Source organism: Bubalus kerabau, chromosome 1 (genome assembly GCF_029407905.1).
Source record: "Bubalus kerabau isolate K-KA32 ecotype Philippines breed swamp buffalo chromosome 1, PCC_UOA_SB_1v2, whole genome shotgun sequence".
NCBI lineage: Eukaryota > Metazoa > Chordata > Mammalia > Artiodactyla > Bovidae > Bubalus > Bubalus kerabau.
Window position 1 is genome coordinate 60,374,178 of NC_073624.1, and position 144,179 is coordinate 60,518,356.

A 144,179-nucleotide genomic window follows, 5' to 3' on the forward strand; every position below is an offset into this window, starting at 1 on the left:
GGCTGAAACTCCAATACTCTGGACACCTCATGCGAAGAGTTGACTCATTGGAAAAGACCCTGATGCTGGGAGGGATTGGGGGCAGGAGGAGAAGGGGATGACAGAGGATGAGATGGCTGGATGGCATCACCGACTCGATGCACATGAGTTTGGGTGAACTCCGGGAGTTGGTGATGCAGGGAGGCCTGGCATGCTGCTATTCATATGGTCGCAAAGAGTCGGACATGACTGAGCGGCTAAACTCAACTGAACTGAAAGTATACTATGGACTTCAAGTGATTATGACATGTCAATGTAGGCTTATCCTTGGTTAAAAAAATAAAGAAAGAAAGAAAGAAAATGCACCATCTGGGGAATGAGGTTTATCATAGAGGAAGCTATGCCTGTGTTGGGACAGGGGATAAATGGGAAATCTCTGCACTTTCCTTCCAATTTTGCTGTAAACCAACATCTGCTCTATAAATGAAGGATTTGAAAAAAAGAAGATTGGGAAGCTGTAGTAATTCAGGTGTGAAATGAAGAGATCTTGCACTAGATTAGTGATATTAGGAACAGCAAGAAATGTATAGGAGAATTATCCACAGGGCTCCTGAATAATGTGTGCAGATATTTGGGACAGCACATAATAGAAAGATAAATCCAAATTGAAAACTGAGACAATTGTGGGGCCTTTAACATTACTATAGACATGAAGCTGTTAAAGAAATGTGGAAATTTTCAAATACAAATAATGGCAGATAGGATAAATGCCTCTTGGCACGTGGCATTTCACATACACACTTAAATTATTTTATTATTCTTATTCAGTATTTTACTGGATGGGAGGTGTGGTGTAGTGGGAAGAGTTTGGGCTCTGGAGCAAAAATAATGTATAGGAGAATGTATATCACAATCTTTTATGTATTAGGTTTTCAATTTCCTATCTCACATACAGAATTTTGTATTAATAGATCAAGTAGACAAAGAGATATGAAGAATTTTATAAATACAAAGCAATATTAATTGTATGAGATAGGATTTTCTTCTAGTTATAGTATTACAAGCAGAGTTAACTAACATAGTCATTTGGGCAGGCATTTTGGAGTAAGAAGCAGGGTAACAGGCTCAGCTTAGATTCTGTGAAGTCTGTGACATTGAGTAACTTCTTTTTTTTCTGAATGTATATTTCTGAATCTATAAGATATGTATAAACACAATATTTATCATGTTGTTGGATGGATGGTATTGAGACAAATGCGTGCAAAGCCATGACTGGGCATGCAGTTGGTATTCAGTGTTAACTGTTATTATCACACCCCCCAATATGAAAAAACAAGGACATGTCACATGGCTGCAGTTAACTTCTTACAATTCAATAATACTTGCAGCCGGTAAAGGCAAAATCCTGCCTGAAATTTAAGGACTGGAAGATCTGAAAGCTTTTATGTTTAAAGCAGAAGGATCGTTTGATCAAGGCTGAAGAAAATGAACATAAATATGTTTCTTAGCCCATTGGACACATATGAAATTATAAAAAAAATGTGCATTACTGTTTATTCAACTTTTGTAGTTGGAAATGAAACAGTTATGTGAAGGGTGTCATCTTTTATCTTCTCTTCTATACTTTTGCACTAAACACACATTACTCCTCTTAAAATATTCATGTTTAGGTTCTGCAGTTCTGAGAAGTCAGTCTCTACTTATTCAATACTCATCCTGAATTTTTCCAACCTTGGAAAGTTATGAAATGTAAGCATATCAACACAAAAATTGAAGTAAATCACTGTGGACATTGGCATAGCTGGGTAGAGATTTCAGGAGTTCACTGTGGCTTAAGAGCAAGGAAACTACTAATTTGTAAAAGTCCATATTAACCTGGCAGTTACATGTACCTAGCAGGTGTTGCCTAGGAAGCTGTGTTTCCTTAGAATTAACGACATGCCATTATTGTAGCCATTTTTCTAAGTCTCTAGAGTGTCTGTAATTAATAAGTTTAACTGTACTTAAAGTGATATAAAGTGTCATTAGTCCCATGCTAAATCATTTCAAACGACTGATTTATTTGCTAGTAAAATTATCCAGGTAATTTTCTCAACCTGACTAATGTAAGGTTTCACACATGAGCACTCCTGCCAGATGAAGCTTGGGAGGTTGTTTTGCAGCAAAAAGAAAAAAAAAAAATGTTTGCTTTGAAGCTCCACAAAATTGCAACCTTAACTTTTGCTGTTCTCTTCTCTGAGGCAGTTTCTTCACTGAGTGGGTTAGGCTAGACCAGTGGCTGCCATTCAATTTGTAAAGTTTTTTTTTTTTTTTTTTAATCTTCATGGAATAAGTGGAAACATTTCTTCAAACAAAACTATAATCGAGCACTGAGCACAGTGGTGGTTGAAGAAGGAAACCAGAAGATCCCCTATGGACCTTTTGTCCAAACCCTGCCTTATCCCATCCTTCTTTCAAACCTCCAAGACATCCCAAACTAAATAGCCTTTAGGTCTTTTCTCCTTCCATTACTTTACTTCAAAGTTAGCTTTCCATTCTAAATGTCTGATTCATTGTTCGTACTTTCATTCTCTGCAATCTTTTCCTAAAATAGAAGTTAAAGTAAGTGAGGTACTTCTGATTAATATGAAAAAGAGAAGTAGGAGTCAGATTACTCTAAAGTATATCATCCAGTCTATTTTCTTAAAACAAAATGGAGGGGCTTCCCTGGTGTTCCAGTGCTTAAGACGACTCCGACTTCCAATGCAGGGGATACGGGTTTGGTCCCCGGTCAGGGAGCTAAGACCCTGTGTGCTGTGGGACCAAAGAACCAAAACATAAAACAGAAGCAATACTGTAACAAGTTTAATTAATATGTTAAAAATTGTCCACATTAAAACACATTAAAAAACAAACACACACAAACAAGCCAAACCAAAAAAAAAAAAAAAAACCCAAAATGGAGGTGAATAAGAGTTTAAAATTGGCACATCTCTTTTATGTTGGCAGTTTCCATTGTGGTAGGGAAAGCAGTCAGGTGTTCAACACAAAATCATTACTTTCATTTATTTTCTTCAATGCATTGTTCTGTTGTGTCTAATTGTTTTAACTGTGGTTATTCTTCAGTTCAGTTCAGTCGCTCAGTCATGCCTGACTCTTTGTGACCCCATGAACCACAGCACGCCAGGCCTCCCTGTCCATCACCAACTCCCTGAGTCCACCCAAACCCATGTCCATCGAGTCAGTGATGCCATCCAACCATCTCATCCTGTGTCATCCCCTTCTCTTTCTGCTCTCAATCTTTCCCAGGTTATTCTAATAAACTCAACTACTTAGATTTATAGGGGTAACCTGGTAACTAATCTAGCACTGGGCATAGTTCTGTGTCAGCTTCTATTGGTTAGGTAAGAGATACACTGCTTTGATTCATTTAGGCTAAGAACTGATATAAGATATGTGAAAGGGAATTGTAAGATTAATTTGAACCCATGACTCTGAAATTTATACAATTATAACCCAACCTCCTGATTATAGTCTGAAGTCTCTCATCAGTTTTGGAAACTTTTATGCCTTGAATGACTGTTTATACCCCATTCTTTCTCTTCTCTTCTGGTACTTCAATTACTTGTATGTCAGATCTTTTCACTGTGTTTCATATGACATATAGATGTTTTTCTGTATTTTCCATTCTTCTTTCTCTGTACTTCTATCCAGACATTTTCAAATTACCCAATCTTCCTGTTCCTTAATCTTGTCATAAGTTGTTTCTATTCTATAATCAAACTTATCTACTGAGTTTTCATATTTTTTATTCTAGAATTTCCTTTTATTTCTATTTGTCTAGTACCAGTGTTATGCTGAAATTCCCCATCTTTTCATTAAGTTTTTACAATATATTTTAAGCTAATAATTTCTTTATCTTGTCTTTTGTTCATTTACTCTTATATTCTGACATGCCTGGCAATTTTTTGATTGAAAGTAGACATGCTGTGTGAAAAAATTATAGAGATAATTTGAGTCACTAATACATTATCTTCCTCCAGAGCTACACTGTCCAATAGCACATGTGGCCTTCTCAACTTAAATTTATTCGAATTAAAATTAGTAAAATTACATTTTTGTTTAGTCATACTAGTCTCATTTCAGGTGCTCAGTAACCACATGTGGCTAGTGGCCACCTCATTAGAAGCATGCATGCTAAGTTGCTTCAGTCGTGTCTGACTCTTTGCAACCTGATGGACTATAATCCACCAGGCTCCTCTGTCCATGGGCTTCTCCAGGCAAGAACACTGCAGTGGGTTGCCACGCCCTCCTCCAGGGGATCTTCGTCACCCAGGAATCAAACCCCCATCTCCTGTGACTCCTGCATTGCACGCAGATTCTTTACTGCCGAGCCACTGGGGAAACCCATTAGAAGCATAGATACAGAACATTTGCATCATCATGGAAGGTTGTCTTGGACAACTTTGCTCCAGAGGATTTATTATTGCTTCTGGGAAACTGTTACTCCAGGCTGTGATTGAAGTGAGTAGAAGCTGAGCTTTACTCTTTGGGAAATGTGGTCTATTTCTGGTTGCTCTTGTTCTTAGGATGAAGCCCTCGAGGGTCTCCAAATGAAATCCTCAGTTATTCACCAACTCCCTCTTGTCTATTTTTTTCTCTGTAGTTCCATTTGACTGTCCATGGGTCAGGTCAGCTTCTTAATTCCTTGACTGTCACATTCTTCTTGTTTCCTAGCCTCTATTCAGTACAACTTATGAATAGGCAAAGGCCCTAAATGGGAGGGGGTGGAAAACTAGAATCAAATATTGAACTTCCATCCATGCACTTTCCTTCTCTCTGCATCTTGGCTTTTCACATACTGTTGGTCTTAGTATATTGCAAATATCTTCAAACAGACTTTTATAATCCAGCTTTTCTAGTCATTTCAGCAGGAGGTTGGTTTGATACAAACTCAATCATCATAGCCAGAAGCAGACTCTTTCTATTCTCTCTCTAACTCCCTGCTGTCAGGCTTTCGTCCTAACATTGAAATATTGAAATATTAAAACATTGAAATATTCCTGTCCAGGTCACTAGTGACCTCTTTTTTTTTTTTTTATCAAACTGAATGGTCAATGTTTAATTCTCATTTCCTATGGACTCACAGCAGCATTTGAACTACGAAGATATATATTAAACTTTCTATTTCACTTTTCCAATTAAAAATTTAATAGGCACCTCAAATTTAATGTGTCTGGTTATAAACTCTTGATCTCCCCATTCTGATTCTCCCTCAGTAAATGAAGACTTTATGCAGAACTCTAATTGCACCAACAAAATACTTCGCAGTCACCTCTAACTCCTCTCCACGGGATTTGTTTCACTTAGAAGACCATCTGACGTCTGTACCATGGCCTATGCCCAGAATGATCTGTGCTCTGTCTACTTCCTAGCTTCATCTCCTCACTTTACTCCAGTTTCTGCTGGTCTCCTTGCTGCTCCTTAAACACTCGGGCAAGTTTCTCTCTTTGGGACCTTACACCTGAGGTTCCCTCAGTTTGGACATTTGTCTCCCAGGTATATACAAGGTCTTGGTTGAAACATCATTCCTCACAAAGGCTTTACCTGATTGCTCCCTACACTAGTACGTCTTCCAACACTCTCTATCCCTTTACCTTGTATGGCTTTTCTTCTTTGCTATGATCACTATGCAAAAAAATCATATATTTATTTTTTGTGTGTTTTGTCTTCTTTGCTAGAATGGAAAGTCTATCCCAACAGGAATGTTATCTGTTTTGTTACTGCCTTATTCTCAGTGCCTGCCACACAACTGTAGAAATATCGCATCCCTGTTTCACAGGTTAGGAATGGGAGAAACCCATAGGTTAGCAATCTGACCCAGGACATACAACTAGTGAATGGAAGAGCCAGGACAGAACCTGGCAGCCTGACACCAGAGTCTATGCTCTTGCCGACTACACTGTACTCTCTCTAATGCAGTTGGTTTTTGTTAACAACTTGGGCCCTGTGGATCCCCAAAACTTTTACTTTCAGAATTTATACCTAAACCTAAAACACACACACACACACACACAATAGTGTCATCTGGCATGTTCCAAATCCTCCCAGAATCTTGATTGTTTTCTAAAAAGATGAGGATTGAAGAGAAAGAATACTTATCCTCAGTGGGATATTGGGCTTATTTCTAACCACCGCTATTTCTAGTATCAGACCAAAGTAAGAAAAAGATCCAAGAGGAAAGGAGGAGGAAGGAAAGGAAGAGGGAGGAAAGAAAGAGGGAGGGAGGGAGAGGGAAGGGAGAGACCATGCAGACTCAAGCAGGTTCATGTTTTACTTCTTTTCACATCACACCAAACTCATACCACAGCTTAACCCCACAATTGATGAATGTTCTTTTTATTGATTCTGATTCAATTCAAGGAGAGGGAGGAGGAGGAAAGGAAGTAATAAAATCTTCCTAGAAGACAACACACTCATGCCGTTGTAATAGATGCCACTGGTAGGATAGAGAAAAGAAAATCAAAAGAAGATGAGTCCCTGGCTGGAGAACAGAAGAGCCATGTGATGAGAGAATTTTGTTAGAAAGGATCCGAGAACAAGCAAAGGACGGATGGCTCCAGGTAGGCTAATCAAACCTGTCTGCCAATGTTTAAGCTGTGAATGGGGATGGCAAAAGCCCAGCCACCAATGAATAAAGGAGTTTAATAGAGGTTAACTATCTATTCTGGTTATGTGTTTAAGATTGATAAGCTCTTACAGAAATGATGCAAATTCTAGTTCGAGAGCAACAAAGACATCTGATTTGTATTTACATGTGCTTTTATTTCTAAATGTTTGCTCTGAAAAGGTTCAAGGAATTTTGAGGCCACTTGTTTTATAAATGGACAATTATCTAAATGTTAGGTAATTTATTTACATACGAAGCTAAACTCTGCTTCACTATGACTTTTCTGACTAATCCCATTTTTGCTTTGGTGAACTGCACTGGCAAACTGTTAATTTCCCCAAATATCAGTTCTTTAGGTATTTAATTCCCCTGTGGATCTCCTTTGTTATGTTCTCTATACTCTTCTTTGGTTTAACGTCTTTGGTTTAACCATCACTCTAGATAAAATCCAAGTCCATATACCAATCATTACCTGCTATATATTTGGATCAGGTCCTCATCTTGTTTACATCTCAACTTCAACATGTATAAATCTGAATAGAATCACTCTGTACCCCCTAGACAAACTCCTCCCCTGACCTTCCCATCTGCCATGGAGTCATCTTTGCCTCTATTGTTTCTCTACCCACGTTCCCAAATGAAATCAATCACCATGTCTTTGTGAATGTTTTCCCATTTGTTCCTTTCCTCTCATTTCCTGCCTTGGCTGGAATCCACGCCATAATTATCTCTCCCTTGGACTTCTAATTGGTCTTCTCACCTCCAACTGCCCTTTCTTCCAATTCATCTAACATAGTCCAGTTAAGTTAGCATTTTTACTCAAAATCTCCAGTGCTTTCTCATGGCCATTAAATAAAATTCAAATCCCTTAACCCAGTATTTAAGTAATCCACACGGTGGTCTGACTCTATGGGATTTGTCTTAATCAGATCTCTATATCAACAACAAGAGCAAACACAATAATAATAATAGTTAAAATCTATTCACTATTTCGGAATCCCTTAAATGTCTTGTATAGCTCATGCCTTCTAAAACTATGCTGTCCAATATGGTAGCTTAATGGGTAAAGAATCTGCCTGCAATGCAGAAGACCCTGGTTCAATTCTTGAGTAGGGATGATCCGTGGAAAAGGGATAGGCTACCTACTTCAGTATTCTTGGGCTTCCCTGGTGGCTCTGACAGTAAAGAATCCACCTGCAATGCAGGAGTCCTGGGTTTGATTCTTGGGTTGGGAAGATCCCCTGGAGGAGGGCATGGCAACCCACATAGTATTCTTACCTGGAGATCCCCATGGACAAAGGAGCCTGGTGGACTACAGTCCATGGGGTTGCAAAGAGTTAGACACAACTGAGTGACTAAGCACACACATGATAGCCACCATCCATATGTGGCTTTTAAGTACTTGAAATTAGGCTAGTCTGAATTAAGATTGTGTTAAGTGTAAAATATACACTGGATTTTGAACAACTCACATGCAAAAGAATGTATTTAGGTATGAGTTTATATCATTAACTTTGTATTGACACTATTTTTATATAATAGGTTAAATGAAATACATTTTAAAATTTACTTTCATCTGTACCTTTACATTTTTATAGTATAGATGTTGAGAAATTTAAAATTTAATGTCTGGCTTGACTTTGTGGCTCACAATATGTTTCTATTGAATAGTTTTCCTTTAGCATGACAAATATGCATGCCCAGAGACTGAAAAAAAAAAAAAAAAGGAAAAAAACCAATATAGAAATAAAAGAATGATGAGATTTGGGGAAGGGTTTATGTATTTTTTAAATGGTCATTTACCATTTTAATTTTTATAATAAAATGCATGATTAATTAAGTTTAGAAATTATCATATTCCTCCATTTCTACATGAAGACTTCCTCAGGAATCTCATCCTTAAATAATTTCTCCCTCTTTGGATTTTTTACATATATTATCTGAAGCCTGCTATACATATGACCATCCAGGTTGCACTTTAAAAAAAATTCCAGCTGCTCATGCCAAATGAATCAAAATATCTGGGCATAGGCTCTGTTATCAATATTTCGTAAAAGCCACATTAAGAGCCACAGACCTGTAACAACAGCTCATACTTGTGGCACTTATTAGATGTTCTCTCTTTAGTACAATAAGTACAATACATGGTCTACCTGTTTGTTTGTTTGTTTATCTCCTTCACTAAACTTAAGGTATGCATCTTTGCATCCTCTATGCTTTAGGTTTTATGCACCATAAATCTTTAATAAGTGTTATTAAATAACTGCTGGAAAGTTAAAAAGGATTTCCATAAATGAAATCATTGCAGATAAATTGAATGAATTCTATGTGTCAATTACTGAATTAGACACTTAATACCTCATTTATTCCTCACTGTGATCCTGTGATGTGGATGCTATTATTAGCCCCATTTTACTAATGAGAAAATGGGTGCTCAGGAAATAAAGCAGCTGGGACATCCCACCGATGAGTGACAGAGTCAGGATTTGAACATTGATAGAATGATTACAAAGCACCAACGATTCATCACTATAATCCTGAAAAAACAGCAGATATTATTGTTCTCTGTACTGGGTATTCCCATCATGCAGCCTGGTCAGAAGGGTAGGAGAGTGATAGAACAACACAGGAGAGTTTCGGATCGACACGTTGTTGTATAGTTACTAAGCCGTGTTCGACTCTTTGCAACCCCATAGAATGTAGCCCTCTAGGCTCCTTGGTCCATGGAATTCTCCAGGCAAGAACACTGGAGTGGTTGCCATTCCCGTCTCCAGGGGATCTTACTGACCCAGGGATTGAACCTGAGTCCCCTGCATCGCAGGCAGATACTTTACCGCCGAGCTTACAGGCATTGTGTAAGGTCCTGTGCATAATGAGTGCCTGATGCCTAGTAGACACCATGGGTGTTGAGACCCTCATTGAGTTCATGAATGTCTGAGTCATAAGACATAGTTCTCTGCTGAAATGTATTCTGCTGAGGAAAACAGGTTAAGGAAATGGACAACTATAGTACAATCCGATTTGTGCTAAGAAAGAGAAATCCAAGAGGGAGGGTGACCTAAGAACACAAGAAGCCACCTAATCGAAGACTTTCTTGAAGGGAAAAGGCCATAACCTCAAATCTCTTACCCAGAAAGTGGTGGGTTAAGGAATGCTTTGGATCCTTTTTGTTTAAATCTTCCAGGATCCAGGAGTGTACCTCTACCTATTTGTAATTAGCACTGCCAATAGGACGCCTGTGTTACATCATGGACTGTGATGCCTTCCACACAGGAGCTCAAGGAAGCCGGAGCATTGCTCTCAGCTTCACCCCTCCTTCCCTGCGTGCATTTAGTGGTTGCAAATTCCTACCTAATGTCCCTCCTAAAGAGCTTTCTGGTTTGTCTGCTGAAATGTCCAGCCTCACTGCTATCACAGTAGTTTGATTTGTATAGTACTGGATGACTGCGTTGGCCTCCAAATGGGTCTCCTTTCTCCGTCTTACCTTTTCCTTTCATCCCTGCAATCAGAGATCTTCCTGAGGAGCAAAGCTAAGCGCAGTGTTCCTGTCTCGAAATCTTGAGTGGTTCTCCATCACATACAGAGATAAAATCCAGCTCCTTATTGACCTTCAGGTTTCTGCTTGAATCGCCTCTTTTTAAGCTGCCCCTCTTCAAGCCTGTGTTTGGGGACATACTGAATTGGATTTGCTTACATATCTTGAATCTTGTCGTGGCGGGTGATGTTTCCAAGCTTAACAGAGGCTTCTCCTTCATTCCAAGTTCTGCATTTCCCCCCTCCACCTTCCCCTCTTCCCTGCATTTCCTCCTACTTCTTCAAATCTCAGCTAGATGTCAGTTCCTTGACAAGCCTTCCCTGCTTGCCAAGTTGGGTAGGGAATAGTTAAATTGTCCAGAATAGCAGTTATTCTACTACATCGTGATTATTTTCCCAATTAAGTCTGAGGATCCTGTGCTAAAGAGAACTTGGTATCTTTTCAGTGTCTATTTCTAATGTCTAGTCCAGCTCCTGTCACTTAATAGAAACTCAGTGTATATATATTTATATATTGGGGTTGCCTAGAAAGGCAGTCAGCCCCAAACACATACCCTCTCTCCTTGAGGGAGCATGAGAAACTGATTAGAGAGTCTACCTAAGAAAACTTTACCTGAGTTAGCAGTTGGATGAAAGTTGTAAACGGAGGTCTGTTGGTGTCCCAGTGGATGAGTGACAACTATGTAATATTTATATAATCAGTATCAACTGAACAGATTAGAGAAAATAAGCTTGGAATCAAAAAGCCCTTCTCTGGCCAGTCTAGTCAATGTAAAACTGTCCAAACCATCCCTAACTGGCCACCTGGAAATACCTAGTCTTTCAAAGGATGAATTGGCTGCCAAAACTGAATTTTCCATCATCAGTGAGAGTTTTTTTTTTTTTAATCCTCTGTTCCAATGACAAGAATATAAAAGTACACAATTCTCTGTACAAATGACAAGAAGATAAAAGTCTGAATGTGATATGAAGTTCATATCTTTTTCTGCATTACATTTTAATTAGAAAGAATGCTAAGTTAATTATGCAAATTTTTGTGTAAGAACTGCTACTATTATCAGTAAAACTACAACACTGAAATAAAATTATAGAAAAGGAAATATCACACTTTTGTTTCTAAAGAATTTGCATTAAGCTCAGAAAGAGCAAATAATGAGGAATGAAAGAAGTCTTTGTTATTCCGTAGTTTCTATGATCTGCCAAAATGTCAAATAATCCATTTAATCAATCAGAAAATTAAAAAATGTGACAAGCCTCAAGGTAGTTTGAGATTACAGCTGTGCAAAGTACTTCAACTGTAGCATGAATCTATGTCACAATAGCAATTACTTAATGGCTTGTTTTTCTATAACTTTGTTGATGCAAAAATACAATTTAGGTTTCAAATTAATTGTGGCTTCTCTCCTATTTGAATCTTGTGTACTTGACTGGAGGCTGTTTACACATATTTGTTAAACTTGTGCTCTAATGAACCTCACTTTTATAGGGAAACCTCATCTATTAGAAAGAAACCCTCACTATGTTTTAGCCCCAAATTTAATTATAATTTTCAAATCTTTCTTACAATGTGATACAACCAAGCTTTGGAAGGGATATGAGAGTTTTGAAAGGAAACATGAAATACTCTGATAACCCAGGAAGGGGAAGTCACTCATTCAATTATTCAACAAATGTTGAGTTCCTACTTATAAAATAGACCCTCTGGGTAAGTGCTTGAGGAAAACAGGAGCAAGACCAGAAAAAGTTCTTTCTTTCACAGAGCCTAAGTTATATTTCTAAAAGGTCTTGTAGGTCTTCATAGAACCATTCAACTTCAGCTTTTTCAGCATTACTGGTCAGGGCATAAACTTGGATTACCATGATAATGAATGGTTTGCCTTGGAAACAAACAGAGATCATTCTGTCATTTTTGAGACTGCATCCAAGTACTGCATTTCGGACTCTTTTGTTGACTATGATGGCTACTCTATTTCTTCTAAGGGATTCTTGCCCACGGTAGTAGATATCATGGTCATCTGAGTTAAATTCACTCATTCCAGTCCATTTAAGTTCGCTGATTCCTAGAATGTCAACACTCACTCTTGCCATCTCCTGTTTGACCACTTCCAATTGGCCTTGATTCATGGACCTAACATTCCAGGTTCCTATGCAATATTGCTCTTTACAGAATCGGACCTTGCTTCTATCACCAGTCACATCCACAACTGGGTGTTGTTTTTGCTTTGTCTTCATCTCTTCATTCTTTCTGGAGTTATTTCTCCACTGATCTCCAGTAGCATATTGGGCACCTACTGACCTGGGGAGTTCATCTTTCAGTGTCCTATCTTTTTGCCTTTTCATACTGTTCATGGGGTTCTCACAGCAAGAATACTGAAGTGGTTTGCCATTCCCTTCTCCAGTGGACCACATTCTGTCAGACCTCTCCACCATGACCCATCTGTCTCAGGTGGCCCCACACAACATGTCTCAGTTTCATTGAGTTAGACAAGCTGTGGTCCATGTGATCAGATTGGCCTATTGTCTGTGATTGTGATTTCAGTCTGTCTGCCGTGTGATGCCCTCTTTCGGTGCCTACCGTCTTAGTTGGGTTTCTCTTATCTTGTCAAGGCTATGGTTTTTCCAGTAGTCATGTATGGATGTGAGAGTTGGACTATAAAGAAAGCTGAGCACAGAAAAATTGATGCTTTTGAACTGTGGTGTTGGAGAAGACTCTTGAGAGTCCCTTGGACTACAAGGAGATCCAACCAGTCCATCCTAAAGGAGATTAGTCCTGGGTGTTCATTGGAAGGACTGATGTTGAAGCAGAAACTCCAATTTTTTGGCCACCTGATGTGAAGAGCTGACTCATTTGAAAAGACCCTGATATTGGGAAAGATTGAAGGCAGGAGGAGAAGGGGATGACAGAGCATGAGATGGTTGTATGGCATCACTGACTCAATGGACATGAGTTTGGGTAAACTCTGGGAGTTGGTGATGGACAGGGAGGCCTGGAGTGCTGCAGTTCATGAGGTTGCAAAGAGGTGGACACAACTGAGTGACTGAACTGAACTAACTGAAGTTATATTTGGGAATAGAAACATTAATTAAGTACACAATGAATAGTTAATTACAAACTGAATCAAAATTCCTAAAGAAAGACCCTCACCACTATGGAGATAGGTACAGATGAACCAGATCTAGCCTGCAAAGCTGAGAGGTGGCATATGGCAGGAGGAGAGTGTAAAGGTTGAGTAGACGTCCCTTCCAGAAAGACGGGGTAGAGTGGTTAACTGGAGAGCCTTCCAGACAGAGGAGGACTTGAGTGTAAAAAGGTGGGAATGACAAATGTGTTTAAAGGACTGACGGTCACGAAGGAGAATGGATTGCATAGAGCAATGGGGACAAGGAGGTAGACAGGGACCAGACCCTGGAGTTTCTTGGAAGGCATGGTGACGACTTTGGTCTTTTTTCTAACAGCTTTGGAAAACACTAAAACAATTTTAAGAAGGAGATGAAGTTGATGTGTCACTTTTGAATTTGAAGAGCTATGTCTGGCTGTGCCATGAGACTGGAGACCCCAAGAGGGTTCAGAACAGATCAGAAATGATAAACTGCAGGCTCTTGTGGGTCCTTCTGCCGTTTGATCTTGAATCATGGCAGTGGAGTCAGAGAAAACTGGATGGGTTGAATACATACATAAAAGATTTAACTTGAAATTAGAAATGGGTTGGGGGGAGGGATAAATTAGGAGTTTTGGATTAGCAGATACAAACACCATAAGTCAAATTTATTCTTTTTCTAGTATGGATGTGAGAGTTGGACCATAAAGAAGGCTTAAGTGCTGAAGAATTGAAATTTTCAAACTGTGGTGCTGAAGAAGACTTGAGAGTCCCTTTGTCTGGCAGGAGATCAAACCAGTGAATCCTAAAGGAAATCACCCCTGAATATATTTTGGAGGACTGGTGCTGAAGCTGAACCTCTAATCCTTTGGCCCTTGATGTGAAGAGTCGGCTCATCGGGAAAGATCCTGATGCTGGGAAAGTTTGAGGGCAGGAGGAAAAAGGGGGTGCAGAGGATGAGATAGTTAGAAACATCACTGACTCGATGGACATGAATTTGAGCAAACTCTGGGAAATAGTAAAGAATAGAGGAGCCTGGCATGCTGCAGTCCATGGGGTTGCCAAGGTTTGGACACGACTTATAGACTCAACAACAATGATATAGCACAGGAAACTATATAGCACAGGAATATTACAAGATATCCAATGTCTTGTAATAAGCTTTAATGGAAAAGAATATGAAAAAGACAATATACTGAAATATACATATATGTGTATATGTATATTCAGTTTATATATATATGTCACTGAATCACTTTCCTGTATACCAAAAACTAACACAACATTGCAAATCAACTATATTTCAATTTAAAAAAAGAAAATGGGGTAAGAACTATACCAAGAATTACGCCTGGATTTCTACTTATGCAATGGATATAATTCACAGAAAGAATTGGATAAGAAATGGATAAAATTCACCTGTAGAGGAGGCCCAGGTTTAGGGAGGCCCAAGATATCTCATTTGTTTTAAACATGTTGCAAATGATATACCTTTGAAACATCCTAGTGAAGATGTCTAGATAGATAGGTTAGGAGATAACTAGAAGGTAGTTATTTATATGGATTTGGAGCTCAGAAAAGAGACAGACAACAAAGGTATGAAGTCACAGACCTAAAGAGGCTTACCCAGGGAGAGAAGAGGAAAGGAGGAAAAGACCCAGGCCCAAATTTTGAGTAACTTCATATTAAATATTAAAAAGCCAACAAAAGAACTGGAGCCATAGCCAGAGAGATTAAAAGGAAAACAGGAAATTGTTGTGTCATAGATGTCAACAGAGGAGGATATATATAAATGTTTTAAAGGTTCAGATCAACAGGTTAGATCACTATGAAGAAGTCAGTAAAACAAGAACTAAAATAGCCCCTTAGATTCAGCTACATGGAGGTTATTGGTGACTTTAACAAGAGCTGTTTATGGATATGAGCCATGGATTATAAGCAAATTGTAGTGAACTAGTGAACTGAAAGTAAGTAGGCGTTAGGAAAAAAGAGATGGTGATTATAATCATAATAATATTGGCTTATGCTTGTCAGAGGCCTGGTGCGCTACAGTCTATGGGGTTGCAAAGAGTAAGACACGACTTGGCAACCGAACAACAACAAATATTCCCGGTGCTACTTTCAAATTCAATTTTTTTTCTTCTGGCTGTGCTTCCACAGCATGTGGGATCTTTAGTTCCCCAGCCACAGACTGAATCTGAGCCCCCTGCAATGGAAGCTTGGAGTCTTAACCTCTGGACCACCAGGGAAATCCTTCAGGCACTATTTTAGTTCATAACTTACAACAATCCTATAAGAAGCACCCTATGGTTTTAATTATTCCTTCATAGAGAGGTTAAGTAACTTGTCCAAGGTCACACACAATGACAATTCTCTGAAAACTTTTGTACATGAAAGAGGTTTATTGAGGAAAGTAGCTGGAGAGATTGACTTCAAAAACAGCTTAGACGGAAGCCCTTGGTTTGTTTCTGCTTTGGCAGGAAAACATATTTTTATCCTGTCAAAGAAATGGAGATATGGTTCCCATTTTATACCCTCCTGGAGAATGGAGGTGCATGTCCCAAACATGGGTCAGTCGATACTGAGCCCTGCTTAGCTAGCCAAAGAGGAGCAGAATGGAAAATGCTTTGTATAAACAGTTATCATCCTTAGACTAAGAATTCCTTTTATATCTGTGTGACAGTAAAAGGAATGGGTGGACATTTAAAAAAAAATTTTATTGGCATACAATCGCTTTACAATGTTGTATTAGTTTCTACCATACAGCAAAGTGAATCTGGTATACGTATGCACATATCCCCTCTTTTGGATTTCCTTTGCATTTGGGTCACCATAGAGCACTGAGAAGAGGTTCATTCATAGAGCACTGAGAACAGTAGGTTCTCATTAGGTATCTATTTTATACATAGTATCAATGGATGGTGTGGAAAGCAGAGAGTGGGAGAGTTTTTTAGGGTTTTCAGAAAGTTGTGGCTTCCACCTCTGCTACCAGGATTAAATGTCAAGTCTCTAAGACTGCCGGCAGCGGGCGTGAGGACCTCCACCCGTGGCAAAGGTCATGAGGAAGGAGGCTCGACATAGGCAAAGGCAGGATCGAGCCTCAGGAGTCCCCCTGGAAATTCTCGAGCATCTACCCCCATAACCAGAGCCTGCCTACTTTACTACTTTGTGCTCTCACCTACACCTCTGACTTTATGGGGGGCTGTCCCCCACCACCTCTTTTGGAGAAAGAGTTAACTTAGAGCTCCAGTTAATAATAATTCCTGGGCGTGACAGGAATGTTCCAAACTTACAAACTCCTCTGAAGGTTCTCTAGCCTACCTGACAGGCTTGTCCGGCCACATGTGATTGCTCACAGCCTCCCAACTGTGAGAAGAACAAGATGCTTTAAACCTTCTAAAAACAGGTTCCTTAGAGAAGTTAGAAAACTATTAGTATAAGTATAGTGGGTTGATTAGAAATTGTATTGTTGAGCCAATCATTTGTTGAGCCAAAATCATTTGTTGAGCCAATGTTTGCTGCCAAGTCTCCACATCCCCTACCCTTACACACATTAACGAATATATAGAAGAAATAAGTATTAACCTTTGATATTAATCACGTTAGACATTAGGCTAAGTAAATTCTTTCCTTAATTAAAACCCACTACACCCTCACCCTATAGGAATGTAACTTTATTTGGGTGGCGTCCGTTTTAAGAATAATCACCCCTGGAGAAATAAGTGTTGACTGACCGCTATCACAAGGAGAGGGTCATAAATTGTCAGCAGGCCCCCTGGCCAGAAGATGATGTAACACCCCTAAGACCTCTATATACATCTGTATGAAGCACCTGACTTTAATAAAAGTCAGGACTGCTGACCCCGCGTGACTTTTGTATAACATCTCAGTGTATAAAAACAGACCCTGGAAAAATAAAAAAATGGGATCAGTTCCTCAAAATACTGGTCTCCTCATGTCATTCTCTCTCTCAAACTCTGGCTGAGTTTCCATCTGGAGCGCGGAGCCCGCCAAGCTTACTAATTTTGCCTGGGCTTCTAAGATCCGACCGGTGAGGCCTCAGTGTCTCCTCTCCTTTGGGAAAACAGAACGCCTGCGGCCTAGGTAAGTGGTGCAAACTTCTTGTCTTGAAGTTTTATTGGTTTCCCGTGTAAACCAAGCTACTCAGCGTCTTTTCTCCACTGAATTTTCCTGCTGAGCTATCCTCATTCTATTACTCTTTATATCTCTAATTAATATCTAATTAAAGCCAGTGTATTCGCCAACGCTGTCTCTCCTTCGAATTTCCCTGGATCCACCGGGGCTGGACCCTGGCAAGTGGCACCAGCTCAGTCATGAGCTTCTGAATAAGATGACTTTTCTTATTGCCAAAGGGAGCCTTCTATACATCCACTGAACCCCAGGCATCCCTTTTCATAACCCTTATTCTACCCTGACCACTGGTTCTGTCTATGTCTTCTACCACTGCCACTAATCCCCACTGTGGATTGCGCCTGCCTTGCTCTTGGCATCACCTCATCCCCTGACACAGGGCTTGGCACATGAACCAGTGAATGAACTTAACATCACCAAGTGAAATTAAATTTTTGCCATTTTGTGTCAATTTCCAACCTGATAACCCTCTAGATGCTACATCTCCAAGTCCTATATTTCATTGAAGTATTTCTGTTTACGTATCACTTGAGCCTCAAAACCACCTGAAGTAAGGATGGAAATTATACCAGATTGCAGATGAGGAACTTGGGCCAAGAGAACAAGTGACCTTCACATGCTCATGCATCTCGCTGGGGGCAGAGTTGAGCCCTCCCACTGTAATCCTACTGCATGTTCACTAGCCATCATCAGACGATGCACTCTTCAAAGACAGAAAGCTTCTCATGGTTGCAAAAGGATGGCTGAGTCGTTCTGAAATATCTGCCTCACCACTCACCTTTATTCTTGATGTCACCTGCCCTAGTAGAATTAAGATTTGGACCTGCTTCCCTGGTAGCACAGTTGATAAAGAATTCACCTGCAATGCAGGAGACCCTGGTTTGATTCCTCGGTCAGGAAGATCCCCTGGAGAACTGAAAAGGTACCCATTCCAGTATTCTGGCCTGGAGAATTCCATGGACAGAGGAGCCTGGGAGGCTACAGCCCATGTGGTTGCAAAGAGTAGGACAAGACTGAGAGACTTGCACTTTCACTTTCCTCAACTGCGCTGTTTACACAAAGAAGTGGGGGAAGGCCTGGAAAGCCTCCCCAGTGACCCAGTGACTTCCCTCAGGGGTAGCAGGACGCTTACTGCTCGGTATTCAGAGACATTTTGCCCCTAAGGCCACTTCTGCCTTTTCTAGCAGTATTCTGACCATTAGCCAGAATTATTGGAAAATGTTAGCAACAATATACAGAATACAGCAGTTGAGGTGGCAGGGGGTATGGAGTGACTGAGGGTCACAATTCCTCTTTCCTGGACAGGTTCACTCATTAGAAGAGATGAGAAAGGGAGTGTGTGTGTGTGTGTGTGTGTGTGCTCATGCACAGGAAGAGTGGGACTGGCCCACTCCAATCCCAAACCTCCAAGGAGAAGTAGGAATAAGGGATCCTATGTGCTGTGCTTAGCTGCTCAAACATGTCCAACTCTTTGCAACCCCATGGACTGTAGCCCTCCAGGCTCTCTGCCCATGGGGATTCTTCAGGCAAGAATACTGGAGTGGGTTGCCATGCCCTCCCTCCAGAGGATCTTCCCAACCCAGAGACAGAACCCAGGTCTCTCCCGCATTGTAGGCGGATTCTTTTCTGTCTGAACCACCAAGGAAGCCCTAGTATCACCGTATACAAGACATAGAGGGGGCGGGGTTAGAGCTGAGACACAATATCTCAACAGCTGGCACACCTGGTATGAGTCATGTCCGGAGTTTGAGGATGGACACTAGGGACGTAATGAGAATATGTGAAAAGCAGCTGGTGAATCACTATCTCTCAGCCCTTCAGTTTCTAAATTTGAAAAGAAAAAAAAATAAGGACAATAACTTCCTGGTGAGATGCTCAGAAGATTAATCAAAATGATGTATGTAAATGACACGGCCTGGAACAGACTGGTGGTGGATTATTGTGGTTTTTTTTTTTTTTACTTTCTGAGCATCTTGGAGGGGGAAGACATTGTGGAAATGGTGTGAGAGGGAATGAGGCTTTGAATATCTGAAGAAAAGTTTATTTTCTAGACTTAAGAGAGCATAGCTGTTGATAGACATTAGTGGGGGGCTTGGTTTTAAATATTTGGTTTTGATAAAACTGAGGGAAATATTTATTGAAATTATTTCCTACAATCTAAATAAGATGAGGGGCTTCCCTGATAGTTCAGTTGGTAAAGAATACACCGGCAATGCGGGAGGTCCCAGTTCGATTCCTGGGTTGGGAAGATCCCCTGGAGAAGGGATAGTCTAGCCACTCCAGTATTCTTGGGCTTCCTTTGAAGCTCAGCTGGTCAAGAATCCACCTGCAATGTGTGAGGCCTGGGTTTGATCCCTGGGTTGGGAAGATCCCCTGGAGAAGGGAAAGGCTACCCACTCCAGTATTCTGGCCTGGAGAATTCCATGGACTATACAGTCCATGGGGCTGCGAAGAGTCAGACACATGGGGCCATAACCAAGAAATAGATATTTAAAGTAAAAATGAAATTTTAAAAATCATGAATTTCATTTGCACAGAGTCTGGTTTCTTTCAGGGGGGCCTCATAGTTTTCTGCCCTTGAATTGAAGATAAATTTGTGCTCCTGAAAAAATTGAATATGCCCACAGTACACATATAGCCTACATGGCTATGGTGAATGACATTCTGGTTCCCTTTGGAGGTTTCCTATCAATTTGAGCTATTTATTTTACCTGGGCACCTGGGTAAATTTCTTGAGAAATATTAATGCCTATCAGTAAATAGTAGTGGATTATCCATAGAAAGTTTGGAATTTCAGACTTCCTGTGTTTAGTTAGAGGAGGCACCTGGGTTAAGACACATATTCATACACTAGTGGTTTTTATCAGAACACAGTGTCCTATGTAAGCCATCAATTGATTCATCTCTCAAGATCTTTCTGGAAGTGAACAGAATTCTGTTAATTATTCTTTTTTTTCACTGATGTTAAGCAGTGTTTGATCTTTACCTCTGGCATTTTTTTGTAACAGTTCAATCCATGAGTAAGATAAGAACATCTTATCTGACAAGAGATCTTATAAAGGCATATACATGTGAGAAAAAAAATATAGGACCAATTTTGAGAATTTTAAAGAAAAGGCAAAATAAAATTCCAAGTTTTTTGTTAGAGTACATTTCTTTAGAGAGAAATGGAAGATTATGTGTTTTTATATGTGAGATAGATGTCTAATAGGTTTTATCAAAGTATGAGCTGGTTTGAATAGTCATTCGCAAAGTGTCCAAATGACAATTTTGTGGTAGCTCAGAGAGGCACAAAAGACCAGTTATCTAATTGTTTTACTTATATTCAAAGAAATGCAACAAATGCTACCCATTTCTTGGTTGTTTTGTAATTGTATGAAATTCAGAAAGAAAAATGTGAAGGGGCCAGATTGTGCAAGAGAGAGTGAGATAAAAGACTTCAGAACAAGTTAACACAGCCAATAGAACAGGTAGTTCAACTTAAAAGTTATATCCTTCTTGCCATAAATACCACCAATCTCTTAAGACATCAAAAGACACTCCTGTGGACATTTTGACATTAATTTTAATGAGGAACAGGGAGACACTGATAGTTCAGAAGTAGCACGGTGTACTCTAATTCCTGTGAGCTGACTCACTGTTTCCACATTTTTTCAGGTGCTGACCTGAGTCCCTCAGTCCCAGCCTTTCTTCCAACTAACAGGATGGTCTTGGAACTTCACTGCCTGCCACACATAATAGAGGAATTGGAAAATATAATTTCTGACTTCTTTCCATCTCTAAAGTAATTTCTTTTATTTTCAATCTTGAATCAAAGTTCAAAACATAAATTTAAAATGGCACAAGCTAATATTCTCAGGTGGAATCAATCAAATGAACCGAGAGAGCAAGGGAATCTAGTGAACATGGTAAAAATCAGTGTGATGCTACTCAGAAAAGGCAAACAAAAAATTTTCTTACGTTTTCCTCTTCTTGGAGTGTGATTGGTAAAACATGCCTGGAAAGCAATTTGGAAATATAAATAAAGAGCCATAAAAACACCCACTAACTTGTGACTCAGTAATTCCACAACTCAGAATTTTTCCTAGGGAAGAATTTGGATTAAATTTGATGTACAAAATGCACATCATGCTATTACTTATAAGAAAGGAAACTGGAGAAGAAAAGGTTTTTGTCTTATGAGAAGACAATGCTTAAAGCATGGTTAATTCAAATGATGAGAAATCCAAAGATTCTTTGCTGTTAGGATATATATTGTCAGTATCTTGACACATAGAGGCCAGGAAGCACCCAATGAATATTACTTCCAACAAATATTTGAGCATCTACTATGTACAGACGTGATTCTAGACTCTGAAGATAAACCAGTAAATAAAACAGACAGATACATCCCCTGAATTCCTGAAGCTGATGTTCTGTGAGGAAAGGCAATCAATCATTTTTTTAAAAAATCAGGTAAATATGTAGTATATTAGATAATGAAAAGTGTTATGCATGGAGAAAAATGAATCAAGGTAAGGTGTTGGGAGGGCTTCCCACATGGCTTGGTGGATAAAGAATCTGCCTAAAATGCAGGAAACACAGGAAACAAGGGTTCAGTCTTCAGGTTGGGAAGATCCCCTGGAGGAGGGCATGGCAACCCAGTCCAGTATTCTTGCCTGGAGAATCCCATGGATAGGGGGGTCTGGTGGGCTACTCCATAGGGTCGCAAAGAGTAGGACATGACTGAAGCGATTGAGCACTCACAGCATGCAAGGTGCTGGGAGTATGAAAGAGGAGGGGAATTATTATTATTTTATTGAGGTAGAGTTCATTTATAATGTTTTAGTTTCAGTTGTACAGCCAAGTAGTTATTATTTTGTAGAGAATAGTCACGTGACAGATCTCACTGTAAGAATGAGACTTTTGAGCAGAGACTTGAGGCAATGAGAGAGTGAGACCTGTAGATTTTCAGGAAGAGTATTCTGGGTGGGGGCGGGGGGGGGCGGCAATTTCAAAGGCTCTGCAGTAGAAGTGTAACTAGTATATTCAGAGAATAAGACCAAATTCACAAGCCTGGACTGGTTGAATGAGGGGGCAGGAGATGAGATCAGAAAGAGGGGACAAATGCCTGGTGAGGTGCTGTGGGTTACTAGAAGCACTTCAAACTTAATTCAGCAGGCAATTAAGTCATCAGTATTTATTGAGCCCTCTTTGTGTAACCTGATTTTGGATGACCAGTTAGTTGCTTATATCTTTCCAGTTAAAACATGCTCCCAGAATATTTTTACATCTTTTGTCTAGAAAGTTTATTTCATCATGCCTCATTAAACATATGAAAGAGAAAAGAGTAATGGAATGAAGGAATGAAACTCCAGGGCTGCTAGTATTATTACCTAAAATCAACCAATATATTCTACATTCATCTTGATAAGGACTAAAGGCGAAAATAAGTGTGAGGAGGTCTGGCATTAGCAGATTGTCACATGTCTAGGGGTCTGTTTCATGGAAGGTAGTGAAGAGAGGAGACATCTAATAGTGTCTGAATGATTTCTTCAAACCCCCATCCCACTCCACCCTCTGCCCACCAGTGTTTCAAATCCAAGCACAGTCTATAAGTACAGGGTCTGGGCCAATTCTTTCTGGAGTAGCTATCTTTGGAAGATCTGGATCCAAGAATGGTTTAAGGATGGAAGACCTGAAGCTCATGACCAAGAGGGTTGTGTTATTTGGTACTTACTGAGTTCCTGGGCTCTGTTCTCCTGTGTGGAGAAGGCAATGGCACCCCACCCCAGTTCTCTTGCCTGGAAAATCCCATGGACGGAGGAGCCTGGTAGGCTGTAGTCCATGGGGTCGCTAAGAGTCGGACACGACTGAGTGACTTCACTTTCACTTTTCACTTTCATGCATTGGAGGAGGAAATGGCAACCCACTCCAGTGTTCTTGCCTGGAGAATCCCAGGGACTGCAGGGCCTGGTGGGCTGCTATCTATGGGGTCGCACAGAGTCGGACACGACTGAAGTGACTTAGCAGAGTTCCTGGGCTCTGTTCTCCTGTGTAGATCTCATTCTGATCCGGAGCTGATAATGAACCCTCAGCCATGCCTGACATCAGATTGAGTGACTTAAAGCTCATAAAGGTCGGCAGGCCATAAAAGTACAGGCCATTATAAGCCCATTCTTACTCAAGCAAAGACAACTCAGAGTACATGCTTACGTTGCAAGGTCCAATTGTGACTAAAACGATTAGGTTTTGCTATTTGAAACATAACTTTGGAGTTCCTGGGACCATCCAAAGAATGAGAGAAAAATTCTGCACTCCTTATTTCACCAAATAGAAAGCCTCATAATTCCACAGCATCATTTTGGGACTTGAACATATTGGACAATGTGTAGCTTTTCTTAAGCCGCAGAAACCCAGATCTCACAGATATTATTCTCCATTGATTAACATAATATTGGTGAAAATTCTGATGAAGTGAAATTTCTGATAAGGATGTGGGAAGGAAGCAAAGAGAGAAGGATTGTTCTGGCCCATAGTCACACTCTCATCCTTTGCTGCAACACAATTTTGCTCATTCACTTGTTGAGTGAAACCACTTTTAATTGCAGCATTTTGTTCCACTGGCCAACAAATTTATAGGCATTTACATAGGAATACACCATGGGATTTATTGCCAATAAATCACTCTGAAAGGCTGGTGTCTAGTGACATATTCAGTATCCAGAGTGGTTGGGGGATGTTGAGCCCTTCTTGAAGGCAACCACTTTTGCACAAGTTGCCTCATGGTTATAGCAAATATTGGAGTTTAAAGACAACCATGCAAAAATAAAAGAGGGGAAAGGTTGGGAAAACACATGGCTATCCTTGAAATCACCGGCATGGTGGCAGCATAGACTTGTTCTGTCCCACATGGGTAAGAGCTGATTGCAGTCCACTGAGATTCAGCAGTAATTAATTAATCTAAGTAAGTGTGTCCATTAAGATCTACTACCTGTATCTAATGGCACTTGTAAAGATATTTAGAAGTAAATATGTATTCCAGGGTTGAATACTTCATAAAAGATTTTAAAGAACTACTTTACCTGAGCTTTTCATAAATTCCTTGATAAATTAATTTTTAAGTCCCTGACTCTTGCCCATGGAAATTTGGCTGATGTCCTAAATCCTGACATAGGTCTTATCCCTGATCTTAGGGTATTTTTCTTGCTCTGAATCCCCAGAGTGATTTTGTATATGTCATTTGTACATTTTATCTTAAATGTTCTAAATGGCCTTCTTAACCATACAATTGACTTTTTACTGTGATATGGCCTTTTACTTCTTTATTTCCTTCCTCCATCATTTTATTCCTTCCTTCCTTTCCCATTAAGTACTCCACTAATATCCTGATGGTTCAGATGGTAAAGAATCTGCCTGCAATGCAGGAGACCTGGGTTCAATTCCTGGGTCAGGAAGATCCCTGGAGAAGGGAACAGCAACCCACTCCAGTATTCTTGCTTGAAGAATCCCATAGACGGAGGAGCATGGTGGGCTACAGTCCGTGGGGTTGCAAAGAGTCAGACATGACTGAGTGACCAGCACTTAATATCTGAATACTCACTAAGGATTAAGGATATTAGTAGGATCTGGATACATAGGGGTGAGAGTGAGGTTTAAAAAGATGAGGTTTCAATTATAATAAAAGAACTCTGGATACAAATATGGTGTCACAGATTTTTCACTATACTCTATTTTTTATAGCAATACACTTAGACTGTAATTTTTTAATATTTCAGCATTTGTGTATTTGTGAAGTCCTTTTCCTTATCCACAATTATAGGCTTTAGTGATAAAGTTAGTTGTAATTTCTATATGTTTAAAAATTAAACTGCATCAAAGTTACAACTAAATTGACCAGTCTCCCCAAAGACAATGGTATGCAAATGTTGGGAGGGTAGCTACCAGCGTTTTCTTGGTAGTAGGAGTGGGTAGTTTCTAAGGAAAGGCATCATTTATCTTTCTGGAGCAGTCCAGACATTTCAAAGTCACAGGCTACAATCTCATTGTGCAGAGGAAATGGAGAGACAAAAGATAACAAAAATAAGCTTTATTGGAATTCTCATTGAAAAAAATAACAGAAAACCAGTAAAAATTAGTAGAGGTCAATAGTCAGTATTAAAACAGTCAAGCAAAAATAAATATACAGAAAACAGTAGAAGTGAAATAGGTCAATCATTTTTAAAGCAGTTCAAGAGAAAAAAGCTATTGATCCAACTGAGGGATTTCAGTCACCTATGGGAAGGAGGCAACTACACTTTTTTTTTTTTTAAGTTGTTTGTTTGTATTTTATTAGGCATTCTCAGAGAAGGCAATGGCACCCCACTCCAGTACTCTTTCTTCCCTGGAAAATCCCATGGGCGGAGGAGCCTGGTAGGCTGCAGTCCATGGGGTCGCTAAGAGTCGGACACAACTGAGCAACTTCACTTTCACTTTTCACTTTCATGCATTGGAGAAGGAAATGGCAACGCACTCCAGTGTTCTTGCCTGGAGAATCCCAGGGACGGGGGAGCCTGGTGGGCTGCCGTCTATGGGGTCGCACAGAGTCGGACATGACTGAAGCGACTTAGCAGCAGCAGCAGCAGGCATTCTATTTTTTCACTCTCAGAGGGGCTAGTTTTCCATTGAAGGGAGTGGGGAGAAATGGGAACAGAAGAGAGAAGAGACAGGGCAGGGAAAAAGCAATATTCATGAACTTATTTTAACATGCTAAATGCTTTGTTAGGTATGCCTAACACTCACTTAATCCTCACAATATTCTCCCAAGATGTATTTCTTCTCCTCATTTTAAAGATAAAGAGGCTCACATGGCTTAAACAACTTGCCCCAGGTCCCCAAATTAAAGTGGCAGAGAGATTAGAACCCAGTTCTCCAAAGCCCCCCATTTCCTCTGACACCCAGACTTTCTCAACTACACTACACTCGTAAAGCTGAAACAACTCTCAGTGGCTCCATGGATCTGAGAAGGTGTAGATCGAGCCTACCCAATGTCTACCTTTTTAGGAGCTTGGGAGTAGAGCAATCTGGACCACATTTCCAAGAGGGCAAGTCTGATTGGACTGTTTCTTCTTTGTTTCAGAAGAGAGGTCACAAGAGGAGGAAGGAAGCTTAGGAAAACTAAATGCAGCCTCAGGATGGGTGGGCTACCAATAGTTTCCAGAGAAGTTTCATTAAGAGACAATGGAGAAAAATGTATGATAAACAGAAAGGTGCAAACCCAAATGAGCATGTAAATCAATGATTACAGAGATGAATCAACTCTTATAACCTAGATTCCTTAACTCTCAAAATCCCAGGATAAAGAAGCTCAAAAAAACACCATGAATGTAGCAAAGTTATACACCCAATCATTTCTCCAGCATGTTCATAGCTCCATAGGCTAACATTTTCTATACTGATGGCCCCTTCTTAGTTGATGATTTTTCACAATGTATTTCATGGCTTCCATCCCTACATGAGACTTTATTACTATCACATAGGAATAAAAAGCCATAAAGCACTAGAGTGAATTTATCTTGGTCGGATGCAAAACTTATTTTCTTCACATGACTTCACAACCATTGCAAAGCTAACCAATCATTTCATGCTACATTAAGGAACATTTTAAACTACACATAAGTGACAGGAAGCACACTTAAACAGTGACATCACAAATTAACAAGATTTTATCCTTCAGCCACATGCTTAGCTACAAGGACCAGGAAACAAGACCAGAAGACACTCAGCAACACTCAACCACCGAATGCACCAAAAACAAAGGACATTGGGGACAATTCCTGGAGAAAAGCTCATCACTTGGACATTGAACTTGGAAACACATGAGGAAAGACAGAAGACAGACAAATCACTGATACAAACTGAAACCAGGGTGGGTTATTTCAAGCCTCTGACCTCAACGTTTTCCCTAGGAAGCATTCTTTCATGCTCACTGCCAGCTTTTAGGCTTTTCAGGTTGGAGCAGGTGGGGAGGGGGACCTTAACACCTGCTTGCACTAAGTCAGTGTTAAGCCTTCTACACCTAAATAACAAAAAAGAAGGAAAGAAGGAAGGAAAAAACCTACAGCATGCTAAGCAACCACAAGTGCTAACTGCTCATCTACACACCTTCACGAAGGCTGACACTACCCGCCTCCCCCTTCCACAGAAGCATATGTCTAACTATGCCAGAAGAGTACTGTGTGCTAATCCCATGTGGTAAGTAACTCTGTCCAGAGCCTGAGAACATTCTTTATGTTGCATTAAAGTGACCTTCCTCTTGGCATTATTAATACTTAAAAGCGGTCACACTGAAACCCAGTTCTCTGGGACCACTGAAAACTCAATGCCTTCAGTTCCCATGGGTTTTCTGGCCTTTGAAAAATAAACCTGGAGTGCCTGTTTACCAGTTCCTGAAACAGCATCCCAGTCTATTAAGCCCTGCCCTCTGCTTTGTGGAAAATATTGTATTATTCAAATTCAAATAAAAGGAACAAGCACTTGAGTTTCTCATTAGGAGCAAGAGCTAGGCAAACTCCACCAAAAGGTTAGGAGAATGAAATCTTGCTTTATGTGACTCACAGGAAGGAGACTGGAAATAGTTAAGTGAAAGGAAGTGCAGACATAAATTCAATTATCATGCACAAAACATGCAAATGATTTAAGCACTGCATCTGAAACTCTAGTTTATATTCATTAATCTCAGGTTGCACTTTTGAAGGAGAAAGACATGCTAATTGGGTCCAGATTAATGCACTCCCAAACCTCTCCAATTTGTTTTTAGGTGAGGGTTAAATGAGATGGATTAAAATAAACACAGCTGCTCCTCTGCCTCCACTTCCCACCCCCCACTCCACCTCGACCTCCACCCCCAGCTGCTTCACCTCCCCAGCCTCACTCCAAACCCAGCTGCCTGACCTCCACACTCCTCTTTAGGAATTCAAAAACCTGAACATTTTCCTTCTGAGGATTCACTGGAAGAATACGCTTGTCTCTTAGTCTTTTCCATACTACCCCTTTTCCCATAAGCCACTAAATTCCAGAAAGAGAATCAATCACATATTTAGTCCTGTGGGTGCCTAACCAAAGCAGCAAGGGTGTGCCCAGATGGGCAAGCAGCCTTGCATGTCCATGGACAGCAGTTCTTTACATGTTTGGGTCTTAGTCCTTGAACCAGGGAGTACTGAATGGAGGTTTCAAAAGCCTCCTGGCACCTGTGTGTTTGAGGCCAGAGTTGCAGCAGGCTGGCCTGGGTGATCCTGTGACTCATTATTTATGTGGGGAACTAAGGAAACAAGAGCATACTTGGGCTTTAGGGTTGCTACTCCTCCTCTGTGACTCCCTTGGCCAGCAGACACTGGCCTAAAGCAGGAGACACTGAAAGTTTCTTTGGAAAAGATCCCAAATTTTCCCTCTCCCTCCTCCCCAGCAAGATTGTCCTTTGAAGCAGAACGTTATTTATTTCAGATATGAGTTTGGGACATCAAGAAATAACATGTTTTAGGGAGAATGTTATCTTGTGAATAATGGCAGTTTCGAAAATAGTAAAAAAAATTTTTTTTGGACCTGATCTTTAGAAAACCAGAACAAGGGACAAAGAACTATGGGCTGCTGCTGGGAACAGAGACAAGCACAAAGGTAGACGGAAGGGTTCCTCCCTGAAAGAACAGCCCATCAAGGAGTTAAACCAGGCACCAAAAAAAAAAAAAGGAGAGAGACCTTCAAACTAATTTCACACTGAAAGTGATGTTTAATTTGAATCAAGCTCTTCCCAAAGGGAAAGGTTAGTCTCATCACTGGGCTCATAGCCTCCTCCCCGCTTCTCCTTCTGTATGAATTGAAAATTCAGATTGACCATTCATCATGATGTGACACGTTCTTTTTTTCTTGGTCCAAAAATCAAATAAAAGCCTCGGACCACATCTGAGAACCCGTTGGCTGGCCAATCCTCCCCACCTACGTGTGCAACAGAGAGAAGACGAGTACAAGGGCACATATACACACGGAGACAGATTACCGGACATGCACTCACACAGATACACACAGCTATTAACAGTTGCGGGCTCAGCAGCCCCAGTGGACTGCTGCATATTTGCAAATGTAAAATTAGTCACAGTAAATAACAACAAGGACCAGACTGAGAGCAAATCTGTCAACAGCCTGACAAATGCTCTGAGCGCTCTTGAGTTGGGAAGGACACTTAGGATAGTCATCACTCCTAAAAGAGAAAAGGATTATACGCTACCCAAACCCTAAGTACAAGCTAAAGATATTCACCTCATGAAACCATTCCTCAACTAGCCCCTTGGCACTTGCTGGAATTATTCGCAGCACGAGCTCCACTTTCTCATTTTCTGCTGACTCCATGTGGGTAATTCCTTCCTCATGATTAAAAGTGAGCTTGGCAGATCCTTCAAAGCGTGGTTTGAGGTGTGGTGGGGCTCCGAGTGCCTCCTTTGTCTAAGGCAGGTTGCTAATAATGCATCAGTGCCTGGACAGGCAGGCCAGGGGAATATTCAGGTACCTAAAATAATTTTTAAAGGTAAACTTTAGAGCTATCTTTATATAAACATGTTTTTATAATAAAACATGCAGCTGACAGATGAAATGAACTGTTTACCTTAGAAAAGAATAGGTAGGCTTTTCTCTTCCCAGTATTCACTCCGGCCTTTCTGAATGTCATCCTGAAGCGATCCTGCCTCCTTCGACTTATCCGACATCTGAGGCTGCGAGATAACCCTGGTAGCACTGGCCTCCTTCTCTGGCCCTTCATTATTAGCCTCCTGGTGGGTGAGATAGAATACAGTGAATGTAATAATCGTACTTCACACAACAGGCTCGCTCTCTCTTTTAAATGGAAAATCCCCTTATTACAAAACAAGGGGTGTTCTTTTTCTTCTACCTTTAAGTAGGACTGCCACATTCATTGCTTTTTACAAAAACGCAGCTGCTTTTTAAGCTACAGATAAATAGAATCTGCTAGGCAGATTCGATGCAGTCTGAATGCATTATTTTCTAAGACGCTTTGGCGAGGGGCTTTTTATTATAAACTGGAATGAACAAGGAAAGTCCCTTTCTCTTCTAATTATGAATGTGTTTTGTTCCCTACTATTAACCTACAATGTCAGATTGATCTTCTTCCTTCTCTGCCGTCAGTTTGATAAATCAACTTTTTTTTTTTTTCTGGAAAATTAGAGGGCTGATGATTAAGTCTTCATGGACTCCAATGACAAAAATAAAAATGGCACAAGAGAGAAATGAATGCAAATGCTGTGACCATAAATAAAGACAATGAAGTGGCCCTCTGATGTCCAAGGTAACGAGTCCTGTTTGGGCACTGAGAGTTAAGATGCAAGGGATTTACTTGTCAATTTCATTTTCATTAACTTAATTTTAGTAAAATTAAGGCTTTCTAGGCATTTTCATAAAGTTGACCTTATATTTATTCACCTAAAAAGAGAGAAGGTAGAATAAAGACTGAATAAAACAGTACCATTTCTGTACAGAGTGCCCAGACCTCTGGTGTTTGTTGTGTCCTTGCTCATAAAGTATAATTGTCAGTAATTTTACCAGTTCTCCCTTCACTTCTGGAAGCAATGCAAAGAGGAATTAAAACAGATAAGGAAACACTGTGATAAAGGGTATTCAATTTGAATTTCTGCTGGCCTCACTCTAAATCCAAAGATAAACACAGAAAAATAGTGAGCTCCTAATAATATCAAAAGACGATCTAGAAATTCTATTCACCTAGGTGTTGGTTTAATTTTGATCCCAATGTTGATATTTCTGACTATAATATTACAGTAGGCCATGGCGGTTATGCTCTATGTCTATATGGATATATTGCCTCGCCAAGGAAAGGAAATCCCACAGGGCATCAGTGGGGTTCCAATTAAGTAATAATAAGTATTGCTGAATCTCAACAATAAGGGGAGATTGCCTCTGTATCACAGAAGGACAGATAGGGGCCCACCGCTCAGTCTACAGATCTAAAGCTGAGGCTGCCATTTCCCTTCCTTCAGCAGTAATGGAAGGATGAACTGTGTGCAGCGGATCATTTCAGAACAATCTATTCTTGTTTGTTTATATTATTTTGAGTTTATTTGCAATAAAGGTGATAGTGGGACTCGGAGGGTCCTTGTGCAAAACAGAAAGGGTTTCATGAAAAAACTCTGAACTGGGATCACATGCATATTCCAGAGACCTCAGAGAGAGAAAAGGATCTTGAAATTATATTTCCGTCTAAGGCTTTACTGCCTTTCCTGTGTAGTTCTGTTTGAAATTTTTTCAAGAGGGTTATTTATCTCAAGTGAGATGCAGATCAAAATTTCAGAACACCCACTCTAGGAAGAAATAGATTTGCTGTGAATAGTAGTGACAGAGCTTTGAGATTCCACCACTGGGCTTAGATTTGAATTAGTTTTCTGTCTGATATGTCGAGGACACAGGCGGCCCCGTCAGGTCACTGGCCTTAGCATCAGAGAGCAGACAGAGCTGAGGCAACACAAACCCAGCTTGCCCAGAATAAATAGCCAAGCCCCTTCACCAGGAGACAAAAGGAAGTATATCAGGCATCCCTTAAGAGTGAAATCTAATCCTTATGCATCAATATCTTCATTGAGCTAAGGCCATAATAACAAGCCTGCTTTGGTAATCAAGAATGCATATTTTTATAATATGGAAATGGGAAGCAGACAGAAGAAGAAAAAGGATCCTAGTTGTATATGTGAAGGAATTTAGTTTTTTAGATATCCTGGTTTAGAAACATTATATTTGCGGAAGTAGGTTTTGCCAGATTACTCACAAAAATACTTTTCAACTTCTGTGTTCTGCATCCATTCTTTCATCTTGGTTAATCATTAATCAGATGAAAGACAGATTAGACAGGGCTGAATGTGAGCTTTTGAGGACAGCATAGAATCATCATATTCTGTAGTATTATTTAAGGTGATAAACATTACTTTATGTGGCAATAATATAAGCCACTAGCCAGAATGCTCGGTCTTTATTAAACTTCCAAAATAATGCTATACGTAGCTCTACTGAAAACAACTCTATGAGGATGCAAGGAAGAATGGTGTCTTGCTGAAGACACAGTGGGAGAGAGTGCTTTACTATTTTGGCCTCATTTCATTCTTTCTTTGAGAAAAGAATAGGAGAAGTAAAAGCAAAGAAGAAGCAAGGAGGTAGTGGAGGAGAAGAAAAAAAGAGAGAAAATGTCAAAAAGTCGCTGAGTTCAGTAAATGAATTACTTCTTTCCATTCCATATAAAAATAATTCTCTTTATACATTACCCCTGCCACTTATAAGCAAACTCAGTTTTAAGTGTTTTAAATCTCACTTTCAGCCCCTGTAAATTGAAGATGGTTATACCTGTCTTATGGGGCTCCTATGAAGATTGAGGGAGGTTACATGAGTTACTGATGGTAACTGGTAACTGATGGTAACATCTACCTGGTAGATGGCAGTCAATAAGGAGCAATTATTACTATTCATGGCACTGTTAACTAGACTACTCATTCCTCTTGTGCCTCGTCACCTGGAGGCTCCTGACAAGTTCCCATACCATTCCCCAATCTCTAAGAACCCCACCAAAGCAAAATAACTCATTATAAATGGAACCCGGCACCACCTCACTCCTTTCTTCCGGCAGATTCAGATCAGTTTACACTTTCAGTGAAGTGCTGAATACTGGTTTTGGAGTTTTTGCCTTCTGACCCCAAATTCAAATTATTGTGCATTCCACACACATAACTGCACACACTGAATTTCAAATGACAAAATAGCAACTTCAAGAAAACACCATATCCTTAAACATACTTTGTAAATTACCTTTTAACTTTCATTAACATCATTATTTCCATTTTCTAAAATGGTAAAGTTAAGCCATATATGAAGATGAACTTTTTCTTTCAAGAAAAATACATGCATCACTATGAATTTTAAAAAATATCTGCTCTTTATCCTCTTCCCTCTAAATCTATTTTCTGAATAGGATTATTTGAAATTATCTCATTTTTATAAAGCCAAGTATCTTGTGATGATCAAACTTGACAATTACTGTACAAATACACACTCTTGGAGGAACAACTTCAAAAAGGTGTCCTCCTCCTGGTGGCTGTTTGCCCGTGACAAGAGAGGCAGCAGAAAGAGAGTTCAAGCTCCACTGACCACAGGAGCTTTCAGCCAAGATTCTAATCACTGCTGAAGAAGGCAGTACAAAGGAGATGGATGGGAGCAACAAAATGTGTCGAATTTGGTGTTTCCTACAAATAAGAAAACATTGACATCTCCCCCACATCACATTCAGCACAGAGATGCTCTAAATATGAAAAGTAAGACAAGCTTCTTAACTCCTTGTCAAGGCTTCCTGACATCCAACACTTTGGTGAGGTCATGAAACGTGTCCCCAGCTTCTGTTTTCTGTTCTCCTTCAGGGAACACAGTGAAAAATGGGACTGCCCAGCTGCCTTTTAGCAAGTCACACTTGGATGACTCCCATCCTTACTCAGGGAGTGCATTCATAGCATTTGGACTCACAGAAGAAAAACCAAAGTCAATTCAACACAAAAGAAATTCACGTATTTTTGCTTCTTTAATATTCTATAGAGTGCCTGTTGTATAGTTAAGTTGGAAAGTTTTATATAATGAAGATTACTGAGGTAAAAACTGAGATGTAAGACGGAGATGAAATCTACAAGCTAATTAAATTCAATAAGGGTTACTGAAGAGACATTATGCCCACTAAGCTCCCCCATGCTCATATTTTGTTTTTGAAAGGGAAATAAATGGAGAGTTGGCATGGTTGTAGATTCCACACAGTGATCTTTTTGCAAAACCTGAGGAGGGGAAAAAAAGATGAAATGCATGGATTTCTATGCTGAATGGAAGCCAGAGCCGAGATGCAAAGAATAGATAAGTTAGAGATTCGGGGGAACTAAATTTGAAGTCAGCCAGTAAGACGGATTGAACCTTATTACCTCTAGTCACTGAGAAATTCCCGAGACAGTTGGATGCAATTTGAAAAGGTCAGAAAAATATTTCCTGCACAGCATTACTGCTTCATGGTTTAAGGGTGTACATTTGTGAGATGTCAGCTCTAATCATTTTTATTGACTTTGCTTTCCAGAGACAGACAGACAGTCTGGGAGGCAAGACTAGTAGATAAGAGAATGGCAATCTTATAAATGAAAATCTCTCTTACTCTGTTCTCTTACTTGTGACTGTGAACAATCCGAAATCTTGCCCGTTCAAGGGGAAATTACACCAACTGCACTGAGGAATGATGAATGGAAAGGAAATCGAGGACAGTATCACTATAGCTCTAGAAATGCTGTATTAGTAGTAATTGCTATTTATGTAGCCTCTATTACATGCTAAGCATTGTGAAAGGTAGATGATACTGCGCTTTAATCCAAGTGTGAATATTTAAAATGAAACACCTTAAAATACACCAGAGTTAATTAACTGTAAGCATTTACTTTGAGGGCTGGCTTCATGAAACAGAGAAAGCACAGGATGAAAATTCAATAAAAAATTAAATCCCAAGGATGACAATTAAAACATATACTCAAGATATTATTTTAATAAAGTCTCTGTTGTGACTAAAGTCATTCTACAGACAACAAAAAAATATTTTTCTTTTTACTTTAAATGTGACTTGCATTTGATAAAAACTTTGTAAGCAAATGCATTTGTGGATTTTGGGGGTTTTTTTGGGGGGGGGGTGCACTGCAATTAGAAGTCACTGCTGACTTTTCAAACCAGAATGGCATGATCTATTCTAACCTTCTTTTGGAGGAGGAAATGGCAACCCACTCCAGTATTCTTGCCTGGAGAATCCCGTGGATGGAGGAGCCTGGTGGGCTACAGTCCACGGGGTCGCAAAGAGTCGGACACAACCAAGTGACTTCACTCACTCATTCTAACCCTGCAATGGTTTAATTAACATTTGACTTCTCTGTATGGGAACAGAGGCAAGCACAAACCTATTTCCTCTTCTCCCATTTTGCGAGCAAGTGAGATGTCCAATGACCTTGAGACCTGACTGCATGCTTTCATAAGATGATCTGGCTCCATGAATATGACCTGGCAGCTCACTACTGAGGGAGCTTTTCGAGCAGCAAGATGGCTTTTCCTCTAGAAGACTTTTATTCTAAGCAATCCCACACCTCATGAGATTCAGGAATTTCAAACTGTACCCTGTAATCAACAAGACCACTCATACTAGCAACACTAGAAGTTTTCATAACCTCAGGTACGGAAAAGATAAGTGAAAAAGACAGCTCATTAGCTGGATAGCTGAATTCTTGGCAGTGAGTGTAAAAATATTGAGCAAGTGACTTTTTTTCTATATTACTGAATATTTGGCATTGGTTAATACAAGCAATAACATTTAATAGGCTTCAAACAATTTTTCAACTTGTCCAAAATCTTAGATTTAACCGTGAAAAAAGTTTTGCCAAAAGCTTTCGATGGTATAAAGACTTCCAGTGAATCACTGGCATTCCAGAGGATTCCAGTGAATCATTTAAAGCTTAAGCCTGTCCACATCTTCATTTCACAGGAAATGTATTACTAGTGACAAAAGTACCCAGTGTGTGCATCTTTGAATTTCAGCTATCTGAGTTCTCCATAAGGAAAAAAACTGAATCTTTCACATTGCTATTAATACCAATAATGATTATAATGATCATAAAAATCCTAAAAGTATCATTTACAAGTAAGAATAGTGATAAAAATAGAAGTAACAATCATTGAGGATGTCTGAGCTGCAGGCACCATGAAAATATGTCATCTCATTTAATCCTCACTTTCCACTTAAAACAATAAGTGTGGGTTTTTTTCCTCCCATATTATCCATGTTGGTTTCCCAGGTGGAACAGTGGTGAAGTATTTATCTGTCAATGCAGGAGACACAAGAGATGTGGGTTCAGTCCCTGGGTCAGGAGATTCCCTGGAGAAGGGAATGGCTACCCACCCCAGTATTCTTGCCTAGAAAATTTCATGGACAGAGGAGCCTGGGGAGCTCTAGTCTATGGGGTGGCAAAGAGTTGGACATGACTGAATGACTAACACACACACAAACACACACACACACGCACTGTGCCAGGATGTATCTTACTTTTATATTATCCATGGGGAAAATTAGGCCAAGAAACTCATCTAGGTCAGATGACTCTAAGGTATAGGGGAAGCAAATCCAGTTTCTCTGATTCTAGGCCCTATCATTTCAAAATCATGTTAACCCAGTTGTGTTACTCTTCTCAGATCATACAGCATTTCTGGAGCATGTTGAGCTGATCTCACTGCTCAGATAGACGGAGTAAAGCCCACCAAATATTTGCTTCAAGTCCACCAACCACAGCCACCTTCTAGAGCTGTGTGCATGCATGCTCAGTCACTTCAGTCACGTCTGACTCTGTGCGACCCTATGGACTGTAGCCCACCAGGCTTCTCTGTCCATGGGATTCTCCAGGCAAGAATACTGGAGTGGGTCGCCAGGCCCTCTTCCAGGGGATCTTCCCAACCCAGTATCTCTTATGCTCCTTCATTGGCAGGCTGATTCTTTACCACTAGTGACACCTGAGAAGCCCCTCTAGAGCTACTACAGGCTAACAGTTGTTGATAGATCTCCTTTCTGTCCTCATGGAATTTAGTTCTCGTAGGGAATAATACACTCAAAGCAGCCTCCTTAATCAAATTGCATGGTTCACCTATACCTCATAAATTTGGAGCCTAATTGTACGCAAACTGCTTTTCTATTTGAACTACCTTGAATTATGTTCAGAGAAGAGCAAGAAGAGAAAGTTTTTTTCTCAGCTGGGGCTGCATTAAGATTGAATACGTTAGCTCAAGGGATCCTTCTCTAAACACAACTTTAAAAGGGAAAATGTGTAGCTATTTTGTTATTGTCACTGACAGATAAATGGAATGAAAGGAAAATAATGATAGGTCACCAGGGTTTAGCACATAAACTACTGCAGGTCTTTTATTTCAACAGAATGTACCAAACACAGCCAGGTTTCAACAAAATGTTATTTTACCTTTAACTGACAATCATTTATTCTAACCAATTTACCAAACATATCCCTAGCAATGATTCTTCCTGTTTGGAAAGAGGTGATGACAGTTATGTGTTGAAATGCTGGTTGGTAGTCCCAGAACAGATCGCCCAAGTGTCTGTCTTCATCTGCCTTTTGGAGGCTGCCTCTGAGCCCTTCCTCTCTGGGGGAGAGTCTAGCTTACTTGTCAGGCCCCCTTCCAGAGGGAGACCTTTCTTCCAAGGCCAAAAGTGAACTTTCCTACTGACAAAGCTATCTTAGAGTTCAAGAGGTATTAGAATGAATCAAGAGGAGAAAGAGCAGCAGCTGGGCTGTACTTCTTGCAGGATGAAGACACTATTGAGGTCTAAAAGTGAAAGCATTTAAAAAAGAGAAATGAAATGGGGTGCAGCTATCAAAGGTAGAGACAGTAATAGGTGCAAAAGAGACAGCTCACAAAATGAGCTGAAATCTGGACTGTGACTCCCCCAGCGCTTCTGAATCCTTTCTTTACTTATACACAGAGCAAGGCGGAGAACAATGCAGAGGAGTGGGAAATGGGGACCTTTTCTTTGCATCCCTGAAGTGCTTGGGAACAAAACAAGTCCATTTCCTAAACAAAGAAAAAATGTAAAGTTGTAATACAAAAAACTTTAAAAATAAAGTTTTAGTATCTCATATTGAGGAATCAGTTTTTAAGACTTGGCTATCTTCAAAAGAAGATGCCTGCAAAAAGGTTTTTAAAGACAGGTTAATTGACTGACTTCTAGGTTTTTTTTTTTCCTCCAAAATTGTAACCTACTTTCTAAATTGAAACTTCATTAAAAAAAATCTCTGCAACAACAACAACAACAACAAAAAAACCTGGAAGAAAACATCAAGCTAGCTCATTATATGAAATCCTCTCTCACCTTATTCTCCCTGTAAGCACAAACTCAGTTTCAGGCATTAATATCATTACAATTAAATTTCTAGAAATGACACTAAGGAATGCTGACATACAATTAAAATATGATACTCATAGTAATGGAAGCAGTTAGCACACCTCAGCCGTGGTGGAAAATGAAAACAGCCTTTCCTTTCTGCTCTCTGGATCAAACGGTACTTTAGTGATTTCTGAAAGCCTATTACTAGATTTTTATTTTAATTATTCTTCCCACATTTCAATGTCACAGTGTTAAATGTTTTGTGTACCTGGCTGTTCTCAAGAGGATTTTGGCAGCCTGATAACTTAAATGTTATCCCAGTCCATTGCCTTTGAATTATAGAAGTCTCTAGAGCATATTCTTTCCTACCCTGGGAGATAGTATGGCTTAAATTTTTCTGAATAATTTTCAAAATCAAATTTGAAAGTTTTCATGAGAGATGATCCTCCCTGGTGGGTGATATGAAGCACAACCTAAGGGGAAAACATGAAAATAATTAGCATAAAACATATTAGCATATAGATGCCTTTGAAATAATAAACAGCACAAAACCAAAATGTTTATCCCCAAAAGAAAGTTACAAAAAAGGATGAAATTATTGTACACTTCTCGCATGACAACCCCAGCCTGAAAGCTGAACAGGATATTCCCATTCTGTGAATGATGAAATGACCAGGGCAATAGAGAAATAAGCCCCAAACCAGTGCTCCTTGGCTCATTATCACAGCCTCAGTATTCTCTATTTGCTCTTCACCCCAGGTCCCTCATTCTCTTTTAAACAGAAAAAATTAACAGGAAAACATATATCTTCCATTTATTTCCTCTAAGAGCCATCACCAAGTAGACAGAGCTAATATTCTCTTTTTCCTATTTTTTCCCTCCTGTAGCTAATATTATCTCTTCCCCAAGATGGCATAAGAAATGCCAGGCCTGTTCATTTCAATTACCAGGAGGACTCAGGGGCCAGCAGGACAGGGCTTTGTATTTGTTAACAGTGGGCCATGAACACCACTGATTCTTTTTATACTTTGAATTGGTACAGCCTCTCAAGGTAGTAAGAAAGCATGCTGTGTTGTGAGAGAAAGAATATGGTCTTTAGAGTCAATCCTCATTTAAAAATCTGATCTGGGTAAACTTGGGAAAGCACATTAAACACACTTTTTCAGTTTTCTCATTATAAAATAGTGATAGTGTGGTCTACTTTTCTGGATTGTTGTGTGTCAATCAGAGGTTATACAGGTGTCCTCTGATTTTTGAAAGTTTAGGCCAATTCACTTTTATGAAAGACCTATATTAGTATCTGTTTTAGAAATCCTAAGGGGATTTTTGCTCTTATGGAGAAGGGAGAAAAGCAAAAAGAGTATTCGCTGTTTGCAGTGAGCTGTTCTAGAGGCAGCGTATTCCTGCACTGAGATCAGTCCCGCCCAGTTCCTTCCCTCCGCTCTGTCTCTGTGTCCAGGCTCCGTACCTCTGAACCTTGTCTGTGAGCATCTGTGTTTTATCTCAATTTATTCTGTGCATCAGTTACAAAGATGTGTCCCAGGTAACTGCTTCTTTGTTTATGCCATAAGATGCTCCACTTTTTGGATAGCAGTGGTTGGTTTTTCCACTGGTTACCTATTGATGTGAGAGTTGAACTATAAAGAAAGCTGAGCACTGAAGAATTGATGCTTTTGAACGTGGTGTTGGAGAAGACTCTTGAGAATCCATTGGACTGCAAGGAGACCCAACCAGTCCATCCTAAAGGAAATCAGTCTTGAATATTCATTGGAAGGACTCATGTTGAAGCTGAAACGCCAATACTTTGGCCACCTGATGCAAAGAACTGACTCATTTGAAAAGTCCCTGATGCTGGGAATGATTGAAGGTGGGAAGAGAAGGGGACAACAGAGGATGAGATGGTTAGATGGCATCACTGACTCCATGGACATGAGTTTGAGTAAGTTCTGGGAGCTGGTGCCAGGGAAGCCTGGCATACTGCAGTCCATGGGGTCGCAAAGAGTCAGTCGGACACGACTGAGTGACTGAACAGAACTGTATATATAAGCTGGAATATAATAGGTGCTCATTAAAGGTAGTTCAACTTACTTTCCTCAGCAACTTAGGTGACAACTCAATAATTTAGGGTTTCTGGGATTTGCTAAGCCTACTTTTCAACCACACTTCCCCAATCCTACTTGGCTGATATGTGGGTGAACATATGGTTGAAAGACATTGATTAAGATGAGATACTAAAGAAGTATGTTTTGTCTTGGATCCCTGGTGGCAGGGGATTATGAAGGTGACAGTATAAATTGCACTGGAAATAGTAAAGGCAAGAAAATAAAGATCGTACAGATAAATTTCATCTCACAAAGCCAAGTGTGTGTGTTTAAATTTAACTTTGCAGCAACTGACAAATATTTTCTATAATTCAAAGGAAGTCAAGATTTGTCAACTACATCTTAAATTATCTGACACAGGTGAATTCCCTGAACAAGTTCCATGCTGGGATGTCAAAACATAGCCGATGTCCCCATATTTGGACACTATCTACATTATTTCAATTCTTATAATATTTTGTTACTTTTAATGACTCTCAATTAAGCATTTAGAACTTTAGGAAAGGTTCTTTTGCCCATAATACCATTTGATTTTCTCAATTTGTTTTCAACTTTGAACTTTTAATGGATGCTAATTACTTAACCTGGTCTCTCAGAATATAAAACAGCAAAGGAAGCATTCATTACAAAGTACTGAATTCTGCAGAGATTTGAAATTCCAACTTGGCTTATGTCATTTTCATTATCTTTTTGCAGAGCGTTGGTCTTGAAACTATCCTTTGTTATCAATGCCTGCTTCTAAGTCAACAGTTACACTTTCAGTTAAAAAAAAAATTACCCATCAATTTCTTCAACGTTTATATTGCTTTATTAAGACACAGCACACTGCTGACCATAGTAATGAGATTGAGAGTGAGGGAACTAGAAAGAAAACCCTTCATATGTATGTTTTGTTAACAAATATGCTACCTACTTGAGTCTGTAATAAACATTTTGCTGAGTAAGTTTTGGTTGATTGGTATGAACACAGAGCAATGGTCCTGTTTAAACTCACCTTATGTGCCATAAGTCTTGAGACAGACCCCATCTGCATGACATTCCACTTAATCCTCATCTTTTCTATTTGCTCAGGCTTAGTAGAGGCCTGGTTTATTGCCCTTTAGAGCCAGTTTAAAAAAGAAAATGTTTAGAAAGCCACAGCCCAGTGAATAAACCGAAAGCTAGTGTTTCTGTGGCTCTCGGGATTTGAAAATATTTTGATTGCCTGTGTGCCTTCTGAGAATGGCTCCTGTGGCTATAAAGGGAAAGGGCCTGTTTCACAAATCAAATAAAAACACATGTATACAACAGGTATTCTAAACACTCTACCAGTCATACGATAAGGTAAAACATGTTCTCTTCTGAAATCCAAAAAGGATTTGAGAGTCTACCGATTTCTTCCGATAAGGATATTTTGACTTGTTACAGGGTCTGGTTTTAAAGCTAATGACGTGTATACGTGTTTGTTCTAGCATCATTTTCAGAGGTGAGTAGCAGAGAATGAGCAGCCCTCTATTTCTGCAGATTGTAATATCTTTTTCCCCTTCAGTTGACGTTCCCAAATCATTCTATCACTATTCCTCCAAAGTTTCTGCTTTCAGAACTTAGAGTCAGTTAGAGTTTGATCAAATAAATGTAAACCTTTCGAGTCAACCTCCACTGGTTGTTTTTAATATTCAGTTAGTAGAATTTTCTTCATTTGCTCTGTATAGGATCAAAATATTTTTTCTTCACTCTCACAACAACAAAATAGTCAAAGTCACAAAAATTTACTCTGGCATTAACATTTCCTTGATTAAAACCATAGGTGTGAAAAGACTAAATCTTTATCATCAAATATATAAATCAGTTCAGTTCAGTCACTCAGTTGTGTCCAACTCTTTGCGACCCCATGAATCGCAGCACGCCAGGCCTCCCTGTCCATCACCAACTCCTGGAATCTACCCAAACCCACGTCCATCGAGTCGATGATGCCATCCAGCCATCTCATCGTCTGTCATCCTCTTCTCCTTCTGCCCCCAATCCTTCCCAGCATCAGGGTCTTTTTCAATGAGTCAACTCTTCACATGAGGTGGCCAAAGTATTGGAGTTTCAGCTTCAACATCAGTCCTTCCAATGAACACCCAGGACTGATCTCCTTTAGGATGGACTGGTTGGATCTCCTTGCAGTCCAAGGGACTCTCAAGAGTCTTCTCCAGCACCACAGTTCAAAAGCATCAATTCTTCAGCGCTCAGCTTTCTTCACCATCCAACTCTCACATCCATACATGACTACTGGAAAAACTATAGACTAGACGGACCTTTGTTGGCAAAGTAATGTCTTTGCTTTTAAATATGCTATCCAGGTTGGTCATAACTGTCCATATATACACAAATATTCTCAGTGATAAGGAAAAATAAGTTAACAAAAATATTGATGTTCTTCTATGATACAAGCACTTGGAGGATGAAGAAGGCATCCAAATTTGGGATGTATGATAGAAAAAGAACAATAGTTAGTTGGTCATAATAATGATTGAAGTGTATCTCCTTCATTTCTCCTAAGCCAACCTCTCCCATTTCCCACTTCCTCTTGTGCCTGCAATGACTAAGCTTTCAATGTTACACCCACAGATATGGCCTTGCTGTTATCTTGAATGTTTTGTCACCTGTACACTGTTGTTTAAATAAGAACTGGGCCATTCTCATTTATCATTCCACCCAACAACACATATAATTTATAAAAACCACACCCCATTCATCTCTTCAATGCTAAAGTTGTTAGACATATTTGTGCGGAGTCATAGTAACATTACTGCAATATTAGAAATATTAACAAATAGAACTTTTATATCCCTAGGATTTTTTCCTCATCAAATTCCATGACCTGAGCAACTAAGATGTCCTTAAGGAGGCAAATGGATAAATAAGCTGTGGTATATTCAGACAGTGGAATATTATTCACACTAAAAAAGAAATGAGCTAGCAAGCCAGAAATGACCAGGAGGAACCTCAAATACACATTACTAAATGAAACAAGCCAATACTATGTGAAGTTCTGGAAAAGGCAAAACTATGGACACAGAGAAAAGATCAGTGGTTGCCAGGGGTGGGATTGGGGAGGTGAGAAATAATAGGCAGAGCAGGGATTTTAGGGCAATAAAAATACTCTGTGCCATATTATAATGATGGGTGTATATCATTATATGTGCATGCTAAGTTGCTTCAGTCATGTCTAGCTGTTTGGGACTCCATGGACTGTAGCCTTCCAGGTTCCTCTGTCCATGGGATTCTCCAGGCAAGAATACTGGAGTGAGTTGCCATGCCCTCCTCCAGAGGATCTTCCCAACCTCTGGAGACACAGGGATCAAACCTGTGTCTCTTATGTCTCCTGCATTGGCAGGTGGGTTCTTCACCACTAGCGCCACCTGGGACACCTGACTGTTAGATGAGGACCAGTTAATTTCATAATATATAAAGGAAAGAATTGAGGAAGCAGACTAGAGTGAGTATGATATCAAAGTCCGGGAGTGTAACTTAAATCATAAGTTACATATGATTTTGGTTACCTGACACTGAATGGGAAAAATCAAGGGTTCATCCAAAACTTCTTGTGTAAAATGGATTTCTTTAGTTTTCTTCCAGTGTATTTGAGATGTTTACAAGGTATAGATGCCTAATAACAGACTTCATTTACCGGGCTTTTAAGCAGTTCTGCATAAACTGTCCCAATTAGTAGGGGCAGGAATTGATATCCTACCATATTCAGTTTAGTTCAGTTCAGTCACTCAGTCATGTCCGACTCTTTGCAACCCCATGGACTGCAGCACTCCAGGCCTCCCTGTCCATCACCAACTCCTGGAGTTTACCCAAACTCATGTCCATTGAGTTGGTGATGCCATCCAACCATCTCATCCTCTGTCGTCCCCTTCTCCTCCTGCCCTCAATCTTTCCCAGCATCAGGGTCTTTTCCAATGAGTCAGCTGTTTGCATCAGGTGGCCAAAGTATTGGAGTTTCAGCTTCAACATCAGTCCTTCCAGTGAACACCCAGGACTGATCTCCTTTAGAATGGACTGGTTGGATCTCCTTGCAGTCCAAGGGACTCTCAAGAGTCTTCTCCAATAGTACAGTTTAGAAGCATCAGTTCTTCAGTGCTCAGCTTTCTTCACCATCCAACTCTCACATCCATACCTGACCACTGGAAAAACCATAGCCTTGACTAGACGGAGCTTTGTTGGCAAAGTAATATCTCTGCTTTTTAATATACTATCTAGGTTGGTCATAACTTTCCTTCCAAGGAGTAAGTGTCTTTTCATTTCATGGCTACAGTCACCATCTGCAGTGATTTTGGAGCCCAAAAAAATAAAGTCTGACACTGTTTCCACTGTTTCCCCATCTATTTCCCATGAAGTGATGGGACCAGATGCCATGATCTTTGTTTTCTGAATGTTGAGTTTTAAGCCAGCTTTTTCACTCTCCTCTTTCACTTTCATCAAGAGGCTTTTTAGTTCCTTTTCACTTTCTGCCACAAGGGTGGTGTCATCTGCATATCTGAGGTTATTGATATTTTTACTGGCAATCTTGATTCCAGCTTGTGCTTCTTCCAGCCCAGCATTTCTCATGATATACTTTGCATATAAGTTAAATAAGCAGGGTGACAATATACAGCCTTGAGGCACTCCTATCCAGATTTGGAATCATTCTGTTGTTCCATGTCCAGTACTAACTGCTGCTTCCTGACCTGCATACAGATTTTTCAAGAGGCAGGTCGGGTGGTCTGGTATTCCCATCTTTTTCAGGATTTTCCACAGTTTGTTGTGATCCACACAGTCAAAGGTTTTGGCATAGTCAATAAAGCAGAAATAAATGTTTTTCTGGAACTCTCTTGCATTTTTGATGATCCAGTGGATGTTGGCAACTTGATCTCTGGTTTCTCTGTCTTTTTTAATTCAGCTTGAACATGTGGAAGTTCATGGTTCATGTATTGCTGAAGCCTGTCTTGGAGAATTTTGAGCACTTCTGTGCTAGCTAGCATGTGAGATGAGTGCAATTGTGTGGTAGTTTGAGCATTCTTTGGCATTGCCTTTCTTTGGGATTGGAATGAAAACTTACGTTTTCTAGTCCCGTGGCCACTGCTGAGTTTTCCAAATTTGCTGGCATATTGAGTGCAGCACTTTCGCAGCATCATCTTTTAGGATTTGAAATAGCTCAACTGGAATTCCATCACCTCCACTAGCTTTGTTTGTAGTGATGCTTCCTAAGGCCCACTTGACGTCACATTCCAGCATGTCTGGCTCTAGGTGAGTGATTATCTGCGTCATGAAGATCTTTTTTTTTTTTTAATATAGTTCTTCTGTGTATTCTTACCACCTCTTCTTAATATCTTCTGCTTCTGTTAGGTCCATACCATTTCTGTCCTTTATTGAGCCCATTTTTGCATGAAATGTTCCCTTGGTATCTCTAATTTTCCTTAAGAGATCTCTAGTCTTTCCCATTCTATTGTTTTCCTCTATTTCTTTGCACTGATCACTGAGGAAGGCTTTCTTATCTCTCCTTGCTATTCTTTGGAACTCTGCAGTCAAATGGATATATCTTTCCTTTTCTCCTTTGCTTCTCACTTCTCTTCTTTTCACAGCTATTTGTAAGGCCTCCTCAGACAGCCATTTTGCTTTTTTGCATTTCTTTTTCTTGGGGATGGTCTTGTTCCCTGTCTCCTGTACACTGTCATGAACCTCCATCCATAGTTCATCAGGCTCTCTGTCTATCATATCTAGTCCCTTAAATCTATTTCTCACTCCCACTGTGGCTCAGATCATGAACTCCTTATTGCCAAATTCAGACTTAAATTGAAGAAAGTAGGGAAAGTCACTAGACCATTGACGTATGACCTACCATATTAAGTAATACTAAAATTGCTTACCACATAAATGCAGATTACACAAAAGAAATAAATGGACTATGTAAACCCCAAATAAAGGTATTTCATTTTTAAATGGGATTTCATGGAATTTATAGACTCAGGAAAAGAAGGAATGGAGGAAGTTTGATTTGAACCCCTGGACTAATATCAGAAGGTGTCAGGGAAAAGAGTTGGTAAAGTAATACTGCCCTGTGGATAGACAATAAGAAAGGTTGCAGGAAAATACACAGGTAGTGAACACAATCCCCAGTTCTAGTGGAAATATGGTCCTTAGGGCTATGGAACACTGTTCTCTCAATACACAAAAGCATCTCTCTGAAAATTGCTATTCTGAAGATCTGTTAGCCATTTCGTTCTATATACTGTCCACACCCTATGTGTCTGGAGGTGATTTTTGCCAAATAGTAGGGAATTAACAATTCTATTCTGGCATTCACCTGAGACAAAGCCTATACCACCATGAGAGGTCTGTGCTGGGGTATAGAAACTTATCTTTCATCAACCTAAATAAACCCAATCGGGCAGACACATTTGTTGATCAAAGTTCTATGTTTTTATCTCAAATCTAAATTTGATTATTCCATCACTATTTGTGTCAGTAAGAATGAAACTTGACCAACCAGGAGTGAGCCGAGATAGAATCCCCAATACCAACAGTTCCATTTAGCTGGACAATATGCAGTAGATATTAACATAATATCTTAATGAGCACAGAAACTTGAAATATTTATTTACAGCATTTATCCTCTAGTCTCTTTTCCGCATAAGAGCACATAAGAAAGCAAATCAATGAAGAGGGTAAGGCAAAATAAGAAAAGTGATTGCCTCTACAGATTCCCACTTCTTAGATCAAAGTATGAGTAATTCTCCTTGCACCACCAGGCTGAACTAAAGAGCATATTTAAGAATAGCACAGAACTAATAAATCATGGTTATGTGATGATTTTGCTAATGAAAAAAGATGGATAAATTCCTGAGATGACTTATTTTCAAACCCTGGAAGCCACATTTTAACAGCACATGAAACATACAAGGGCAGGCTGATAAGTTTGAATTTGAGCTGTCGCATCATAGTATTTGTGCTTCAAATACCCCAATCCACAAAACAGAGAGAATAACAGCCCCCACACTAAAGGTTCTCAAGGCAAGAATACTGAAGTGGTCTGCTATTCCCTTCTCCAAAAATTTCATGGGGTTCTGCAGGCAAGAACTATAAAGAAAGCTGAGCACTGAAGAATTGATGCTTTTGAACTGTGGTGTTGGAAAAGACTCTTGAGAGTCCCTTGGACTGCAAGGAGATCCAACCAGTCCATCCTAAAGGAAATCAGTCCTGAACATTCATTGGAAGGACTGATGTTGAAGCTGAAACTCCAATACTTTGGCCACTTGATGCCAAGAACTGACTCATTGGAAAAGACCCTGATGCTGGGAAAGATTGAAGGTTAGAGCAGAAGGGGATGAGAGAGGATGAAATGGTTGGATGGCATCACTGACTCAATGGACATGAGTTTGAGTAAACTCCGGGAGTTGGTGATGGATAGGCAGGCCTGGCGTGCTGCAGTCCATGAGGATGCAAAGAGTCAGACACGACTGAGCGACTGAACTGAACTGAACTGACACTAAAGGTTCTTATGAGTGCTTAGAACAGTGCCTGATACATAGTGAACATTATGCATTTAGGTATTCATCATTATTCACAATCATATGTTCCTCATTGAAGAGACAAAAGAAAACCCACATGTTATACTGGTTTTAGCACAAGGGGGAATTAAACACCATTTCACTTATCTCAGTCACAGGCAACTTATTCACTATGACATACAGGATGCTTAAGATATGTCGAACAGTACAGTATTAAACACTACATGCAGTATTAGAATTTCCTGTCCTTATAGAGTTCACATTCTAGGGGGATGATAGACAAATTTATTGTATAATGTCTGTAGTGAAGATTACTAAGGAGAAAACTAAACAAAGACAGAGAAAGGCAGAGTGACCTTTATTCTGTTTCCATATTCAGCTGTGTTTGACAAAATGGCTCACTGCAGGCCACGCTTTTCCTCTGAAAGGAATTCTCCAGTTGACATTCTAGGTAACTGGTTCATTGAAATCCCAACCATTTGGATGCAACAAAAATAATCCAGCATATGAATACATCCAGAAAGACATATGTACACTGGTTTTCAAAAATGTAATGTGTATGTAATTTCCCGAATGGCTGGTTGTCACATCCATCTGGTCTTATTTCCATAGCACTTGAATGCACTACGAGAATATAAACCCTAAAAGCTAGAAAACAGAATTTAAATACCCAAACACATACGAGGTGTGTTTTCAAAAGCAGCAGACAAGCGAGTACTGTGGTAACTTCATTAGCTTCTCAGCCACAGTTGAGAATAGCTGAGGCTAAGCATAAAGGCCACAGAACATAAAAGGCATTCCACTGGCAGATCTCATTAAGTGGGCTTAAGACAAGCTTGACAAGCTAATGACAAAAATCTAATTTGAAATTTCTGGATATGAACCTAGAAGGAGTCCAAATACACCAGAACTCTACCATGCATGCTATCTGAAAAGGCAACGACTTGGTGTCAATTAGGTCCATATAGTTTATGAATCAAAGCCCGGGTATGGATGTTGTCCTATTCAATTGCACTGAATAAGAAATCATGCTCTATGTGTTTTGGGGTTTGGACTCTGGGCTTATTTAAATTGCACAGATGTTGTAGGTTCCTAAATTAACAGTGGTCTCCAGGGAGATGGTCATCAGGCTGCATGCATATGCTGAAAAAGGCATGGCTAGAATCTCGAGCCACACCATTCAGAAAGCACTTTTGCTACTGTTTCCTCTTCTCTAATAAAAAGATCTTTCTTGTTTCTAAATTCTGTTAGCACCTATGGGGGCTGGACCCTTTTAGAATTCTCTAGTTGCTCTAGGTATGTGTATATCCATTCCCACTACTTTAATGTCCCTCATGTGGAAGAGCATTCACATTCAAGAAATCATAGCACTCAGGTGTGCCCTGCAACATGGGAAGTGTCTTCTCTATATTATAAATTCTCCAATCAATCTTTTTATGATCAATCCAATTTTATAGATAAGCAAGCTCAAGATTCAAATAATTTGCCCCACCTATAATTAGAGGAGCATTAAATGGCTTCCCTGGTACCTAAGACAGTGAAAAATTCGCCTGCAATGTGGGAGACCTAGGTTTGATCCCTGGGTTGGGAAGATCCCCTGGAGAAGGGCATGGCAACCCACTCCAGTATTCTTGCCTGAAGAATCCCCATGGACAGAGGAGCCTGTCAGGCTACAGTCCACGGGGTCACAGAGAGTCAGACATGACTGAGTGACTAAGACAGCACAATGATCTATATATACCCAGGCCATCCAGTTGCAAAAACCACATTCATGTTCTACTTGGTGCAGGAAAGAATAAATTCTAAATGAATGAATACATGAATGGACAAATGAATTCTTTAATATCTTTAGAATTAAAGGAGGAAAAATTTACCACCCAAAGTACATCACTGTTGCAATAATAGGTATACAATGATAGGATGGTTATTTAAAATTCTTGAAGGTATTTGAATCTTTCTAAATTCAAGTTCTATATACCTACAGTGCTTTCTGCAATATCTCACACATGCAAGGTATTTGTAAGATATTTGCTGAATCAGTGAAATAATTTAACTTAACATAACAAATTATAAATGGATGAGATGGCATTTGGGTCTTTCCCCTCTCCTATGTTAGCTCCTTACATGAAGGAAGAATACATTTTTCTGTAAATCTGGCTCCAGGTGCTAATTTCTTAAGAAATCCCTAGATGTACACTCATGTGTGGACCTCTGGGCTTTTTTCCAGACCTGGGACCTAAATTCCTGATCCTAGCTTTTGCGAATAAGACCCACATAAGCCCTAGTAATAACTGTGGAAAAGATAATGTCTAACTAGTGTGAACAGTGCAACCAGTCAGAATATCTTAATACAAGTTTGTTGAGGAGAAACAAATTCCACTCCACCTGTCAAAATCTGGATAATGTCCTGGATTTCATAATATTCTCATCCTTGGTTCCTATATGTATACATAGTAATATTCTCTTAGGACATTCCTCTACCAATATTGCATGGAGAAACAGCATTGTTAGTTTCTTTTTTCCAAACAGTTCAGATAAAGACTCTGAGTGCATTTTCCTTGCCTCATCCCCTATCCGCCCCACCCCTCAATATAGTAAGAGGCATTGGTTAAGTCACTTAGCATCTTTGCATAAATTATTTATAAAGAAGAATGAAATGCCATTTGCTTTATCTTGTTAGTGTGAAGATTACATACGATAATGTGTACAGAATAATTTTTGAGCTATGAAGCGTTAGGTAGCTGTAAGAAACTATCGGAAAAGAAAACTCATGTACCATATACCTTGGGAAGCCAGGTGTTTAATTTCATTCTTATACAAATTATACGTGTATGTGTATACACATATGTTTATGTGCAAATATATGCCTGTGATAAAATGGGCTTATATGTATATATTGGTGGGGAATTTTAATCACTTTAATGGATACAATTTTTAAGAGTTAATGAATGCCACATCAAAAGCATTTCTCTAATTGCCTCTGTTGGTTTTTAATATAGAACTACTGTATTGTATATGGTAATTATATCTATTATTTATTGTCAACTTGATGACAGGCATCAGGTTAAGGTGTTTGCATACATTATATAATTTGCTCATCATAACGCCCCTATAAGTATGTATGATTCTCTGTGACACGGGTAAACTAAGGCCCAGAAGAATTCAGAAAAATGCCCAAGAATACACTGCTGACACATGACAGGCAAAATCTGCACTTAGGTCTGTCTGTCTATCAAGTTTTGTTTACCAATTCAAAGCCCATTCATTTGAAATTTGCATTAATTCAAATGTAGCCTATGTTATACTTTTCAGGGAGTAAGTTCAGATGAATTCTATCCTTTGTGAATTGTTAGGGTTCCTTTGACCAGAACATAAACTGATCAAAAATATGCACTTTTTTCAAAATAAACAGGAGCTTAAAAATTTTTAGATGTCTTCAGAGGGTTTCCAGTCCCCAGGTTAGATAATACATGGTTTACTGTAACATAAGTTACGAGATTTATAAATGGGGTTAATGGCCATGATTTTTACTCACTGGTGGCCACAGTTTGCCCAGGGAGAACCCTCGTATGTAACTCTTCTGCTGTGATAAAGCTGCATGAAGACAGAGGGACGATTTAACAAAGAAGTAAAATATATCTCTTAAGGAGCCTACAGTCTACCTTTTTGAAAATAAACCAGCATATATGAAGCAAAGTGTCAAATTCATCTTAGAATATATTAGCAATACTTAGAAGCAATAAAACTAAATAAAAATTTCTTCAAAGGATTAAGTCCCTCAGCCTTTAACTCAGTCTGACCTGCTTCCCCCACATGCCAATTAGAGTTCAAAGAAAAGATTCATACATTTCATTTACAGATCCATTGAACCTTGGGCACAAGTGATAAATCCTTAATAAGTCAGAAAGAGAGCTATATTTATTCTTAAAATTAACTAATTTTCACCCTGAAGTTAAGTGATTTGCCTAAAGACAATTCATTGAAATATCTGATAAGATGCCTTAACTCCATTCTACATTTCACATCACTGACCTGTTTTCCCATTTTAAGATTCTTACGTAGAAATGCTCACATGGGTCATCAAAGATTCTAGAAAAGATGATGACACAGAACAAGTTCATGTCTACACATGGAAACAAACTAACAAACAAAATCTCGTTTACTACAGTATTTACAGAATCTCATGGTGAGCAAAGAGTTCCCTAAACACTGCTTTGAATAAAATAGATGGCTAAACTTTCTAGAGAGGATGTTTCTTCTTTTATCTATGCTTGGAAAGCAGACTTACATTAATGCAGCAGTTGCTTTGGTGAATCCAGCAGCATAGACGGTAAACACACCTGACAATCAAACTGGTTGACTAGCTCTAGTGATTGAATTTCAGAAAAGGCGATGGCACCCCACTCCAGTACTTTTGCCTGGAAAATCCCATGGATGGAGGAGCCTGGTAGGCTGCAGTCCATGGGGTCGCTAAGAGTCGGACACAACTGAGCAACTTCACTTTCACTTTTCACTTTCATGCATTGGAGAAGGAAATGGCAACCCACTCCAGTGTTCTTGCCTGGAGAATCCCAGGGACGGCGGGGGAGCTTGGTGGGCTGCCGTCTGTGGGGTCGCACAGAGTCGGACACGACTGAAGTGACTTAGCAGCAGCAGCAGCAGTGATTGAGTTCAACTCTTTACTTAGGTGATTTGATGAATGTGTGTACACACACGCACACACACACACACTTTGGTTTTATAACAATGAACTTTCTTGGACTGTCCGCAGAACAATAAAGCACATTACAATTAGCCACTGGGAAAGAAAACCTTCTTCCTCGAGCTTTTAAGAATAAAGAAATTAGGAGAATAGAGGGATCTTACCTTAAGCCTCTTTGAAAAGCCTAATGTCAAATGGTTATCAGAGGCAAGACAATTCTGAAGGTGACTTTTCAAAGCATACTATTAAATAATTATAACTGTCACATCCATGAATTTTATTTTAAAAATACTGGGATTAACTTTATTGATTAGACAACAAATAGCAATATTATGCTGCAACTGGCAGTGATACAGAAAATGGAATGCAAAGGGTCCAAGCAGTGCATTATGTTCCTTTTCTCTACTTTGATTTAAGCTATTTCAAGCACTTCATGTTCTCCTGGGCCAGTTAACAGTGCTTTAACATTTTGCAGCTAAAATGTAACTACAGCAGAGTCATTTTCACAAATTCCTTGTTTTTAGTAGTAGATTCCATTGTAATTTTGCTAGATCTAAACCTATCCTACAGAACCCACATTACACAAAACTTTGGGGATAGAAATTAGCATAATTGAAATAATTCAATTTTTGGTAATTATAATTCTCACTTAAACCTAAATTAAATATGCCAAACTATAATTATGTTCAAATTTGCATCATGAAAATTATCCCCATTTTGCTCATGGCATCTTAAAACATCTAAAAAGGATCTTAAACTCTTAAGTTTGAGTCAAAAGGCCTTATTTTCACAGCCTTTGGGAAGAAGAGACTTATTATGCATTAAGCATATTTTGCCTCTTGGGAAAAGGAATATGGGTCCATTATTTCTTCACTACGTGATGTGCAGGATTTGTACTATAATCTTTGGGTACATCTAAGTTACACTGCAATTAATGAGCGCTGAGTACCTCAGCAGACAGTAAAAGATTAATGCTTTCTTTGGAGAGAATCCTTACACAAAGCGGACCATGCTTTAGGACAAAGGGAATGGGAACCACAGACACAGAAAAAGCTCTAATACTTCAAAACTGGGCAGCTGAAAATAAGCACTGCTTTTCTATTCATTTTTAAATGATTAGAGACAGAAGAAAATCTGAAAACAATGAGAAATCACCTTTCAGCCCTGCAAACTACTTGCTGATTCTTAAGATTCCTATGAGCAAACTTTTTTTTTATTATTATTACTATTAATTTATTAATTTGGAAGGCAAGAAAACACACATAAATTATTACTCAATGTAAGCTGTCTTTCTAACTAAACTTTCTGCTACTTGATTTCATTAAATTAGCCAATTGATGTGATTAAGCTTGCAAGATGTTTTACTTATCTTCCTGTTTGGGACAGTGGGTGGATACCATCTAGGAATATATCGGTCAAGAAATAGATGTTTCTGAATGTGCAAAGCTGGCACACAGTCAAAACACACAACCAGTTTCTTACAAAGGCACACAACTAGTTTCTTACAAAAAACATATGAATATATCTCCAGTTGAGTAAAATATTCACATTAATACTGGAATAAGGCAGAAGAACCCTGGCTGACATCCCATCTGTTCTTACGAATTAAATTTAGAAATCATATGTAATATAGACATTTCTGTCTGAATATCATAAAGCCCTGACACATCCAGGCTTTCATTAGAAAGCCCTACGATGTGACTTGAATAACAATCTGTCTTAGCTAATTAGTATTTTCAGTTTAGCATATTCACTTCCAGACATATTGCTGTTTGCACATGGTAATTTAGGTAAACAGATACCATCCACAGCTGCATCAATTAACACTGCTAATCAAAACTGAATTCAGGTAATTAGGCACATTTATGCAAAAAAATGTATAATTTTGGAGAAAAACTAGATTCTTCAGTATTATGTCAATAAGTAAAAATCGCTTTTGCTTAAGAAGATGAAGAATGAGAGGATAGACATCCTTTTTAATATATACATCATGCAGACAGCATAAAAAAACCTCAAACTTTAATTGGCCTGTATTTTCAGAAATTGGATCATATTTTTCATAAATGTTTTCCTCAATGTTTCCACATAGTAAAGTTGATTCACATCTGCCTAAGGGTTTAATCATCATCAAACAGGACTCAAATGGTTAATGAATGCTCAAGTATTTATCCCATTTGTAGAGGTGTTGGTCAAACTTGCTCTCCCGTCTTGCGTCTTGCGTAGCATCTCTTAGGAGAGATGCTTTCAGTATATCTCATCTTATCACACATTTTAATTATCTCTGCTGCCAAGTACTTTCATTTGTAGTTAGAATAACAACAGAATTTCTTATTTTCCTGCAAACACTTTTAAACTTTCCTGGTTCTATGCAGTGCCCTTAAGTTGCTTTTCCATTCATTTTCAAAATGAATATTGTGAATTATTTTCCCTGTATTCCTATAGACAAAATCCAATTGTATCATTTTGATTAAATATTCTTATCAGTTCAGAAAAGCTAGGTTCCCTGTTGGTAGGTTATAAGTGACTCGTGACTAACAAGTCAGGATTGGGTGAGGTTGATAGGCCTAGAGGTGAAGCTATGAAAAGGAAAAAAGTGGATCATTTAACAAAAATCCTAACATGCATATGGGAAAATATAACTATCTCTACACCTGTATTCCTCTCTCTCAACTTCTCCTTTCTCTTTCGAACTCTGAAGTTAGAAAGTCTAAAATGTTATTTCTTAGTTTATTTCTTAGTGTAGACACCAGGCCTTTAAATGAAGCATTGGGTTTAGTTAGCATCCCAAGCTTTATTTAATGGTAATAGTCACTTTCAATCCAATTTAACAAACATTTCCTCAGTACCTACCTGTATCAAGCACTTCTCTAGGCCCTGTGGGTAGATATAGGGATATATTTGGACCTATTGCAATTCTGTGAGCCACACTCTGAGAATTTATAGACCAAAAGAGCCAGCTTTCAAAAGGTGGAACAAATTTTTGGGACCTCTGAGGCTAATTTTTTAGAGGTTTACTTTTTTTCCTAACTCATCCATGTTAATTCCTTTAGTCTCATAATAAATCAGGAAGCAAAAGTCAAAATTGTTTCATTAAATAGCATGGTGTATTTTTCTCATATTGCAGTCACCCCATAGAACTCGTATCTTTAAAATACTTATCAAAAAAAATTTCCCCATATATTCCTTTAAACTCAATTGGCATAAACAACTGGACAATTCCCTAGGGAACAGAAATCAATCATACTCTGTGCTCAAATCCAGTTTCAAAGGCAGGAATTATAAAACTTGGAGGCACATTTTATCAGTGATTGTCCAACTATTCAACCAGCCAAAGTGGATGAGGGAAAATGAAGGTACCTCTTACTTGGACTCTATTAGACCCAATTATTTATGAATTTTAAATGAAAGATAGGTAAGCAAACACATTTTAAACATATTTTTTAAAAGAGCCTAAAGGTTGTTTTTTTCTGAACTAAATGGCCGATATTTGTAAAGGACAATTTCTAGTCTCCATGAAATGAGCCAAAAAGTGACGTTCATTGCCTGGAATAATCTGAACTGTTCTAAAGCACCTCTTCTCTTAGAGAATTAATTATTTCATTGAAGATCCTGTGATTTAGGAAATTCCTTCATCTGGGGAAAGTGCTAAACATTCCTGTGCTCACAATAAGCAAGTTTTGGCGAAGTGGAAGACTGAGGATAATGCAAGGGGAGCTCCGGTCTCAAAGACCTTGAAATGTGGCACTTACTTCCAACCCTGGCTGTGCCATTGACTTGACTTTAGGCAAATCACTCTCCACCCTTGAGTCTCAGTTTCTGGTTCATAAAATGTGGTTCATAGAGCCACCTCCCTTGGTTGAAGGGGGTACCTGGAACATAGGAGGTGCTCAGTAAATGTTGAAATGGAATAAACATCAGACAGAGATGGCTTCAGAAACGCTAAAGGCGTTTTAGTCAAAGTTATATTAAGCAGTTCTCTAGCTTTCAAGGGATTATGTAGAGGTGGTGTGATCATTTTAATACAAATAGCAGGTAATGCATCAATAGGCCACAGGCCATTGCACTGTATTAGGGCAACTTCCAATTCACTTGAAAACTAAAGCTAGGGAATTAACCTTCTCAATTAGCTGTAAAGTCAACATCAGAGCATTTATTGTCTGAGAGCATATTATTTTGTCAAACAAATTACAAAAAATAATTCATTGGACTGACAAAACCCACTAATTTTTTTCCAGAATGAGTGTCTGTTAAAGAGAATAACATCTTGGAAAATTCGTGTGACTTATTTTTTCACTATTATTGATTTTTAATACCCTGAAAATCCTCAAGTTTGCCACTTGTTCTCCCTCTTCAGCCCAGAACAATAAAATTGCTCATGGTGACCCTACTCTAAATTTTTGTGAAATTAAATTGCTGACTGACAAATAATACAGGATGTATAAAATAATACCATTGGTCACTTTTTAAACTGTATGTTTTATTGAACAGGACTCCAATTAGAATATGTGTCCCATGAAAATGTCAAACGAATTAATTTTGGCCTGTTAATGGCAAAAAACATTATTTCACAACTAAAAGTGAAAATGTCAGGTCTGGGACTGGATGGATTAGAAGGGAATGGATTGTCAGAAACAAAGGCAACAAAGAAATAAAAGCATCTTCTAAACACACTGAAGCAAAACAAATGATTGGATTTGGGATTTAACAAAATATAATCTTATTTGTCTTTGCTCTTTCACTTCCCTAAGATGATATGAATTTCTCTTCTCTGATCTATGATTTTGTGTTATGGGAGAGACGGCTGACAATTAACTGCAGCACAGAGAAGATGTTATCAGTAGTCTGGCACATTAGCTCTTTATGTTTAGAAAATGGTGTGTTTACAATAAATTAGAATGCCCCAAATTATCTTCATTCAGTTCTGGTAAGAGGTGAAACAAGAATAATCAAATTAGAGAAGACTGTTGATATGTCTGAAGAATTAGTAGTGTTTATTTTAGGGATTTGATTTAGCGGCAGGGTTTTTTTTTTTTTAAGTGAAAATATTATCAGGGAACAGCTGGATATTTTTTTTAAGTTTGACACAAATGTACCAAAACTAAAGCTGATAATCTACACTTTATCAGGCAAGGTACAGAAAGTATTTGTTTACCATTTATAGTTGAATACTAACCCCATGATTAAGAATTAGGAAATTATCCTTATAGCAAACAGATCTTAGTTAAGCATGTTATTAGTCTGTGCTGAGTGGTATTATCCCACTCTCTGGAGGATGTGAGAGTCACTTTGTTAGCTGAATAATCTCAGTCAGTCTATCACAAGTTTTTCATCTTTGACTTTCTTCATAGGCCTGGAGTAGAAGCCTATCATTATGAAGGATGTTAAAAGAGCACATGAAAAGCTTATATAAAAATAAACTATAGTACCTCGGGCTTCTTAATTTTTACACCATAATACCTTGGACTTTTCTACCTTGAAACATTCAGACTAATTTCTTTGATGACTAGAGAGAAATAAATTACATATGGAAGGAAGAGAACCTTTATTATCATTTTAATAGTTCACAGATACATAAAAGGAAGATGCATTCATCATGTGGTGGAAACTAAAACTAAAACTAAAAATATTCACTGACTTAGGGATAAAAATATTTAATATAGTATGAAAAATGGAATCAGTTTTTTGAAGCAACGTGAATACGCAACTTTTCACAAGGCTTCAGGAAAATTTAACAAAGAGAAATAAAACCAAGTCATTGAAAAGCTTTGTAAAGAACTAGTTTGCTCCTCATACAACGTTTTTGAAAAGACCTACGCTATCCATAGACTATGAGAGACCATGGGGAATAAAATGCCAGTTATCGGAAACAATCAACTTTTGCGAACAGCTTCATAAGCAACCATACTCAAAAGCCCCCATTTTTCAGGAGGCATCACATGGATTTAATATGGATCTAATACGCAATTTAGTGGTTAGCACTGGGTAAGAACAGATGTCACTGTTACTTATTCCGACTCTTTTCCAGCTATTTCTATACTCTTTTTCTATTGAGAACACACATTCTAAGTGTGTGAAGATGGTCTTCAGACTCCCTGCTTTTGTTGGTGTGGTGGTTTTGATGCTTTGAATGGGGAGGGGGTGAAGCCTAGGACTCTTCCACGTGCCCCCAATTATCTATATGTTATTCTGTATGCTCTGCCAACAGCATGCTTTTGCCTGAACTATAATCCTTCCAAAGCAGCATCTCATTCAGACGTGCAAAAATGAAAATTAAAATAGGAGGGTTTTTTTATTATTATTATTTGAATGACATACGACCTGCTCAATGTTTGCATTTAAATGGGCTGGCATAATTCAGCTCTGGCTTTTAATTTCAGAAGGGTTAATCACCCTAACAAAGGTCAATCAAACTTTAATCTTGAATAAAATTGCTACAGCCCCAATCACCTGCAGAACATCTATTATATTCCTATTTCCATGTGAAAGAATGCATTGCTTTCATTATGCATCACTAATCTTCTAACTCTTTACATTAGCACATTTTACCAAAAATATTAATTCCTTTGAAATTCTGACAAGAGTTCATTTCTACACATCTCAGGAGATAATCCTGTTTAAAAGAACGGGTGCATCAGCTGTGAACCACTTTCCTGGCCCTTTCTAATCCTCATAGACCTTTGCTCCTCCAACTGAGTTCCTACAATAGCAAATCTCAATTACACAAAATATTATGGAGGTTTAGGTTAAAACAACATTATATTATTTTAGGAACTTAATCCTCCCTATTGTCTGTGACTGCGCCATTCATCTACTTGTTTCTGTCCATAATGTTTACCGCGTTCAAAAGTTATTGATTTGGAGGCAGCACATGCTAACAATATTTGAATAGCAATAGAAAGACTCAAATTCATTAATTCGTTCACTTGATAAAAATGCATGGAGTGCCTATTATGTGCCACATACTACCAAGGGAGTGAGTGAAGTCAAAGTAAAAAAAGAGAAAGACTTTATCAGGAGAATAACATTCTCTTCCGAAAACGATGTCCAGAATATAATAAAATCATGATTTAAAACAGTAGTTCTAGCTTTTCTTATCAACGTCATTAAATTTTAGTGAAGACTGGAAATGCATTAAGTAAAAATTTAACCAAAATTTCAATAAACAGTTTTGTAAACTATCCAGACTCTTAAAGGCTTTACAATTTATACTCCCATAAAAAAGATTCATTTTTTAAATATTAGAATATGAAATCTGTCAAGTTTTAAAGATGAGCATATTCAGAATGTGTAGTCTCCTAGGGCTAGGAATAAAACCACAAGAAAGTTTATGGACTTATTAAAAAATATACGTGCTGTGCATTCATTTGTTTCTGAAATGTTATTTCATGATGTTTTAAAACTGCTATTAACACCAAAGATAAATAGCAATGGACAAAAAAAAAAAAATCATTGTGCTTTTTTCTGCCATGACATAGTGCCTAGATGACCATGGAGGGAAAGTAAAAGACCCTTAACATTTGTTACCAATTACACTGCAAATTGATTGCCTTGGAATTATAGCAGGGCTGTGACACAGCATAAATAACCCAAACTTTGCCTCCCGCATGATTTTTTGAGATACTTTCCTCTCTCTTTGTACTCAGAAGAAGCACACAAGCATAGACACAGAGGCGCACACCCCTCCTCATCAATATTCACATCCATTAATTAGCAATATGTGAAGGCTATCATTTGGGAAACTCCCCAGAGCATGAATATTCAATCAAGCAAAGCAAATCATGGTAAAAAGAAAATACAGGTACAATAGTCAATGGCCAGACTGGCATTGAGGAATAGCGCATGATCTCAAAAAGGAGCAGTTTTTCTGAGTGTTATAAAGAAAAAGCCCCAATCTCTTGCTTGACTTAAGACCTTAGACCTCCTCCCCCTCCACTTTGAGCATTTCTGTAAAGTGAAATAGAACTTCTACACATTCTATAACTACGATTGCTTTTATTTACTCTTATAACTAGGTTGACACAATAGAATAAAGAGGAGTAATAGATTTTATGTTGTTGAACAAACTAAATCCAAGTGCTATACAATATAATTGTTCAATTGGTATTTATTACCAAACAGTAATTCTGTAAACTGATAAAGATTTGCTAGATACAGTAACAGGCAAATATATTGCTTTATATTTCATTCTCAGCATCAAAAGCTATTTCATTATATTTCTGAGTTTCTATATTTGGAAAAAACTCAAAGCTTTCTGAGATTGTGCTGTAAGTGCTCAAGAAGCATATGGATCTTTCTCTGAATCGTCCTAGTCACACAACCAAAAAAAGCCCACTAACCATCAAATAAAAATCTTAATAAGAGAGCCCAGGATGTTGGATTATGAAAGAAACCTACCTTTGGCTGAACAAGTTCAAGATTTCTCATTTTGCCTCCATAGCTCTGCCGTTCCACCTTGAGCGAAAGTCGACTCCGAGTCCCTTGTGATCTTTGTGACAATGCCATCATATCACTGGCAAATTTTTCGATTAAACTTTGCAGACGTAGTAGCAACTTTGTTAATTATGATATTAGCCAGCTGGCAGGTACAATCAGTCAACCGCTGTAGGAGAGCCAGACAAAGAGACATCTAATCATTGCAACCAGAGCAGATAAATTTTGTTGCTTTCTCATACGTGTCACAGATTCCATCCTTTCTGACCCTCTCCTCAGCCATCGACTGTCAAATTTAGATTCTGCCAGCTCTGAGCTTCTCTTTATCCCTGCCTCAGATCTGAAACTCCTGGTTATCAGGAAGACACGCGTCACCAGCTGTCTCGGAGCAGGAAAGCAATCAGGTGAATACTACTTATTATCTTCTGTTGCTTTCCTGAGAAGTGACAAGATTGATTTGGGACCAAGAATACATTCAGATCTCAGACAGGTAGTTCCTGGGGTTTTTAGTTCAAACAGTAGGGTATGTGCAAAGTTGCAATAAGGAGGACTCCAACCTCAATGTTAAGGATATGGAATATTAGAATAAGGAGAAAATTTTTTAAATCTACCAGAGTTCCGTTTCCAGATGCCTTTGTCTTTACTTTTCCACCTTTGAGCTACCTTGGTAATGTCTTATGATCAGGTTGTTAGCAGGAGGAGCCAGCTTAATGGCTAAATAGCTTTAAGTAAACTCGTAGAAGTGATATGCTGACGTTAAGAAGTCTCTACTCTTCTGTTTTTCATCAAGAAGAGTAGTCTATAAATTCTGATTACTAGAACATATCCTCACATAAAAGTGCAAATTATATTTAGGCAAAATAATGAGAAACGAATTTGGGTGTCTCTACTAAGAATAACATACAACTTTAGATTCAGAGGTAGTTATCATTACATCCTAATACACATTTTCCCATCTAAAAGTCAGCCTATTGAATTATACAGAAATGTGTGTGTGTGTGTGTGTGTGTGTGTATGTGTTTGTGTGATAGCTGCTAAGTCGTGTCCAACTCTTTAGACCCCATGGACTGTAGCCCACCAGACTCCTCTGTCTCTGTAGTTCTCCAGGCAAGAACACTTGGAGTGGGTAGCCATTCCCTTCTCCAAGGTATCTTCCTGACCCAGGGATCGAACCTGGGTTTCCTGCATAGCAGGCAAATTCTTTACCCTCTCAGCTACCAGGGAAGCCCATAGAAATGTGTAGATATACGCAAATGTACATATGGAGAATTTAGTAAAATTTATATGCATATTAGCTAACATAAAATTCCTTAAAATGATATGACAGTATCTTTGAGAGTGAAACATTCACTTGGTCAATGAAAAGTTTGATCTGCTTGTTAAACCATTAAACTGATGTAATATTTACTAATGAATTATTTTCTCCATTGAAATATTTAAGCATCAATGAAGTAAAAAGTCTGCACTGCAAAGCTTTAGAAAGAATAAAATACATTATGATAATAAAAGTTATATTTATCAAGAAATTAGTAGGTCTGGGATGGAAGAATTTGGTGAAAAGTTAAAATGCAAATTTGAGGTGCCATTTTACATAAGGATTCTTTGTATCTGACTCCCTAAAAGGGACCAAAATGGTTATCTTTACCTGTGAAAATTGCAGTTATCAGGCACACATCAATCATGGTGTGCAGCCTAAATATACATTTTATTTTCACATGAAGATGTTCCTGTAACAGAGGGCCTGAAGTCCCTGCACTTGGTTTATTTAGGCTAAATTGCTGAACAGATAAATGTATTTAGTGGCAATCTGAAATATATACAATGAGGATAAGATCATTTAGAGAGCCATCAAACTACAGAGAAAGATACTTTCATCCTAGGAAGACAAAATGCTCCTTAAATCTCAGAAAGGGAGGGAGAAATATGATTTCAGGGATTCTTAAACTATATATAATACATATGTATACATATTATCTTTTTGAGCATAAGATATTGTTTATTCTTCACATGTTGGCCTGATATTAAGGAATGAGTTAGATGCCCTAAAAGCAAAAGAACGAAGAAATTGAAATTGTTGGAGGACAAGAATGTGTTGTAAAACAATGTCAAGGACAAAGCATCTTAAATACAGCTTTTAGAGATACTGTTAGGAAGTAAGCTGTGCCAATCACATTCATTGTCATAGCCTTGGCAACCATCATGGGGTCTGGCACATAGTACTTTCTTGAGAAATACATGGTTATGAAGAATGAACACTGTTGCACACATCCCCCTCAAGGCCTAATTTACGTGTTTTGAAAATTAATAATGCAAAAGAGATTATTCCCTTGGACTATGTTGATGTGTGCTAAGTCACTTCAGTCATGTCCAATTCTTTGTGACCCTGTGGACTGTAACCTTCCAGACTCCTCTGTCCATGGGATTCTCCAGGTAAGAATACTGGAGCAGGTTGCTATGCCCTTCTCCAGGGGATCTCCCCGACCCAGGGATCAAACCCATGTCTCTTAGTCTCCTGCATTGCAAGTGGGTTCTTTACCACTAGTGCCACCTGGGAATTCCAAAAAGAAAGGGCTCATCCGGATCCTGAACCTGGTACCTCTCCAAGGCGAGAACTGTACCCTGTAGACCAACCAGCCAGCCACCCTATGCTGATGGTTATGTTGATGGCCATCTATTAACTAGGGTATGTATTCATTCAAAACTATATCTTTAAAATACTGAAAAAGAGTTCATACTTAAAAAGAGTTCAAAATAGACATTCTCATAAGACTCCTAAATAAGTGTTTCCATAATGTTATTAGTTCCCTTGAACATAATTCTGAATCAGAAAGTCAAAATGAGTCAAAAAGCTCTTTACTGTTTGAAAGAAAAAAGAAACTTTTCCTTATGAAATTCCAAGAGATTTAAATGTGCACAAAGTTTTTCACTGCAGTAGTAAATATGGGAAAATAGAAACAAACTAATGTACCCCAAAATGGATATTATTAAATATTTATGGCAATTACGTGTATATAGTCATGAAATGATAATGAGGATGACTTAGAAAACAAAATTCTTCTGACTATGCTGACTGAAGAAAGCAGAATAAAGAATTGTACATACATTGATTACTGTACATGAAAACCTAAGAATACATATATTCCATATGCTTGACATTATATGGCCAATAATCCTAGTTGCAGTACTATTTGTAAGAGCAAAAACCGAGAATGATCTAAAAAATATCACCAAAGGAAACTGGTTAAATAAGTTCTATTATATCCATACTTTAGAATGCTGTATGGGATTAAAATCAACAAACTACTGATATTAAATTATTTCTGGGATTGTTTTAAGCAAAAGAAGAATTGTACAGAACCATGTTATTGTATGTTACCAATTTAATAAGGATTTTGTACATAATGCCTGTATATAAAGAGAATATTTCTGAAAAATACGCAAGAAACTGCCAACAGTGTTTGCATTAGTATGGAAACTGGTGCTTGGGGAGCAGGAGTGAGTGAGAACTACTCTTTACAGTCTATTCTTGGCTATTGTGTAAATTTATGTGTTATTTATTTAGGTGAAACATTAACAAATTTAACACTTAAAATTTTTTCCATCATCCCTACTTGAATGTGCAATCGGTATATTTTTGTTTCTTTACAAAAAATCCCAGACACTCTCCATTTCCCCATGTTACTAGACACGGTTCGCCAGCTTATGTTTGCCCAGCTGATCTGAAGGACACAGCACTGCTTTTCTGTGCCATAACATGACCTTGGCAACTTTTGCTTCCAGCTCTCATTTCAATGCTATTTTTTCCAGTTCTAAATAATTCATTTTTTTCTTCCAGTTTTATTAATGAATAATTGCATATAGCACTATAAAAACTGATATAATGATTTATATAGTATAGATGGTCTGGCTTACATACATCATGAAATGATTGCCACAATAAGTTTAGTGACATCCATCATCTCATATAGATACAAAGGAAAAGAAAAAAAAATCATGTTAGAGTCTCTTGGACAGCAAGGAGATCAAACCAGTCAATCCTAAAGGAAATCAACTCTGAATATTCATTGGAGGGACTGATGCCGAAGCTGAAGCGTCAATACTTTGGCCACCTGATGTGAAGAGCTGACTCATTGGAAAAGATCCTGATGCTGGGAAAGATTGAGGGCAGGAAGAGAAGTGGGCAACAGAGGATGAGATGTTTGGATGGCATCGTTGACTCAATGGACATGGTGAGTTTGAGCAAACTCTGGGAGACAGTGAAGGACAGGGAAGCCTGGAGTGATGCAGTCCACAGGGTGGCAAAGAGTTGCACAGGACTTAGCGACTGAACAACAATAACATTTTTAATAGCACTTGTTACATAAGTTGATTTTCCTCATACAGTAAATGCCAAAATGTTGACATTACTACAGCACCTCCTTTCTCAAAGGATGTTTTTCTTCCTTATAAAGGATTTAATTCAGCACATGAGAGACAAACTGAATTCTTACATTCTGAACAATTTCAGAGTTGTTTCAAGTAAGGCATCTTTTATTCATGTTACAAATGTACAATTGTTTGTCCTCTGACAGGCAGTTCACTCTCAAGGCTAAGTTCCCTAGATGCCAGCAGAATATCTAGAGCCAACGGGATACAAGTTGGAACACAGCAGCAAAGCCTAGTATATAATAGATTGTGAACTGGTAGTAACCCTACAGTTTGATGTGGGATTAAAATTTAAGATTTTCTTGTCTTTTCAAATACGTGAATTTGAGAACTCATTATTAATTAAAAATATTATCCAAACAAGTGTCAATAGTTACATTCATAGGAATCTTTCAATTAGCAAATTTTATCCCTATTTGAAACAAATAAGGCTTTTTTATTTTTAAAAAGTGAGACTACCAATCACAGATGTTAGCCATCAAAATGCTTGGATTCACAACAGGCAATCTTTGGCCTCTACTACCTCATTTGTAAAACAGCATCTAACTGGTAGGTGAAGAAGATGCTTGAATGGGTAACTTGATGCAGCAGACACAATGGCCAAGGCATGGGAGCACTTGATAATGGGTGCTCTGATGAGCAACAGCGGCATTGTTGTCATTAATTATAAACACCAGTAGATGGTCCACAGCAGCTCTAGGATATAAAAAACTGCTGGTTCTTTTCATTCATCAATTTTTCTTTTCCAGCGAAAATGTTACCCATGAAATGGCTATGGTTCCATATGTGTGTGTGTGTGTGTTAGTCGCTGAGTCGTGTCTGATTCTACATGACCCTAAGGACTGTAGCCCACTAGGCTTCTCTGTCCATGGGATTTCCCAGGCAAGAATATTGGAGTGGATTGCCATGCCCTCCTCCAGGCGATCTTCCCGACCCAGGGATTGAACCCAGGTCTCCTGCATTGCAGGCGGACTCTTTATCCTCTGAGCCACAATGCCATTGGGTCCATATAGTAGTAGGTAATACTCAGCCTACATACCAGCACTTTTCAAACTTTCATGATCATGGGATACACTTTTTGACCTTGTTAAAATGCAGATTTTGATTTGGTAGGTCTGGAGTGGAGCCTGACACCCCACATTTCTGACAAGCTCTGAAATGACTCTGCTGCTACTAGCTGCAGAGTACCAATCACATACCACCATGGACTTCACAAAGGCTGAGAATGACATGGCAATGAATCTTAAACAACATACACATGTGTGCAACCAAATTAGAATTTTCTTTTTCTCTCATGCTTACCTCATTGAGCAGCAGTTACATTTCTTAGTTCTGAAGTAAATGCAAGTGTGCAATGGAAGGACAAGTAGAACGTCCTCCCTACATCAATTCCTAGTATATACAAAGGCAAGGGGGAAAACCCCAGTAATATCTTTCATAATGAAAGGATCACATATACAATGGCTTTTTAAGTGAAAAGGTAAAGATTTTAACCATGAGATATTTTAAAAGACTGATAATTGTTATTTCCTTTCTTGTCATAATAGAAGTATACAGCCATAGTTTATATTCACTCTGGCCCAATGACAAAACAAGGTATTAATAAAATCCTTTTTCTGGTGTAACTAAATATTCATGTATCTAAACAAACTACTGAAAGCTAAATAGTATGATAGGTAAGAACACTGTACACTCAGTATGCTGATACAGCCTAGCTCTTAAGAATTCTGGAAACATCTGCTAAGCTTTCATTATTATTTGTATTGCTATGCGAGAATTCCTTTGATTTGCTTGGGGTTAACTGGTGAAAAATATAATTCAAATATGGTAAAATAATACTGTAAATTCTAAAACTCAGCACACAGGCAAAAACATTCCTAGAAGCTATATGATCCAGCTCAATTTTGGTTTGGATTTTTAGGCTTGGAAAAAAAAAAAAAAACAAACTGAGATTCATGGTACGAAAATATAAATATTCATAGCACAACCAAGTACCACAAATATACTCAAAATATTTTTGAAAACATTGTTTATGAAACAGTACTTACTTTTATTATATGCAACACACTCTGATACTTCTATTTTTCCTTTTACCTTTTTCTTTTAATGCTGGTCATGCTTTCTGTACTCAGTTGATTTTATGGCCCACTAATTAGTTATTCAAACTTCTGAGTTGACAATAATGCATCCTTGGGTAACTTCTGGTTCTCTGGAAATTTATAGATGCAACAGATATTCAAGAACTGAGTACTTGTATGATGGTCATGGCACCCCACTCCAGTACTCTTGCTTAGAAAATCCCATGGATGGAGGAACCTGCACCCCATGGCTGCAATCCATGGGGTCGCTAAGAGTCGGACACGACTGAGCGACTTCACTTTCACTTTTCACTTTCATGCATTGGAGAAAGAAATGGCAGCCCACTCCAGTGTTCTTGCATGGAGAATCCCAGGGACAGGGGAGCCTGGTGGGCTGCCGTCTATGGGGTCGCACAGAGTCGGACACAACTGAAGTGACTTAGCATAGCATATGATGGTCATAGGCCAAAATACATGTCAGAGAGCCTGTACAAGGGCATTTCAATGGCAGCTAAAAATTAGAAACCACATCTCCACCAATACACCTAATATAAATGTTTTCTCCCCTTCCTTCTTTGGAGGATAATATAAGAAAATCACCTTTCACACTTAGGTAGGATTAAGGGAGGTCAAATGACCCAATTACTATTTAAGAAGCAAATTAAGAATTAATAAGGGTCAGAACTCTTGAACATAAGGAAATGTGCAGGTAGCAATGTAGAGTTTTTTAAATAAATTCTAAAACAGTAAACTGCATTGACCTGGGAGCTACATTGGTGAACCAAACGAATACTATTCTAACATAAACTGGAACTCTTTGGGATTTGTAAATCACAGACAAACATAAAAATAAGATTTTGGCTTGTGTTGACATGTTGACTCACTTCATGTGGGCAAGGACAAACCTTTCAGAAGTTCAAGCAGCACAGAATTATTACAGACTAAGAGGAGTGTAGGCACTTTTGTCTCAATTATACAGAATAAACAGAGCAGTCAAGTATGAGAGATAAGAAACTAAAGGAAATAAAATCAGGAAACCTAAATGAAGTTCACTGAAACCACATATCTTTGCTTGGTTGGTTGTTAGATCTTTTTTTTTTTTTTTTTTTTTTTCCCAATGGAAGCATCAAGTAATAAGTAAGTAGGTAGCAGAGAAGTAAGTACATAAATACATGGAAAGCACGTTCCAGATGGTAGTAAGACAAACTGTTTAGAGGAGAGTAACACTACTGAGTGGGTAGTACAGAGGAGTTCTGCTTGAAGGATTGAGTAACATTCCTTATTCTTTCCTGTACAGTTCTTCTCAGATTCCATATGGGAAATACAAGAATAGTGATGAAAGAATCCCCAGTGCAGTGTTGAATACCATGTGGGGGCTTGAGAGTTACTTTGAGTGTAAGGAAGTTAGCTGAATATTTTTAAAACAGCAATATGATAGGGTTATGAGTAGGGATTAAATTCCTTATATTTTTTATTTCTAAATGGTTCGAAGGAAGTTATTTATTCTGATAATTCACCAATAGTTATTAGTATATTTAGTGTATGCATGTCAGGATAAAGTATATGTTTAATAGACTAGCAGATCATACCACAATATTCTTCCTTTCAGAGAGAAACTTTTTCATAATCCTCTCAAGGGCTTCTGGAAACATCAGTTTTTTGCTCAGCTGAATTATTCTGACAGCTTTGACATTACGTTATCATCACAAGACTGTGATACACTTAAATGAAGATTCACAGGGAATTAAAAATAAAAAGAATTAACACAAGTCTGCAAAATACCAGATGAGAATATCAAAGGTTACTCAGATAAAAACTTGATATTTTCTGGTTCAATTAATCATAACTTTATGTGCTTTAATGCAGGAAGCAAACAATCCATGCTGTTCCCTCAACATCCCTCCATTCCCACTTCACACAAGTTGCTACATCCGTATTTCATTTTAGACTTTTTTTTTTAAAGAAATGTTATTTTAGCATCCTATACCCTAGAATGATCTTTCCATATGGATTAGTTCTGATTCTAACTGATTTTCCCTGCAACTCAGCCTTTTTTCAGTCCAATCAAAAAGAGGAATATTGCCTAGCAGGGTCTTTATAGTTCTATGATAGATTTTTCTAAGCAAGCGCTATGCCTCTTACTTCAATCTGGTCCATCAATAAGATATCACGCTAACATACAATAAACTAAATTGCAAAGATCAGTCATTCTTACTTTCCACGCAAGTCTGGTCCTACAAAGCACTCTGTGTGCACACTCAAACACACACACAGTGAAATACTCTTAACTCTGGTGGTCCCTTCCAGAGTCACATCATTTAATTGCTTTGGGATTTTTTTTTTTCAAGAAAGTTTATCAGGACAACAATGACAAAAATGTCCAACATGAAAAGTGGACATGTTTGTACCTGAGTTTTAAATGGCAATTTTTATTTGTTTCTATGATCATCCATTTATTTTAAGAGCACCAGCTAGAACTGGAGTTTGGAAGACTACGCATGAAGAGGAAAGATGAAACAGATGCAATACACAGTTAAGATCAAAGAGCCCCATCAATTCATTCGGAGAGTCAAGATCCAGCTGAGCCTCGGAGCCTTGTCTGCATAATAAGAAAGGTTGACTAAAACATAAGGATTAAACAGATGAGCTGTCTCCTGCAGAGGCGCGGGAGGGAAGCCCCACTGAGACACTTGTAAAGACACTTTGGAAGCGCACACCTGCTCTTCCACAGTCAAACCTACAGGAGACCAGCCTGGCCAAGACGTTCCACTGAAGTACTAAATCGCTAGACTGAAGAGAAAAAAATATATGTCCAATGGATGTCTTTTTATTTGTCAAGATCTTGTTTTCAGTCCCAGAAAATGACAAATTAATAAATCACCTCCATTTTTCCAAGGTGACTTACCAAGTGCTTGCTTTTCAAAACTGAAAAAAAATAAACTGCAAATTTTCCTATTTCATTAAACAGTATTAGGACAATGCTTACCTCATGATTAAGTTTTTTCAAATGAATAGTGTTTCTCGAGACAGTCTTGAATAATATTAGTAAATAAATGCTAGTTCCATTTTCCATTCTCAGGAAATTATCTTTTTTTAAGTGTAGCCCATGTTTTTATGAACACAGTTCTGGGTTATACTCACAGCTATGCTAAATTGTGTAATTTGGTTCTAAATAGCAAGAATACAGCATAGAAGCCAAAGGCGCTTCAAGCACTGTGCCTGTGACAAATGATACATTTATTCTAAACACCTCACCACAATGTTATTTTGTAGCTTCTGATAAGAAATTATTCCAAACACAAAAATAATTTTCTGTTAAGAAAGCTAACCTGCATTAAGAAAGTTAAGACATCCAGGCCTTTAGCAACCCAGACCTGCTGGGATAAAAATTGTCCAGACTTGTAACAGCAGATTTCACATTTAATTTTTAAACTCTGGCTCTGCTATGGATTAATGTTCTCAAGCATTTCACATAGGGTGATTTAAATATGTAATTAACAGACCTAAATAAATGGTAAGCATTAGCTTTTGTTTTATTCACCAAAACAAGCAATCAAATTTGAAGTGAGAGCAAGGAAATCTCTCAGGAGCAGAACAAGTTGCAAAATGTCAAGAAGTGGCTTCATGGGGTTGAAGTGCAATCTCTGACCTGCTCCCTATTAGTCTAATTATATTATCACTCACTCACTCAACCAGCCAACCAACACATTTTTAGTGTTGATTATGTGTAAGGCACAATAAGAGATACAGAGAATTACACATGAACCATAAGTAACAATTCTACACCACAACACCAAATGCGTGATGGGAATAAATTCTTGCAGAAGTGGATCATTGAGGGATGAGGAAATAGAAGTCTTTGTTTAGCAGGTGAGATTCGATTAGAACATGAGGGATAAGGTAAAGAGAGAGGTGAAGTGGAGAGGGGGATTGGTTTTCCAGGGGAAAAGTACAGATAGAAGAACCCAGAATCTAGTCTAAGAGACAGCACACCATTCCATTGGCTAGACAGACATTAAATGTAAGCTTAAAATAGTTTGAAAAAAGTGAAAGTGCTAGTCGCTCAGTCAGTTCTGATTCTTTTTAACCCCATGGACGGTAGCCCACCAGGCTCCTCTGTCCATAGGATTCTCCAGACAAAAATACTGGAGTGTGTAGCCATTCCCTTCTTTAGGGGATCTTCCCAATCCAGGGATCGAACCCATTTCTCTTGTGTTGCAGGCAGATAGATTCTTTACCAACTGAGACACCTGAGAAGCTCGCCTGAAGAGGTTTAACAGGTAATTATTAGAAGACTTTGATAGTACTAAACTCGTTACTAGTTTACTCCAGTCTTCCTCCAGATGTAGTCCAGAGAATCGCTTGGCATTTCTATTGAAAACCCAGATGATCTGACCCACTCCAAATTTTGTGAATCAGAATCTTCAGGGATGAGACCTGAGAAACTGGATTTTTGAACAAGCTTGCAAGTTATGATATTATTTTTCATTTTTTAGAGGTAACAGGGAACCTTTAAAGTCAGGGAGATGTGAACTGAAGGATATGTTAGAACTTGAGGAAGGGAGAACATGGAGACAAAAAGAAAGTCTGGGCAAGTAGCCCAACCCAGAATTTCTTATTTTAACTGGGTTTGTGGTGATAAAAATCACCTCTGCTCCAAATAAAAATCGATATTTTCATTTCTCTCAAAAGGCTTTAATCCAAAATCTCATCAGAAATTCCTTTGCATCAATATTCCAATATGTTTTAAGACTGACTTTGAAGTTCAACTGATTTTATAAGACATTACTATTTCCTTAAAGAAAAACTTTTTAAAAGTACACTATTCTACTGATAATTCTGTTTAAAGTGCCCATCTTCAGAAGGTCTCACACAATTCTAATTCTTCAGTTAAACATTAGTTTGGTTAATCACTAGTTCAGTTCAGTTCAGTTCAGTCGCTCAGTCGTGTCCGAATCTTTGCGACCCCATGAATCGCAGCACGCCAGGCCTCCCTGTCCATCACCATCTTCCAGAGTTCACTCAGACTCACGTCCATCGAGTCAGTGATGCCATCCAGCCATCTCATCCTCTGTCGTCCCTTTCTCCTCCTGCCCCCAATCCCTCCCAGCATCAGAGTCTTTCCAATGAGTCAACTCTTCGCATGAGGTGGCCAATCACTAGAGAGATTAGAAAATCATCCATAAATACTATCATAGTGCTTAAAAATTAAGAGAATAAATAATATTCATTGCTGATGAAGGTATAGAGAAAAAGAACTATTAATATATATTTTGAGAGTTTAAATTGGCACACCATCTCCAGGAACAGCTGTTAAAACCTAACAAAATTTTAAATGCCCACACTTTTAACAAAAGAAATAGTGCTTCTAGTAGTCTAGCTTTAGAAAAGCAACCATAGAGATTCATGAGGGTAGATAAAGCACATGCATGTGCACACACACACAGATGCTCATATAACCACTAATATTCAGAAAAAAGGGACATTAATTTACATGAACATTAAGAGAATTACATCAGGTTAAATAAGTGTTACAGAAAACTACTCAGTTACAGTCATAAATTCCTAAAATTTATGTTATTATAGAACAATATTCAAGGTGCATAATTTTAAGTACAAATTATTTTTTAATGTATATAATTATTCAATTTTTGATGGAAAAAATGTGCATTCATATGTTTCTTTGTTTACAGAAAATGTTCTGCTAACAGTGATGAAATTGGAGAATGGAAGTGAAGGGTAGGGTTTTCACATTTTAATTTACATGTGTCTGTATCACTTAGGATATTATAACAATGAGAAAACACACTTTTAAGTAACTTAAAAAACTTTAAAATTTAACTTTTAAGTAGCTAAAAATATAGTATTTACAGCCTATTAAATGCTTGTTAAAGATTTTAAATAACTTCTGAAAATAACATCATTTTTGAAGATGCTGTTGAGGGGAAACTGGCTTCCTTTCATTTTAATTAATTAGTTCTCAAAATTTAATAGAATTACAGGCTTTTAAAATCATTCATAAAAGTTATCAATGCACATACTGACTTCTACTTTACAAAAACTTTTCCTTTTTAATTATCTATCAATCTTTCCACTTGATGGAAGGAACACTATATTTACATTTCTAAATTGTATGACATAAATATATACCCTTAATATTAAAAATTATAGACTAAAGTATGTAATTATGCTATGTAATCATTCATTTGGACTTCTCTGATAGCTCAGTTGGTAAAGAATCCTCCTGCAATGCAGGAGACCCCGGTTCAAGTCCAGTTAGATTCCTGGGTCAGGAAGATCTGCTGGAGAAGGGATAGGCTACCCACTCCAGTATTTTGGCCTGGAGAATTCCATGGACTATATAGTCCATTGGGTTGCAAAGAGTTGGACAGGACTGAGCGACTTTCACTTTCACTTTCAATCATTCATTAGACACTTTTCATAAGACCACTTTCACTCACTCTCTGATTTAATACTATTAAGTGCTTAGTTCCCATAAAATATCCTAACATAATTTATGGGAATGTTGAAGAGAAGTATCACTTCATTTGTGCCTGACTCTGCGACCCCATGGACCGCAGCCCACCAAGCTCCCCTGTCCATGGAATTTTCCAGGCAAGAATACTGGAGTGGGTAGCCATTTCCTTCTCCAGGGGATCTTCTTGACCCAGGAATCGACCCAGGAATTGAACCCATTTCTCTTGCGCTGCAGGCAGATTCTTTACCGGCTGAGCTGAGGGAAATCCCTATGGGAATGTTAAATACGAACATTTACTTTACATTTAAGTGTAGCAACAATTTGTTCTCATAATTTCATTCAACAGATGCTATTTAAATCACTAATTTTATACTGCACTAAAGATAGGTTTTTCCTACACCAACAAAGCAATTAAAAATTAAGAAATTTATATAATTTTTTAAAAGTTATGAAATATCTTTAAACTTTTACACATTATTAAAAAAATAATTTCATTATGAAATTTAGTCAAGTAATTTATGTATTTATAGTTAGGTAATTTATGTATTTCTCAGGTTTAATTTTCCAATTTTATGCAACTGACTTTAATCTGAATCTCAACTAATTTTAAGAAACATGAGGGAGAAAGTAAAATATAAAATAGTTATAGTGTAAATGAAATCATATTTTCGTATATTTAATAGTACTAATGGTATACTTGTTATCATTGCCGGCTGTTACATTACAGCGAAAGGAACAGCTTTACAAAGCCTGTTCAGATAAGAAATAATATGGAGGAAACTATTTACTGCAGAGTTTTCATAGAATTTGATGGAAATTAGCAAGTCTTACAGCTGTTATTTTATTTAAATTACTTTTAAAGTCAAGCTTTATAAACTGTGAGAATACTTAAACATTGAGTTTTTAACAAAAGTGGAAACAGTGTCAGACTTTATTTTTTGGGCTCCAAAATCACTACAGATGGTGACTGCAGCCATGAAATTAAAAGACGCTTATTCCTTGGAAGGAAAGTTATGACCAACCTAGATAGCATATTCAAAAGTAGAGACGTTACTTTGCCAACAAAGTTTCGTCTAGTCAAGGCTATGGTTTTTCCTGTGGTCATGTATGGATGTGAGAGTTGGACTGTGAAGAAGGCTGAGTGCTGAAGAATTGATGCTTTTTTTTTTTTTTTTTTTTTTTTTTTGATTTGGTGAGATTAATTTTATCATGTAATTTCTGTAATTATTTATTTATTTATTTTTTTTTAATTTTATTTTATTTTTAAACTTTACATAACTGTATTAGATTTGCCAAATATCAAAATGAATCCGCCACAGGTATACATGTGTTCCCCATCCTGAACCCTCCTCCCTCCTCCCTCCCCATTCCATCCCTCTGGGTCGTCCCAGTGCACCAGCCCCAAGCATCCAGTATCGTGCATCGAACCTGGACTGGCAACTCATTTCATACATGATATTTGCATGTTTCAATGCCATTCTCCCAAATCTTCCCACCCTCTCCCTCTCCCACAGAGTCCATAAGACTGTTCTATACATCAGTGTCTCTTTTGCTGTCTCGTACACAGGGTTATTGTTACCATCTTTCTAAATTCCATATATATGCGTTAGTATACTGTATTGGTGTTTTTCTTTCTGGCTTACTTCACTCTGTATAATAGGCTCCAGTTTCATCCACCTCATTAGAACTGATTCAAATGTATTCTTTTTAATGGCTGAATAATACTCCATTGAGAATTGATGCTTTTGAAGTGTGGTGTTGGACAAGACTCTTGAGAGTCCCTTGGACTGCAAGGAGATCCAACCAGTCCATTCTGAAGGAGATCAGCCCTGGGATTTCTTTGGAAGGAATGATGCTAAAGCTGAAACTCCAGTCCTTTGGCCACCTCATGCGAAGACTTAACTCATTGGAAAAGACTCTGATGCTGGGAGGGATTGGGGGCAAGAGGAGAAGGGGACGACAGAGGATGAGATGGCTGGAGGCCTGGCGTGCTGTGATTCATGGGGTCGCAAAGAGTCGGACACGACTGAGCGACTGATCTGATCTGATCTGATCTGATCCTTTCCATAAGTGTAAAACTGAAAAATTCAATAGAATAAAATATTATATAAAAGGTTTTCTCTTGCTAAATGATCAGCTATTGCTGGAGTAGTTTCTGCATTATTTTGACATCAATACATTAAAACTGGAGATTTCATCTCTTACTGACTTAATACTTTTGAAACCTTGGAATGCAAGGTTACAATCAGGCTCATCCAGAGAACATCTAGGATGAACCAAAAATTATTTATCAACAAAAAGCTTGTAAATGAGACAAAACACATACCTATGAAACAATAAGAAAATATCTTAAAAATAGTGTCACTGTGCACAGTACAATCATAGAATAAAAGGATGGGCCACAAAAATACTCATCATAATTTCTCTGGTGTTTCTCAAATATTCAGGTTTGGCTGTATTTCCTCATAACTATAACAAACATGTAAGCACATCTCTTAGAATATGTATTCTTCAGCTTTATCAATGCTAGAGGCCCCACTCCTGCCCTAAGACTTATCACCGTGTAGTAACGGAAGAACTGAAAAAATTGAGAATAAAATAGGTAAAGCTCCAAAGGCATATATTGGCAGCTCAACAAACGTTGTTTGCTATGATGATTTTTATTTCTTTATGCTATCAGGGAGGGCTTCCCAGGTAAAGAATTAGTGGTAAAGAATCCGTCTGCCAAGCAAGAGACGTCTGCCAAGCAGGAGACCTGGGTTTAATCCCTGGATCTCGAGGATCCCCTAGAGAAGAAATGGCAACCCATTCCAGTATTCTTGCCTGGGAAATCCTATGGACAGAGGAGCCTGGGTGACTACAGTCCATGGGGCTGCAAAGATTTGGACACAGTTTAGCCATTAAACAGTAGCAGCAGCAGTAGCTACTAGGGTAACTTGTTTATTTATTTAACAAATATTATTCTGCTCCTCCTATGTGCTAGGTAGGATGGTCGGTACAATGCTAGCTGAGGGGGGACAGAAGATGAATAAACGGATATAGTCTCTAAACAAAGAGGAGCTGGTGTCCTTGTTTTAAAGATTCTCTCAGAGAAAATAATTCTATAATCTTTTCTTAGCAGTGTTTTCCAAGTCCACCATCGTTTATTTCAACACCTTAAAATACATACCTTTGTTCTCTATTTCTATTTGCTCTCAACAAACACAGTACACACTCTTTAGATGCATTAAGCTTATGACATGTGCATAGTTTTTGTTTGTTTTTTAAATATCTTTTTAGGTTTTATACAGAAAGGCAGAATAATAATAATAATAAAATAACACTTGTCCTAGTTTAAGCCTAACCATTGAGAAAATTAGGATAAGAAGGAAACTGGTTCCATTTTAAACTTAGGTTACATAAATCATATCAGAAACAATCTGCCCAGGTATGCTGGGAGTTAATGCCATAGCTTTGGGTTTAAGAACCATTACTATTAACTTTTTAAAAATGTTTCACAAAACCAGCACTTCCATAGTATTGAAATTGATCTTAATTCTACTTAGTATTTGTGCAGCTGCAGAACTTTTCATTTTTTTTTCCGCCAAATACTTCTGCTTCATCTGCAACCAATGAATTCATTAACTTCATTATTAATTCAAATGATTTTTTCATTTTTGTAAGCCCCAAGGTTGTCTCACTAAGATCAGCATTCTCTCCATGTGCCATAAAATGTAATCAATCTCTATTATAGTCATGAAAATGGTATTTGTCACTTTGCTGAGAAAAAAAAAATCAATATATCTTCCAAGGCTGAACAGGCATTTAATGCAACGAATTGAAAACTGTTAGAGAAATTTAGCTTGCCAGGAATTTAGGACAAGCTAATAGAAATCCAGAAAATTCACAGAAGATTAGCCCATGAAATACGTAGATATGCCATAGAAATTAATATTTAGATATTAGAATAACCTGTCATCTCCAATCCTGACAAGAAAATGGATTTAGACAGGCGAATCTCCAAGGGGTTGCCATTTTAAAAAACAAAAGTGAAATTACAGACCAGGAAAACATTTCTTGAACATGGTTGATAAATAGAAAAAGTTTCTGTTTCTTTACCTATAAAACTTACCAGGTAAAGAGATACTTCTAGAGTTGCAAAATTGTACGAAACCATAAAGACAAGAAACCTACAGATATACTCTCATTGGAAATATACTGGCTCCGGGGCTTTTTTTGAAGTATAGCATATATGTATAAAGTTCAGTTCAGTTCAGTCACTCAGTCGTGTCCGACTCTTTGCAACCCCATGAATCGCAGCACGCCAGGCCTCCCTGTCCATCACCAACTCCCGGAGTTCACTCAGACTCACGTCCATTGAGTCAGTGATGCCATCCAGCCATCTCATCCTCTGTCGTCCCCTTCTCCTCCTGCCCCCAGTCCCTCCCAGAATCAGGGTCTTTTCCAATGAGTCAACTCTTCGCATGAGGTGGCCAAAGTACTGGAGTTTCAGCTTTAGCATCATTCCTTCCAAAGAAATCCCAGGGCTGATCTCCTTCAGAATGGACTGATAACATACTGTATAATGCATGGAACTCTATTTAATGTACTGTGGTGACCTGAACAGGAAGAAAGTTCAAGAGAGGGAATATATGTATAAGTAGGGGCTTTCTATGTGGTGCTAATAGTAAAGAACCTGCCTGCCAATGCAGGAGGCATAAGAGACGAGACGTGGGTTTGATCCCTGGGTCAGAGAGATTCCCTGGAGGAGAGCATGGCATCCACTCCAGTATTCTTGCCTGGAGAATCCCATGGACAGAGGAGCCCGGTGGGCTACAGTCCATAAGGTTGCAAAGAGTCAGACAGGACTGAAACGACTTGACACATGTACACCAACACACACGTGCATATGTCTAGATGATTCATTTTGTTGTGTAGTAGAAAGTGTACAGAGGTTTCACAGAGCACCAGGTTTGAGCTTCTTGTGTCATTCAGCCAATATCCACTAGCTATCTATTTTACATATGGTAATTTTTATGCTTCAATGCTACTCTCCCAATTCATCCCACCCTCTCCTTCCCCCACTGTCTCCACAAGTCTGTCCACTGTGTCTGTTTCTCTATTGCTGTCCAGCTGTTCATCCACACCATCTTTCTAGGTTTTATATATATACACACACATGTTAATATACGATATTTGTTTTTCTGATTTACTTCACTCTGTAAAACAGGCTTTAGGTTCATCTACCTCGAAAATTCCCTGTCTTGAGCTGAAATCTCCTTTTTAAAAAGCTGTCACTCCTGCTTCTATTCCCATTTTTTTTTTTAATTGGAGTAGATTTACAATGTTGGTTAGTTTCTGCTGTACAGCAAAGTGAATCAGTTATACATATATTCATTCTTTTTTAGATTCTTTTTCCAGTTGGTCATTACAGAATCTTGAGTAGAGTTCCCTGTGCTATACAGCAGGTTCTTATTAGTTATCTATTATATATATATATAATAGTGTGTATGTATCAATTCCAATCTCCCATCTAGTCCCATATTCAGAACAATGTAAAGTCAGTCTGTTGCCTATCCTTTGAATCAATCCCCTAAATACTTAAGGTCACCTGTCACTTCTTTTGACCTGTTTCTTCTCTGGGCATTATCTAGTTTCTTCATCCATTTCTCTTAGCACGCCATTTACCATACAGATGGTTACAGAAAATTCATGGCATTGTCTTCTGAGATACTCCAATTTATAAATGTGCTGTGCATAGTCACTCAGTCATGTCTGACTCTTTGCTACCCCATGGACTGTTGCCTGCCAGGCTCCTCTGTCCATGGGATTCTCCAGGCAAGAATACTGGAGTGGGTTGCCATGCCCTCCTCCAGAGGATCTTCCCAACCCAGGGATCGAACCCAAGCCTCCCACATCGCAGGCAATTCTTTACCGCTGAGCCATGGGGAAGCCCCCTTTTATAGGTTACTCATCCCACCTTTAGTCCTGCTATAATTACTTATTACATTTACTTTTCAAAATGACACTCATCATTTTCTACATGAGACAACTGAGGCAACTTGCCCTGGCTCACACTATAAGAAAATTTCAGGGTGAGATTCAAATTCAGGTACCTCTGGGCCAAGTGCAATACGTTTTTCACTATTTCATGCTCTCCTTCTTTAGAAAAATTGAAAGAATATGAAAGGGAAAAATGGCAACGGAGACCTAAAGAGAGACCTTCTAGAATAATTTGTGTATTCCTGATAATTAGAAGTATTTTGCCAAAGTATTTTGCCAAGAACTTTGCCAAAAAGTTTATTACATGTTCTCAGTAGAAAACAATTCTTATTAAGATAACTTTCCTTCTCTGCTCTAGAGTTTCAGTTAGAGATCAAAACAATAAAAGAAATTTCAAATTTGATATTTATGTCAGAATTTGAATTTTCAATCTTTATGACTGAAGAAGTTGACAGAGGTAGAAAGCAGGAAAAAAAGTTTACAAGAGGAGAAACAAGATCCCAGTCATGGACTCCATGTGAATAAATTCCATTTGTGCAATCACAAATCAGCTACTAAATTCAATGTAAAAAAAATGTGCATAAAAAATTCAGCACATCTACTTGTTTGGTGGGAATAAGTCAAAATATGCTAGTGATAAAATTAATTTTAAAAAATTGACCATTTTGGTGGGTGTCACATAGAGTAAACATTCATGACAAAAGTTGTCATCACTTACCAGGTTTTTGGTAACTCCCTAAGAGACAAAAGATCAAGGTGATTTTGACCAAATAATTCAAACAATGACAATTTAGTAAAAACATTCCCCTTAAATAGGCTAGGACTCTACTGAGACAAACTAGACAATCACTTGTTTGAATCATGGCATTATGACTGTACAATATGCCAAGCCTTTCAACTATCTTGAAAATTCAATTTCTTAGAAAATGAAAGTACATGATGGCTTCATTTCCAACAGATTTTGTGGATATTCAATTCATATGTATGACTTTTACAATTACAAAATGAATAAGTGACTCATAGAAATCACTATTAGATGGCAATGATGAAAATCAAAGGTTTTATTTTCTCTCAGAGTTTAACTTGCCCCTCTCTGGTTTTCACGAATAGGATTTTCTAATGCTTCCATATTTTGTTGTCACTCTCAGAAAATATTTCTCATAGTTCAACTGTAACTTTCATCAAAATTATGAAGTTGCTTCATTTCTGATGCCACTAAATAAATCAAATTAATTAAATGTATGTCTTTGATTCTAACATGGCAGATCACTATGTCTTAATAGACAGTTAATCCAAGTCTTCTATAAATATGCTTGCTCCATCATAAGTCTCAGAGAGTAAATAAGCTCATGTCAGCTGAGCTATTCACAATATAATTAATGTAGTCAACAGAGCTCTGGTTACCCACTACGTGTCAAACACCGTGCTAGATTATGGGGATTTGAAGAAATAAGGTTTAATCCCTTCCCTTCAGGTAGGTTCAGTCTAGTGGGTAAAACATAAATATGAACGTAAATTTTCAACACAGTGGGGGTAAAAATAGCATTACAGAGAATCATTTATGTTCACAGATGTCATCGGTACCCAGAAACATGACCATCACACACTAGGCACTATAATAGATATCTGTTGACTAGAGGAACAAGTGAATGAATCACACTGCACTAAGAACAAGGAGGAGAGGCACCTGCATCAAGCCTGAGCACTTACTTGTGCTGGGGATTGGCGTGATGGGTAAGGAAGAGTTGTTTGATTCAACCTGTATTTGCTTCTGGAATATTCTGCCCTCAGTCAGTAAAGGGGCAGGCAGGAGAAAGGGAAAGGTACTAAGAGAAGGTAAAACCATCTTAATTGAATATCTAAGAGGATTTTATTTTAAGATGCTTTCTCCTAAATTGCAGACTCTCAGCCTGAACCTTGGAGAAGAGCAGTTATTTTTATTCTGATTACATTGTAGCCCTAAGATAGAAAGTGACATATTTGGATTTAAGTGGTTGAGAGCAGAATCAGACCAGCAAATACAGTTTGTAGTCCACTTTGTCACACCCCAGAGAATGTATAAATGACAAAGCTTTTTCTATTTGAAGGCAGACTTCAACAAATTTCTGAGACAGGAAATTAAAGGTTTGACTTAAGACTGCCGACAGAAGAAGAAACTCTATTCCTACAATTCCTACAACTCGATTCCTATAAAAGCTGTATTCCTACAATGCAATTATTCTAAATACATTTATAATTATCCCTTCTTAAAGGTTTATCTTTATTACCCCTTACTAACCAGAATGCAAGTGTGAATTCAGGCAATTACAAAGATAGCTGTTGAGACAAAGTAATGACGGTCTCCTGGTTAAAATCCTATTCAAATGATGAACTTTCTGAGAACCCATTTTACTACAAAAACTCAAGAAAATTAAGCCAAGTGTAGGTTTCCTCCACTTATGCTGCCTTACACAATGATGAATCTAGAAGGGAAGGCAAGCTGATTTCTGTCTAAATATTTGTCTTCTTTTAGAGCTGACTTAGAATAAATTAAGTTTTTCTGCCTAAAAGCGCCAAGATAGAAGCAAAATAGAAACAATGTTACAAATCTTGATTATTCAGTCTCTCCTTCCCTATATAATTACATGATCACTTTCAGACTTCAATATTTTACCTTACTGTCCTTCTCATACCCCTGGATCAATTTCTAACTTAGGATAATTTAACTAATAGCTCTATTCCTGCTCCAATGCTATTCAGTGATACTCAAAAAACTTACACTACTGGGCAGGTTGATGCCACTGCAAAGGGATAACTTTAAAGCTCCTTTGCTTACACTTATTCATCTCTCTGTCCTAGTCCTCCAGGCAGGCTGTGATGTATCTTTACTACTCTTCCTCTCTTGTCAACTGTCAGCTGACTACGTTGCTTCCTACCTTCTAAAGAATGAAAGAGCCAAAGAGGTAGAAGCCTCTTCCTTTTACCATCTGACAATTGTATTAAGCTTCTTCCTTCCTTTCTGGGAGGAGAGAGGTTCTTTTTCCAATATCCCTTTTCCGGGTGGACTGTATCCTTGTCCATCTCCACCAGGAGTTGCTCCATCAGGTAATCTGCTTCTGTTCTGTTTCTCTTTCATTACAAACATCACTCCCAACAAAATGTTCTCAAATCACTTACTTTTTCAAGAGCCTTCCTTTGATCCCAGCAGTACTGGTAGCTACCATTCTATTTCCCTCCTTTCCTTCAATACCAAATGTGTAGAAAATGTAGGTGGCCTGCCTTTACTGACTCACTTTCTCAAGTTATATTTATTATTCCACTCCTTGTAATATGACTTACATTCCTGCTAATTCAATCTTTTGAGATGACCATAAACTTCATTATTCCTAATCAAAGGCTGATGCTTAATCTCCATACTGATTGGCAGCTTAGTGGAACCTGGCATCAATAAGATTCCCTTCTGCTCAAAATCCATTCTTCCCCTAAGTCTTCGCTGGATTCATTCGGTCTCCTTTGACAGACTCTTCCATTCTGTCATTATTGTTGTTTACTTGATAAGTTGTGTCTGACTCTTTTGCGACTCCATAGTTTGTAGCCCGCCAGGCTCCTCTGTCCATGGGATTGCCCAAACAAGCATACTGGAGTAGGTTGCCGTTTCTTTTTCCAGGGGGTTTTCCTGATCCAGGGATCGAATCTGCATCTCCTGCATTGACAGGCAGGTTCTTTACCACTGAGCCACCAGGGAACACTTCCATTTTACTCATCTTTTAAATGTGAGCTAGTTTATCAAGTTTCTAGCTGTGGGACTCTTCCATACTTTCATCCCTTCCCTTCGACTGGGGGCTTGGGGGAAGGGTTCTCAACTGGTAAATAAATACTCTGTCCTCTGGTAGAGTCACCTGCCTCAAAAGGCACAAATAATAATGAATAGTCACAACTCTTTTGAGTTCCACACTCACAATGCTAATCTCTGGAGACCTGTACTAGGATTCCTTTCAAGTATTTCAAATGTAGAATTTATTCCCCTCCCTATCCCCAGTACATTTTCATATATCCAGTATTAACCATAATGGCATTATCATCCATCCAATCTTTTAAACCTGAACATTCAGTGCCACCCTTAAAGATTCCCTTTCTGTCTCACCACATTCAGTAGCTCACTAACATTTATTAATACTAACTCAGAAATGTTTATTGTATCATATCTTTTTTTCTTCATTTTATCATTATGCTTAAAATCAGGTTTTTTTTTTTTATTATTTGGGGAGGCTAGAAAATTATTGGAGAAGGAAATGGCAACCCACTCCAGTGTTCTTGATTGGGATATCTCATGGTCAGAGGAGCCTGGCAGGCTACACTCCATGGGCTGCAAGAGTTGGCTATGACTAAGCAACTAAACCACCACCGGAAGCTTATAAAATCTTCCTTAATATTCCGTCTTGTTTTTCCTTTTAGCCAGTAAATATATTTTTTCCATGGTGACAGAGTAAACCATCTTAGAAATAATAACAACAAAGCATTTCAAACCACAAGACTGTTTAAAAAACAAAAATATAATAATATACGTTGGTTGACTATTTTCTACAAGATTAGAAATTTTAGATTCCTTTCTTTTGCATTCAAAGCTCACTGCCATCTGGCCTCATCACATCTTTCTAATTCATTACCTCTCTTCCTTCACATCCACATAGACTCCAAGCTTCACCATATTGAAATTCCCACCATAACTGTGAGGTTCCTTTGCCGGTATTACTTTTTTCTTCTGCCTGGAATGCTTTTCTCACTATGTCTTCATTCTGTATCTTTTAGTAAACAGCTTGAATTTCATCTTTCTGGGTAAAACCTTTTTCAGTTACCCGTAGAGTTATTGAAACCAATAAACCTTCTCTAACTTCTTGTGTGGCAATGTATCCATTTTCCTGTCATTCTGATTTGACAATGAAGTCTTTTAGGACAGAGAATTTATCTCACTCATCTCTATCTTCAGAGCTTTAGCAGAGTGCCTTGGTTATAGAAAGAAGTCAGTAAATATCAAATTAATACATTTTTGATGCATACATATTTTACATTAATCACTGAAAATTAATGATGGGAATACAGTAAGGTAAAGAAACTCACCATTATTTTCATTTCAATAAGTCTACCAGGTTAAACACAAACATTACTTTTACAAATTAGGTAAATATGTCATAAAGACAGTAGATTTTTAAGTCATTTTTAAACTATATTTATGGGGCATATTTGTACAATTAAGATTGCTTGATAACAAATGCATTACTGTCAACTATAATATAAAACCTTATATAGTCATATATGTTTATATTTTTCAGTCTACTTATCTAATTTATATATATTGAGAATATAACTTACCATTAAATGTATTTACAATAGCTGTCAGTTCAGTTCAGTCACTCAGTCGTGTCCGACTCTTTGCGACCCCATGAATCGCTGCACACCAGGCCTCCCTGTCCATCACCAACTCCCGGAGTTCACTCAGATTCATGCCCATCGAGTCAGTGATGCCATCCAGCCATCTCATCGTCTGTCATCCCTTTCTCCTCCTGCCCCCAATCCCTTCCAGCTATAATGGTCTTTTTTATTAAAATAATTTTTTAATATTAAAATGACTTCATACATACAGAAGTCAATAAATGTTTTAAATGGTTAATACCTTCATATATAAAATTTGTTGTGTATTTATCCTCTTTGACAATGCATAAGAAAAGAAACTGCTTTTCAGGTACCCAGATCTGACCATACTTTCTTTCTGTCCTATCAGAAAATTTACAAATCAGACTAACTTTTTTTTTTGGCAATTAAATCAATATAAGTAGAATATTTCTTAAATTCATTTTAAAAACTGTCATGACAGTGATCTCAAAACTTAAGCCTAATTCTTAAATTTTTCTTTGTATAATATTGAAATCTCTAGAAGAATAAAAACAAGTGATTTTAGTAAAACAGAAGCCACCTGTGTATTACCCACCCATTATTAATATGCAACAGCAACTGTGTACATTTTGTTAGTTGGGTCAAAAGAACAAGAGTTAGTAATACATGGCATTGTTACCATATATTGTTATGGTTTTCACGAAAGGAACCATCTGTAATCACAGTAAAAAACCTGAAATAGTCACTACTGCAGAAGACAAGTGTTGAGAATCTCAGTTTCCACTGTAGACCTTTTCAGTCTTTGTTGTCATATCCAAGCATTTGCTGTTTAGCGCTACCTGGGAAGCCACCTCGAAGATATGGTGAAAATAAATATAAGAATAAATAAAACTGACCACTTTTGACAAATGTAATTCTAAGAATTTTTTTCTTCATATTTCTAAAATGACACACAATAATACTCAGAGTCCTTTTATGGAATACAAAAGCCAGTGATCAAAGCTGAGATTTTATGATATTACATCCATTACACATGAAAGTTATTGTGCTAATAACACTTTTAGGACAATATTTTAACATTATAATGATAATGCTAATGTAAAGTATGAAGTGTATTTTAGGAAATCCAGCCATTTAAATTTAGACTAAATTGAGTAATTTAAATGAGTGTGTGTGTACATTCTCAATCAGGTATTGACATCTATTTCCATTGGGCTTGAGACACTATAGTTTAGTAAGACAGGGCCATACTAATAAATGATTAACAAGACCCAGATTTCTTGTTCGGCTTAAGAAAATTTCTGGACATTCATTAAAAATAACTATAAGCTCTGCAATTGCATATTGTGGTTCTAAAGAACTCTGAGAGCTGACAGTTAATAAAATGGGTTCAGAAGATTCAATATACATGAAGAAGACAGAGCTGGCTCTTAGTAAGATGTAGAGAGCAAAGAGTAGGGATCCGGTGGTATGAGTGAAAAGGAACACAAAGCAAGAGAAAGAGAAAGAAGGTTTTGAGTTTGATGTCTGTGATGGGAAATACTTAAAAGATCTTGAGCCAGGGAGTAACATATTCAACATAAAAGTGAGCAAATATGACTCTGAAGGCTGCAATGGGTTTTACAGACATGAAAAAAAATGAAAGGGTAAGGAAAATGTCTGGGAATCTAGTGACAAGGAACGTAAAGACTGCCATTTACATCATTTGATATTCTACCCTAGTATTCTGCCCTTATGGGCTTCCCTGGCAATTCAGATGGTGAAGAATCTGCCTGCAATGAGGGAATCTGGGTTCAATGCCCTAGAGAAGGGAATGGCAACCCACTCCGATACTCTTGCCTAGAGAATTCAGAGAAGTCTGGTGGCCTACAATCCATGGGGTCACAGACAGTCAGACACAAATGAGTGACTGACACACACACACATGTGCGCACACACACATACACATTCTGCCCTGTGCACCAAAGAATGGAGATAATTTATATGCCATTGACATTAATTTCAAATGATTAGAGATATATTTACTCTCCATTATTCATTTAAGCCTGATGTCACAATCCATAGGTCAGAATTCACAGCTCTCGTGTGTGTGTGTGTGTGTGTGTGTGTTTATGTGTGTGTGTGTTAGAGGGAGAGGGTTGTTAAAAGGATCATTGTTGAATATTTGAACTAGTCACCAACTAGTTTCACAGAAACATCTGAATTTCCAACTTTACAACCAGATCTTTCAAAGGTAAAATCACAAGACCTGGCATTGCCATATTTTTATATAACAATGCATTGTCTTGGTTTTCAGACAGGCCATGCATGGCCTTTTCCATTTTGCCACAGTCCCCACTATTCTATATCATTGCCTTCACTATTAACGTGAAGGGCTGGCTCATTGGAATTCATAAATCTTAGATTTAGATCTTACAAAATGGATTTATGTCTTGGAACAATTTTTCCCAGGTAGTTTCCTTTTCCATGTAAAGTACTAATCAACAAGCTTCATTATCAAATATCTTCACTGCTTATGAAGAATTTTCATATATTAGTATGATCCACACAGTCATCCCATAAGCTAAGCAAGGTCCATATCATTTCTACCATTTTACAGATGAAAGACAAGAAGTTGGGCTTCCCTGGTGGCTCAGTTAGTAAAGAAATCGTCTGCAATGCAGGAGACCTGGGTTCAATCCCTGGGTTGGGAAGATTCCTTGGAGGAGGGCATGGCAACCCACTCCAGTATTCTTGCTTGGAGAATCTGCTATGAGATACAGACATCCATAAGCTGACTTTTGGTAAGCATGCAAGTTGACATTAGGTCTTAGATCGTTCATCTTCTGGTAATTGGTCTTCCTGCTCATCAAAGCTACCTGATCTATATTCTAATGCTTATATTCTGCAATTTATAGAATCTACTCTCTTAGGAAATCCATTCCTATCTCTCATATTTGCTCAACATTTTCCCTCTCTCCATCCTATCCCTAGACTCCATATTTCACGCAATCTAGCCTCTAGCTTCAATTGATATTTCAACTCCAAACTAAAACCTTACTTCCTGAGGAAACTCTTACAGGCACCCCCAAGACCTGTATATATTTTCTCCTTAGTTGCACCCATTGTACCCTCTACTGAACCTGTCGTCACACGCTTCACACTGGATGAGTGTCTGTCTCCCTGTCTGGATCTTAAGTGCTACAGGATAAGAAGCACTCTTTCTCATTCAACGCTGTGTCTCCAATCCCTAGAAGAACTGTGTCTGGCACATGTAAAATCTGGTGCCAAGTTTCTGGTTTTCTGTTTAAAAATAGTGTTTTAATTATATCAGTCTAACTTAATAAGTGAACAGCGACTGACATTTATCGAGCATTTTCTATCAGCTTCTTCAGATGTTCAGATGTCTTTATTGATGTCAGAACGGCAGGATTCTGGATGGGAACAAAGTGTGTGTCTGTTCAAAAATACAATCCTGGGATTCACTCTCACCACTTTCTCAACTTGTATAAAGATGTGCTACTTTCACACTTCATTTGACATATACCATAGTTATGGCATCTCTTAGCAATGACACTTAAATTCTTTGTGACCTCATCCAATGTCTCAAATTCTGAGACAGCAATTTAGCTCACTTGGGAAATTTTCCTGTTGTTTAATATAATCTTTTTTCTTTGTTGGCTTTGTCTAAACTGTCAGTTAGCAATAAATGGTGACAATCTTTATTCTTAAAAAGTGCTTATTTACTTTTTTAAAAGTATCATACTTTTTTCCTGGAATCCTCAAAAAAAAAACAAAAAAAACAAGGCAGGGGGAAGGAGGTTTTAAAACATTCTCTAATCTCCTTCTGGTTTTACTAATTTTCTTTATTTTTTTTAAACAAAAGCCTCTGTTTGTCAAGGTTCCTATAGCTCAAACTCATTAACTATTAGCTTTCTAAAAAATAAAACGCTATCTTAGGTATGTCTTATCTTATAGATCTTGGAGGCAAGGCTAAAGTCCTACTTAACAGTTAGGAACTCATTACTTACTAATGAATTTTATTGTAGGGGAAGAAGGAAATAAAAACCATCAGCAGATGGTAAGTTTTTGAAACTAGAAGAAAGCTGCTGGCAATCAATATGGCAAAGATAGTCAGTAGGGAGATATTGAGATCATAAATAAAATTTTGCTTTAAACCACTCCTAACTTTTAGCTATTGTCCAGACACAAGCAATATGATGCATGAAGTAGAGAAATACAAAATATTCCATAAAAACAGTAGTTCCACTGGGAGACCTATTAGTGAGTCCTAAGAAAACACACCATGAATGAAAACCCAAGGAAATTAACACTGTGCAAAAATATTGATATGTCTTTAGGAGTGTAGTGTTAGTCACTCAGTCATGTCCAACTCTTTGAAACCCCATGGACTGTAGCCCTCTGGGCTCCTCTGTCCATGGAATTCTCCAGGCAAGTATACTGGAGTGGGTAGCCATTTCCTTCTTCAGGGGATCCTTCCAACTCAGGGATAGAACCTGGGTGTCCTGCATTGCAGGCAGATTCTTTACCTTTTGAACCACCAGAGAAGCCCATATGTTTACCATTACTAAATTTAAAATGCTTCTTGATTTTTCTATACCTAGGCTGCATGTCACTCATTTTGTGAAGCACTTTCTGACTCTATACCCCAAGTGAGTCACTTTTCCTACATTCACAAGTCAGTCCGTCCCTGTTTATTATAGTAGATGCTACAAAACTCTAAATCTATCTCTGCATCCCTCTGCCTCCCCGGTCAGGCCGGAAACTCTTTGAAGGTGGAATTAAGTCCTCATAATTGTGTCTCCCATATGACCCGGCACATAGCATATACTCCATAAATGAATGATCACTGTGTGTATGACTGCAGCAAATCTGAATAACAAACTAGATATCGAGATAGGGCATTGCTTAAGGACAAGAATGGAGTTTCATTAGAATTTCAGTGTACTAAGATAACCAATGTCATGGTCAGCAAAGAGCTCCGTTATAAGGAGAAATAAAGATCCTCTGTATTTTCTGCCATTATTTTTACCTCCACTGGCTGCAGAGAATCTGTGACACAACATGATACAATGATCGATACAAACAGATCCTCAAATCTAGCACCTCTTCCGAGAAGCTAAAACTCAATTAAGATTAACCATAACCGACACTGTGTGTGCTCTAGTCCTGTCTGACTCTTTGAAACCCTGTGGATTGTAGCCCAGCAGGCTCCTCTGTCCATGGGATTCTCCAGGCAAGAACAGGAGTGGATGACCATGCCCTCCTCCAGGGGACCTTCCTAAACCAGGGATTGAACCCAATCTCCCGCGTCTCCTACATTGCAGGCAGATTCTTTACCGCTGAGTCACCAGGGAAGCTCCATAACCAAAACTAATACCATGTAAACGCAGCATGAACAGTCATCATATGCTTGGAAAGGTGGGCTAGGAATCAGGCAAAAACTAAGCATTTTCTTGAAATCTGGGATACAATTCTGCTAATTAACATCAAAAACAGCGACTCTGACATCTTCTGTTTATTAAGCCTTCCCCCCTCATCCTTTTCCTGCAGACGCTTCTCCAGATGGATGTGGAGACAGGCACCTGCTGCAGACCCCGTCCTCCCCTGGGAAACGTGTGTTCGCTGTTTTCATGGCCATTCTATTTTAAGACTTGCTTTTAGGAATGCCAAAAAAGGGACCATGGTGAAGCTAACTTGCTCTGCCCAGCAAGAAGGAGAGGTGACAAGCATTTCTCTAGTCACAGTGGAAACTAACCAGAAATGTTTGCTTTGCTGGCTTTGTTATCATACTTCTTTTCATTTCTTTCACCTACTTGGAGACAGTGGGAGAGAATATTAATGAATCGATACAACAATGAACATGTCCTCTGGAGAGAAAGTGATATACTCTCAATACAGGGCTATCTCTATTATATCAAATAAGCTAATTTACAGTGGTCTACATTTCTCAGTTATGGAGGTTACAAGAGGATAGGCCTTCATGTAATAGCCACATTCCATACAAAATTAATTTCGTTCCTGTGGGTATGTTGTTACGACATTCTATTTAACTTCAGTTAGATTTAAAACACACACACACACACACAACAAGGGCCCTGACTTTTAACTGTGTTTTAGTATATTTCCAACCTGGGTATTATTAAATTAAATCTATGGCTATAAGACTTCTGTTGTTGAGTGAGGAAACTGTCTCATCTTCATATTTCAAAGGCCTAAGACAGCGCTCCTCAAAGCACTGTCTGCACGGGTGCTGGAGCAGGCAGTTTTGTTACTGATCCACAATGAGATAAGCCAGAAACTGCAAGCAAGGATTTGGAAGTGCCTGTAGCCATGTGAGAGTAATTTAATGTTTGCTGAATCTTATAATAAAGAAGTATTTGTGTTTTATATGCCTTTTTTAACTTCATCTTTCCAGTCATTCAGTTTTATCCTATTTTATGAAAGTATTAATCTGCATCAGATTGTAAATTAAGAGGGAAACGCGACTCAGAATGGCAGTGGTGCCTGGTGTGCAGGGTCAGGCAGACCTGCAGGAGAGTCTAGTGCTTCCACCCAGAGCCACGGGGACAAGTTGTTTCAAACCCCTGTGTCTCAACAGTCTTATCTGCAAAATGCACATAATGCTGTTTATATCCCAGGATCTGCAGGAAAAAAACCGAAGACACTGGCTTTGGTGTCTGCCTTCAGTTTCCTCGAGTGTAAAATGAATACAACAATACCATATCACAAAGCCTCTATAAGGATTAGATAACTGGGTAATGTCTGTAACTCAGCACCTACTTGGCATCTACTAAAACCCCAAAATTAGCAGTTATTATTATTGAAAGTTGTTTTTTTTTTTTTAAGCATAGTAGGTACTTGATACATACTAGCTATCATCTCTTCTCATTTGTATAGAGGATCTTGTTATGGTTCATGGGCTCAGTCCAAACTTTCGAGTGACCTAGGAGCATTTCAGACTGACCATGCTGCACACAGATGCTCAAAAGAATGATCTGGGGCCTTTGAGAAAACAGTTTGTGGATCTAGCCCATCTAGACAGGCCCCTTCTGTACTCCAGTAGGCGTGTCTCCTCTTGCAGTTTCATCTAAGAATTTCTGGCTGGGCTGTCTCTGCATTATATGGCATGATGCTGGCAGAAGATAATGGACAGAGGTATCATAAGAATACACAGAAGAGCTATCTTAGATAATAAGGAAAAATGTCAAAGGCAGAAAATCCTGTCTCCTCTTTCACAAATTACTAAACACAATGCATCTTTTCATGCCCTTCCAGAAAAATGTTGCCTGAGAAGGCAGTCACAATGGTTGAAAAGAAGGCCATAAAAGCTTCTACCTCACTTTTGAGTTTACAACACACTTTCAGCTGAGGCTTACGACACAAAGCAGTGCCCCCTCCATTGACCAGTTGAAGTTGAGAAATGATTTTCCAGCCATAAGTTCCTTGTGTAGGCATACCTGAAACATGAACCCAGTCCTTCAAATCCTCAAACTTATGCACAGAAAATACAGGTAAAGTAGAGGTACATTAAAACCAATAAAATATTGTAAAGTTAAAAATAAAATAAAATAATAAAAAAAAGAATTTCCAGAAAAAAATAAAATAAAAAAAAATTATCAACATATTCTTGCATATTTTTCAACATTTTTAAGTCTTTTTTGTTTAAATTTTTGAGCCATATACTTTTATGTAAGGAATTAAGTAAGCACTACATTTTAATCTGATGATGGCCACTTGTATAGATGCATAATTATTTTCCTTCACGACTTCATATTCCAACTTTGTATCCTACAATATGACGTGTTTGAATAAAAAAAACAGGGTGCTATTTAAAAAAAAAAGAATATTTCAAGAGCATGTCTCAGAATAATAGTGTGATGTGTGAAAAACTTTAAATCATGAATACAGGCGTAAGTGAAAGAAATACAGTGAATAACCAAGAATGAATATGTGAGTGGATGTATATCTAAAAATAAAGAAGAGTATTAGGAAAAAATGTTCAAAGGATTAATGCTTGTGGTCTAAGGCATCACTAAATACAAAACCCATACACACAAATGGGGGAAAAAAAAAAACCAGAAAAGCAGACAGACATTCCTAAATGGCCCCAGGGCTTAGAGAGAGGCAGCCTTTGAGGATGTCAGACAACCTCCAGGAGAGCCCATGCCAGCACCTCGGGCACCAGAAGGAACCTTACTCCTTGGCCCACTTAACTGTTTCCACTCTGAGGAGACTTCCAAGAGGCAAAGGAGAGATCACACTGTCAAACAAACTTCTCCAGCTGCTTCCAGGTGCCTGGAATCTCATCAGCTTTGCATCTGATCTTTGATAAGAATTCAGGGACCCTGACAAACACAACAGCTCAAAAGTTCTCAGTCATCTAGACCTTTGTGAGGATACTTTCCGGTCCTTACTTAAAAGGAGGTTTTACCAGTAAAGGCAAGAAGAGAGGCAAACACCGGGCATTCAAAGGGAGTCAGGAGAGAATGCAGCTAGTCAATAAAAGCTGGCAATGCTGAGGGGACATACTGACTTTTCACAACTTGCCTAAGATTAGCCATTATTGTTTGAATAAGGCATTGCTTAGAAAACTGTGTATACAGCGTATGCATGTATCTGCACTGACATGCAATAAAAATCAGTAATACTCTGATCATTGCTTGTATTTATTGACCTCTTACTATCTACCAAGCACTGTGTTTTACACTTATTATTCTGTTTAATCTTCACAGCAACCAAATGGGGGTGGGTATGACTGCTTTCCTCATTTTATAGCTGAAGAAGTAAATTTAGAAACTGTTTTTACAGCTCCTGCTGCTGCTAAGTCACTTCAGTCATGTCCGACTCTGTGCAACCCCATAGACGGCAGCCCACCAGGCTCCCCCGTCCCTGGGATTCTCCAGGCAAGAACACTGGAGTGGGTTGCCATTTCCTTCTCCAATACGTGAAAGTGAATTTGCTCAGCCGTGTCCGACTCTAAGCAACCCCATGGACTGCAACCTACCAGGCTCCTCCTGCTGCTACTGCTGCTAAGTCGCTTCAGTCGTGTCCGACTCTGTGCAACCCCATAGATGGCAGCCCATCAGGCTCCCCCGTCCCTGGGATTCTCCAGGCAAGAACACTGGAGTGGGTTGCCATTTCCTTCTCCAATACGTGAAAGTGAAGTTGCTCAGTCATGTCCGACTCTAAGCAACCCCATGGACTGCAGCCTACCACACTCCTCCAAGTAAGTGGTAAAACAAGAATTCAAACCAGTTAATCTAATTTCAGTTTAACAACTACCTTTGTGCACCAAATCTAAGCTGCAGTGTTTTCATCATGATACACACACACACACACACACACACACACACACACATCAATATTCTAGACCCAGTCCCAGGTGGCACAAAGAACCCACCTGCAAATGCAAGAGATGCAAGAAATGTGGATTCAATCCCTGGGTCCAGAAGATCTCCTGGAGGAGGATGTGGCAACCCACCCAGTATTCTTGCCTGGAGAATCCTATGGACAGAGGAGCCTGGCGAGCTACAGTCCATGGGGTCGCAAAGAGTTGGACATGACTGAAGCAACTTAGTACTCAGTAGCAAAGAAGCCAGAGCCTTCCACCTATTGTGCTCTTAATCTCCTGGTTTAATATACATCAGGTATACAAAAATTGGATTAAGAAGGAAAAGAATGTAGCAGTTTACCTTCAGAAAAGAATGGAAACAAGGCGAGAAAGAGTGAAAGTGGAAGGACATGAAAGTTTAAGTGTGGAACATCTATCAAAGTAGAAATGGGAAAAAAAGAACTTTCTGTAGCTCTGAAAAATAGGCAATAAAAATGTAACCTTCTGAAGGAATTGCTTTAAGTTCAACAAAATCCTACAGATTTGATGGGGCTTTTTAATAAATTCTGACAATGCTCATCTAAAATCCCTAGGTAGGAAATGTACACAGTGTGGGTAATTATAGTGATTTACAAGTCACCTGCTAAGTCGCTTCAGTCGTGTCCGATTCTTTGTGACCCCACTGACAGCAGCCCACCAGGCTCCCCCGTCCCTGGGATTCTCCAGGCAAGAACACCAGAGTGGGTTGCCATTTCCTTCTCCAACAAGTCACCTATCTATTGCCAATTCATCTGGCTCACAAACTTGTATATCTCTGCTCTCTGCTTTTCAGGCTTGAATAGGACTATCCAGAATATGTGACAGTGTTGGGGGAGGGGTAAGATAGTGCTTGGCACGTAGGAGAAGCTCAATAAATGTGAAGCCCAAGAAAAGTAAATTAAAAGTTTTTCAAATAATAAAGCAATCACAATACATAAAGAATAAAATATTTTAAAATGTAACTGAATGTCTAACCTAAAACTTCAAGTTAAAAATGGACTTGCTCTGGCACCTGTTTGGGGCAGCACCCCACTCCCCAGGCTCTAGAGGCTCTCTTCTCTCCTTTCCACGATTTTTTTAACTTGGCTGAAAAATCTGGACAAGTATATACATATGAATATGCATGTGCACATATGCAAGCTGGTCATGGATCACTGACCTTCATATTTAAACGTGAATTGACTTAAAGGATCTGTTGTCTTTATGTTATGTTAGAAAGAAATGATGCATCCTTCCTCTTAGCTCATTAACAGGGAGCACCATGGCCCCTAAGAACCACAGTAGCTGAAAGGTAACCGTTTCTTTCCCTCTCTCCTCATCACAACAATTGTGTATTCATACTTAATGCAATTATTTGACCCAAAAACAAAAGAAAGACACTTAACACTCCAGCATGTTGCATTCAACAAATTAGAAAAAGAAACACACACATACAAATAGATAGAAATGCAAAAAAAAAAAAATCATTCTTATCCCCCACCCTTCTGTCCCTTGCCTATAGAAGGGATGGCTATCAACCATGACTATACTGGGAAAGGGTTTTGAAAACCTGAAAGCACTAACGAACCAAATGTGAGATATCATGCTATTAGACCACTGGGAGGTCACTTCATCCACTAAAGTACAGCCATCTCAAGTGTCCCAAAGACTCTGGCTATCCTCATGACAACGCTGATTTAGTTAAGCAAAGAAGTACATGATAAGTCTGAAATATTTTGAACTTATTGATCCTAAACCTTTCTTTAGAAAATAAACGAGTGTCAGAGATTCTTCAAGGACCCCAAGGGATATTTATTTATTTATTTATTTTTCCAAGGGATATTTATAAATAGAAAATCTTTGTCAGCTTAAGGTCAAATTGGCTAAAGAATCCGTCTAATGGCTAAAATGGAGGGACCTCACACTTCTGAAAAAATTCCAGATATAGTTATGGCATGGATATCTATAAGCCTCTAATCATTCATATATATGTATGCATGTGTTTGTAGATATATAAATGAAAAAACATATGTGAAAACATATATTTATCAATTGAATTTTTGCTAACATTTTAAGGGAGAGTTATTTTTCCATGGCAATCTCTGTTAACTTTTGATTGAGTCTGATAAGAAATAGCCATAGGATGGTCATAGAACATAAAACAAAATTTATACCTCACCATAAGAAGGTACAAGTACAGCCTCTAATCCAGTGAAAGAAGAGGTTTGATAAAATTTGTTTAATATATGACATGTGGGCACCATGTGAGGAATATTTTGATTTATTCATAAAGCCTGCTACAGCTGTATCTCAATAATCAGATGTATCTCAGAGCACTAGTCTTCCCAACTTAAATGTATATTACATTTATCCCTCTGAGATGACTCTTACATCGTACCCTTAAGCCTCCTTAATAATATATTCAGTACAAATGCAAAATGATATTATTCATCCCAATTTCACCACTCACAAGGAAATCACCTCCAAGGGGACAATTCCACTGCCTACTGCTGCTCAGGGAGAAGACTAACACCTTTCCTCATGCCTTCTGCTCCCTAAATTCTCCTCTGCAAGGATATCAGAAAAAGGCAACCAACGTGGCAGAGTGACAGGTCAAAGGGTCAGGGATCAGCACAGTGATATGTGTTAGGGTATTTGCTTGATTAAGTGATCTTCATAAAATATTTAAAGAGGTTTATACCTACCACTTAGGAAAGAGGGGTCAAATTAACAGAACACAAAGAAATCAATTCTCAATTTCTTATTTTAATAGAAGCAAACAATAACACGTAAAATGTATAACTTGAGAACCCTCACAAAAACCTATATTTAATGGCAATTTTCTCCCTGCACATTTAGTTTCTGCTAACCCAAGAGTTATTAAAACTACTTGAGATTCTTCCATGACATCTGATTTAGTCAGTGGTAGGAAGTAGCCCAATAACATGCTGAGTAGAAGGAGATACCTATTTGGATTGACAAAATCCACCAGTTAATCCTCAAAAGTGAAATTTCTGTATCCTATAATCAAGAGTCGCTGGGCATTTGATTAAATACCCCAGGCATTTGGTCCCCAACCTACTTTTGTTTCTCCCCCCAACTGGCAAACAAGAGAAATGAGACCAAGAGCTTGAAGAAACAAAGCATGTACTTTAATACAGAAATGCTTTTACCTGCCATGCCTGCTGTGAACGAAATGGGCTGGGCTTTCAACACGTTAGTCAGCTTAACTCTCAGTTGGTGGCACTGGGAAAATGTAGCCACGCAGTCTTACTGCTCTGTTTCTGTTCTTTAACGGCCAACTGGAATACAACAGTGGAGTCAAAGGGAAACAAAAGAGAGATGGATCCAGAAAGAACCCGAAGGATGAGAACAAAGCAAGCAAAGAAAATGGTAATGAGTCAAAGACTGCTCGCCAAAGCTGGCCTCCCAGACTATTTTCACACTGAAGATAATTATGCTTCCATTAATTGCCACTTCCCCCTCAAAAACTGATGTTTTATAAACTACAAATTATCTAGTGGAAATTCTTCTTTGCCACATGTTAGGAAAAGTCATAGGATGTACTTAATCCAAAGAGAGAATGGCTGCTATTACATTGCTCAGACATCAATAAGATATATTGTACATATTGTGGGAGAATTTTGTATAAACCTAAAGCATAGTGATGTTAAAAACACTAAGCTTTTTGGGCTACAAAAAAAAAGCCAATGAGATCTTTTTTGATGTATGACAGTATCTGTACTAAATAGAGATGACTAGATATTTGAGAATCTTCACACTGTATCTACGGGCACCTGGAATTTTCCATATGTCTGACTCCTCCATCACCTCTCCATCATACTTTGTACTTTTTTTCTTCCCATGCAGAATTTATATTATTATAACAGTAAACACAAGGCTGCCACTTACCATGAAATCTTGAGTTCCTACGTTAATTTTAGAATACTTCAAAGCAAGCATTTCACTGTCTTTGGTTTGATCACATTTAAGAATTCACACATCAAAAGTTAAACTTCATCAAAGGTTAGAGAATAGTTTGCCTTTTCCCCCCAAAAGAATTACCATGTATATAATTTATTTTTGCTTAAATATGCATGATACATTGAGTTATAATTGTCTGAGCTGGAAAGGATGGGAAAACAATAAAAAGAACATAATTTATGCAGAAATAAAATACATTAAACAGCCTAGTTTTAAATCCCTGAAACTGGTCACCATTGAGACAATGCATGTAAAGCTTTATATTATGGCTTTCTGTGTCAAACTGAAATGCAAAATTTTCTTTAGGCTGGGATCAAAATAAATAAAATTAACTTTTATCTCAACTTAATGAGACATGATAAAATCTTACCTCTTATGATGGGACATCTAGAATGTTGCACTTTCCACGTTATTCACTAATAATGCAGCAGCAACCTTCTAATAGTCTTTCTTTTAGAACATTGTTTTCTTGGATAACCAGAGTCAGGGTATTAACCAAATGATGGAAAGTTAGAATGCAAATCATAAACAATTTTTTGTGGTTGCTATTGCTTCAGCCAATCTGAAAGTTCAAGATCAGAAAAAGAGTGCTAAGAATTTCCCACTGGATATCAAAAAGAAATAAATATTAAGATAATCCTATGCATTACCACAAACTTGCTAGCATTTCATATTTTTAACTTCCTTTTAATCAATTTTTGATCCCACAAAGTATGAAAATCCAAATTCTACCTACCCCCAGATATAGCAAAGCAGTGGTAATTTGGCAGTTTTCTACTTGGAGGCCTGAATTATCTTCCTTGATCATCTACTCTGTTCAAATTCATTATGAAAATGACCAATTTACCACCTCGCTTCACATGAGGAAGACAATACTATAGAATGTAGGTCCCAGGGTAGAACAATCAAATGCTACCTGGGGACAGATGAGCAAGCTAGAGCATGTGTGAGTAACTTAAATTGCCCCAATTATTCTTTTACTTATAAAAGGATTTCTATACTCCCCATTATGAGTTCCAAAAACATACGCTTGGAAGCAAGAGCCATGAGCATACATCATGTTCGACTGCCGGAAGCCAACTCACAATATATTGCTTACCTTGTAGAGATGGAGCAGCATAGGGCTCATAATAGGATGAGTGATGCATAAAATGTTCTTCAGCTCACTTCCCCTGGGATTTATGTTTCCAAGCCTAGGAACACCGTCTGCCTGCATGGACGGAACACTAAGCAATGCAGTCAAACCACCAATGCTTTAGGTATAGTTTTTCAACTTTGTGAAATCTAGAAGAAACCCTAAAATAAGTACACAAACAAGCAAGTGTGTGTCTAAAAATTCTGGCACAGATTAGCAGGAAGAATACACAGTTTAAATTAGGAAGATCAGTAATGGGCACATATTTTTAAGTTTGATTGCGTAAGTAACATGCTTTTTCTTAGAAACTGAAGGAATATTGCCTCCTTGGTTGTAAGTTTATAAGAGAGACTGTTTTGTATCGTACAACACAAGTATTGCACAAGGAAATCACTGGATCTGAATTATAGATAAGATGTTGGTCAGAAGATCATTTTTTTCCCCAAAGGAATAAAGAAAAGAAGTGAATTTAAGAAAAATATATGGTCCAAATTCTCATTGGATTGCCTCATTTAATTTTTTTGGAAAAAAAAAAAAGCTACCAATTTTCTAAAGGCATAGTTTCAAATCAGACTTGTTTCTAGTCTAAATTTAGCCTCCATTCCTTGTGTCATATTTCTTCTGTATGAAAAGGAAAATCAATGCCCTTACTCACCTTTGGAAGAATTTCACTGCCAAGCCTCCATGGTTCTACGGGATTCAATAGTCCGTGGCTCAGTATCGATTTTTCTCTGACACCTGTAGAAACAGCCTCTCCTTCCTTTCTAACAAAATATAGCAACAAAAGTTGTGTAGTTTCTGAATAAATTAAAGAGGCTATTAAGCACAACTTCATCCTGCAAGGAAATGTGGTTTACACTTTCTAAAAAACTCATTAGCTTCGCTTGATTTTTCTGATCCACTTAACTTTTTAAGGATAACATGAACATATAGTTTTAAAACGCAACTCGATTGTTACTTTCTTAAGTATGTTGCAACTAACACGTATGTTACAATTAGTACTTATTATTTTAAGAAAATAGACAAATGGTAAAGCCTATCAAACTTCAATTCCCAATTTAAAAATACCTCCAAAATCAAAACCTTTTTTTAAATATGAAAAATCACAATCATGCCTTGAAAATCAAAAGTTCTGATAAAACAGAAGACCCTTGCAGGCAGTGGAATAGGGCATATTGAATCCTAGGAGAGAGGGTGGGTTACACTTTAGGGTGTGTTCTTTAGCATTAAGAGAGCTAGGAGAACAGGCAAGAGTCATCAGTTTCCTTGAGAAACATAAATATAAAAAAAAATCTAAAACCTAAGAAGTTATGTTTCCAGCATTCTTCACACACCTGCTTTAAACTTCAAAGGTACTTGTTTCACCCTGGGCAGATTTCTTGGGGCTTATCTGAATACACATTTCCCGCAGCCATTCTGCGCCGCTGAGTGGAGTCACTATAAGTTGGCAACCCACTCCGTCACTCGCTCCATGAGGCTGCAAATCTGCAAAATAAAAAATGCAGTGTTAAAAAAATTCCCTTTTCCTTTGCTTTTCCCTATAAAATCCTAGAGAGGAAAACACAAAGCAGGTTGTTTCTCACAATATATGTGACATGTGACATCCTGGTTAAAAGTGACACAGCCATGTTGCTCTGTGACAGGTTTAGTGTTAAGACCTGACAGATATAAACCTGCAAGAACAGCCTCCCTGCCACAGATATTTAAGCTCATGTTAAAACTTTGATTTGATCGTCCCTTGATTAGCTTGCACAACAGAGAGTGCTACTGCCTTCAAGTTCATTAGAAATTATGGTATTCTTCACATTACTGTCAATTTAAGCTCCCGTTTTACTAAAACGTAGGCATTTTAACTGCTCATCAAACCTGTGCACATTTTTGAGTTAAAGAATTAGATCAGTCCAGACTCCAGTTCTCAAAGGAGAAGTTCCATTGTTTATCAGGCCATGTCTACACTGGCTGAGCAAAGCGCTCGGTTCAGAAGGAGAAGCGCCTTTGGCAGCTAGAGTCCACATAGCTGATCCATGGAGGCTCGGGTGGAGGTTCTGCACCTAATTACACAAGTGCAATGAAATTACTAAGCATTTGATGAGAATGACCCATGAAGACAAAAAAGGCATGGTGTGATTGTTATTCTAATTTATTTACATGGTAGTCATTTAGGATGCAATTCAAAGACCCTATAAAAAATAAGAACGCTTACACTTCACAGGTGACAATGAATGTGGATATTAAAATAGTTGATAATTCAACATTTGGTTGAATCCAAGTCATATTCTTCCTAAACAAGACAGTGATGGCATGATTTTAAAATGCAGTACTTTTTCTTAACTGATCTAGATAAAACTTATAGCTCTGACTTTATATTTATTGAGAACAATCTTTCAGAGTTCAACTAATTAAAAAGATTAGTTCAACCTCACAAAAAAATGGGTCAAAATGGTAATTGATATTTTGGAGGAAATATTTACACTCTTCTAACTTGCACTATTAAGATTTAGTAGCAACTGGGATTGCATTCTATTCTGGGGACAGTACTATACCATCAAATCATCTTGAACATGGAGATCCTTTCATTAATTTTTAGAATAAAAAGCGATTTAGCAGAAATGTTTTTCTAACAGCTATGAAATTATAGGCTTCCCCCTCCATCCACCCAAACACACTCCACCCTGTGAAATAATAGATTCAACATTAATCACATTTGGAATTTTGCCAGGATCCCCCCATCGGTGAGCGGGCAGAGTTGGACCAAATTGCCTTGAAGGAATAAAGCCTCTCTCACGCCCACAGATGCCTCAGAGTGTGTTAGGGAGCATCCATTCCAACCCTTTGAAGAAAGGAAGAATGTGTGGGAATGAATCAGAACTGCGCTCTCAGAGCTTCACTGTACAGTGCCCCAAAATAAGTTAGCTCTGCTTATGCTATGTAAACCCCAAACTCTAGTTACCCTAATGCAGGTAGAATTATCTACCCCCCTTTTTTTGCTACTCTTATCTTCAGATTTTCAGGTTTGGGGTTAGTCTCTCCATTTAATAATCATTCGAGTTAGATGCTAAGGTCCCCTTAGCTGGGCGCAAAATCCCACCTCCAGACTGAGTCATGAAAAGACATTTGTTGGCTAACTTATAAACTACCACTCATTCTAAAACCAAAATAAATCTAGGTGATTTAAGAATCACTTGACATAGCCAACTCTATCTAAGATAAATTGAATCTAGTATCTTTTCCCATACAAAAGCCCTAAGAATGTCTAAATATAAAACCACTCTTGGTATTTTTGCCACACCATGTCTGAGCACCTCATGATGTTGATAGTGTCACCGTGACGATGATGTCATGATGACGGTGGTGACGATGATGTCATGATGACGGTGGTGGTGATGATGATGATGAAATAACAAGCACACTGTGGTACTTTCTGTGTGCCAGACACTGTTCTAAGTGCTTTATAGACATGAACTCACTTAATCCCTGTAACAACTCTCTAAGGTAGGTGCTATTGTCTCTCTTTTACAGATAAGGAAACAGACTCACAGAGGCAGCAAGGAACTCACTCCAGATCACCTGGTCAGCAAATGGTAGGATTTGAAAATGGAAGGATTTGAATCAGGGCAGTCTGGCTTCAGAGTCATGTGACACTGATTTTCCTGTCCTTGCTCGGTCACAGCCACCAAACCAATGTCATTATGTGTAGAGATTCATATTAAAACGTGGTATGAATGAGCCCCAGGCTCATTTATCCCCTTCTTCCTGGGGCATTTTCGTCTATATGGAGCCAGCATCTCCTTCTGTCAGAATAAGTTCAATGCACCTCAGAGCAAAACTGATTCTCACTGATCATCATTCGGGATACTATTTACTCCTTTAAAACTTAAATTCTGGAAGATGTTCACTGAACATAAAATATATATCAAATCGTAGAAGGAACTGCAAGAATGGAAAATGACTGAATAGGGACTTTCAGTAGAGCAGGTACCTATTGTAGCCTAATGGAGTCAGGCCTCCTGAGGTCAATTCCTAACAGTACTACTTTTCACAAGTTGCATGAGTTATTTACTAATATCTCTCAACAACCTAATTTCCTCATCTATAAAATGGGAATAAAAATGGTATTAACACTGAGGGTTATGAGGATTAAATAAACGAATCCCCATAAAACACTTAACCTAGCCCATGGCATGAGCAAGCACTCAAAAAATATATGTAGTCTTGTTATTACTACATTTAGTTTGTATAGATTAGACTTGAGCTGCAACTAAGCACTGACTGTCAAAAGTTTTACCATTTCAGTGTAAAAGCATTAATATAGATTTTAGGAAAATTGGTTGTGGTCACAGGCGATTCTTTCAACCCAGGGACAATTTGGTTTTTAAAATTCACCGTGACATAGCTCCACAAATAATTTCATTCCCCTCTATTTGGTGAGAGCACAGACAAATTACAGAATATGAAAAAATCATCAGAGCTTAAAATTTTGTCAGAAACTCACTTCAAGAGCCAGTAGGCTTTTCTATATGGTTAACTTTTAAGTAGCATAAAAGGATGACTTGCTTAATTGTTTGTCTTTTATATCACAATCCATATTTTTGCACAGCATTACTGAAAAGACATTGACACAGACAACAAAGATGCAATTTTAAAACTGCACTGTTCAGCAGCAGGAAAAGTGTCCACACTCCTCACTGGTATTTTCCTTCTCTGCTCCCTTCTTTTCTTTAGATTCTAAAAACTTAGGCTTATGTTTAAGTCCTAACTCTTTCAGGTCAAAAGGGAGACTTAGATATGGCTACTTAGGAACCTAAAATAGAAATTTCCATCGAAGAGAGAGTAATGTAAGCACTAGAAGAAGATGACTTGCAGAATGCCTACTAGCATCGGGCTCTTCTCTAAGAGTTATACAAAGAAAAAGGAACAGATTGGAACCTTTTTTTCTTTCAGTTCTAAAATGGACACGGCCACCAGAGAGAGAGCAAGAAGCCTGGAGGCCCCCAAAGAGAACTACGGAGAAGCTATTTGAGGTAAAGCTCATGCTTTCAGCTGGATATTCCCAGGATGCACTGAATATTCCCAGGATACACTGAATATCCTTTTTTGGTCCAGGGACCATGGGACTTGGGAACCACTTGCCGATCCCCAAGGGGCTGGCAGTGAGCAGTGGGGTGGAGTGGGGGGCACTTGCCTCATTTCCCAGTGCCTCAAACATAGGATAGATACTCTTTGACAATCCTAAGAAGAAGAAAGTATTTATGTAAAAAGCTAGTCAAGAATTAAAATTTCGAATAAAGGGGTCAGAGTGTAGTCTCATCTGGCATAAAAAGACAGAAATAAGAACGGTAAGACAAATACACAAGGTATTCATTTTGATCCTACATGTGCACCTCTGGAAGCTTACCACCATCAACCTTCAGAAGGCTCAGACTTACAAACACACAAACCTTTCATTCTGAAAGGAAGTTTTATCAGTAATCAGTCTCCAGTTCTCCAGATAACGATCGTGCATCCCAGAAAGCCATCAGCCTAAAAGATCCTTGAGTCAGGGGCAATTCTAGGATTAGAATTCATGAAGGTAGAAGAAGGTGGCTGAAGTGTTACAGAAGATGTACATTTCCTGATAGCAACTCAATTATTCTGAGGAAAGTGGAAAGTCCTGGAAACAACCGTCTTCTATTGGCAAGATAGGTCAGCAGCCTCAGCTGGGAATTATCTACACAAATGACAGGGCTGTGAAGAGGAGATGCTCTGCTTGGTGTTCTGCAACCAAAAGTATGTGGAGAACGAGAGTGATGAGGAGCCAAAGAGCACAGTTTGGTTTCTCACTTGAAATGCTGAGCCATCCGGAGCAAAGAAATGGACTGCCTCAGCAATGCTGTGGGAAGGTTATCCCATGCTCAGGCTTTCTATCTGCGAGCATCATTAAATCAATGGAGTGATGTGCCAGGCACAAAACTATCCTTCACAAATAAAATTCTCATTTTCTTTAGCAGTGTTGTTTTTCCTTATCACTACATATTTAGGTCTCATTTAAGGCTATTTAGGGCCTCCCTGGTGGTTCAGATGGTAAAGAATCTTCCTGTAATGCCAGAGACCCCAGTTTGATCCCAGAGTCAGAAAGATCCCCTGGAGAAAGGGAATGGCTACCCACTCCAGTATTCTTGCCTGGAGAATTCCATGGACAGAGGAGCCTGATGAATTACAGTCCATGGGGTCACAAAGAGTCGGACATGATTGAAACAACTAATACTTTCACTTTTCACTAAGGTAACTTAAATCCTTTAACCTGAGTGATTTTTGAAAGGATGTCACTTATTTCTTATCATGTGCAAACATCAACCAATGACATTGATTTCCCAACACCCAAAAGAAAAAAAAAAGAGGAGAAGAGAAAACTCAGATCTGCCAAGTGGTCCTCACTGACCACTCTGTGGACCTGCTGTCATTTCTCATTACCCTTTTTTTTATGATTGCTTACACAGATTAAACCCAGGTGATTTGGTTCTTAGAATGAATGTGAATTAATTCTGATCATAAATTTTAATGAGACAACACATCTCAGATGTTCCAAATATAACACTTAACTTTTTCTGTGGTGAAACTAGAAATTATTTTCTTTGGAAACTTTGGTTGTTTCATCTCTGCTATTTTGACTCAGTGGAATAATTTGCCTATCAGTAAGGTCAGATGAGATAGAACTGGAATCTCAGGTTTCCTGTATCCATTTCCTTACCTCGACTCCACAGTTAAATATTTCTCCTTCCCTTTCATTCACAAGTTTTCACAAAAACTTCTCACAAAATGACAAGCTTTTCACAAAATGACCATGACATCAAGCTTGATCTTGCCATTATGCCTGATTGTTTAAAATTACACTAGTCCTTGAATATTGACAAAATTCCTTTCAATATTTTCTCTGTTGGTTTATTAGGTGGCAGTGTCAGTCTTAAGGAAATGGGGCCTCATTTCTGGGGCCACTTGTTCAATTCTTTGAAACTGACATCATAAACCCCCCTCCCCAATCTTCTCTTCTTTATATCCTCAGTATATTTGATTTGTCAGAAATAATTAGAAATGGCTTAATAAATACGAGACCATGCTCTTTACTTTTCAGAATGAATGAGTGCAGAAAGCTTTGTTATGAGTTTTATTCTAGTTGGAAATTTGCATTCAGCACCAGTCATATCTCATGAATAAGCAGAGGTCCGCCCTAATGTTTCAGATTTCTATTTCTCTGAATTCAGCCCTACCTCCCAAACACTGCTTGTTCCTTATAGATTATTGTTAATGGTGAAGGCACTTCTCCTTCTGAGGTGACCCTCACCTTCTTGTACCACTTTTCATATGAGCAAGTTCAAGGCAGTGACTTTTCTATGTCACTTTTTAATATCAGGGCAGCTTGTTTCAAAGCAGTTTCTGACTAGAATGGAAAAAATAAAACCAGGAGGTGATGATAAAACCTTGAGCTCAGAGCTCTCTCTTATTTCACACTCTGTCCTTAGAATGGGCACTGCCTGTTCTTTTCATCAAAGGCAGAAAATCTGTTTTGTATCCAAGGTAAATGGAGAATGCCCACATCTCCAGTTCCTTTCAAAGCTGACTATTCTCATATATGGTAAAAAGCTATTACAAAGGGTCCCACTTTATCACAGTCTTGGTTGTATTGTTGGATAAATAAAGTCATCTCTCTGCGGAATGCTGCATTCTATGCACCTCTCCAGGTGGATGGAATGCAATCTAATACTGGGGACATTATCCCTTTTCACTGATAATCGGGATTACAACAAGTTTTCTGAATCTCGGATTTGTTGGTTGATATTAACTCCTCTGACAAGCTCTAGGAAAAGAACTCTGCCAGATGGGTTTACAAGTAGAGAGGCCAATGCTGGCTGAAACTCCTGCCACAATTCTGGGAGACCAGTTTCTGAGATGGCTGTGGTTTGATGGAAAAAATTCTTGACTTGAACAAATGGGATTGGGTTTCCTCTCTACCACTTATTAGCCATGTGGCTTTGAGCAAACCACACATACTCCCTGAGGTTTACTTTATAAAATGCTGGTAATAATACCTCTTGAAGCTTATACAATAAATTGGGCAGTGAATATGTGGCAGAAATATGTGGCAATGAAAGCATTGATTCATAATAAAGCCTCATACAAATACTTGGCATTATTTCTTCTCAAATAACAACTTAGACCTAATGAGCAAATAACGTCATGGACACCAAACAGAAATCTAGGGGACAAATCCACATAAAATAGAATCATGTTTATTCAACACTAGGAATACGGCTTTCTTCTAAAAGATATTACCATTACTAAAATTTAATCTTATGTATATATCATATGTACAGGTGACCAATTTTCAAAAAATGATAATGCAGTAAAATCCTCAAAATGACATACAAGGTAGACATAAATTAATCCTATTTTAATAATTCAGGAGGCATTTCATTGTATTGCACCTAAGGGTCATAATTATGATTATCAGTGACTAATTTACTGGAGAAATGGTAGGAATTGAAATCACTCTGTGATATAACTGAGAATAAATTTTAAGAATTAAGCTATGCTATCCATTTTTATACTGTCATCTGTCTCTATTTCAAAAAAGTAGCATCACTTCAGTAATACTAAGTTACCTGACCTGAGCTTTTTACTGATTTGTGCTCTAAGGCGATGCTAACCACAGCAGAAATGTTCTAACATATCCCCAAGCATGCTGCCCAAGCATAATGACTTCTAGGTGTTCAAGGCAGGAGTTCTACTTCTCTGAATCTGGTGCATCAGGTTTGGAAAGAGCAGCAGGAAGTAACTGCAGAGGTGGGAAGCAAAGAGAAAATAATAAACTCTGTCCTGACTAATGGATGAGACTGTCAAAAAAGATGAAATGAGTTCAAGTTTGAGGAGGACTTTGAAGTTACTGGCATAGAGGAATGTAAGGAAAGTTGTTACTATAATTATTACTATTAATAGTCTCACTCAGTTTACAAAGGATAAGTTATATATAGCTTGAAAGAGAAGAATTTGTTTTTCAAATGATGGTACAGTTTAGTCCTCCATCATACAATTCTTGCTTTCTCAGCTTATCTCTCAGCCAACATGAATGACATGTATAGTCTCTTCTTGTTTTCTCCTGTTTTGGGCATAGTTTGGCACAGTTGGAAGAGATGGGAAGATCTCATAGAGAATAGAGGTGCAAGTGAATTTGGAAATTTTAAAAATAACTGTCTCTGAAGAGTAAGGTATAAAGGGCTTCCCTTGCGGCTTAGCTGGTAAAGAATCTGCCTGCAATGTCGGAGACCTGGGTTTGATGCCTGGGTTGGGAAGATCCATCCCTTGGAGAAGGGAAAGGCTACCCACTCCAGTATTCTGGAGAATTCCATGGACTGTGTAGTCCATGGGGTCGCAAAGAGTCAGACATGACTGAGCGACTTTCACTTTCACTTTCATAAAGGGCTAAAGATGCTCTTTCTCAATATGGCTAAACGCATGGAGCAATTATTGTAGGATGGTAGAATATTCTGAGGCTCGAAATCTGTACTATTAGGACCCCATTGTCACAAAGGGCAGATACATGTCATCATGATCCCTGCTCTGAGCTTGACCATCTGAACTGTCTCCTTGAAATTAATCAATCTGCTTATGTGCATGTGTGTGCAAATGCAGCCATGGGCTCTTACAGTTGTATAATTATAAATGCAAATAGTCACAGAAAAATGTTACAGGACACATTTGGCACAAAGCTATCAACAATCATCCATGAACCAATTAAAAGTAAAACTAGATGAATAAAAGTAGATATTCATTTCCCCACCATGAGAAGGACTATTTTATCTCTTTTAAGTAATTAACACAAGCATCTTTGGAATACTGCTGTAAGCACTTCACAGCACTTATTGTGGGGGTAGGGGAGAAAACTATGAAGTGGTTTTATAATGGGCAGTACTCTCATCAACAAGAATGAGGGATATTCCAGCTAGCATGGAATGATTAATCCAGGGGATCTTCCTGACCCAGGGATCGAACCGGGTCTTTTGCATTGCAGGCAGATTATTTACCATCTGAGCCACCAGGGGACCTATGTGTATATATATATATATATATATATATATACACACACACACATACACACACACACGTCTTTTATAATTGAGCCTACTACTCCATGGTGGTAACTGAGTTCTGTAGAAGAGCTATTTTTGACTGATGTAAGCATCTTTTCTGGCATTTAGCCATCACAGGAGCTTTCAAAGCTTCACCCAGGACACCATGCCCACGATAACCTGAAATCTAAGGAATCGAAAATAGTGGTAAACCCATCATGCTTGTCAGCCCACGTTCACAGCTAAAAGGGTTTTCCTTCTTGTTTGTAATGGGACGGATTTAAGGCAGTAGAGTAAAAGTTGTACCCTACTTATTATAAACCTATGCATATGTACTCAGCATAGAAAATCCCCACAAGCTTTAGAACACAGGCCCAGGTAGCACACACTGCTTCCCCACTGCCAAGGACACCATTCTTTATCCCATTTTCAGTGCAGCTAAGCTAGGATCCTTTGACAGAACAGAGCACAAAGAACTAAGAGTCTTAAAAACTAGGTCTAATATTTTATCTACAATATGACCAATTTGACTTATGAGTTGGCCCTAATTGTTCATTTGTTTGAAAATATACCTTTACCATGAACCAGGAACTTTGAGATCAGAAGATGAATTATCCCCTATTCACTGTCCTCAAGAAACTTAAAACTGTACAAGCAGTAACTTCAAATATAGTAAAGATCCTAAAAATCCATCTTTTCTAACCTTTGAAGAATTCATGTGTGTGTCTTTAATATAACCTAAAATCTTATTCATTGTAGGAGTGAGCATTATTTAATATTTATGTCCACACTTTGAAAATCAAAATAAAAGAGCTACTAACAGAGGCAGGGAGTTAAGCAGGAAGTTTGTAAATTAGGACCATTGGGCCAAATCCAGCTTGCCCTCTGTTTGTGTAAAGTTTCACTGGAAGGCAGTCATGCTCATCTATTTATGTGTTATCTGTGGCTGCTTTTGCACTACAACAGAAGTGGTGAATAACTAGAACAAAGAATAAGTTAAGTAAAATTGGACCATGTGCTTATAAAATAGAATGTACCTATTTGTCTATTTTCCACTTTGGGGTGTGTGTCTGTTTATTTTTTGGCTACATTGAGCATGCAGGCAGGATCTTAGTTCCCTGACTAGGGTTCAAACCTGTTTCCCCTGCACCGGGAGCAGAGAGTCTTAACCACTGGACTGACAGGGAAGTCTTTGGTGTGTTCTTTTTGGGAATCTATTTCGGTAGGATATTCGTAAGAGTAAATTCTTAAGGAATGTGTGCTCCTCTCTGATACTAGGAAGAACAAAAAAGTACAGTGAGTAAGTAGCATTGTAAAACATAGGTAGAGAGAATACAAATTAACATTGGAGTGACTTTACAAGCAAAGCTTTTAAATCTCAACTTTGCCACTTCATTCACTCCCATATGGGCCAGGTGCTAAAGTTCGGGTATCTGTAGTGGGGAGTAGGAAGAAAGGCTGGAGTTGAATAATTAGGACAATAATGGATCTTATTTAACCAGTCTTTAGACATGTTTATGATGCTTTGAGAACTGCCCCAATTCCTGAATGTCCCAACTTTATCCTGAAAAGAATCTGGCAAAAAAAAAAAAATTGCTTAAGATAAATTTTTGCAAAACATTTGCATGGATGGAGCTACATAGCTAACTGCCAAAGATGCTCCAATTTAATTATGCCCCGCAAGTTGGCTGGGCTTGTCTGGCATTTCATTAACAAAAAATAAACCTCACTCTTCTCCCTGAGAAAATAACATTTGTCATATTTTGGGGGACAGCAAAGCACAGTGTGCTACTTATTGGTACTATATATATATATATATATATATATATATATATCTCTGAAATGTGGATAAATACACCTTTAAAATACTTTCTCTGACATCGTAACTGACTCTTGCGACTCTTCTAAATGAATTGTGGTATTCTGTGCAAGTCAATAACTTAGTCTTTTTTAAATTTCAGCTTTTCTGGGGGAGTAAAACATAAGTAAGGTATGGATGCTGGGAGAGAGGTTAAAGATACTTGTATATTTGTGACTCAGGTACTGTTCAGAAGGAAAAGTAAAATTAAATTAAAATCACAACACATATAAAAAGATATATATACACACATATATATTTAAATGTTCACCTTCCTGACTCAGTTGTCAGCAGTGGGACCAACTGTTTCTGTACTGAATTCTTATCAAAGAACATCTGAATTTAGTTGAAGGAAGGAAGTAACTAACAGGTTGTTCACAGCTACTGGTGGACTGTACAGCTCACAAAAATACAAATTAGAAAATCAGAGTTAATTCAATGACTGGCATATGCACAGGGTACTGATAAGAACAGACAGGTGGAGGGTGACAAGACATGTAAAGAAAAGATTGTTGGAGGAGGTAACACACTTACTTGTGTTGATGGAAGGAAGATTAGGAGGGGCGAGGGAAGAGGAGTGAGAAGTGACTAAGAGACCAAGGAGTCTGTAAAAGCAAAGCAATGATGTGGTTTATATGTAGAATTTGCAGCTATTGTGTGCTGCTTGAGAGCAAAGTTTAAAACAGGAAATCGTTAGAGATAAGACTTTCAAGAGGCAGGAAATAGCACATTTAGGAATAGAATTTAAGATGCGACTATTTGGGGCTTTATCCAGCATGGCAGGAAAACACGGGAGGGTTTTAAACTTGCAAGTGGCAGGTTGACTTTGGGTTGTATGGATATGAGGGTGCCAAGGCTGGTGGAAGAAAAGTCATTAAATAGCACAGATGCCCAAGCAAGAGATAAACCACAGCAAGTGGCAGCGGGTCTGGCCTGCAACAGTGGTAGTAAGGATGGTCAGTACAGTCAGATTTAAGCAGTATTTAGAATGGAAGATTAGCAGGTCCTGGTAATGGGTTTGATTTGAAAAGCAACAGAGATGGGAAATGAGAAGCCAAAAATGACTCTGGGGTCTGTAGTTTTGGGTGAATGAGTAGGCAGAAGTCTTGTGGAAACAAGACTATGCAGAGACCACAAATGGAAAAATCAGGTTACAGGAACAATGAGGAGGTTTGTTTACACATGTTTGTTTGGAGGGCTCCCAATGGACAGGGCAGACAGTTGGATATTCAAGTATGAATTGCAGTAAGGAAATTCAAATTACATTTAAAATTTCTGAGTAACTGTAAATCACAGGCAGTAAATAAGAGTATAAAAGGAAAGTGTGGTGGGTGAGAAAAGTAATGGGCTAAGGATGAACTTTGGGGAAGAAAAAGAAGAGAAGGCCATGAAAGAGACAGAGAAGGAACAATAAGATGATCTGGTGGGAATGGCACCATGGAAGCCAGAATATTAGGGAACTTTGAGGAGGAAAGAATGATCAATGCACCAGAAATTCAGAGCTTCATGAAAGATCTCAAAACCCACTGGATGTAGCGATCCAAGAATCGTTAGCTCCATTGTGAAGTTAAAGCAGGTATTAGATGCTGGGAACTGTAAAGTGGAGACAAGACAAAGAGCAAAGCACATACAGGTCACATTTTTAAGAGGTCTGAATAAGATGGGGAGTAGAGAGATGGGAATGAAGATGGACAGGGCAAGGGAAAGGACTTTTCAGACAGGAAAAATACAGGGATACACTTGAACAGATGACCTGAGTCATCTTAGATGCCTGAGTGCCAACCCAGACCAAAGTAAACTCAGCTATGGCTCCACCAATGTCTGTTCCACCCCATTCCCTTTTCTCTTCCAACCGTCCTTTTTGTTCTACTACATTCACACGGAGAAACTTTCTAGACAATCAACCCTAGTCCTGGGATTGCAGGTTCTTTAGCAAGCAAGCATGAAATAAGATAGAGGCAGATCCACAATTCTTTGATGATATTTCCTGAAGAAATCAGAGAACAGATTTTTTTTTCTTAAATAATTACTGTTTTAAAAAAATCTCTTTCTTAACCACTATTTAAGCCCTGTCAGTTATTACTAGAGTGATAATACTTCCTAATAATGCCTTTGTGATAGATGTGCAGGCACATTATGAGACATAGAAAAAAAGATCTGATTTGTTGGTTGATGGCAAATATACGTGCCGTTAGTTTTCTACAGTTTAGAGTCTCCTACGCTGGGAAAGGCCAGCACAGCATAAATAGAGGCTCATCTGGATATAAACAGAATTGAGAGTCTCCTGGCTTTGTCACCACCAAGCCCTGTGACCTTATGCAAGTCCCTCCTCTAAGTTCAGTCTTCATTTTAACTATGAAATGGTTTCCTCATCCAGAATTTCCAGCTAAAAGAAAATTATGACCAAAACTCCCGTTACATTTTCTAAGATTTAGGAAATTACATCAAATATGTTCTGAAGTAAATCAACAGTTCCAAGGTCATTAAATTATGGCATATATCGTGGGAGAGACATACCTACTGATAAGAATTAGAAAAAAGAGTTTATATACATAGTCCTTTTTTTTTTTTAATGAAAAGTCATCTGAATCACACAATATTTTTCTTTGCTTTCGAAGTCCAATATCAAGTGTTTGATAACAAATCAAAGCAGGATTGTTCCAGCCACAGCACACATGCCAGTGTCTCCAAAGGCAGAGTCAGAATGACAATTTCTGGAGACAAATGATTCGTTTCTCTTTCAGCTCTATTCACTAGAACATAACCACAGTCAAGATTCAATCTGAGGTTCAGTAATACAGAGGCTGTGCCTTTGGTTACCACACAGGCTGCAGTTTCTCTCTGTAGTGTCTCCCTAGACAATGCCGGATGAGAGGACCTCAGAGAACTCTAGTGTATGGGAGTTGGGAAAGAAAAAATGCTTTAGCTTTCAATATGTGAATATATGTTAATACTTGGTGATCCTGGATCTAAAATGGGATAAATCAAAGTGCAAAGAAATAGCCTTACGTCTCTTTCTTCTTCATTCCAGAGACAGAAGGAAAAAACACGCAGTGAGTATGTTGGGTCCTCTTTCTGGAATTTATTACATACCCTCACTCAGTCTCGCCCTATTGTAATTCTCCCATCAAATAAGCAAAACCTTTGAACAATTTTTAATTCCTTTCTGTCCTTCACTGTTTCTGAGTACACCTTCAGTGTTGTTGGATTTCATCAATGTTATTTTGTGTGATTATTTCCTTCAGTTCAGCTGCTCAGTCACGTCCTACTCTTTGCAACCCCATAGACTGCAGCACACCAGGCTTCCCTGTCCATCACCAACTCCCAGAGCTTGCTCAAACTCACGTCTACTAAATTTTCCCCCTTTTATTTCACATCACAACTACACACCCAATGTAGAACCTGGCAGTCACTTGCCTGAATTATTATGGCCTCTTTGATCTGGTCCTCTGATTTCTGAAAATTAAAACTCTTCATCTGCCTTTACACGGCTTTCAAATTTCATGAGCAAGCCTATGGTCAATACACAGCAGAACTGCTAGGGCTGCTTCCCTATTTTCCCTGGACCTCATGACTTCTACTTCCTGCATAGTCAAAGTTTCATGGACACTCTATTCCACAGGCTCTCCTAGCTTCACAGTCCATAGAGGCACCTTACCCTGCCCTGTCTCTTCGCCCTCTCTAGTCAGCCATATTCTTCTCCAGCAAGCCTCTTGATGCCCACTCATTACTCTTCCATTCCTAGGCCTTCTCCCAAAATGTGTCCCAACTTTGTGATGATGCCTTCAACTCATTCAGTCTTCTCCCCTTTTTCCCTCAGCAATTTCTGGCTTTAGCCTTATGTAAGAAGTCTACCTTTGCTGGCAATGTCTGGAAAGCAAACATACCTTCATTGTAATTTCTCAACCACATACCACTCACTACACCATCCCTTTTTTCAACACTTAAAACAAAAAAAATAAAAAATAAAAAAAATAAATAATCCAGAAAGAAAAAAAAAAAAAAACTACCCTATGATTTGCATGTCCTATACGTTCATAACTTCAGTGGTGTTTTCCCACTCCAAATGTATTATATCTGTATTTCCTCTATAGTCCTGTAGTCCTCTGTAGTCCTCTAGACTAAGTTCCTGTAGTCCTCTAGACTAAGCTCCCAAGTGCAAGAATTATATAGTTGTACGTCAACCCTTTCTGGTACTGTCCAATCATCATTTAAAACATAACTTTAATAGTGAGAATAATCTAGAAACTAGTATGCAAATTTACCTGTTCTTCCAGGAGGACATAATGAGCCACAAGCTATGTGGTCTTAGTAACCACATAGCTCTATCAGCTCCTCAGTGGGCTTAGAAAGCACTAAGCCTGTTTTAAAAAAAATAAAATAAAAAAAACCTTGCTCCCAGTCCTGTGGAGCTAATCCAACCACAAACTTGTCTTTGAAGTCAACTGGAACATCATGCATGGGTGAGCTCCAGAGAGCACACAAAAGCAAGGAAAGAAAACTGACATGTTACTCTCAACCAAAGAGACTGTGCTATTTCCGTGTTTCTACACACACCTGGGCTTCCCACAGACTTCAAGAGCCTGCAGATGAAGTAGGAGAAGTTGAAGTTAGAAATGTCTTGTGAATGGGGAACGTGCAGCAGGTGAAGCCGCAATAGAATGAAAGCCTGAAATTTCTAGTAAATAATACTCAGTTTTTTCTTTATCAAGGGTCATAAAAATCACACACATAAAATTCTTCAAGGCTACAAAACTCCTCCCTGAGAATGTCAAGCTCTTCTGGAAATGGCATCCACTCTTCCTCTGAGGCACAACAATTACCTTGTAGACTAGCATTCAATTCCACGTAACAGCCATTTATCCAGAATCTTTACTGAGAAGGAGTTGCGCTCATCGGAATGAGAAGCACCATCACCATCTTCAAGAATAAAAGCATAAAGCAGCTCTCATAGCATATAGCCCTCCACGGCCACTTACAGAGCCACTCTCAAATAGCCTCGGTCCGCAGCGCGGCTACATAGTGAAATATAAATTACAGCCTTAACACTGCTTCTCAGAGTCAAGCGCTTGAAACTAAATGACATTTTTGAAAATTAACTAAATTTATTTTGTGCCTACCTTTTGATCCTGCAAGTCTTTTCCTAAAAACAAATTCTACATAAATAAAAGAACCAAAAAGAGGCCCCAATACTTAACAACCATGTATGCTTAAGTAGGTTTTCTTTACCTCTCCAAGCTCAGTGTGGTAATTTGGAAACTGCGGATAATAATAGTACTTGCTTCATAGGCATGTGGGTATGATATCTGGAATGTGAGAAATGGCCAAGAAACACTAGTGGGTGTTATAATCCTTATTTTGCAGAGGAAGAAATGGTGTTTCAAAGATGCTAAACAATTGGTCCAAGGTTACAGCAGGTCTGGGATTGGATCTAATTTGATTTGCTTCCAAAGTCTCTACCCTTCCTGCCCCAAAGGCTGTTGCTTAACTTAGAGCCCTGAAGTGAACAAGAAGAGGAGACATCAGCTGAGAAGATCCTCTACATGCCATCCTGATGATTATTCTAGGAAGCCTGCATTCTAATACACCTTTCTTCCAAAATGTTTATTCAAATACTGGAATATTAGACTCTCAGAAACTATTCAAGGTCCTCAAATCATGGAGCACTAAACTCAAAAGTAAAAAGGATCAAAACCATGGCCAGTCAACATTGCCTAAGAAATGAACATAAACCTGAAAAATCTGACACTCATAGATTACTGGAAAGATGTGTATTCACTACAGGTGCAAGGAAAAGGGCTCCATGCTCCTGGACATGGATGGGACACTCTAATTTCAATTTCACCTTTACGTATTTCCAAATGAAACATAAAATGCAGCCTTTGCCCTTAGAAGCATCATCCATCAAAACACTCTGGCTACTTTATTGGGGGAAAGAACTGTATGGCGATGAGCAAGCTGTGCCAAGTTAAATTAAGTGTGAGCATGCCGGAGGTGGACCAAAGAGGCGTGTCAACCCCTGAAAGAATGAACAAGGTGAGAATGTCCACACTCAAACCTATTTACTTTGAGAAGTGTGATGCTAAAATTATATTTGGAGAAGACAGTAAGACATCATGATGCAGCAAGTGAAAATACAACTGAGAACAGTGAATCTCTAACTCAGCACAAACTTGATCTCTTTTTTTCTAAACACTTTTTCTTCTGGTTCACAAATTTAACCATTTTCCATATTCCCAGATGTAGGACTCTTTGACCTTCTCAAGTGTTTTTTTTTTCCATTTGTTTCATTTTTCTTCAAATAGTATGAGCCCAAATGTATAGTTTTAGGTTAGATAGACTGTCTCTAAGTCTCTAATCTTCATGCTCCAAATTGTCCTGAGAGAAAAAAAGAGAAATTCTGCTGAGGAATTTTCAACCATAACTTTACATTGCACGGAGTTCAAAAGTTTCTACTGCAAACAGCTATCAAGATGAAATACAGCTGAGAGCAGACAGCAGTGAGAGGAGTTCCTTCTTTGGGCAGTGAAGGAATTTATAAGTCACAGGGAGGTGTGTCATGTGTCTGCTCTCATTACCTGTTTAGACAGGTAGATGGTGAACCTTGCTTTCTAAAGACACTGAGAATCGAGAATTGCTACATTCTAGAGAGGATGCTTCTGTCTAGTCTCCAAGTGGGTCTCATTAAGTATCCTTCTGTCTGATCTTCCCCATGATGAATATCTATTATAAGTCCATTCACACACTAGGATCCCCAGGAGAAACAGTTCTTTGCTGCCCTCCCAGAAACCCTTAAAAACAGGACATCTGTCTTCTCCTGCTTGGTGGCTGCCATAACCTATCCATAGGAAATTCTGGTGGGATTGGAGTGTGTTTTTTCCCTCCCCAATTCTTTCCTTTCCTGAGAAAACAGAAATGGGTCAAGGTTCTTCTCTCTATGTCTACAAAATATATACTCCTCAAGATAAAAGAATAATTATTATTGGGTTTTTCAACACAGTTCTCAATGTAACTAAAGATAAACATTTCAAGGCTTGTTAAGTTTAAAATTTTTTTGACTGACTAGTCTTTGTCTTTGGAAGATGAGAATCAATATGCAAGCAAAACTGTTGGTTTTTCTTAAAATCTTAAAAATTTGTATTCCAGATAGGAACTAAAATTGAACCTATCCCCAAGCTCTTTGCTTAATGTTAGGTTTTATTTGGAATAGTGTTTTTATTTTATTGTGGGTGAATGGGTGTAATATTTCTGTCAGAGAGCAAAACTATGGGCAGGGCTTTAAACAACCAGAGATGCTATTAAAGACAGCTTTGAAAAGTTTTCCATTTTAGAGATTATGTTAGCCTGTCTTCTCAAGATAGCAAGGAAGTTGAAGTATTAAAAAAAAAAAAAAAAAAAAAACACTTCAGTTTACATGTCTGTCCAAATTTTGGAAGAATATCATGAAGTGCAAATAAGGCAATGGTAAACTCCACCAATCCCCACACACATATTCTATTATAAATAATCGATTAAAGTAAGGCATTTAAAAGTTTTGGACAGCTGAATTAATTGACTAACCTTGCAACACACTTGATATTTTAAAATCGTCATGAAAGGAAAATTTTTTGCTGATGAAATCAATTAAAAGATGTAAAATTTATTTTCAAGAAGTTAGCCTTTATTCTAAATGCTCTCATTATTGTTCTCACAACAAATAATCTGAAACAATCTTCTGAACCCAAAAGCTATATTTGATTGTTAATACTGTTTTCCACCTGTGAGAAAATAGCTTCTCCCTTCACAGTACCGAAGCATGATAACTAGGAGTAATTTTATTATATTATCCAATTAGTTCTTTAGAGTTCTTTTTCTCTTTCCAATTATACTATAGTTGATGAGAGAAAGATCATATTTTCTCCTTTTATAAAATCCTCTAGAGTGCCTTTAGCAACACTGGTCAGACAAGATAATTAAGGGGAAAAAAGCCAATTGAATAATTAAGTAAATAAATGATTTGAATTCTTCCCAAATTTATGACATAATTATGATTATTGAGTAAAAGAGAGACTGATTTAGTTAGGAAGATCATATGGTATACCAACGTTCACTCAACCTGGAATAGGAAAAATAAAATGCCCTAAACCGGTAGAAATCCCAAACTTTAAAAATATTTTGTTTGCAGTAAAGAATCACAAATTCTTCACCACATGTACTGATATTCCCTAATGTATTTATTTAATACATGTATTAATGTATTTAATACATATATTAATAAATGTATTTATTTAATGTATTTAAATAAAAATTTAAAGAGATAACTGTCTACAGGAGGTTAAAATTTTCATAAATATTAGAAATCCAATAAGCAGCAAGGTGAATTGAAATGTATTGGATTGCATTGCATTGCACTGAATTTGCAGGAGTAAAGTACAATGAAGACTAAACTCTGGACTCATATCTTTCTCGCACTTTGAAAGCACCAGCCCTAAAAATTAAAAAAACATAGATCTCAATCTTTAAGATGACACACTGCCTGTTTACACAGATAATTCCCTTCTTATACCATTTTTTCTACTTGTCAAAACTATTTCCCTGGACTGCAAATAAGAACAACATCAGGTGGGTGACAAGGTATGTTTCATATTTCCATTATGTAGTTATACATGCCTCTTGGGTGACTTTCTTGTCACTTGCAAGTTATACCATTCTTGTTATTTTTAAAAAATTAAAATTAAAAGCTGCTAACATGAAACTATTTTTGTAAATGTCACCAAATGGAATTTCCTCTAAAGATCAACAGCATCATCACACAATATGCCTAAAAAGGAAATGGTATTATTCGTGTGTCACTTAGAGCCTTTTACATATTAAGTCCACAGCCAACAACGAAACAGAGGCCTCAAGGAACTTTTTTAAAAAAATCTTCTGACCAAAATGAGTTATTAACTTAGCATATTTAAAAATATCTTCTCTTTGTTTGTCCATTCAGACTGATACGTAATGTCCCCAAATTTACACAGTCCAAATTCAAGAGTGATCTGAAGGTTTTACCTGAGCAGTAACAAAACAACCAGTTAACTTAGAGAAAATAAAATCTTCAAAGGATTCAACTGATTGAAACTGCATGGAGAAAACTAGGTGATTAAATATTTCCCTTTCCAACTGCATGTGGTGTGTTCTTACAGCAAATCACAGGGACTAAATATTGTTCTCCATTGTGCACCCGCGAGATACCAACAATTACACACTGCAGCTGAGTGCCAAGGCTCATGCCTGAAATTAGTGTCAAAGTGAAAGGATCAAAGAAAGTTAGGGTTAAAAGGGAGGCAAGCTCATCCTCTGCATTTTACCAACAGCAGCACAGCATGAGATAAGCAGATAAGCATTTGGAACAGTTTCCTATTTGGAACTCTTACTGACAGTTCAGCTGCTACTATTACAATACTGACTGCAGTAATGTTTCTTGTTTCTTAAGAGCAGGATAAAGCTAAAAGCCTCATGGCCCAAGCTGCATCCTCACTTATCTCAATTAGCTTGCAGGGATGCCCAAAGAATGGGGCTGCTTCAGCAGAGGACCTCCATATAAATTAGAGGGTGCACATCGGCCATCATGTTCAGTGGTTCAGGGTGCAACCTTTCCAACTTGCCTCACCCAAGAAAATTAGTACATGTTATGTATGTATCAGGTATTAATAATACCTTCTTGAAGTAAGCCCTATATTCATATCTATGTATACAAGTCATGACTCATAGTCAGTAAAACTGCTCCATGGCAGAGGTCAGATATAGTAGTTGCTTTAAGAAATATCCACCTGTATTTTCCTATGAAGTACACTTCCTAACTTCAGCAGTTGAGTTTGAGAATCTGTAAAAATAAAGACATAAATATTTCCCTTGAGAGTTCAAGGCTACATTTTTTAATACAATTGAGTAAAAACATAAATAAGATTAACCAGAAGAGCTGCTCGTTGATATAAGAGATTTGTGCGAGGAGTTTGAATGCTGAATTTGAATTTTACTAAAAAAAAAATCCAACAGGAAGTAGTAACTAATAAAGCTTTATGTTGGTTAAGAGACTGGCTGTTTTGTGGTGGGGAGGGGATGGGGAAAAAAAGGCAGGGCCAGCAACTTCTGTATTGTGGGCCTTAATAGTGATGGAAACATGTACAAACAGGACACAATTGTATTTTCTCTTAGAAACATCAGAAAGTTCATTATGTATCTCATGGATATATATTGATACAAGTGACAGTTTATTCTCAGAAGAAGCAAAAATACATGAAAGTAAAGCTTATTGTGTGTAGCTATATAACCCTTAACAGGCTCCCCAACCCTTATTAAATATTTAAAGTTCTTTGAATGCCCTGGGCTATAAATTTGGAAATATTATTTTGTTTTTCCCTGTGAACTTTCTGTCTGTTGTCCATCTCCCCCTCCTTGGTCTCTCTTCCCTATATCCCCACCTCAAGTGTATATTAGCTGTATGATCTATGCCAGGCACTGTAGTGGGCAGTGGGGCCCCTGCTGCCAAACTTCCCACTCTTAGCTTTTCTACTTTCTGCTTTTACTGAGGATTCTCTGAACTCTTTGCCAACATGTCAGTTGGGCACATCTATAAACAGTGAAGTGACTGGGACACAGGAAATATGTGAGATGTTACCCAGCCACAAGTCACTTTACTTATTACAAATGCCACATGTCAAATGATCAGCACAGATAAAAGAATCTTAGGAGTTCATTTCTAAGACAGGCTTCATAGCAACCATTGGCTTTGACCCAGACACTGAAGGATGGGAGGCATGAGGAAGCATTAGAAAGTGTTTCAGGTGCAGGAATCATCAGATAAAATGCAAGGCAAACTTTGTGGGGGGCAATGAGCAGATCAACCTTCCAGTGTAGAAAATGCCTGGCTAGAAATAGACGATAACACAATTGAAAAAGAAAAAAAAAGACGGAAGTCAAATGGTGAGATTTCTGAAGAAGTTTTGAAATTTTAAAATGTTATCCTATGGGTTCTGGGGAATCCATAGATGCAAAGGGAAATAACATAATGAAAGTATCAAAGTGCTTGTGCATATCTGTGTAAGGGCAGAGGTTTGCCTCTTATAGACACTTCTTTTTTCTAAACATCTTGAGCAGCCAAGGCCATCATAAATGCTCAGTACTATTTGCTTAGTGACTAGAGGAATGAATAGAGCCTGAAAGACCTGGAGTTTGAGTCATCTTGGCTGCTTACTAGCTTGCTGACCTTCAGGCAGTTATTTCTTAAAGCCTCATTTTCCTCATCTGCAAGGAGGGTCAGTGATGCCACCGTTCTCATAATGTAATTGAAAGAACAAAGGTAAAGAGCTTAGGAAATTGACTGGCAAACGGAAAAGAAACGTTAGCCACTAATAATTAGAATTAGAGGTCCCTTAAAATAGAATCAGAGGCATTGGAAAAAAGCATAAAAAGCGATAAATCCAACTTGTTTGCTGCATCGTGGGCCTGAATATCAATAAGACAGCTTATTAAAACTCACTGTGACTGTTTTGCCAATATATTCTTCTAAACTGGTATATATGCCTAGAATTTACTTTAAGCCATCTAAAGAAGAGGCAAGAGAAATACAAGTTCCAAAATGATATGGATTGTGATATGATTGATCAATGATCTATGAATAATTGGTGAGCTTGCTATCATCTGCAAAATCAGGCAAATAATGAATATTGAATCAATGAAGAATATTAAATTAAGAGCTACAAAGATACAGGGTAGGCCCTGAATCAGTGTTGGTGGAATGAATGAATATTTTCTAAATCCTTATGGAAAGATATTGCTATAATTTACTAGATACCTATGTTTCAAACTTCTAGCAAACTGAATTTGTCTTCAAACATTTCCTAAAAATCCAATACTTTTAAAGATGTCTGTAGTAAATTATGCTAAAACCCTTGAGATTGTGATAGTTAACTCTACACCATATGTTCCTGACCATGGTAAGCCACCTTGTCTTCCTTTCTCTAAGGACACTCCTAGCCTTATGGTATATTTTAGTCTTTACTTTTGCACTGTAAACTCAATTGTCAGAAAAATGCAAGAAATTCAAGGATTTATGAATCATTGTGATTAAATTATGCCAAACAACATTAAGAATACAAATAATGGCTAAGAGACATAATTAAAAATGGAAAAAGGTTCTGTTTACTATATGGTGTAGGATCATAAAGTCCAAAGCCTTTAGAAGGACTTGGGGTCATTATGAGTCTATATAGGCCATTTTTTTGATTAAAAAATTATAAACACCATTAAGCAAATTACAATTTTCGGATTTTAAAATCTGAATGTTTTAAATGTTTCAGTTAATTATTAGTGAGTGCTAGAGTATACAATTCAGCTTTTTAGAAAAACTTTTATTTTCTCTAATCATCCTGGTATCATTTAAACAAAAGTATTTGACTGTTGGCTGTGCAAATTAAAATCTGCTGTTGGATCTTGGAGGTGATTAATCAGTAGATAAAACCTTCCCACGTGTCCTTGTCACCATGCTTGGATAGTAAGTTGGGGCAAACCCGTTAGCTGTCTAAAAGGCCCCCTCCCTTCCCAGTTCTTTCTCTATAATAAATTTTCCTGCTGATGGTCAGTGTAATTTGAGGTTTGTCACCTGGCAAACTATTTTGTGGAAAATAAACTCATGTAGCTGAAGGAAAGATTTTATTGAATTATACAAGTAACATGCCACTACTGGGAAAATCCTGTATCCTAAAATCAACCCCTTGAACAACATCCCAAGGCCATCTCAAATCTTTCAGCACTTTATACACAATTTCTAATAAAACAAGTTTGGTGTTTTCTTTTTTTTCCTTTTTTTTTTACCCCAAACTCAGACAAATAGTTCAGACAAATACCTTCAAAGTCAATACAACTTTCTAGGTGACAGAATAATGTTATACCAAAAAGACAAAAGCCAAAACTATAGGAGGCAGAAAGCAACTAAGAGGAACCTATAACCCTGCAACACTGGTGTGTTGAAAGGAATATTAATTACAAGAAGAAACCAAACTTGGGAAAATTCAATCAACACATTAGAAGAGGATAATAATCTGATACTAGAGCATACTTTTACTTTAAAAAATGTACTTACGGCATGTTAATTCAGCAATAATATTATATTCTGACTTTAAATATTCACTACAGTCGAGTTAAATTACATAATTTTTTTCTAATTAGCATTTAGAACAATGCAATTTGAAAACTAATGGCTTTGTGTAACATACACAGGAAAACTGATTTAAGGATTTCATTTTGACTTAACATGAAAATTGATCTAATGTGTCACAACTCCTGTTCTCAAAAGATTTCTTTAAAAGCCATATGCTTAATTTAACTTGTGTCTACATCTCCTGAAAGAATTGAGGTGCAAAGATTTTTCTGGTAACATTAGGTGCAATCATATAAGTTTATATATTTGCACTTACCTATTCGATAAAGAGATATAATAACTGCGTATTTTACACATATTTTTTATTTGTTAGCATGTTTAAAATTTATTTTAAATACATGATATCTGGAAGAAAAATCAGATCAATTTTGTGATAGTGGCTAGTAACAATATTTATTCCTTCTCTTTTCTCAGCCTTCCCTGACTTATATGAATGACTGTTTTTTCTTCTTTAAACCACAAACTATCATATGTAATATTTAATATGTTCCTTTAAGATACACCTAAATATTGTAAGGAAGTACCAAATTAAAATGGGAGGAATCAGGAAATACTATTTTGTCTCAAGAGTTCAGTACAATTGCTTCAGCTGAGATAAATTCATGAAGACATTTCTAAAATACTTCTACATAAGGATAAAATGATTTCTATGTAAGAAATAATCACCAGCCAACATTATTATCACCAGAAAATTGTAAGCTAGAATGAGCAATAAAAACATTATATTTGGAATGAGATATTAGACAATAGCTATTAAAATATTTTACTCAATTTCTATTACACCTTAAAATGAAAGTCATCAAAATGTCATTACAGGCCTGTTCCCCAGATTCTTCAGAGACTGAATTTAATCATTTCAGGAAATTGAGCGCTATTCGACATTCACTTAAATCTTTTGAAATAACAGTAAAGCAAAACACAATGTGAAATTTATAAGACATTTTATATTAAAATATGTCCATATACACACATACATACATACCACATCCTGGGGAATATGTGCCTTCAGATACCTGGAATTCAATATTCCTCGTGAAATTAACCACTCATACAATGCATTACCTTCAAGAAGACCTAAGTAAGAAACCCAAGTTAAGAAGCCACAATTAAGCTTTGCAAAACCTCACTCTTATTAAAGCGCTAAAATAGCAGTTAAGTAAAAATATCTTCAAAAATCAATTTTTCTTAAATTACATCCACCAAAATTATTGCCTGTACAGCAGAACATAGAACTTTTAACTGCTGTTCAACTAAAGAGCTAAACATTAGTTGAATTAGTCCAATTACACTAATAAATGCATCCTTGTGTGTGTTTTCAGAAAACTAACACACTTTGAAGAATTTTTAAGCTGGAAGAGACCATCCATATCACCAAATCCTGTTTTCTCTAACCAGCTCTAGAAATAAAGTCTACATAAAACAGATAAAGATTATTTTAATTGATCCTCAAAATGACCATTTTCTCTAAAATATAAAAATCTACTTATTCTCAAGGCTGAAAGTAAACATACAAAGTGTCTGGTTGTTTTTTGTTAATAAAACCTAGGCAATCTTTAGCAAATGACTAACAATAAAATTCCCTAAGATAGTTTCTTCTTTAAACCTTTTATGTTTAGACCAAGGGTTTAAATTTTAAACACTCATTTAGAAAGCAGTTTTCCAATGTTACTGGTAAGAAGTACACGGAAACGGTTTGAAAATTGCACTTTAAAAAACGTTTAATTTTTACCTTTCAATTCCAGGAGGATGCCACTTCTTATGGAACCCATTTTTCCTGGAGATACTCAGTGTTGGCCGATTTAGAATAAAAACCATTAGCATATCACTATTAAAAGAGAAAACTACACTACAAAGCCGCAATCTCTCTTGGAAGGAATCGGACGGCAGTTACAAGCCATAAATGCCTTTCCTGATACCTTTTTGTTATCATCATCTTATTAGCAGACTGCGTGCTCCCCGCAGCATCAATTAATCAGTTTTTAAGGAAACGGGGAAATGCACGCAGGCTCATCTGCTAAGCACGGGCTGTATACTCCACAGCCTCTTTAATCACCAAGGCTCCTTTTAACAAGGTTCTAGAATGCAAGGACGTCCGGGGACCATTAAGTAAGCATGGAGGCAGAAGGTTCCTAGGAGCCACCAATAATGGATACAACTTTCCCTCAAAGAGTCGGCATGAAACTGAAGGCAACCCAGTCGCAGCACACCCGCCCGTCTATGCCTCAGCTCTTCGTGGCAGTTGCCAAGCGGAGGCCAACCCCATCGTAGAAACTACTCCTGACTTCTTAGTGCCCCAGCAGAATCCTGGCATCTGAAGAAGGCCTGTTTCATAAGCAGCCCCAACTAAAGAGAAAGGAAAGAAATGGAAGGTTTACCCTCTCATCCTCCATCCACCTACAGCCGCATCATCCGAATCAGGAATGAAATGCTAACAGACAAGAAAATGAATGCCAATTTCCTCCACTTTACTCCAAGTTTCCGAGGCCCCTCCACAATAAAAGATAGCTGAGTGTGGAGGCTGCCTTGTTCCATACCATTAACTCAGAACAAAACATATTTTTAGTGGGACAGCAGTGTTTACTTGTAAGAACTGATGAATGGTTCGCCACCATTTATCACTTGCAGACAAAGACGTTCAGCCACAATTTTGGACATAAATCAAGGTACATGCTCCTCAATAAAAAAAAAAAAAAAAAAAAGACTGCTTAAGTCCCCAAAACCACAGAGATTGAGGTCAGACTGGCCATAGCAACCAAGAACAGGACTTGGGTCTCTAGAAGGACCTAGCAACCGATAAATGAGTTCAGATCTCTTTTCATCTCCACTGGTGTGAAAGCCAAAATTAAAAAGATTAGATCACCCTGCACCCATTACAAAAGGCGCCACAATGAAAAAGTCATTTCCAGCCTTTGAATCACATCAAATAAATAACATTCATCCCTGCTATAATGAACAACTTTCAAAGTAAATTGAATCTCCATAGTACTGCTTTCCCTGGCTGCACAGTATTTACATAACAATATATCACAGGAAGCTCAGAATGGGTCTTGTAAATGGGGAACTCGGGATAAAAAGCATCTTTAGCCCCGATTACTGTATACTCAGACTGCTTTCCAATTCCCCTCTTTTAAACAATGTGTTGTATCAGGAACACAAACAATGTTTTTAAATTGTGGGAAATGAAAGTTTTCGGTACATTTTTAAATGCCTGGACTCACCCATTTTGTGGGGCACCAAGAATGTAGAAATCACTTAACCTCCTAAATCCATGCCCTGGATTCATTTTTGTGACAAAGAATTCTCATCTCTGTATACACTCGCTTCTTTGTTCATGCCAGCAGTTTTTACCCCATCTCCTGAATTTTTCTCTATTACTTAAGATGAACACAGTTTGCAGATTTTCTTAGCATCTGTCTCATTCCTTATTTGTCATTTCCTCGAAAGTATAAGGTATTCTCCATTGTCATAGCAATGATATCTGTTAAGTTTTAGCAATAACTCCACAGAAAATATTCATCTTCCACAGTCTAATTTTGACAAAATTTCTCCAGGTTACTAGCAACAAAAAAAAAATTAAGGACAAAAATCTCTAAATACTTAAGCTTCCATAAACTACTGTACAATTCAAGTGTTTCAAAGGGAGTACATTCAAAAAAGAGAGTTAAATCTATGTTAAAAATATATCCGCATAATCCTATCTTTCTGTAACAGCTCACGTAGGCATTACTATTTGAACTCCACAGGGAATCTCATTAATTTTTAAAACTCTCTGACCTCAGTACAGTTGAGTGTAAAAATAATTACAAATTAAGAATGAGAGAGCATCCTTGAATTCTACACGGCCATATGTTCTATGTTACCCAAAACATTGCTAACTATCATCAAACAGCATTTTTTCCAGATATGAATTTAAACAGCACAATAAATGTCACCAGACAGACATTAAAAAGCAACTCACCCTTCTGCCCAGCCCCGCTCACACCTCACCTCTGATGATTCTAGTAACACAAAGCTCTGAGAACACAGGTTTGCAGGCAAGTGACAGCAGATGATACTCTCAGACAAATATTTCCCTATCGAGACTCCTGCTTTCCAGCTCAATGTCTCTCTCAGCCACAAGGATGCAAAATACAAGAATCGGGGCATAAATATTTTCTTACCTGAAACTTGTCAGAAGGACGGTCCTTGGGTCCTTGTCATTGTTGTCAACTCTGATGCCCCCTCTCTCGCCATCGTAGAAATTGGCTCCACTGTGTTTGTTGCCGTGTGCCTCAGTTACAGCTGTGGCTCATCTGCCTGCATAGAACCTATGAGGGGAAATGAGAGGGAGAGTAAGAGAGAGGAGGGAGTGGATGTGTGTGTGTGTGTGTGTGAGAGAGAGAGAGAGAGAGAGAGAGACTGCTGACTTGAGACTAAGAACCTGAAACCTCCGGCCAAGACAAGCCTGAATAAAAATGATCAAAGCTCTGCCCTTCATCAGGAGAGCAGACAGATATTTTTTTCTCCTCCACTGAAAAGTGGAACTGTCATTGGGGATTCTCACCAGGAAAGTGCAGAGGCAGACCTTCTCCAGAGTGTCAGCGCTGCCCAGCAGTCCGTGCAGAATACAGGTACCTATTGTTCCAGAGACAGATATGTAGCCAGCCAGTCAGACTCTGACAGATCTCAGCAAACCAGTGAGCCTGCCTTCATTTTAACTCCTTATTTACTAGTGCTTTTTGGTCAAATGCAAAGGTCTTCTCCTCACCCACGAGAGAGAAACGGAGATGATGCAGATGAGCTCTGTGGCAGGAACTGACCCTGTACCTTTTACAAAGAAGGACTTTTTACTACTATTATTGAAATGCTGAATTTGAAGCAACTATCTTATTTTTTCTGGGAAGAAATGAAGCATTAGATTATATGGGGAAGACTTAGCGAGTAAAAGAAAAATCTTGGCACCCAAGATGAACAGAACAGCCAGTCTTAAAAGGAGGGGAGCAATTGTGGCTCTGGAAAGCAGCCTAGAATATGAAGGGGGTTACCTGAGCCAAAGGGGTCCCAACGTTTTGCAGAGGGGTGTGGCGCACGAAATTCCTTCCGCACAAAAAGCTGCTCAGGAGACCTCTGTTTTCCTAGGGGTTGGAGTCTTTCTGGTCTCCAGAAGGACTAGACATTTGGAGACCCCATTAGACATTTCAAGCAACCCCCAAACATCTCCCCTCCTCAAAGCCTCACCATTGTCCTAATCATGCCCAAGGCAGTAAAATAAAATTAAGGAAGCTCAGAGAAAAATAACTTGGGCTCTATTTCCCCTGATGGATCCTGAGATCCAGGGAGTACCTCTGATTCTCTAAATTCCTGGACCTTCTAGATGACAGTGGGTTTCTAACCTTTATCTTCTGTATCAACTGAATAATTTTATTCTGCAAAGTGAAAGAAGGCAAAATCTCTTGCATTTGATTGTTTAGCACTATTAGAAGGCAGGTAATAGTAAAACAAAAGAAAAAGTAGCTTCTCACTGAGTTAAAATAAGAGATAGACTTATGCAACCCGCCAAGCCTTAATCCACAAGCACTTTGGACTTTTTTCCAGGAAGAACACTAATGTTATTAATTGTTCACATTTACGCAAGAAACAGTGTGCATATTCTGATATAGTAAGTGTGCTGCTGAGTCTATAAAATGGCTATGAAATTCCTTGGTAAGACCCACACTCAAGCATCACTTTACAAAGCCAGGGGGGAAGTACTCAAAGCTATAGGGGAAGGTTAAAGCATGCATAGCTGTTAATGGTAATGAGATATGCTATACATATTTACGTGCTGCCCAGCAGCTTCTTCTAAATACCTAGGGTTGTTTAATTTTTTTTAAGAACCAAATAAGAGATTGCATCATGATGTTTCAAGACTATTTTAAAAAAAGGAAAAAAAAGAAGACGTAACAAATGCAGTTCCCTCCTTTCATGCTGTCTCACAGCCTAAACGGCAGCATTTTGAAACCAGTTCAAGTTATGCCAGTTTACCTAAAACTCTGTGCAATTAACACAGAACTCTTTTAGAAGTTAAAATTGCCCGATGTGGTGACTTCTGGAAGTCTACCTCTTGTATGGTCTTCAGGGAGAGCTTCTATTATGCTCAGATAGGAAAGGATGTCAAGACGTTACCTGAACAGGGAGGAAAAGTATGCAAGGTCTCTTACTAAACTCATCTTCACCTATGAGACAGCAACAAACCAAGAGAATCCTGTAGCCTGCTTTTGCTAGGTGGAAGAAACAGATATTTTTCAAACCCATTTTAAAGAACACACATATCTTTGTAAGCTTAAGGGATAATCCAATTTATCATGACTGTCTTAATAGCAAAATAGCAGAAGGCCATTCAATGAAGGAAAGATAGATTATGGGTACACATATAGAACAGAACTGGATCACAGAGGAGGTGACAGCTAGCAGGCAAGGCTCCCACGACTGCCTCTAATGCACCAGTTTAAAAGGGGCATCTAAGCTCTGCTCCTGAGCATGTGATAAGACTTAGGTGTAAGTACATTTAATTAGTGCATTACCCAAGCCCCATCCAGATGTCATTATCTTTTATGGTGGGTTTTTTTTTTTTCTCTTTTGATCTTTCTGTCCAACTTCTGTTGTCTTCAAAAAACCAAGCTTGGTGTGCCAAACAGATTTTAAATATTCAGCTCTTACCATGTTTGAATATTGACAGTTCTCACAGTCGGGGTCCATTATTTTCTGGAAGCATGTGCAGAGGGTTATCAACATTAATGAGAGTCATGTGCACATGGAAACAAAAAAACCCGAGGATGCACTCGTGCAAAGTGTGTGTGTGTATAAATGGAAATCAGTATTTCAGCCAGGTATACATTTTTGTTGTTGTTCTTTTATGAGTAAGGGAAAAGATCACTTTTTTTCCTCAATAAAGTTCTTTGTGAGAACTCTGCTAGGATGACTTTGTCCCTGAAACACCCCTGAAGCCTATTACACAGCCCTAAGTTTATAATTCACACTCCAGTCCCCAATTTGCCAAATAATTCATGTCAAGCAGAAGTCCAACATAAAGTGCCAACTCTTTCTTGAAAGGAAAGGGAAAAAAAAACTGTTTCATGTGCTGGGTTTTTGAGGAATAAACCCATGAGGTGAGGGGCACCACTCATTAACAGTAGCAAGGGGTAGGCTAATTCCCCTGGTACTCGGCTCCATCTCTCTTTCTTTTCAACCACATAACTTGAACACGGAGATGCGAAATTAGGCTTCCCAGAAGAAACGTGAAAGGAAAACAGAATATCTTCATTATATTACAGAATAGTCCAATTTTTATAATTTACCCCCAGGACTTGCTACAGACACATTCAGTTACTCATTCACACAATAAACCTCATGCTGTTAGAACTTCTGAGTGACTCTCCGGGAACATCGCAGGTAACCAGACTCCAGCAAAGTTAAAAATAGTTTCCCCACAAAATTAAATATTATCTAACTTCTCCACACAGTTATTTAAATATATAGAAGATCACCTCTGTGCATAATCTATAAATGGCTTGGATTACATATTAAAATTCTAATTAAAAGTTTTTGTCTTATCTCAGTTGGCCAATTTGAGATTAGAGAGTAAATTCTGGTTCAGAGTGAAAGCTCAGGTGGAATTGAGATTTCTAACAGCTGCAAGTTGGCCACGCGTGGCCATATCACGAAGTATTTCTAATAGGATGAAAAAAATACAAAACTACGAACAACTTCAGAAACCACCTTTAGATCCTGGGTATTTAGTGCCATAAACAGATTCCCCGTGGACGTATTCCACAGAACTTTACTTTCTTGAGAGTTGGAGAGAAACAAAATTTCTCTTGTGTGAGAGGAAAGTATTGCCATATTCAAAACCAATATCTTAAAAATTTGATCATGCAACTGGCTGACTAGAAAACACACAGTGGAATATATAAATTCTCTTCTCATCATTTAAGATCCAAGATGGGATAAACGCTACTTACGTTTCCATTTTATTCACTAAGTGAAAACACTATTTCTAGGAGCACTGTTGTGAAAAGTTAGTGAAAATTTGTTGGAAAATATTAGAGTCTACTTCACACCACCTAAATGCCGGCAGTATTTACCAGTTCAGCCATTTGGGAATTAATAGAAGGAAAAGTATGCATTTTTCCCTAACAATCCCCTCACTGCAGCAGAATAATACATTATAGAGTCTCCATAATCAACTTTCTGATACAGAGTTTAAATTAGGGAAACATTTGGTTTCAGAAAAACTCCATGATATATTTTACTCATTAATTAGTAAACAACCAGATATTTGGAGATAAGGGTAAAGTATTCTGTTTTCCTTATTCTCCAAGAGCTGTTGGAAGTCACATCTGAGAACATAGGTAGAGACAACAGAATTCTAATATTTTGAATAGTAACAAAGGAAAAACATTTGCATTGTTCCATGTGTAAAGGAAACAATATGTTTTCCATGTTTCCATAAATGTTCTCCTTAAGTGGTCTCAGACTTACAGCACAATGAGAAAAAAAAAATTAACATAGAGCTAATTGATGAGAGTTCATATTCAACACAAAAAGCATAGTGAAGAAGTTGGGAAACTCCCAGAGGAAATTAGGCAGAAAAGTTGGTCAAGATTTCCTCACATTTATTTTGTACAGCATTTTAAAAATCACAGAATATTCCCTTCAAGAAACTACAATTGGAAGTTTTGTTAAAAGTACCCTGTATCCTGTTTTTCGGGTGAGTTAGGACCTACCTGACTTCTCCAACAGCTGTTTGCAGAGCTTCACAGGAAGTGGGAGAGTGGCTGATGCCCCACAGCTCCAACTGGAAGTGCTCCCCTCTCTTCACTCTGTCACGTGCAGTCTTCCCATCCAAGTCTTTTGATAAAAGTCAGGATAAAGCATGATTTATTAATATGGTAAAGTCATTACAATCTTCAGTGAAAATGTTATTGGAGCTTTCCCTAGCTACTGCTGTTTAAGGAAGTCTTTAAAAACCAATTTAATTTCCTTCCACCCAGTCAAGTTTTCTCCACAGATAATTGGTTTTCATTATATGCACAAAAAGCATCAGTGAAGTCAGTGTGTATGAGGCATTTAAATATTTTCAAATGAAAGCCTGCACATATTTATGTTTGGCTACCCAAACACACACTTTCATTCGACTCTGTATCACTGACCATTTAACGGCACCCTTTTAATACGAGAGCACCATGGAAATTGGAAAGGCTGCACAAACAGCCAAGTTAGTCATTAGTAATTGTAGAAGTTAAATAAAGTTGAAATGGTAGATGTCATATTCTTTTATTTTAAACAAGTATATTATTATAAAGCAAAGTGTTCTCTCTGCTAATTGTGCTGAATTTTTACATGCTTACAACTAGAATGCTCCTGTTTTTATTTTCAAAGCCTTAATCATTTCACTGGGGGAAAAAAAAAAAAAAACTCTAATATTTTTTCTAATCATAATTTACACAACAGCCCTTTTAGGATTTATAGAACTCACCTCAGTATATTATCATCATCAAAACTGTGTTTGAGATGCTGGTACAGAATCACTAATTGTTCATAAGTACCTTGAAACATTAGATTAGCGATGTTTATAATTGTCTAAATAGAGCATGACGATATGAAATCAATTACCATGCACATCAATCTTTGACATTTCATTTCAATGCATTACAACTGTGATAAAGTTGCCATAAACTTTTTTTTAAGAAGTCACAGTCTCTATTGCCTGAGAATCTGACTAATGAAGTAGTATTCAATTGCAAACATTGAAAAGACAAGCATCATAGCATATGCAATGCTGAAACTGGTTTACTTACTTGAATTTTCATCTTCCTCTGAATTAAGACTACTATTGAATTTGCAGAATTTCACACTGGAGAATTTTTCAGTGTCCTCTTGACCTCATAGTCCCTCCACCACAGGTGAACTATTATTAAATAAAAAGTTCCTTATTTCAACATCCATATAACTCTTATAAAAGTCACTTAACTTCTGAGCATTGATGAGATATTCTGAAACTTCCTGCTCGACACAGGTGTTTGTTGCTGTCTGTTGTCAAATCAAATTCATCACAGCTTGTATAGTCAGGATCCTTCCTTTTTGACTCCTAAGGGTCCAGGGTGCTGAAGTGAGAAGACTTCTCCTTGGTATTTATTCGCTTTTTGATTGAAAGGAGAGGGTGAGTGGTCTGTTTTGTTTTGTTTTGTTTTTTTTCCTTTTTTCTTTCAATTCAAAAGCAAAAACAGACATAGTTTTCTAAGTTGAATTTGGGTCTGAGGTTTATTCCATTTCTGAATGAAACACAAACCAAAATAAAACATAGAGCAGAACAAATTCATCGTGCCCGATTCCATCAAGTCACTGTGATTTAAAAGAAAAAGACAATCAAATGAGAAAAGAAACATTCGAAGCAAATTAGTTTCTTCCCTCTGTCCCACACTACCCGCTTAAACCCCTGACCTCTCCGCAGGCCCCCGTCTTCCTCCTGTTGAATAGTAACTATTTCTGAACAGACACTTAATGAAGCTAAGGTCAGGCTGCTTCCAATTGGCATTTGCAGTGATAACAAATCAGAAATGATAGCATCACACAGATTTATGAATTTTTTACCCCTGCAGTCACAAACATCAGACGTTTACTTTATAAAGAGAGCTTTTAGATCCTTCCTGCAGTTTCCATAGTGATTTCATTTTTTCCCTTTTATCACAGATTGGCTGAAGAGCTGCTACCCTTTGTGCGTTAAAAGGCTTGTGCTACCAACTGTCGATATAAAAGGTAGCTGAGACAGAGACGCAATATATATACTGCCAAAAATAATTGAAACAGAGACATGTTGGTGAAAGGTTCCAGAAGAATTTTTTTTCCTGTATCAATGTGATAGTACAGGAGAAAATAATTTCGCCTGAATTCTCATAATTACTTTGAGTTAAATGTAGTTGTATTTTATGCTGTGTACCATACTTATATTAAAACACTCATCATACAAAACATAATCCTTTCATAAAAGGGTTTAATATAGCTTACACTGTTCCAAGTGTCTGGGCTTGTTAAACATAAAAGTTCATTATGAAAACATTTTCACTTCAGTTACTTTAGTTTCGGCTGCAATGTTTACTTCAGTGTTTATTCTTCTTATCTCTCAGCTGATTCAATTTTTTTTTCTGTTAAGAAAAGTGCACTGCATTTTCAAATTAATCTAGACTGTCCTTAGCAAAACAGTAAAAACCTGGGGAAGAAATTTGCTCATTTCTTTCTAGCCTTGATAAAGTAATGGCTCAGCACTTAATCTGGTTGTACACTGTTTTGTGTACTTCTTCTCCCTATTAAAACTGAGCATTTAAGGGAATTTTAAATGTTAAACTGATTTTTCTTTCAGCTTTCATGTTATTTAATAATGTTGGCACCTGAATAATCCTACTTATAGGTTGCTATACTCCTAAGAGAAATGTCTACTCTCTAACTACTTATTAAATATATCGGATTTGTCACAATGTTATAGATGCTTTACAAGTAAACTTTAAGCTTTAAATATGTTTTTTAAGATTATGATGAAAATAGCCCCATTGTTAATTGTTTTTTAAGATTATGATAAAAATAGCACCATTGTTAATTACCACAGAAGTACATATTCTATTTATATATATTAAACTATTGAAATGACAGTAAATATAATAGTCATTTTAGAAAAAAAATAACATTTCTATCAAAGTGCTTAAGCTACATAATAGATATATTTTTGTATATTTCATATTAAAACCTTTGAATTTCCATAAGATGTAGAAATCTATGGACTTTTCCCTTTGGCTATTACAACAAATACTCTATTCCATGTCATTTTTTTTTTTTTAATATCCAAAGAGCATAGAGCCTAAATAGGCTAGCTATTCTGGATTTTTATTCAGTGTGAACAAAATTATATACCATAATAAGATTTCTTCTTCTTTTCATTCCACTTTCATCAGATAAAGTAGCTACAATATGGATTTTGAAAGAGAAAAGTGTAAGTTGACTTGGTAGTGGTGATGGTTTAGTCACTAAGTTGTGTCTGTCTCTCTTGACCCCATGGACTATAGCCCACCAGGCTTCTCTGTCCATGAGATTTCCCAGGCAAGAATTCTGGACTGGGCTGTCATTTCCTTCTCCAGGGAATCTTCCCATCAAAGGGATCAAACTCTTGCATTGCAGGCAGACTCTTTACTGACTGAGCCAACAGGGAAGTCCCATGAGTTGACTTATATGGTGAGAATCTTAAAAGATGGTAAGGTAGGTAGACATTGTTAAAGGATGCTACTTTAGTCAAGTTCTTTGAGGATCAAGGAATAGGGATTCCCTTGACTTATCCTGGCTAGTGGCATAGTTGAGTGTGAGAAGACACTGAGTAGTAATAAACAAAGAAATCTCCTACCGATATACTGAACCATACTACTGAACCTCACAGAGAATAAAATGGGAGTCAAAGAAGCACTAAAGACCTTGCCGGTTAGAATTTTGGGTTCAGTCACTGAACAAATTTTTATTGAACACATCAGATACCAGACACTTTGGTAGATGTCTAGTGTACATTTGTAAATAAGAGCCATTATCTTTGCCTTCAAGGAGCTTAGTCAGGAGGAGATAGAGGGAAAAAAGAGTTAACAAGCAAATAAAATATATATTGTATTAAATAAAATCATAGTGCCTCCAAGAATGACATCTGTAATGCAAGAACAGAAGAATGAAGCTACCACAAATCACTTGTATCTGATGAGTGTTCCAGACAAAGGAAGATCATTCTTGTTTGAAGAAGATGAAGATAAGACCAATGTGAATGCAGCAAGATGAGTGAGGGTGATGGTGGTTTATAAGCTCATTAGAGAGTGCACAGAATGTGGCTTCAAGTCAGTTAGTCCTAAACATATAAGGGTACCACTGAAGAGTTTAAACAGAGAAGTGACATGATCAAAGTTCATTTTTAAAGATCATCCTGGATGCCATGTTTCAAATAGATTAGAATAATGCAAATGTAGAGACAAGCAAATAAATTGTAGAGACCCAGTAAAGAGATGCTGGTGCCCTAGAGTATGGAGATGCTGTCAAGATGGGAAAATGAAGATGGATTTGAGTAGATGGATGGGGCATAATTGTTAACAAGTGGAGATGGATAGGCTGGTGTGGGTAGTGAGTCAGAAGTGAGAGGTAACAATTTCTAGATGGTTGTGAATGACAACTATGGGAAGGGGAAAACAGTAAAGGGACATATTTGATGGGGTGGGACGAGCAGAAGTTTACTTTTGGATACATTAGATTGAAACATCTTTGGGTGTCTCAGAGATATGGTTTGGGTTGGAAACATAGAACTGTGAGTTTTCAGCATATAGGTAGTATTTACGGAGAAGGCGATGGCACCCCACTCCAGTACTCTTGCCTGGAAAATCCCATGGATGGAGGGGCCTGGTGGGCTGCAGTCCATGGGGTCGCTAGGAGTCGGACACGACTGGGTGACTTTACTTTCACTCTTCACTTTCATGCATTGGAGAAGGAAATGGCAACCCACTCCAGTGTTCTTGCCTTGAGAATCCCAGGGACGGGGGAGCCTGGTGGGCTGCTGTCTATGGTGTCCCACAGAGTTGGACACAACTGAAGTGACTTAGCAGCAGCAGCAGCAGCAGGTAGTATTTAAAGATACTTCATTTCTAGGGGAAAAAAAATCATCTAGGAAAAATCTGTACAGAAAAAATAAAAGAAAATGAGTCCTAAGCTAGAGATCTGCAAATGTCAACATCAGAAGGTATGACAAAAGGAGATGAGAAACAACCAAAGAGATAAGGAAAAAGCAAAGAGACATCAGGCCCCAGAAGATAAGGAAGAAGCTATTTCAAGAGGGATGGAATGGTCAACTGAGCAGAATATTATGAAGAGGTCAAGGAATACAGAAATAAAAAAGAGTACTTTGAAATTGAATGTTAATTGGTGACATTATGGAATACCAGAGGTAAAAACTACACTGAAATGGGTCAAGGGATGACTGAGAGGTAAGGAAGTGGAGGTCTCACATTTAGACAAATCTTTGGGAAGTTTGGTCATGAAAGAAAGCAGATGGTATAACAACTGTTGGGGAGGAGGTGAAGTTGAGGGAGACTTCCTTCTACACATTCAATATGGAAGAGTCTGGAGCATGTTAACTATGATGGGATTCATCCATGTTTAAAGAAGAGTTTATTGATTGAGGAGAAAGAGATAATGAGGGAAGAACTGAAGTCTTTGACAAGGCAAGAAGGGGTAGAATTTAGAGCACCTGTGGAAGAGTGAAACTTTCTAGAGAAGGCATGGTTCCACCAATATCACAGGAGGCAATGAAATGAAGATCTAAGAAGAAGCATGTAGGTGTGTAGATTTGGTGCTAAAAAGAGGAGGATATTCCTCACAGATCAAGAGAACAAAGTGTGAGTCAAGGTGATCAGCTAAGAGCAAGGGGAGAAGAAAGGATCTGGAAGTTTGAAAAGAAAGCATGAAATATGTCATTTTGTGTTAAAGAATTATTCATAACACTTGTTAAAGACACTATCTGAGCCACCAGGGAAGCCCATGAAAGACAGCAGGAAGACTTTATTTGAGAGAGACCACTGCATTTGGGGGGGGGGGGGGTTGCAGTAGGGAAGAGAGATCAGCTTACCTCACAATACAACAAGGACAAGTGGAAATTTATAGCCAAGGAGAACAGTGGGTGTTAATGGGTGGTAAATTTTTAAGAAGAAAGAAACATCAAGGGTAAGGAGGATTCTAGCTAAACCAACTTGACAGGATTCTTGCTGAAGGGAGGCTGCTGCTGAAGATAAGATACCAAGAGTTGAGGGGATAAAGGATTTGATCAGAAAATAGAGGGAAACAGTGACAGACTTTATCTTCTTGGGTTCCCAAATCACTGCAGATGGTGACTGCAGCCATGAAATTAAAAGATGCTTGCTCCTTGGAAGAAAAGCTATGACAAACGTAAATAGTGTATTAAAAAGTAGAGACATTACTTTGTCAACAAAGGTCCATCTTGTCAAAGCTATGGTTTTACCAGTAGTCATGTATGGATGTGAGAGTTGGACCATAAAGAAAGCTGAGCACTGAAGAATTGATGCTTTTAAACTGTGGTGTTGGAGAAGGCTCTTTAGAGTCTCTTGGACTGCAAGGAGATCAAACCAGTCAATCCTAAAGGAAATGAGTCCTGAATATTCATTGGAAGGACTGATGCTGAAGTTGAAACTCCAATACTTGGGCCAGGTGATGCGAAGTGCCGACTCATTGGAAAAGCCCCTGATGCTGGGAAAGACTGAAGGTGGGAGGAGAAGGGGATGACAGAGGACAAGATGGGTGGATGGCATCGCTGACTCAATGGACATGAGTTTGAGCAAGCTCTGGGAGATGGTGAAGGACAGGGAAGCCCGGGGTGCTGCAGTCCATGGGGTCGCAAAGAGTCAGACTCGACTGAGCAATTGAACAACAAAAAAGGGTAATCAGATTCCAAGGATGGTAGAGTTTTCTAAACTGACTCAGCAGGATTTTTGCTAAAACTGGACTAAGCAAGCCAAGGACAGAGCCCAAGGTCAGGGTTTAATTATGAAAGGGCTCAGAGGAACCTGTCCAGAGTTTGTCATTCATTGAGAGAGTCTTTGTCATTGGTGGGATAGAAATATGAGTTTACTAGATAAATATAGATGAGCTGTCAGGCAGATTTGAGGTTTACAGTCTTGAATCTAAATGAAATAAAACTCTGGATGCATGTGTGATTTTTTTTCCCAATGAACTTTAACCATTTCGTCTGAGAAGTTACCAGTCTGGGGCTTTGCCAAGAAAAACGAGAAAGATATTAGATAAAATGAATTGGAACATTTTCTAGGCTGTGTTGTTTTAATGGACTATGGAATCATGTCTTGAGAAGGAGGGAAGAGAAGCCTTTCCTTTCACCTCACAAATGAGAATGGGTAGGGCTAATGGGCTGTTGGTCTTGACAAGGTTGAAGACTGAATAAATGAGATGGAAGGACGTGAGACTACAGTCTGAAACTGAGATATCAGAGGGAGAATAGTTCCAATCAAGACCATGAGAGTACATAACTGCTACTGAATGAAGAAACAGGCCACTGGTAACAGGAAGTTAAAGACCTGAAAGTTATATAGGGTCAAGGAACAGGGTTGCCTTTCTGGAACATGATAAACATTTCCTGCATAAAAAACTCCTGGTAAAGGACAATGTGTTCTAAGAAGAATGTTCTTAGCAGAGACTTTCCAACTAGATCATAAGAGTGATAAAACTGCATTTGAGAGAGAGGAAAATGGCCCAAAAATTGTAGAGAAGAAGGTACATATGACTAGTGAACAGTAGGTAAAAAGTGCGTAAGTTCTCAAGTAACAGGAAATGTGTCATAAATAATAAATGTACATTCCAATACATATTTATGAATGAGCAATATTTGGACAATAAATTGAAATGAGACAGTCAACAAAAGAAACAGGTATGATCTTAAAGTATTTCTGATATTTGAAATGATAGGAGTCATGATAAGACTATGACAATGAAAATGTGTATTTTGCTCAAAATCAATATGTTTAATGGAAGTGGTAGAAGTAAAACACAGTGTACCTAAAAAGAGGATGCCAGTAGAGAAATGCAGATAAAAAGAACTTGAATAAAAATGAAAGAGAAAAGGAACAAGAAGACTAATGCCATTGGGGTGTTCTGCAGATATCCCTGCTAGAAAAAACAATTTATAAAATAAATAACTATAGGAATAAGACATGACAATGTTGAGTAACTCCAATGATCTGCGCTTGTTCAAAAAGTCTCCTTCTGTTCCAAAGGAACAACCTGATACCTCCAAGTCAACCCTTGCAATAGTTTTGACTCTCAGAAGATGGAATACATAATGAATGGGGCAGATTCACTGAACTTCATTCTGACCAATAAGGAAGCACTGAATTCTTTTAAAACAAAAATGTACTGAGATGCTGTTGTGTGTTTTGCTGGAAACCAAAATAGACCCTAAGGACAAAAGACAATATTTCTTGGGGTTAAAATGATGGTAGCCTAGGAAGAACATGTCTATTTCTTGTGGTTTGTAGTAGCCACAGAAGAGAAATATCTACTATGTTAAGTGGATTTCAGAAAGTTTCAAGGAAATATAGATGGGATTCTATGTGTGCCAGGAAGAACTCAAGAGGGAAGAGGTCTCAAGGATGATGAGAAATTCTTAGAATAACTTTAGCATAAAAAAATATGAATAAGGAAAATTTGAAGAAAGCAGTGTTGCTTGACAGTGTACATTTTTAAAGTGCTTGATTGAATAGAGTCATATAAAAAAAGATAGAAAAACATATATCCAAGCATGGAAAGAATAGGAGGGCCAAGAGCTATTAACATAAGATGCTATCAGAAAGGAAAAATTGAAACAAGCATTTTAACCTGTTTAACCTGTTTTCCAGGAAAAAAAAAAAAAAAAAATTGGAAAGGGATCAATTCACTCCTGGGGGGAAATGAAGTCATTCATTCATGCAGCTATCCAGCAAGCTGTTACAGAGTTCTCACTGTGCAGTTGGTATTATACAAGCATGAAGTTGGAAAGCACACCTTGTCCTCAAATAAAAACAACAACAACAAATGTAAAAGTAATAGTTACTAATAAATGAGTGCCTACCATGAAACAGGAATGTTTAAAGCAGTTTCCATATGTTAGCTATTGAGTTCTATTAGGAACTCCATGGAGAGATATTAATACTATCTCCATTTTAAGATGAGAGTTTCTGATACGGAGAAAGGTTAACCAAATTGTTCAACATCACACAATTTATACAGAAGAAAGAAGTGAAAGTGAAAATCACTCAATTGTGTCTGACTCTTTGCAACCCCATGGACTATACAGTCCACGGAATTCTCCAGGCCAGATTACTGGAGAGGGTAGCCTTTCCCTTCTCCAGGGGATCTTCCCAACCCAGGGATTGAACCCAGGTCTCCCTCACTGCAGGTGGATTCTTTACCAGCTGAGCCACAAGGGAAGCCCAAGAATACTGCAGTGGGTAGCCTATCCCTTCTCCAGCAGATCTTCCTGACCCAGGAATTGAACCAGGGTCTGCTGCATTGCAGGCAGATTCTTTACCAATTGAGCTATCAGGGAAGCCCTTTATACAGAAGGGCCAAGGTTTAAATTGAAGGGAAAGTCTGTAAAATCCACAAATCTCTTCAGAAACTCTTGGAGACAGACATGTTTTAGAATTCAAAAATGTGGGGGAAATATAAAATAATATACACACTATTTCAAAAAATCCCCAGTATAGTCTGAGGCAGTAGTTGTAATATATTAACAGTTTTGTAGTGAAACATATTGGTTTAATACTAAATGGAATAACAAATAAAGATTGTAAACTCCATCCCTCAGTTCATGTGTAGACTTGTGGTCACATGTATTTTAGTATAAGTTGAAGGAGAGAGAGAGATCTCTGAGAAAGGATGAAAAAAAGTGGGGGGGGGGGAGAAAAAGGAAAGAAAGAAAAAGGAAAGAAGAAAGAAGATGGAGAGAAGGAGGAGGGAGAAACCTTGGTTTTCAGTTCTTTTCTAATTTAGGAATCATCAATAAAAAAATTTGGACCTCTATTCTGTATAAGGGCTTCTCTGGTGGTTCAAACTGTAAAGAAGCTACCTATAATGCAGAAGACCTAAGCTCAAACCCTGGATTGGGAAGATCCCCTAGAGAAGGGAATGGCTACCCACTCCTGGAGAATCCCATGGACAGAAGAGCCTGATGGCTATAGTCCATAGGGTTGCAAACAGTCAGACAAAACTGAGTGACTAACACTAATTAATTAACTAACTATTCTATATAAATTGCAGAGGAATAAAACAAAAGTGAAATTCAAAGTATTTAACAACAGTATAGCTGGGGCACTGACCAATGAGAATGAAATAATGAAAACTAGCACTGGGGTGAGATCCTAAAGACCCTTCCATGTCAGGAATTAACTTTTAGTTGATTACATTTAGTTGTTATATTTTAAGGAAGTCAAAGAATATCAGAGATAGGTCATGGGGCTGCCAAGAGAGAGTGAATGAGAACAGTGGATGAAAACGTAACCTTGAGATAATAACTA

The 144,179-nt window shown here is 38.1% G+C and overlaps 1 long non-coding RNA gene across 1 annotated transcript; it reads right to left on the reverse strand.

The window, feature by feature from the left end:
* Positions 1–25,489: 25,489 nt before the first annotated feature.
* On the reverse strand, positions 25,490–105,509 carry LOC129649340 (uncharacterized). The gene is made up of 11 exons (XR_008713096.1): positions 105,371–105,509; positions 101,267–101,417; positions 100,588–100,696; positions 99,897–100,093; positions 99,168–99,359; positions 97,987–98,115; positions 67,602–67,762; positions 61,093–61,297; positions 30,026–30,188; positions 29,683–29,929; positions 25,490–26,043 (listed from the first exon to the last, which is right to left on the reverse strand). It is a non-coding gene; the product is annotated as an uncharacterized LOC129649340 (long non-coding RNA).
* Positions 105,510–144,179: the final 38,670 nt, after the last annotated feature.